This window comes from Toxotes jaculatrix, chromosome 12, assembly GCF_017976425.1.
Source record: "Toxotes jaculatrix isolate fToxJac2 chromosome 12, fToxJac2.pri, whole genome shotgun sequence".
NCBI lineage: Eukaryota > Metazoa > Chordata > Actinopteri > Toxotidae > Toxotes > Toxotes jaculatrix.
Genome location: NC_054405.1, coordinates 6,613,504 through 6,739,721, shown reverse-complemented (window position 1 = coordinate 6,739,721; position 126,218 = coordinate 6,613,504). Strand labels below are relative to the sequence as shown.

Below are 126,218 nucleotides of genomic sequence, written 5' to 3'. Positions count from 1 at the left end.
TCCTTTATGAAACAGAGTGTATTCATCTTTAGTATGCATGATGCAGAGCAGCTCAAATTGGTTTTTGTTATCTATTGGTAGCTGGTTGTGATTATCTTAAATTGAAATGTTTTACCAACACTTTTTATTTTTTTTCACCTGAAACCCTCCCTCCCTAACTTTAACCGCTTTTCACTCAGTATCAGAATGAGCTCAAACACGGGCTAAAAAGCTGCTGCTGTCCTTTAAGAGGCACCATGATGTTTTCAATTGATGGCATGTAATATCTCAGCGGAGGTCCTCCTCTTACACGGCTCTCTCCTCCTCTCTCCCCTGCGAGCTGGATGCCAAAAGCCCGGGCCTCCATGCCAGTCCTAATAAATCCTCAGCTGAGAGTGGCGGCGGCAGCAGCAGCAGGCCTGCATTCTTCAGGAGCCAGCACTTCCCCTAATCTGCCCTGGAGATGGAGCAACAGTTGGCCTGGCTGGTGGGCAGGGGAGGAGGGGAGAGGAGAGAAGAGGAGAGGAGAGGAGAGGAGGGGGGGCTCCCTAGTGACAGGAGCATGATGTGTTTGTAAAAACACAGGGAATGTTGGAATTGGATACGCTCACACTCTCGCTCTCCCTTAAGCAGGCCTGTGTAGAGATGCAGAGGCTGATTTTGGCAGATGTGTTCATTTTCTCCAGTGTCCTGTGCTAAACACAGAGACGAACACAGAGCATTACCCTACCTGCCACACTTTTTTGGGGTTTTTTTTTTTTTTATTCCATGATGTTGGACACTTTGATCCCCTCTGCTGTGTGTATTTATGTTGGAGAGCAAAGGCAAGAAAAGAGAGAGGACGAAACTCAGAGAGGTGCTGGACTCGTAAATGCCTTGCAGATGTGTGCAGCGATGTGGCCACTTGTGTCAGCCAAGAGATTTTTGTTGGCGCATAGAAGAACACAATTCTACATCACAAATAGGTTTCATGTAAAATAGAATAAGTGAGATGTATTTGCATCTCTTTATAAGTGCATCCCATTAGCTGACTGTGAAGGTGATTAACAGGCTGATTGTGTGACAGACCCGGGTCAATAGGAGAGGTTTTGTGTAGTTATATAGCTGACACAGCCTGTGCGGTCTTTATCGAGGAGATCAGGCCTCCATGAATGAATTCCTCTCTGCTGGTCTCTAGTTTCAATTGATTGCTTTAATTTGGCCTATAATGATTAGGATGCCTCCTGCCTGCAATTAGTGCATGTGTGTATGTGTGTTCGAATGTGTGTACTTGTGGGCTGTGTTTAATTACTGCAGTAGATGGATGCTGTGTGCCCCAGCAGGAGCCTGCAGGAATAGGAGGATCCACAACTGTGCTTGGCACCCACTGACACCTCTACCCACAGTGAGTCAGGGCCAGGACTTGACTTAATTCCTTCCTGTCGAAGGGAAGTAGCCAGATTCTTTTTTTTTTTTACCATAATACCACAAATCCCAGTGTTTGACCTTGTGAACGGAGCACTGATAGGCCAGGATCTGAAGTTTTTGAGAGCAAATGAGGATAAAGTGTGTGTTAGTAAAAATTCCACATAACATTAAGGTACTGATTCAAGCAATTTGATCTGAGTTTCCAAATATCTGGGATATGTCTATTAAAGTAAGAAGGAATGACAGGAACTGGACTGAACAGTAGGAGGTGTGTGAGGATGGTTCAGTTCATGGATTCAAATCCAGCACGGGACATTCACGCAAGCACTGAACTTCAGTACAGTTTTGAGATACTTGCCCCTCATTTGTGAATTTCTGTTTTATGCTACTTTATACATCTATTCTACTACATTTATGTGACAGCTATAGTTCTTGGTTACCTTTCAGATTAAGATTTTGCATAGACTGGCTTATGACCCTCTTACGAGAAGGAAGTGAGTTGTTAGCAATGAGCTCTCTAATAATCTAAATGTCATATATAAATGATTTACAACAAGTTAGCTACTTTGGTTACTTTATACATTTAGCTAATAAAATACTGGACTTTTACTTGTAATAGAGTATTTTAGACATCATGATACTGGTCCTCTTCATTAAGTAAAAGATCTGGGTACTTTTTCTATGACTGCCACTGGGGCACGTGTTATCACCTTGTCCATTTCCTTATTTGTTCTTACCCATACCCCCCCCCACTTTTCTCCTACCCTGATAAAACCAGTTAATAAAATGCTCACAATCTCTGAAAAATTTCTTTTGTAGGAAAGCAGTTGTTCTCCAGATTATATGCTGAAAAAACATTAAATACCTCTCTGTCAGTAGAAAGCGCATTTTTAGAAATGCAGGTGTAAAAATACATTTTAGGATTGTACTATGTATAGTTCTCAATTTTGAGTGCATGTATCAACAGGCTGATGGAATTACAGACACCAACAATAACACTAGTGTGCAAACTGTACACAGAAATTCCAGATGGTACGCTACCAAAGGAGTTCATGTCCTCAGCATAGTGAAAACAAAATTCACCCCCAGACACCCTCCCCCTGTCTCTCATTTGTCTCCCTATCTCTCTGTTTTTGTTTAATAAAATCATGCTTGCTCATCAGCAGAGGAGGTCGGGCGTCTGCAGCAGTAGCAGCAGCAGCAGCTCCCTTGGGGGCACGGTGGTGATGGGCTTGGCTCGGTCTGTGCCGCCGCTGTCGGTCTGTAGTGAATGCAAATGAGGCTGTGCTCTCTCTGAAATACTCTGTGTATAAACCCAGGCACTAACTCTATCTCTCAATATCACACTGTCTCCCTTACTGTCTCTTGTCCCATCTATCTCAAGGTCCTGAGGGTACACACGCCACCCTCCACCTTTGTTTAAATCATGATAACACGGTGCACTTAGCGCTCAGATGTCACACACACACACACACACCCACACAGCTGCAATGGTGGCTTTATTACACCATAGGCATGTACATTAAAGATACCAGACTGTGCTCATGCACGTCATGAATAGTTTCTGACACAGTGCTGCACTGGACTGCACTGAAGGTTGCTCCCCAAACCAGGCCTCCCAGTGTATCATATTGTATGTAAAATGTGCTCATAATTGATGAGACCTTCTTGTGTTTTCATCACTGAATCCCAGACAGCAGAGTGCTTTGTCCCATGCCGTATTTCATCAGGTTCAAGGACTGAAACGTCCACTTAAGACAGCGAAAATGGGGCCGTTACCTCCACACCACGCCTCTTTACCTTCAATTGAGTCCTTGATTGGATTTGAATGCTCGCATTAGCTGAAAGCAAGTAGACCTCTCAAGCATGAATAGCTCGTCTTGGTATGGAGAAAATATATTAAACTTTGGATGATTGTTTATGGCTCATTAATAAGCGAGTGCGATTATTTGTTCACAAATCTCCTATCTCCAGTAGGCCTAACCTCCACCTTAGTTTAATTATCTTGTTTATCGGCTGTTCCATGCTAATTTGAAGTGTAAAGCAGGCTTCCTAATGATGTTGTGAGCTGGATCGCTCTGAAGCTCCTCTACCAGTAGGATGGATACCATTTGTTTTTCTCAGTCATTAAACAGATAATCTTATGTTGATTGCCAAAAGCTAATTACAGTAGCCACTGCTGGAGGTTTTTTTTTTCTGTGCCGTATAGAATAAAACGGCCATATAGGTAGAGCTGAAGAGCTTTTTTTTTTTTTTTTGGGGCGGTGCAGGCCTGCTGTTCCCCTTTCCATATTTTCTCCTTAATCCTCATAAATTATTGTTTCCAGAAGAAAAGGAAAGCATACAGTGTTCTTATTCACTGCTGCTTATCAACACTGCAGACTTGACTGACCTTGCATCCCGGAGATTTTTTTTTTTTTTTTTTTTTTTTTAAAGCTGAACCCACAGGACCTTTGTGCTCAGGAAGACTAAAACAAGAATCAACTATTTATGGCTGTGCAGATTCTGTAATACAACATGACACAAGGAAAGCATATTGCAGATGAAAAACCTTGTTTCGTCTCCCAGCTGCTGGATATTGAGAGTATAAATTACAGGTTGGAGCCACAATATTTTTCTATGTAGAGTTTTTGTAATGTAAAAGTTTAAAGAGGACATTTTTTTCTGCATCACTCTAAAGGTCTATTTGCCTTTGTTGCTTAAAACCTTGTGATATGAGCCTTCCAGTTGAGGCAAAAGATCCTTTATGGTTCAAGAAGTTGTGTGAGCTCTAAAATATGATCTTGTCCTTGTACAGAGTATGTTCGTCCACACCAGTCTTGATGATGGGACTGATGACATTAGGAGTGACCTCCAGCCGCACTTGGAAAAACATCGCCGCTGAAAATGAAACTGAGAGAGACAGAATAAGCGGAGGGAGATGATGCAGCTATGGCCTTTGACTATGACTTCTACTTCTATCTATTCTTTATGCGTCCAAGTCAAACTGTAAAGTCGCTGATAGAAACTGTAAAGAACCAGTGAGTGTATGAGTGTAGCACAGCTGAGCAGTACTGAACAGAATCAAAGAAATGTGCTGTGACACTGATTTGTTAAAAATCCTCAGTGCTGAAATTTCACAAATAAAAGAGTCGGTTCCTCCAAGGTGTCAAGATCGTGATGCACCCTCACAGAGCACTTTATTAGGAACACCATGTTAACACGTGGTAGTTTCCTCCCTTTGCTCTCACACGGTCCCAGTTCTTTGTGGCAAGATGTTGGAAACCTTCCTCTGAGATTCTGGTTCATGTTGACTTGATTGCATCACATCATTCCTGCAGGTCTGTCAGCTGCACATTCAAGCTGCCAATCTCCTGTTCCATCACATCCCGAAGGTGGTCTACTAGATTCAGGTCTGGAGACTGTGGAGGTCACTGAAGTTCACTGAACTCACTGTCATGTTCATGAAACCAGTTAGAGACGACTTTAGCTCTGTGACATGAAGGGATGAACATGGTCAGCAACAATACTCAGACACACTGTGACATTCAGACCATGGTTGATTGGTATTAAGGCCCAAAGAGAAGCAAGAAAACATTCCCCACACCATCACACCACCACTGTTAAAGCTCATTCAAATACAGTTTCCCCCTTTTTTCCCCCTGACCCAGCTTCAGATTGGGGAAATGATATTATTTCACACTATTCTCCACTGCTACACACACATACATATATACTTCTGGATCAGCTTGTCTCAGCTCTTCATTGAAGCTTCAGGATGTTTATACTGAGTGAAATACTCGTGGAAATATTCTAGATCTTTTCTGCATCATTTCATAACATTTTCAACAAACTTCATCCTGACACACTTGATCTCTGACATGCCTCGTTGGAAACTTCAGCTCTGTATTTCCAGGTTAGGTTCTGTGGGTTTGAGAAGTGTTTGACTGCACAGGGTGTGCAATGACTGGCACACCAGCAGGTCACTGAGATTTATAGAGTTTACGTGACGACAGCTAAAATCATGTGCTTGAAACATGAATTCAACACATTATCTCATAAGTGTCAGACTTTTATAAATTAAATGTTTAATTGCTCAGTGACTTTCCTTTTAATCCATTTTCAAGTGTATATATTTTTATGTGTTTGACAGAAAAAAATTGTGTGACTGGACCATTTGCTCTAATAGAAGGTTATCCTACTAATGAGAAATAGATATTATTTTGCTTAGTCAGGACTTTAAACAAAGATTAAGGGCTACAAATTTTTTTTAATGGACTTCTGAAACACATGCAGACTGTGTATTGTGAAGTACACTGTGTTGTAACATCTGTACTTTTTCCAAAACAAAATCCAGAGAGCGCGCATCCTGTGTAGACACGGTTATTGAATCTCTCCTCTTAGTCATCAGCATCTGTTTCCTGCGGTCCTCCTTGAATGTCTGCGGTTACTTCAGGACATCCACTGACAGCCATTCATCCTGGGAGAAGTCTTTCTTAACTGTACACACTGAAGACATTTTTTCCATGTCTCTGTATCCCTTTCTTTTCCATTCTGTTTGTATTTCATCCATTCATCCCCCCGCTTCAACCCATCTCTGCCTATACCATTTTTTTTTTATCATAGTTGTTGTTATTGCTTTTGGCCTCAGCTGTGGTGGTAGATATCTCTGAGATAACAGTTTACCCTATCTCTCCTCCTCCATCCTCAGGGACAAACACAGACTGATGCTCCAAGCCCTGGAAAACACTGGCTAACAGGATTGTAAGCATTCCTGTTAGTGTAGCTTACCTCTGTTACAGATGAAGACTACTTAGTGCATTTACATTGTAAGATGAATCACACGAACCAGGATGGATTTGGAATGCATCCCAGTAATTGAAGAGGGAGGATAAAGCTTCCTTGTGGGTTAACTGGTTGTGTAGAGGAATGCAGTTATATACTGTACAGGAGTGCTGCACTGCTGTATAAATAGTCAGAGGTTGCGTGTGTGTTTGCAAATGAGCCCACACAGCAAAAATTGAGCGAATTAGGTGTGTGCATGTGTACTTCTGTGAACTTGCACTTGCATTTGTCTTTGCACCTGTGTGTGTGTGTGTGTGTGTGCGTGTGCGTGCGTGCGTGTGTGCGTGCGTGTGTGCGCGCATGAGACTGACTTCTCTCGCCTGGCTGTGTTTGTGTAAGCTGAATGTTGTTGCCTCTGAGACCTGGCCCATCCAGCGCCTCCAGCTGTGGGCTTTAACCCAGGATGCTGTGGGCTCTGAGACCCACCACATCAAATACACACACACACACACACACACTCACACACACAAATACACGTGCATGCATCTCTAAACACACATCTTAAGCTCTAATTTATGCAATCACTGGTCTCAATTTACATATATTACCATAGATCATACATGTTGAAGCTGCTTGCAAGGTCACTGCTGAAACGTTGCCTGTTATTTAAACTGGAGGATAACATGTATGATGGCTTCAGTAGTGTAGCCTTGATTTATTTCAGGCACTAGTGCTATAGAGTGTTAGATTTTCTGAAACTCTTTATCACTGTATCCTATATTCCTGCGTATTCGCTGGTACCTGCTCTAACCGCTCACGCAGACTTGTGAAATGCATGGACCTCATTCTGTGACATAATTGCAGGGTGCACCAGCAAAGATGTCTCTCTTAGCATAAGAGCCCTAAATGCTAAACAATAGATCTACTGTTTTCTCTGTGGAGGTATGTAGTGGCATGTGAGCTGGTGAAAATGGGAGTGGGCTGGAGCCAGTGATGTCTCCCTTTTTCCTCTTTTCCTGTCCCTGCCTCCCTCCCTCTCAGCTGGTTGATATGCATTTCATTAGACGGCCTGATATTGGAGAACCATGCTCTTTTGGCTCATCTTCTCCCTTCGCAGCAGAGCGACTCCCTCCAGGATCGGATGTAATGATTCTCAGAGATGGCAGCAGGTCCAAGCCCACTTCCTACTTTGCAATCCAGCCACAAAGAAAGCTGTAGATAATTCACCTCTCCTCACTCCCCTGTCTCTAACTGAGATGGATGCAGACAAGCTTTTCTGTACTTTTCATTGTGTATGTGTGTGTGTGTGTGTGTGTGTGTGTGTGTGTGTGTACGAGTTCTGTGTAGGAGGAGTGCCTTAAGCAAGAAATGGATTGGACTGTGTCTTTAGACTGGGCCCGGTGAGGCAGGCAGAGAGTATAATCTGATTTAAAGCATGTCAAGGATTGTGAATAATTTCCTCATTACCCCCACCCCTCCCGTCATTTTCAGGGCATATTTAATTTAACAAGAAGAGGGAGAGGGCTTGCGTGCATATGTATGTGTGTGTGTAGATATGCGTGTATGTGTGTGTGTATTTGTGCATGTGTCTTTGTGTGTATGTCACGTCTACGCTGAAGACTGTCTCCTATCTTGCCGCTCGAGGAGGAAAGAATTACTCCTTGCATACTCTCTCTCTCTCTCCGTCTCTCACTTTGCTTCTCTCTCTCCGACCCCCTGAGAGCTACAGCTGTCACAGTGTCACTTTTCCCATCCATAATTGAGGAGTGCGCACTGCACAAAGCCCATGAAACCATGTCAACCACTTCCAGTTGCTCCTGTTAAATAATCAGGCAGAACCAACAGTGCCAGGGGGGAATCTGCCTGTGCAGCTGCCTGTATCACTGGCTTGAGCAATCAGTCCTCAACTCACCAGCTCCTCTGTCTTCTCCACCAGCTCCTACCTCCACCCCCAGCACCCCTCCCACACACACACACACACACACACTTTTATTCTCCTCCCCAAAAACACATACGCACACACTCCAGCTGCCCAGCTGCTAAACTTGTCCAGTCAGACCTGGGTCACAGTGTCATGACAAGGATGAACGCCGGCTTTGATTTGCTGTCAGGTAACAGAGGTGGAAGTGGGAGTGGCCAATCCAGGTTGACCTGAGCAAGACTAACAGTCCACAGCCATGCTAGCAGCTTTGTGAGGCTGCACAGTCTGTTCCTGTTTATCAAGTACAGTGTTTACCATCCTACATTTGTAACATTTGCTAATTAGCACTAAGCACAAAGTATAGCTGAGACTCATGGGAATGCATTGAACAAAGTATTAAGAATTATAAGGAGAGTTTTTGCAAATCACCCTCTGGGAACCATGAATGTACCAAATTTCATGTCAATTTATTCGATAGTTACCCAGATGTTTTGCTTCAAACCAGAAATGCCAATATATCAGATGTCTTCACTGCTGCTCTAACAAAGATAAGTGTAAGTGGAATTAAGTTGCTCTTTGTATCTTCAGACAGCGCGATCTGCAGAGGTGTTTGTCATTTTTGTCAAATGGAATTTGTGACAATTAGATCACTATTAGCACCTTGGTTAGGGAGCCACAGAGTACTAGGAGGTGTTTTTTCTTTTTTTTTCACCTCTCATTTATCCGCTGCCTATCTTCCTTCCCCCTACCTGCATCTCTTTCCCTTTCTCTCTCTCTCTCTCTCTCTCTCTCTCTCTCTCTCTCTCTCTCTCTGTTCCCATTTCCTTCACCCCCGCCCCTCTTCTCTCCCGACCCCTCCTCTCTTTCTCTCTCCTGATGGCAGATTCTGGCTGGCATCTCACAGTGTCAGGAATCAAAGAAGGCGGACAGCTCCCAGGAAGGCATACAGCGTGCTGTGTAACAGGCGCCAAGCTCTCACCCTCACCCCCACACCCTTTCCTGGGTCTCTGTATAATTAAACATCACCACCTTCACCACTGAACTGCAATGACTCACACTGTTCGCAGATACAGCATCCGTTACAATAATGCTTCCTACCCTGATGATTATTAGACACACGCTTCACTCTCACAGTGAGCTGGCATACAGGAGTGATTGTGAAGACAGGAAAAAAAAAAAAAAAAAGTTGGTTAAGATGCCGTGCAGTTTAGCTGAACATAAAAGCAGACCTTCAAAACTACAGAGAACAGCTTACATTTAGAAAATAAGCGGTGCTGCCAGAATTGAAATGATACAGTAGCTTACATACAGAAATTGTTCTGTGTGTGTGTCTGTGCTGTGTGATCAAAAGAGCTGTCTGGAAATGTACACCCTCTAAAGAAAGGTAGAGTATAGTGAGGCTTAGTAATGAAAGATCTGTAATTACTGTGTGGTGAACAGTAATGGTAACCTCCCACTCTACAGGCGTTTGACAGCCATACTGCTCTCCAGGGAGCGTGGATTTCTTTATATAAAATGGCTCTCCTCTCTAATCCAAGTCCTATAGGAGCTGAGATATACTGTGCCAGGCCCAGTTGTGAATTTTCAGTGGACACAAACTGGGTAGGACACTGGGGAAGTCTGGTGTTGAGATAGCCGCCCCTCCATCCTCGGTACAAATCCTGTAAGGCATCACACAGTTGGCCTCAGAGAAAGCAGTAAGGGTGAGATTCCTGGTACGTGATCAAGAGTGCCTTATCAGACTTGTATTACTTACCGGACTGCTTACTAAACATTGTTTTTATTAATGGTTATAACTTTATTTTATCAAACTGTAATTGGTTAGTAATGAGTTATAATAAAAACAATATGGGTTGTGAAAAAACCCTTTAGTTTGTATTTATCTTCCTCTATTAGTTTTATTCATCACACAGGACGACAACTCAAATACACAATCCAACTATTGCACAGTGTCCACACCAACATTCTTTCACTTGATTGACAGTTATGTACAACTCACTGAAGGATAGGTTCATATTATTTTCAAGTCTGTCTATCTTAATACAGTACCCACTTACCCATATGTACATTGAGAGGTTTTGAGTGCTGTATTCATTCCTCCTGTCTATGCTGCCTATGAAAGAAATCCTTCATAATGTGATTCAACAGAAAGAGGTGAGAGACAAATTCCACAGTTGTGCAAACCTCGGCAATGTAAGACAAATCAAGTGACTTTCTTATTAACTGGTGTGCGTCCAATCAAGACTGCAGTGAAGCATGTAGTGAGTTATTAATCCTGGCCATTATTACCAATTAATAAAATTACCTGTTACACTTCATAGTGTAACAGGTAAAAAAAGTAGATCTTAGTCTTGGGCTTTTTAGGATATGAACAAAGATAATTCAAAGTGAAGTGAAATTCTGATTTGCTTTGTGCCAGTAGCGTACTTGGCCTTAATTTTAAAAGGTCATTATTTTGTGTCTCTGGCACAGTGACAAAAAATAGTACCATTATACAGTATTGTTTACAAGCTCAGTATATGTCAGGAGCATTGTGGTGTTATTTTGTTTATTCTCAGTACAAACCCACCCGGACGCTCATACTACAACCACAGTCCTCTGCTGCTGGTGAATGAGCACAGGTGTGAATGACACAGGTGTGTCAGTATTTAGAGCCCTGCTTAAAATGCACATTGCACATATTTTCTGAGAGAGTGAGGAACATTATTCGTTCACTTTTCCAAACCATCTTTTTCCAGCTGGTCCTCAGAATTGAACCAGCAACCTGTCAGCTATGAACCCACTTCAGTCACACACAGAGGCTACTGTGTTTGGTCCGAGTGTTGGCTCACACACAGACATCTGAGTGATCTTTGATGTCGCTGTAATAATACCTTTGACTCCACTGTTTTCATATTCCTAACAGTACTGCAAGGGTGCTACTGTCCGTGGGCAATGAATTCCTCTGTGATCCACTCCTGTACGTAACCTGAATGATGATGTCTGGGCCACAGTGCCTCTCTGCCGAGCCACTGCTTTGTTGTTATTTGCAGTGACACATGCAGGCACTGGTAAAGGTCAATGGCTTCTCCCATAGAGGAAAATAAGAGAACCTCTGGATCATAACATCTGCATATCTATGAGCCAGGACGAGTGGCTGTGACTCGCTGCCGTGGATTTATTGACTAGTGTACGAGTCTAAATGGGGAGTCATAATTGTGTGGAGACGAAGGAATCCAAGCAGACTACATTATGTTAATGTGGCGTCTGCTGGAAGAGAAGAAAGGACTATGTATTTGCGTTTTCCTGCCACTCAGAGGCTGCATCTCATGAAAGCAGTCAGTTTCAAGGTTTTCACTCTCTGTATGTACTAACCAGAGCTATTCATAGCTTTGATTGCCCCCGAGCAGAGCTTTGTATGTGTGACTGACTTACCAAACTGTGCAAGATGCAATATGTCTGAGCAATTTTTTTTTTTTTTACCTGAGTGTGTGAGAGAGAGTTTTAAATAATTAGTTAATTTTTAGCTGTTCTCTTCAGGAGTTAAGAGTAATATTAACTCAGTCCTGCTGAAGACTGTGTGTGTTCTACTAGCTGGAGCGACTCTGTACAAAGCAGAGCCCTGTTGAAGCAGCCAGCACCTATGAGTCGACCTCTGGCTTGCTGAATGTTACTCTGCGTTTCCCACACAGACCCTGGGAGTTTTGTTTCTTCAGCAATGACTGGAAGGCCGCTGCTGTCTCCAAGCCTGTCAGTCCTCATTACTGGGTGAAATGGAGTAAACTGATTGGAAAGAATTTGTTATTTTCTCAGAATGAAAGAGCTAACTCCCCGGGAACGGATCTCACAGTATACAGTGTTCATCTGTTCAGTTGTTTGTGTGAGGCCTGTACTGTGTAATGGTGTGTACATGTGGACAACATAAAAAGACCATATGAGAAAATAATGTCAAACGTGTACAAAAGAGCAAACTTAAAGCTCTCACATGATGAGGAGCAGGAGTGAAGTGGAGTTTGATAAAAAGCCTTTCATGAAACAATATTAAAAAAACAAAAACAAAACAGAAACAGCCAGTATGACAAATAACAAAATATTTTAAAGACACACGCACACACTCCTCCAAAGAGAGATTTTATCTTTTAAACTTGATGAGGAAAATGATTTCAGACCCTTTTTGAAACAAAATATTCATATTGCATCACAGGATGTTTTTCATTCACATCACTTCTTGTTCTTTTTTTCATTTCTTTGTGAGTTTTAGGGAAGTACTCCTTGCATGGTGCTCATTATCTCCCACCTGTTGTCCCAATTATCCACTCAAGACACACCTCTGAATGACTGCAGACAAAGGTCAGGCTCAGATAGTCTCCTGATTTTAACTGTCCAACACCACCCTTTGTTTTTAGATTTTTTTTTTCTCAAGCACAGCAGTTTGTTGCATGCATCCTAGGATTTTCTCACTGTGTACACCACTGTCTTTTTGGACTTGGTACATTGTCATTTTTGAGGCTGTTATTGGATTTCACCCTGTTATTTTCCACCCACTGCTGAGGAGGTGGATGGAATTTAGCAGGAACGTCTTGTTTTGGTGATCCCTTGTAGATGGACGTCGTAGCTGCTGTATAAAAAGACTCTGAAGCTCCAACTGCTGATTCTTATGCTCAAACCTTTAAACTTGGCCATCAGTTTCAAAAGTCTTAAAGTTTTCACCTGACACTGATTTCACATGTGCTGATACACAGGTGTATCATCTACATTTCCTCTGAGGATTAGTTGAAGTGTGGTCTGCTCAATAAAAGGCAGATTGGGATTAACATTTTATTGTGCGATTAAGAGAAAAAGATTGTGTTGGTATGTCACATGCCGAACAGAGCACAAATGTACATGCACAGTGCACGAACAAATATTCTGCAGTTTATGGGAAAGCCTCTTTACACGCTGTTTCACTGCCAAGCAGTAGACAAGCTACTTCTGTATGCCATGTGTGGGATTAGAAGTGACATGGCGGTGGATGGAGGGGATGTCATGCTCCGATGTTGTTTGTGTGTCTGTGGATGATCACTCTGTAGATCAGGAGGCTGAGCTTATATCTAAGTGTTATTTAGAGGTCAAGCTGTATATCATGAGGACTGCCGCAGGGGCCTTGCAAAACACGATGATAATCTGAGTCTGAAGTGTTTATTCAGACCGTGGGGATAATATCTGAATATCACATAACGTCCAGAGCTTTCTCTTTACAGCTTCTTCTCTCCTCGTGTATTTCTCTCAGGCATACATTTCTCATCCTAACAAGGCAGTTTATGGGCATTATTTTGCTCCACACAGTGATGCTTTCTTGTTGTTGTGTGTTCTTAATGATTTTCTTGTGTTTTCATTGGCCCACTAGTCAGTGTGTCCTTGACTCTGTCAGCTGCTTAGCTGCCTGGAGAACATAATGTAATCCTTTGCATGTGTGTGTGTGTGTGTGTGTGCGTGCGTGCGTGCGTGTGTGTGTGATGTGTTTTCGAGAGAAAGCTATCTATCTATATGGAGTTTGTATGCATGTATTATATGTTAATCTTTTGTTTCTGTGTTTGTGTGTCTGTACTGTGTGTGCAGGCAGTGCAGCAACCCCGTCCTCTACCACTACAGCACAGGCGGCCCAGGCCCCGCTCCTCAGACATCTTGTGCGTCTCTGGTGAGTAATCAGGTAATTGATCATGGAGACAGGTAATTATTCCTGTGCCAAGCTCACTGGCAAATGAAAAGTCCGGCAAAAAGCATCCGTCTCATCCAACACAGCCTGGAGTAAGGGGACAAGAGAAGAGTAAAAATGGGACTCTGGGACGATAGATGGCCAAACGAACAGGTCTTAAATCACAAGCGAGGTTTTTTAGCCTGTTTAGTCTTGGCGCATTAGAGAGGTGTGGGTTCCAGATGTTCATAACTACAGCCCTAGATGCAGGAACAAACATGGTGATTAAAAGGAGAAATGCTTTGTTAATTTAGAAGAGATTTTTGTTTAGTAACTAGAAAATCCCCCACTAAATCCCATGGTCACACTTTGGAAGTTTGAATAGGAGTCTGAGATTGTATCTGCAGCAAACCAGTGATTCAAACATTTCACTGGTAATATAGCATGTTTTACTTGGGCCTGCACTCTGTAGGCTGTAAAAGGTGAGCTACTGTCGGCGTGACAAAGTGCTTACAGGCAGAATTTTTACCTCCCCCTGCCTACATCTGTGATCTAGATTGCTTGCTTCATTGGTGTCATTTAGGTTTGTTCTGGAGCAGTGAGTAAACCAATCTTCTTACATACACCCCTGTCTGCAGTTTGCTTTGATTTATGAACAGGGAATAACCCAGCCGAACTTGAGGCTCATTTGTCACCTGTCATTAAGATGTACTGGTAAGGTGTTTTCCTGTTACAAATAGGCCCCCTCAGCCCCCTCTGTAGTTGTGCTGTTGCTGCTACTTCTGGGCCTGTGCTGTGGAGAGCAGCGGAGGAAGAAGAAGAAGAAGAAGAAGAAAAGAGAGGAGCCTCGCTGCCTCTCCAGATGTGTGCAGCTCACACAGAGGGAAAGGGTATTATGTGTTGTCCAGTTTGTCTGGCGTAATTGCATCGCCGTCTACACCAGAAGATCTCGTTCCCCTCACGGCGATCACTCATTGTCATTTTTCATCTTTGCGAGTGAGCGTGCAGTGCCTTTTCTCCTCTCTTCACCCTCCCCCTCCCTCCTTCCTCACGCACCCCTCCACTGCTCGCAGAAGTGGTTGCGCTCTTGTGGGCTGAAACTCCCACTGGAGACAGACACTTATTTGGCTCCAGGATAAAGCTAGATGTGTGCTGAATTGAAATGCTAAGTCTAGCATGAAACTCTGGGGCCATGGGAGACTAATCAGTTGTTGAAAGGCAAATAAATAAATAAATGCGAACTGCAAATCTAATTTAGCCCGGACGTATGCTTCTGCATTTTGTGAGCCTGACTGCTGCTGAAACCTTAGTTGTAAAACACAAGCAAGTGCATGAGGTTTTTGCTCCCCTTTTTTTCTGTGTGGAGGTATGGAGGCATGGGGAGAGGGATAGGAAGGGACATTGGAGGTGCCATGGAGGTGAAGGAGGGGGGAGGACGGGTGACACTGGCTGAATGAGTGAGGCTGAGAGAGGCATAGTTGCAGATTTGTCCTTAAATATGTATTTACTTCAGCGGAGATCCCTCTAAACACGCCATAAACTGACATTCAGTTGGTGTCCTCCAAACTGTATGGGGGGGTTGAAAAAGAGAGACACACAAAGGGAGAGACACATGCAGACAGAGAAAGAGTGTAAGAGAGAATGTGTTTGACAGGAATAAGAAAAAGGCAGGAGAAGTTGTCTGAGGGGGGAACTGAGCCGACAAACCAGTTAATGTAGCTTTAATCAAACGTGCAAGTGTTAAATATTCAGGAAGTAAAGAATGACAGAGAACCTGAAATATGATTGCGAGCATTGTTAACCAAATGTAGCTTCTGATCTTTCAGATTTTTCTTTCTTGTGACAGCAAAATTGAAGCTACTGTTCCAGGAGTGAAATAACTGGAGCATGTTTGACAGCTAAGATTACACATAGCTACACAGCTAACACTCATTAATATCTGAGCCTAATTATAGCATTCTGAATTGAACTTGTAAGCTTAACAGTCAGTCTATTTCCAGAGGGTCTGTCAGTGTGTGTTCATTTACCTGTTCACACAGCGAAGAGGTGTTACGATGACTAGTAACAGACTTACATAAGGGCACAACTTGTCGAAGTGGCTTTTAAAGAAATAGTGCAGAGATTCCTAATACTACAATAGGAATGTTAATGTGTTTAGCTCTAATCACAAAGCACAGCTGAGGCTCATGGGAATCCCAGTGTCACCAAAGTGACCAAAGAGTCATCCTCTGGTGACCATGAATGTCTGTATAAACTGTCATGGTGGTGGTGGTTGACCAATCTACCAACCAGCAGACTGACGTTGCCATCCCCCTGCAAAAAAAACTCTTGTAATGCACTGAAAACCACAGTGCATGGTATAAAAGGAGGATTAGAGCGAGAGTATCCCATGTTTAAACGCGATATTAACACATAAATATCAGTAGCCTGTTGTCTCTGCAGGGTAGGTTGACTACCAGCCATTGCATCAATCATTTCTGTCAATTTTGTGGGTGTAGACGTGTCTTGTTGACAAAGGCTGTGGCTTGTCAAGCAGAGGGGTGAGCAGAATGTTTGCACATTGTGGATAATCCTGAGATCACACAAGCTACAGACAAGTGTGCTTGTGCCCTTGAGTCGGCTTCCACTGTTCTGAGATCAGTTATCATATTGCACACATTACTATGTTTGTGCAGACGTGTGTGGCAACTGTACTTGCAAATTGAAAAATTACAGAATAACAGTCTTTTCTTCCTAAGGCTTAAGAGGTAGCAGCAGCAGCAAGTAAACGAGCAAATTACTCTTTGATTTCTCATCTCAAAAAGCTATAGGCTGTCTTACTGATCACCTTTGTCAATATGTGTTTAACAACAAGGAGCTAGGGTGTATTATGGAGCAGCTTTTGATAACTCCTTTTACAAGGAAAGCTTTCACAAAAAAGATGGTAAATATTTTAAAGCTTACCATAGAAGTTTTTTTTTTTTTTTTTTTAAAGATTTTCCTTCTATACTGCACCTTTGATATGTTTACTGTGAGTTTAAAAGAATACTCCAAATACTTCTTCACCCAGGAAGGAGTGCAGAAAGGTGAAGATGTCCAAGCAGAGAGCAGCAAGATTCAGGAGAGACTTTGAGCACATGAAAGACAGGCAGCACAAAATCATGAGACAGGACAGGCCATGAATTTAAGTAGCGGAGGGGTGTAGTTGGTTTTACAGCTCTGCTTGCCTATCTGTAACAGTCACTGCACGCCACTGATTTATATTTGTGTGGCACAGGAGACGTCTCATAAGATGCTCATAAGCAAATAAAGCTCATAAGCTTTATTTGTTTTCAAGAAATTGCTTCCCCCACTCAATATACAGTACCTTAATTATTCCATTGCATCACAATGCTGCAAAGAAATAAAGTTTTTTCCATTTATAGAGAAATCAATGGGGGGAATACAACCTGGAAAAAAAACAACAACCAAGCATCAGAATGTTATCAAATATCTATTTTTATCACCTGCAATTTTAAGGTTCTGTTGTCACAATTTGGAGCAGTGTTTCTGGTGTTCATTTATTTCCAGGTGTTAGTTTTCTTATTTCCAGTATCACTCCAAAAGGTATCAAGTCAAGTTGAAGTTCATTTTATTCCTGCATTGTGCATTGATTTGACTGCATCCTGACTCACAGGTAGTTCTAAAAGTAATTGCATGCAAGATTGTCAGAAAATGTCCACGTCCTAAAAAAAAAAAAGGTGTGAAAAACATTTCACCTAAATGATTTAGCTCTTACTCTGCTCCTCTAAGGTTTCTTCATCTGTTTCTACAGGAACATAGTCAGTGTTGAATATCTACAGTCACCATTGTGACTACAGACCTGCAATTTGTAATTTAAGCAGTAAAATTTGTCAGTTTGGCTCATTTAAAGCTTTAAAATCAATACAGTCTTGACTTATAATCCCTTCTGTTAATATCTATCTTCCTGCCCCCTCATGTTTTTTTTTGTTCTTTTTTTTTGTTTTTTTGCTTTAGGATGTTTACCTCCTCTTACTTTGAAAATTCTTAAGAAGACAGATCAAGGAATGCTGTGCCTTTTTTTTTTTGTTTGTTTGTTTAAAAAAGTCTCTGTCAGTCGAAGTCACAAAGTCACAGTGAGAAGCACTGTCACTCTTTCCCTCAGTACTGGTCTGATTTAACACTAATACTGGGCTTTTCACTGAAAATATTAGAAGTCCAGTGAGTGAGAGTTTTTAATGTCAGTTTCACAAGGTCAGTTCCTGTTCTGTGAAGGGTTAATCGTGAGCCCAGTGCAGGACGACCTCTCTGACGCTCAGCAGGAGCTCACCCTGATGAACACAGGTAGTGGGTGTTCAGTATGCTCTCTTCTGTGACTGATGGTTAGAAAAACATGGAAATTGCATTCACACACTTGCTGAGAGCTACTTTCCTCCTCCAAGTTGGTTTGATCCCACAAGGTCTACACTAAAAGCTACTGTGGAGTCTCAAAGTACAGTAACAGTAAACGGTGCCCAAACAGCGGTTTTGTTGCTTTCATTCCTCACCAGATGTGGTACCTAACACATTTGATGAGCCCAAAAAGCTTTTCGTTTACTTTTTATTCGTCTGCGTTAGCGACAGCTGTGACCGGGGGCATTATATTTTCTGGTTTTCCGTCCATTCATTTGTCCCATTCTTGTGAACTCGATATTTCAGGAACGCTTTGAGGGAATTTCTTCATATTTGGCACAAACGCTCACTTGGATGTAAATGTTCACTTGAATTTAAACTGCAACTTAACTGGTTGGTGAATTCATTCAACTGTGAGGCGGAAATTCTGGTTTGATGTGTGCAGAAAAATATGGGACTAAATTCTTGTGGTTGAGGCCTGGTTTACATTTAGTCTTCTAAAGTCTTCTAAAGCTGTGCAATTACTGCCACATTTTGACAGCACACATAAAGTCTGTCCACTCTGAGTGATCCTGCAAAAGTGGATGGTATTTCACCCACAGGCGGCGCTGCAGCAACATGATAAAGCTAATAACTGGGACTTTATGAAAGTACAAGCAAAGTTGTTTCCAAAATATATAAGTTACATGCTATTTTTGCAATAACCTCCATTCTTGGCTTTATTTGCAGGGAGGCTGAGGTGCTGTGTTGTTGTTGTTGTTGTTGTTGTTGGTGTTGTTGGTCAGGGTTAAAAGACCACAGAGTGACAGAGAAGTTAACCAGCTCCCACCCCTCATTCATGCTCTACTGAGGCCAGCTCTGACTCATCAGGTCACACACTGCTATGAATCAGAGAGAAAAGGCCAGAGTGAATGACGTGTGCACTGTTTATGTGTACAGTGTGTGTGTGTGTGTGTGTGTAGGTGTGTGTGTGTGTGTCTGTGTGTGGGCAGTGGGTGGGGGTGCCAGGAGGACAATAAAAGGGTTTAATATGTCCTCAAGACCACATCGGCAAGGAGCATCTGTGGCTGATACCACTAGGCAGATGTTTATCTCTAATCAATATGAACACAAAGAGATTACAGCAAAGTCTTACTATCTGTCATCTATTACAGCGTGGCTCCAGTAAATATACTGTAGTTGTCTGCGCTACCTGTTGTTCAACTGACCAGGCAGCTCTGAGATTCAGTGGCAGTGGTCCAGTCAAAGCTGCGGTGATGATAATGAGGCTAAAGCTCAGTCGGCTTTGTAAGTGGTATCATGAAAGCATTCAAACTTGTAAGAGCATATCTGATTTGCAAACCGAATACCCTCAGCCGAAACTCAGTCTTTCAACTGTATATATGTGTAAAGTATATTAAGCAGCGAATGATCACTTACAGTGTGTAAACAGGCCTTTTTGCATCTGTCACAAGCTGTAGATAAACTGACAGAACGATAACTTATTCCTTATTTTCATTCAGTCTGCAGTCATCTTCAGATCAGGGTGATACAAGCTTTAAAAAAATCTTACTGCTGTAAACGTGCTGAGCTTTTCACACTCCTTTTTTTTTCATGAATAAGGAGAAAGTTCACGTGATCAAGAGTGGCAATTTGAAAACTTGCATTCTTAAAATGAACTTGTCTTTTTTTTTTTTTTTTAGATACTGGACACCGTGGTTGTTAAAACAGTGACATAAGATAACACATCCAATCTGAGAGTCTGAACATCTGTCTGATAAATCCCATTCAGCGAGCTGATCATACACATCGTGCCAACCATATTGCCCCTCTGAACAAGACACTCTACACAGTAAATGTAAGACACAGATGCAGACATGCATAATGCATTAGTCTTGAGCAAGTGTTCACATTGCCATGTGAGTGTGCTATACTGAGAGTATTTATGGCATATTGTACAGTGAATGGTGAATCCAAATACACATATGCACACATGCACACGTTGGATGTAAACCGACGCACACACGCCTGCAGACACACACCGAACAGTCTTCTCTTCTTGGCAGCGTGTAACGTGTACCTCACTACCAGCTTGGCTTGCTTTGAGCAGGTAATGACATGTACAGAGTGTTATTGGATGCACTAATAGAAACGAAGACTACAGTCGCTCACAAGATTGTGTCAGTTTTATTCAGCGTTAATAATGAGTAGTCATTGCTGTGCTGTTCTTTACATCCGGATTTACAACAGTAATGCATTTATTGATCACAGAGCAGGGGAGGACACTGTATCTGTTGGTATTCTCTATTGGGAAGAGCCTGTTTACAGAGACCTTGGTTGCTGCACTTGGTAAACTTATTGACCAGTAACTGGCATGTTCAAATAAACCCTACTCATGAATATTGACCGACGTCCCATAAAATATTGACGAGTGTGCTGTGCTGGATCCTTGGTTGTGTGTTGTTTGCTTGTTTCCCTGCGGGTGCATGCAAGGATAGAACTCTTTTAAAATGTATTTACATGAATGTTACAGTCTTCTGTAAATAGTCTAAAAGCCATTCCTTACCTAAACTAAAAGATAAAGACTAATTCATCATTCATTTTATTTAGCCATGGTATGGCTAGAACCTGGTGACAACCTGTAAAACCTCCAACGAATCATCAATTTGTCAAATTTTTCTTTGTGTTATTGTAAAGTTTAGAGAACGTTCCAGACCATGGATATAAATGGATATAGACATAAATATAGTTTGTGACAGAAGCAAAAGCCACGTGATATAGACTCTGATCAGATGAGGGCTTTGAATGTTTTATGATACATACTGTATTTATAATAGACAATTTTGTGATGTGTATATCCTAAATGTATGCAGTACATTACATAATGACCATATTTCAATGACTTGTTTCACAACCTACTTGTGAGTTGCCTTGACTTGGGGCGTTGCACTGGAGCTTAGACCTTGACATTTATGAGCTGGAAATTGAATTGAGACTCAGACCTCACAAGTTAAGCGACTCAGACAAGGGTCATTGTGTCTCACATCTGTTGTTTGTTTGAAATAGAGGTTGGCGATATCCATCAATCACAGCGCTACTTTAATTTACACATTTCTGCAAGTGTTGCATTTTTTACAGCATGATCAACTAATGTAATGAGCTCAGTGCAGGAAGCGAGGGGGTGAGGTTGGGAGGGCGGGAGTGCTGATTTGCGTTGGTGGCGGTGCTGATGGGGCAATCAAATCCTATCATGGGGAGTGGAGGCCTACTGGGTGGGAAAGAGGCATCTATATCAATCACCTGAGGAGGAGAGGAGAGCACACGCGCTCTGGAGCCTCCTCCATCCCACACACAGCCTCCAATTAAACAATTAGGGGCAAGGGCGCTCTAATTGGAAACATGGTTGGTCCTGCTGCACAAGGGCCTCCACTACATCAACAGCCCTTCAGCCACCATTCTCCATGCCCTTGAGCTGAACTCTAGCATTCCCATTGCTCTGTGTCTCACTGCCCCCCTCCTGCTCCTTCTCCCTCTCTCTCTCTCTCTCTCTCTCTCTCTCTCTCTCTGTCTGCATGTCTCTCTCTCTCTGCTTCTGTTTCTGATCTAATTGCAGCAGTCCATATGGATGGTGGGAAAACTGCAGTGTCTGCAAACCTGGATGTATTTCCTGTGGCTGCTGTGTCCTTTATTATGGCAAAGCTGCCGTGATCCAAGAGTAAGATTGAGGATTGCACTGTACCAATATCTTTGTGTGCATATGTACACCCTGCAGGACCCTGGGTGTAGCCTCGTCCATGTGTCCATTTAATTTCCCTATTTTCAAAGATAGCCACTATCATGATAAATATTCATGCATGCTTTAGGAAAATAACTCAGGCACTGTAAACCTGAATAACTCCACCACCCTGTAACACACAGAGTGAGCGCTGCTTCCTTGGATGTGACCCAGCCCACAGTGTCACCGTGAAGAAAATGACAAAGCACCATGTCACAGAGGAACGCCAGGCATGTTGTAGCCAGTCACCCAGGTCAAACTCCTGACAGCAGGCCAGTTTTATGGTTTTGCTGACTGCTGCTTTTGATAGTGTAATTGTGACAATGATCTCATTCTCTGCCTGGTCTCAAGGAGCTCTGTGCTCAGCCTTATTCCCGGTGGCTGGCAGTCTGGAGGGAGAGGTGGGGGTGCACTTTTCATTAGCTTTCAATTCATATTGAATTTATTAATCCCATGCTGGTTCTGCAGGGTGGAAGGCTGCTTAAGAAGGGGGAAAATATCTTCAATATAGACACCTTTTCCTCCATCTGCTTGCAATGTGTGTGTGAAAGTGTATAAAAGAAGGGAGGGAGGGAGCGGGGAGGGAGGAGGGAGCAAAGGAACCAAGAAGGCGGGAAGGGAGAGGGAGAATAACAACGACAGCCTAACAACAAGGGCTTGTGAAAAGACTGCAGCAGGAAAAAGTGTGTCAGATCATTTACCAGCGGGGATGCGCGACTTCGTCTTTTTAAAGGCAGCAGCCCTGCAGAAAGGCTCTTGTCTAGTCAGCACTGCAACAAAGGCACAGCTATGGCTTTATTTGAGTGCCTGGAATGTTCCTGTGTGCACAGGGGCAGCACCCGAACAACTAACCCTCAGCTCCATCAAGGGAGGGAACACGGGGCTAACCTCAGCCAGACCTCACCCCAGATAGAGAAGCAAAGCAGTGTGGCAACAACTGAGCTGACAAGCACTTCACACTATTTAACCACAGAAGTGATTCAACAAAGAGCAGCTCTCTGCCTAACTGCCTCTGAATAACACTGTTTGACGTCGTTCTGAAGAGACTCATGTTGTAGCGCACTGGTCCTGTTACAAAGCAGGTTGTAGAGCTGGGTTTGAGCAGGTGTCAGCTGACAAAGCACTGAAGTTTATCTATTCCTCGTGAAGACAGGGTACAAGCAGACAGCTGGGTTTTTTTCATGCTGTAATGCCTTGTTGACCTGCAAAGCAAACAGGGCATTAGAATTTTGTGGTTGGAGCACTTGTGGTCTGGTTTGGATGACCCCCTCACTCAGCGAGCCTTCACACGCTCCAGCCCGGCTGCTCAGATGGAAGCTGAGGGCACAGAGCCAGCCTCTCTGCATCCTCAGCCATCTCAGGCTAATGACAAGGGGGCTGTTCCCACTTTGTCACATGAAGAACTCTGAGTCTGTACATATGTGGGAGGGACAGGGAGGTTCCCCTTCAAGTTCAGGCCATGTCAATGCTTTTTACACAGGCAGGAGAATGGTTTACAATGTTGGAGCGAAGCAGAAATTGAAACACTTTAGATGACATTTTCTGCCTATTGAAACATTATTCTGTTCTCTCTCATTATAAACCTGATAAAATACCCTTTTTTTATTGAGCCCCTGACAATCAGCCCACATACTTTATCTGACAGAGATCAGACAATCACAGCAACACTTATACTGAGCCTACCTTTCATTCATTAATTCATAATCAGGTTCCTTGATAGGATCCCCCACTTCATGGCCATTCAAACGAAGCACAGCTTACTCTGCAGTGATCATCAAAAAGAGATGACTGCATCGTTCAGTCATTTAAAATCAGGTAACATTTCCCTAATGTGGCTTGTATGAGTAGAGTGTTTCATGCTTCGTGTTTTACTGGGTTAAAATGAAAACTGTATATTCATGGTGAACATACACAGCAATGCAATGCCAAAACACATTATAGCAATAGTGTCCCAGTGATACAATGATAATTTCACAAATTATCACTGCTCAGTTCCTGGTGACAGGAAACTAGGTCTCCACTGAAATTCAAAGAATAAAATTTTGAATATGTCTGAACTCGAGCCAAACAAGAGCCATTTAAATGCTGTGCATGATGTTCTCTGTTTCCTTCAGGTCAAGTTTTATTTTCATCGCTTGGCTTACTGGCCAACTGCATCATTATGTTTTATGTTGCAGTACAAGGTAGATTTACTTTGCTCTTTCCAAGATGCAACTCCATCAGCAGATTCTAGCACTGGTGTGCTTTTATTTTCATGTTTTACTTTTCAGGTTCCTCCTTTTAAACTCGGTTCAGTAAGATGTAGTGGTGAGTTCACAGAACAAATGCACTGACCAGTATACTCGTTTATTTACTTTGAACTTTTGCTCAGTGTTAATTACATTACTGCTAATTGCCATCAAAATAATATGAACCAAATATAGTAAGTATTTGAATCTCGTGTGCTTTTTCAGATCAGCCCTGTGGCTCTTCAGCATTGTATTATTGTCATTCAAGCACAACCTTGGCTCACAAAATGTTTTTATTCCACATTTTAATAACTTTGCAGTCAGGTCCAAGAGCCATTATGTGAGTAAATGAATGGAATAAGTGCTTGTTCTCATTACCTTCAAAAGCTCTGCTCAATCTATCTTTGCAGACAAGGTTTGTGGGTCTTTAGAAAAAAAAAACTCAATAAGCATGTTTGTTTGTGTGTGTAAGAGAGAGGCAAGGAAGGAGGGAGGGAAAGCAAAGAGCAGAATCTCTGTGTGCTTCAACATGGGGGCTGGGAGGACGGCTACTTTATTTGAACATGGCACGCTCGTTGACCTCTTTAGAGCTATTCCTGCTCTGCAGAGGCCAAGAATGGGATATTACCACTTAGCCTCTGTAAACACAAGTTACGCTGTTGAACTGTGGACCTCCGAGTCCCTCTCTTAACTGCTGGATGCCTCAGCTTTCTCTGCCAGCGAGGGCAAAACCTTTTCTGCCTGGGTGGTCAATTTTATAGATTTATAGAAAGCTTTTCAAATGTGTCACATGATTCTTTTGCTCTTCCAGTAGCAGTGCTGTTCATCCTGTTTCTTGTCCTGTGTCTGAGGTCATAGGACATGTCCAAGCCTGAACCCACACTATATTCTCACCTTGAATGTTTCATGCTCTACTATTTGAGCAGGATAAATGATAACCGAGTCTAATTTTCAGCCCAACACACTGTTTTTTCTGTCTTATCTGACCACGGGCCCTCATTAAATTCAAACCATGTTCTCTTTCTGGCTAAATCTCTGATTTATTATTCACTTTCTCAGTCAGGATTTAGTCATACAACAGTGAGACAGGGCGAATGCTCCTATAGCAGACCGGCAGGGACCAAAGAGCATGTCAAATCAAATGTCAAAAGAGCAGTTGGCCAGCTCCAAACTATTTTACACTTTCATTTCCCCAACATTTCTGTGTGCTGCTGAGATAGAAATATACATGACAGAATGTCTCTGTGGGGTTAGATAAGAGGGAGCTTGAGATAAGTGAGAGAAAACCATCACCAGATATGATAACAATCTGGTATCCACATTAGTTACTCTACTATGACAACTGTGCTCATCGGCTGCGCTATTAGATGCTTTTTTCTGTTAAACAATCTTATACAGATGGTATCATGCCACAATTGTTTTTTTTGTATCAGGGGGAGTGATGATAAAGCGTGGGAAGCACTGAATGTGAGATTATCATTCATTCCTATGGGGAGATTTGAGGTTGAAAAAGCTGCTCAGTCCTTTAGGATCAGATGGAAGAAACAAAGCTGATTGTGTAGGCCCTTGGAGACTGCACAAAACAAGCACAAAACTCTTGTTAAACACTGTGCTGGTATTGAGTTTAAAGTGCTCGCATAATTAACATATCTACTCCAGATCATATCATTTAGATCTGGAATATTTCTGATCTTGTGTCATGTGAGGGACAGATGCTTCTTTGGCTTGGGAGCAGTTTACACAGCAAGCAAAACTTTTGGTTCAAACCAGACACAATCAGGAGCAATGCTAAGACATCTGAGAGGACCAGTGGTTTTTGTCTAGTGTCAAATGGATGTCCTCTATGCACAAACTCTGTGTGTTGACAATGGAAGAAATAGCTGAAGTGAATGTTACCTTTTTCAAGTGTTCACACAGCTTTTTATCTTGTGCAGGTCGTGCTAGTCATGTAAATCATTGGAATTAACTGATCTCCTCACGGTGCTGTTTGGTTCAGTGTTTTCACTCTTCAGGCTGCCACACCTTCACAGCTCCATCAGAATTTCACGAGCAGCGAGCTGTTTTCTGGCCTCTGGACCTGCTGTCATCACCACCTTTATGGCCAGGTTTTCCCAGCCCTCACTTTAAATATCGCAAACAAAACTGTCACTGATTATTGGATGGTTCTGATTTATGGGCACACACCTAGACAGTTTCAGTGTGTTTACAAAAACTACCAGGCAGCAATATCTTCATAAAAGCAACAGTTTAGCATAACAGAGATATGCTGTAAAGCTGGGATTAAATAGCTAAGACAGTGGTATTACAAGAAGAAACTGCTAAATAAAAGTTGCATTTTAAGGAAAGTAATTACTCATTAGTGAATGACAGGATAACAGAAGAAATTATGAGCTAGCTGGCCAATTGCCATTAATTTCTAAAAAGAAACTACCATGACTAAAGACATCTTAAACTGTATTATAATTACTAGGCATAGCACAATAATGGAAAAGGGACCTACTAAAAACTCATTATTAATATTCCACAAACCTACGGTGCTCGCTTTTGGAAATAGAGGAAGTAATATTCTAGCTGGGAGTGTGCCTTGGGGTAAAAATAAAAATCCTGGGTTACTTGAAGCATTGATGGTACAAAACAGAATATTTGATTCAAAAAAAAAAAAAAAAAAAAGAGATCAGGTGGTGATGGTAGAATTTATTAAACTATTTTACTTCACAGTGGCTGGTAATGCTTCATTACAATGTTGAATGTACAGTATCATTCTTAATAGTCTTTTATTCACACTTTAAGGTTTAATTCATTGTTGAAATGATCTGTAACAGAATTGACTGGAACAACTGCAGTACTTGCGTGCACAGCCTGTACAGAGGAAAACTCCTATATTCAGTGGTAATGCAAATTCAACTGGACACAGATGCCCAATGAAATCAGTTAGCCGTAAGCTTAATGCACATACAAACCAAAAGAACGGGGGAGGAAAACTGACAGAGGCATTCTGCAGCTATAATTGAAGCCCTTTTGGTTTGGCCAAACACCAGCTTGGATGCTAGTTGTATAAGATCAGAGGTGGAGTTCTTACTTGTGCAATTTTTCTGCAACATTTTGGAAAAATGATATACACGGCGATGCTCATTTAACGGCAAAAACCATGTAGTTTAATCATTTACAACTGTCTGGTTTGAATCAGGGATTTCTCAGAAGGAAATTCAGGCTGCAGCCAAAACCTGCAACAAACAAAAAAATGCACTATTTTGATTACAGTCCTGGTAGTAATGTTAAAGACTTCTCCTGCAGAACAAGTATATTGTGTAAAAAGCATCAAGGCTTGAGTTATGGTATTTGACCAAATATGTTTGACTCATTAGTGTCGTTCATTATAGTTGCAGTAAAAATAAATAAATCAATAAAATAAAATTGTATATATATATATGGATAAGTAGTAACACAAATGAACAAAATGACTGTGATATGATATATGAGTGATGATACTATGATGATACTCTAAATTGTGATTATTTATGTGCTCCTAAAACAATCTGTAAATAAAGAGGTGGTTTCAGGTTCACGCTGAAGCTTTGTCACAAAGTAATAACTGATACTGACTCAGTCTAACTGTGCTTGAGCTTTGTTTGGACAAGATTAAAATTGGTTTGGCTTGTGGGTTTAGTATTAATAAACTATTGCCTGTTGTTGGCACTGGGCATTTTTAATTTGTTCTCTCTTTGACTGTGAGGTTGTACAATTCATTTACATCAGTCTTATTTCTTATTTGCCTTTGACTGTATTTTGATCTCCTAAACAAGAACCATCCTCATGAACCCGGATTGGATGCACACTGGTACATCCTCTGCTATCCTAGCTGTATCAGCAAATACATTTTTTATTTATTTATCTTACTCTTCTCAGTATGTCCACTTGATATAACTGCTTCCTATATTTTCCTCAGTAACATGCATTTGCTTTATTCCTGCAGTTCTGCACCTGATAAATATTTGATTTTACTGCTCTTTATCTCACTAAAGCCACACTCTGTTAAACTGAGGAGAACTGAGTGAAGCCAACGTATTTGATTGAAACAAAACAAAACAAAGGACGCATCAGTGAATTTTGGATGCACATTTCAATTTCAAATGCAACATCATATGCGCTAGGTGGTGCACTGTGTAAGTGAGCAAGTTTATAGGGTTTGATCATTAGTAACAAAATCTGTTGCTCAGTAGCGCCACTTGCGCTTGGCCTAGCGGCAATACCTATCAGTCTTGTGTTATTACAGCCCTCATGACCACGACACTGTCAAGTTAGCCGTACTAGAAGACGGAAGTTCTTGTCAGTACCATCAAAATAAAACGCTTTACAATATTAACATGTTGCAACATATTTTCGTGACACGTGATATCAAAAGGAAAGCAAATAAATCATTCAGTTATTAAATACAAATGAAAAATTTTGTTTTTCCTAAAGCTGTATTCATAGCATTAATCATAATATTAAAGAAAGTAATTCGGTACTTTTATTTTGCCGGAAGCGTTGCCCTCTGTCTGATGTGTGCCTGTCTATCTTCGGCTAGCTTGACAAAGCTTTGACCACGAATGAGCCAATAGGCTGTGGAAAGCAGAGTTGTCCCTGTGGCCGCCATTAAAGAAAGGAATCCATGAATTCAAATGGAAACCAACAGGAACCGAGGCTGAAAAAATGATCGAAATAATCGTTAAAATATAGGCCGATGCCAGATTTCGAGGGTTTTTTCCAGGATGTATTTCGTTTTTAGACTGAATTTTGCGATGGAGGAGTGAGGCAGGACGTTTTTATTTTTTTAAGCAGACCGTTTTAGGGCTAAGGGGGAGGGGGAGAGTTGCTTCTTTGCTCTCCTTTTCTTTTTGTTTTATGAACATTTGTCGCTTCCTTCAATTTGTCTTTACTGTGTGCTTTTGAGATGTCGACATAAAGACCACACAGTCTCTTTTATCCGCTTTTAGCTCCGGCGGGTGAACTGCAGTCGGAAGGTTGTTGAATTAACTATCCTCCAGCCAAATGTTACAAAAAATATTTCTCGTTGATTAAGCCTGCACATCTTAGAAAACACAAATCCGCAAATTGTTCTTTATTTCCCGGGAAGTGAAATGATGGAGAGTTGGATCTCACAGTGAGGAAGGATGAGTTCTTGTTTTGTACCAAACGGGGCCAGCTTGGAGGATTGCCATTCCAATCTATTCTGTCTGGTAAGAGATTTAAAACTAAAGGAAAGCAGCCATTTTTAACTAGCTGAACAGGGGCTAAGCTAACGTTAGCCACACAGGCATCAGTTGATAGTAGCTTAGCTAGGCTTACGGCCCAGTCGAGCTGACATCTTTTCAGGACAAGGTATCCTAGTTCGCTAATGTTAACATGCACTCCCACTTATAGCACTTTGTCACTTACTTGCAATGGCCTGTCTATTAAAATCTTATTTCCATTAATTTTCCATTTTTTCTTTTCGCACTCGTGGTTAACGCCACTCGCTTGTTAAGCTTCACTTACTACATATCTCAGGACAGACACAGCAACATATCGCCTGTTAGCACGGAAATAAATTCTGTGCATTTTACTGCCAAAAGCTCGACTGTGTCTCCCAGTAAGTTAGTTGTTGTAGCACTTTCTCCCCGTCGCCTCGACACCTTGTTTATTATTAACTTGCTATCTCGTTCTCATTACATTTCCACTATGTTTTATCAGGTGGTGACTTGTAAACCAAACACTTCTTCATGCACGTTACTTTGCAGCCTTAAGTTGTATCTTTGAGACTGGGAACCTACGGTGCATTTGCTGCTGAGTATTACTATAATTATTATTATTTATATAACACTGACAACTCTTGGGTGAACGAATATCAGTTCCCAACTTGCACAGCTTGTGGATAAAACCAGCCTCCCCCAGGTCTTGCCTGGAAAGCTCTTTTTAGCAATCAGCTTGTAACAAGATTGTTTGGGGTAACAGTATTTATTTACAAACGTCAATGTCATCATCTTGTTTGTCAGTGGCTTAATCTCCTTGGACTTCATTTTCTAGTATTCACACCAACTAGGGCACAGGCCCCAGGGTGATTTATGTAATCTCTGGCATGCATTCCTGGACATTACAAACATTTAGGTAGCCACACATATCTCCGCTGCACTTTCTGCTAATATAAGCAACAGTGCATATTGGAAGGAAGCGTGTAAGGTGTTTCCCTGTTTGTCTGTCTCGGAATATCTTTTTCATCATACCATGTTGTTAGTTGTGGGTAGTTGGCATTAGCTTAAATAGTTGTGCTTGTTCACCCTCCCACTTGCAGTTCACAGGTATTCTTTAAACCCCTTGTGAGAAAAACAATGAGTATCTGCTGTGTAGTCCACAGTTCTTTGCCACTACAGCAAATGTAAAGGTGGTGTTTGAGTCTACAGTCCCTCCCCCTGGCCAGATAATCAAGAACATGGTCTGGATGTGTTTGTTGTTGCATTTAATTGGCTTGTCAGCAGGCTTAACTACAGTTTCACTTGTATGTTAGCTGAGGAGTGTAATGCTGCCTTCATGTGCTCATTTTAACATCTTGCTTCCACAGTTGGAAGCTGTTAATATGATTTGACAAATGCTGAAAGGTAACCCAGAGAAAAAGTGGATGTTTCTATAGGTTAAATGACACAGAATCACAAAGAGCCTAGACTGTAGATTGATTGTTAATACATCTATGTGAAAAAGTTGAAAGAGAAGTGAGTAGAAATGCGTCAATAATGATATTGACAATAACAAGATAGTGAAATACTACACTGCTTTGCATCACAAATTGACACAGCTTCCACGCTGTCCTCCTCCTAAAGGTAACATTTCATTGCAGAAAATCCCCACTCTCTCAGTACTACTCTTTTGAGTTGATTGTGTGTGCTGAACTCGTAATTACAATGTTTACGACAGCCCTTGAAGGCAGTGTTGGCTACAGTGGACAGGCGAGGTAGAGGCTGGTAGTTGTGGTGCTGTGCTTGTCTGGCTGACATTTTCCTGCACAGTGAGACTAAGCATAACACCATTGCTGTTATGACTCACTCACTGAACAGACTCCACTTTGTGGTTTTATGGTGAAAGAATGTGAACACATTGTGGCACTTTTCCCCCCTTCGTTTTTCAACGGATAGTCTTCTCCAGACTCTAATACTACTTGTTGCTTTTTTTTAAATGTATTTAAAAGTGGGCTTGTTGGAATTAACTTTGAGTGTAAGTTTAGTTTATCTGTTGCTGTATTATTATGTACTTGTTGTTATGAAATCTGTAGTTTAGGCTGCCAAGCACTTGTTCAAACCTCTATAAAAGCACTTGGCAAAAATCTTCTGTGGAGTGATTGTATTGAGTGTGGCATACGGTAAATAAGCAGGAACTATGTATAATCTAGCTCAAGTTATTGAATTTGCATTCTCCTGAACCAAAAATACAAAAACACACTTGTTAGTTTCATGTTTGCTCCATGACAGGGTTAACTGAAGGAGAGAGGTGACAGACAGGAAAAGAGACAGAGACTCAGTAGAAGAGAAGCATCTGCAACATGATTTGAGCAGCTTCACCTGTTGCTTGTCTCATGTCTTGAAAGGCAGGAAGGCAGCTGTTTGAACACAGTGTTCCCTACTGAGACCCAGAACCCAAAGTGGCCAGAGGGAAGGTGAGCAGCTGGCAAAATTAGGGGTCGTAACCCCTCAAGTACGCGTCACCTCAGGAAAACTTACTAGTGTCTTTGGCCCTAGATTCCCTCCCACAGCAGCAGTGTGATTTTTGGCTTTGGCATATGAAAGATAAAACTTCTAATGACCCACATTGCGCATCCTGCCAGGACATTTTATAAGCAGTTGTTCACATACCTGAGCATTTACTGAGACATAGAAAAGGGGAAGACTGTGCAGATTCATAGCAGTGCACAGAGTGTTTGAGGCACATTCATGCACACAGCCTGCATGTGTAACACGAGTTGGAAGGAAATACACAGATATCCTTGGCACCCTCTGTTTTTTGCACACAGGCTGCCTCTAATTTATTTCGAAAGGACAGACAGAACAACTGCAGAAGGCACATTTATCCTTGATAGAGCAGTCTGTCTCTTGGATATTGTTGATGAGGAGTGGAGTACTGATGTGTCTAGTCTTTGACAGAGGGGCTATTCAGTTCTGCCTCCTCAAGCTCAGAGTATTTAAGGACAGACGTAAATATTCTTTTGTGCAGCAGGGATAAGATTCAGCCCACAGTTTGTTTTATTACACAATCACATGTATTCTGAGCAAAATCTGATTAAAGGCAATCATGACAGCAAAAGCAAAACAGAGATTCAAACATGAACAGGATGATTTAAGTACGTACTACTTCATAACTTGTAGCTAACGTTTTAGTTCTGTTGCACATATAATTCAACACAAGTTTGGTTCCTGAATAATATAGCCTAATGCACATCTATTCAACTATAGACATTGCTTATTTAGATAGTAGTCCCTTTAAAAGCCTTTAAAATCATGCTTAAAGGTTATGCAGCAGTCAACTACATATTATTGAGTGTAGTTTTCTATTATGATGAAGTTGTATAAGGTGCATTGTGTTGCTCGTCACCTTTAAATACTTCTTTAAATACTTCCAATCGGTCTTTGTCATTATGTTTTGAAGTCAGAGTGTTGCCACTCAGCAGCAAAGTATAAACTGTTTCAAACCTCATATCATCCGTTTGTTAAATTAAACTTTTAGGATTTCTAAAGGGACATTTCGTTTTAGCATATTGTATGTAGAATCATGTATTATAAATTTTCAGTCTTTGTTAGTTACATCTATCATGAATCAGCAGTGCAAATGCTTGGCTCACTTCCTATGTAAACAAAACAGATTCTGGTTGAAGTGTGGCGGGAAGAGACTGGCTCCACTGAAAATGACTCCAAACATTTTTATCTAATTCTCCAAAATAAACTCACCAGGTTTAAAACAAACTCATTCAGGTGTAGACCTGATTCAGGTCCTCACTTAAAACTTTTTTTCCCGGCCTATGTTTGTTATCAATATGGGATAAGACCAACCCCTCCCCAGATGTCAGTACACTCTCTTAAACTTTATGAAGTTTCAGTGTGAGTCCAGTTTAAATCCACCTCCTCCCTGCATCCACTCAGTATTGAGCTTAGCTACTCACTGGAAGTGTTTTTGTTCACGTGCTCTTTAATGTCCAAGCAATGCAAAAGAGAAAAGACAGCTCTAAATGTCAGTAAACTCTTTGTAACTCCACACTGCAGATGGTCAACATTATGTATTGCATGTATTGTCATTATACTGTAATAAACTCTTTTAGTGCTCTTCTCTTCAGGATAATCCAACTACATCTGGAAAACACTTTATATCCGTATGTTCATTACTGCAGCTCTTTCTCCTTGCGTAGTATACATGTCTCTATAGACAATATACAAATTACTGTGTCCATCTTGATTTTGTTGGAGGGCAAATGCTGCTTGCTCCATTTCTGATAAGTCTGTGTATTCTCTGAGCCGGTTATCTATATTATGATATTATAATATTATAATATCATAGTCCTTTGTCTGTATTTTTCAAGATTATCCAGATGTAATGAGGCACTGCATTCGCTTGTGTAACTGGGCAGTAAGCAATCAGTACACTTAGCATTAATGACAGTTAATTCGTATACAACCAATATCTTTTTACGCCAGGACAAAGCTATAACATGTTCATGAGTGTACCAACCTCAGCCAGCGATGCACCTTTTTGATACAGCCTGATTCGTTTTCTTTAATCTACACAGTTAGGTGTTCACCCATGTCACTTTCCCAACACATTTTAAGTGGGCCAGTGGCAGTGGAGGAGGTGCGTCCTCGAAACGTGTTCGGAGGAGAGACGAAGTTCATGATTGGAATTGTTTCTAGATGATATTTTAGCACTTTGACAGCATATTATTTAAGAGTAGGTTTAAGTTGTAAATATTGTAAAAAAAATTGTGCATCTATCCACTCAGACTTTTTTTGTTGTTCATCTAATGTCTGTTAAGTATTGTGATGCATCTGCTGTGATTATTTATTGCAGAGTGATAAGAATGAATTGAGGTGGCTGTTGATGATGAAGTTTGATACTGAGGATGAAGATGTCAGATATATTGCTTGTTGACACTAACACACAGTGTTTGTTATACTTCTCCCTGTATGCCACAGTCGTTGTATTGAAGCCTTTTTTTGTAGCATATATTCTAAAGGAGAGATTCATAATATATTTTGTTGCCTACCTGGCACAGAAACTGCATCATAGATGAAAACGTCCTGATAGTAACAGAAACGGCTGCAAAAAAAGGTGATGAACTGGAATGTAAAATGAAGACTCAAGCCTTCTGCTCTTGTAGGCTGTTGTATTTCATTCATGCATTAACAGCACAGCAGCAGCATTAATCAGTATTTTAGCTGTGGGTGCTACTACAGAGGCTAAACTTCAGAAATGAACCAGGTCAAAGTTTCAGTGCCCACAGGATGTAGTGAGTTTTCCCTGTGTGTACAGATGTACTGCACCAACTATAGATAATAACAAGAAGCATGTCAGTGTTTTCTCTGTGTGCCATTTCAGAAGTCAGCTGATTCCAGGCTGACTGTTAATTAAACCATTTAACCCTGTCATGACTACACACGACTGTGTTTTCTGTTTTTTTAATGATCTGTGCAGCAAAATACACCAGTTGAACTTGCATTTGTCAGGCGAGAAAGTCTATAACCAGAAATTTTTTATTGTTACTTATTAAATAATTTACATTGAACTGATAATCCATCTTATTTCTTATTTGATTGACTAATCAATCGAAGGTGGAATTTTTCAGCACAGCTTGCACCTGTTTCATTTCATTTTATTTGGATTGAGGTAGGATAGAGAGCTGTTTGCATTTCCCTATATTTAATTGTTCTTCTGTTTAACTTCTATATAGATGAAGATACAGTATGAGATGTTTAAGAATAAAAGCCTTGTACACTCTGTTTATGCATATATTACATTCATTAGGTTGTATTAAAAACCTTTTCACATGTGAATGCAAGGCAGTGCACTCTACCTCAACAAAAACAAAATGTCAAGGAATTATGCTGTAACAGTCTTCCTTTTTGTTCACTGCTGTATTAGATTTGACTTGTAAGCAATGGTTATGTATATCTTCCTTGTATTAAGTCGTTCCTTGGTTACAGTTAGGTTGTTATATAAAACTTAAGAGTTAAACATGAATTCATGAGGGATTTTTCAGACAGTGCAGGCACATTCTGAGTATCTCCAGAAAATGAAAAAATACTTAGAAATAGTTACCGAAACACTAATTTGACTAAGAGTTATGTAATTCAAACCGAAGTGTCAGTGCCCTGTGACCAGCTTGATTCCTGGCTGTGTGTGTGTGTGTGTGTGTGCAGCACTGTGCTGTGAAACCAATATCTATGAGGAGGAGAGACCTATAATAAAATCTGTAGGGCACTTAGGAACAAAACCTTTCATACAGTGAAATGCACAATACCGCTAGGGACTGGCCGTGGTCAGTAAGATGATGGGGGTGTTCCTTTGCTAATTGCCTATCTTTACTGCTTATGATCTGGTTTCACAGTTAACCGTTGTCCCCACCCTCCCTTTGCTTTGTGTGCACAGATGTTTCCGAGCAAGACGCAGGTGTAATGTTAGTGCTTCTCACACTCCAGCAGGAAGGAGAAGCCTCACGACTGCAGCTCTGTCGTTACACACCGACAACAAGCTCTGCTGCTCTTACCTTGGAACTTGTCCTCAGCTTGTGCAGCAGCTTTTGAGCTCTTTACGAGCCAGATTGCTCATCAAAGATCATGATGTTTTGATCATGCATGCTGACAACTTCTGTGTTAAGTTATATTGACACTACAACCTTGGGCTTTTGTGTGCTTGCCAGGCACGTTTTACCTCGAGTTAGTGTTGGAGAACAAACTAAGCACATGCTTTGTGTTTATTGATGAAGCATTCAGTGTATACTTAATCGTGGAATAACAGTCTAGCCTGTATAGTGTATTATCTGAACATGTGCAGGAGCCTTAAATGTAGTCATTTTTAACTAACTGGTTTTTTTTTTTAACAATTTGTTAACCTGTGTGAGGTCACTACATCTTATGGCTCGCTGACTTGTTGTTGTGATCCAGCTCTGCTCCAGCTGACGACACACAATGCTCTGTTTTGACAGTCCCCAGCCTACCCCCAACCCTCACCACCACCATCACAAATAACACAAATAACACCACAAATCTCCCAGCTTATCCCTAGCCAGGCGAAAGACCACTGCTTCGCCACAACCACGGGTAATCACTTGTTCAGCCTCAGCGCATCTGCACTTGAGTGAAGATATCCCCTGAATTGTAATGGATTAATTGGTTGAATATACAGCTTGCCAACTCAGCCTGAATGGAATAGGACTAAACGGCATGAAAATGAGCAGTCCGTGTTCGCACAGATTACTTGAAATGTCTACAAGGATAGATAGAGGACCAAGATTGGCAGCGGAAATGGGAATGTACACCTTAACACGTTGTGTGTGTGTGTGTGTGTGTGTTTTGTGCTAGTTTGTGTTTGTATGCGTGCATGTGTTTAGGTAGACATGGGTAGTCTGTCAGTGCTTAGCTGATAAGCAGCAATGGTAGCTAGCAGTGGAGTGTAATGCTCCTGCTTTAACACTTAATAACCCCGCCAGTGATTTACTGCCTGTGAGGCTTTTTCCTGTGTGTTTTGTTCTCTCTATAAAAGCCAGACAGTGTTTATAGAAAGGCAAAGCACACACCCCCCCCTCAGCACTCACCAATAATGAGGATTAAGGTGGTTGAGACCACATTTACCAGCATTACTTTTTCCCTTTTTGTGTTTCGAACATGTTGTTCATGGTGATATTGAAAGCACCTGAAGCATAAGTACATGGTTCTTTGCAGAAACAAACAGTTGTCCCATTTTTTTTAGGGACAGAGTGTAAAGAGAGGTTTAATACCTACTCTTTACACTCTGCTCAGCACATGTTTACTCCAAGATGCTGAGTGGATCCTGAAGCAGCAACTCTGCACACTAACACTCTGTCTTCCCCCCCCCCTTGTCTTGCAGGCTGACTTGACAGGGATCAAATGGAAGAGGTTTGTGTGGCAGGGTCCCACCTCTGCACCCATCCTCTTCCCGGTGACGGAGGAGGATCCCATCCTATGCAGCTTCAGCCGCTGCCTGAAGGCCGACGTGCTAAGTGTATGGCGGCGGAGTCAGCGGCAGGGCCGGAGGGAGCTTTGGCTCTTCTGGTGGGGGGACGACCCTAACTTCGCAGATCTCATCCACCATGAGCTTGCAGGTGGGGAACCCTTGGCATACACCTAAGGGCATTTAATTTGCAAAAGAAGAGTATGTTTTACTAAGCTGTGCAGGTACATCCTTGTTATGCTGCTTCCTCAGTGTGTGAAGGTCAGAGGTCAGGGTCAACTACTGAACAACATCCAAGGTGCTTGTAGAGATGAAGTGATTGAGTTCAAGGGAACAGCTCTTCAACTTCAAGAGCTGTTCATTTATCCTGCTGCAGCAGCATAGTTTGGCAGATAGTTAGCCAAGTTCATTTTTCTAGTTTGGGTTTGAGAAAATGAAATGATTAAAGAGAAAGAAAGGTTTGCTATTCTATTTCTCTGAGTGACTATTCAGAGAATATGATCTCCACCTCCCCTACCAATGCACCTTTTGTTGGATTCACTCAAGGTTATATATCTAAAAGAATGATGACTGAAAAAGATAATGGGAAGAGTAGAGGGCTCATAGCTTTTGTAACAAAGGCACTTGAACATAGATCACTTTGTCAAGATATGTCATTAGTTGTATAATGAAAAATGATACGGATTTCAGTGCTTGATTGTCAGGCACAGGCAGGAAACTCTGTAAGTGAGAAGTCTTAAAAATCGGTGTAATCTGACACCTCCCTAATGCTCCCCCCTCACCCTCCTCTCACTGATCAGCTTGCCAGCAAGGCTGGTCGTGCCAACACCTGTAGGGAAACTCCCTTTCCCCGGAGACACTGGGCATCACACTGTCTTATTATTGGGTGTGCATCTGAAGCAGGGTTATCACATCTAAGTGAGTGCTGCCCTACAGCAGATGAATCAGCACCTCGCATTTTATTTTGGCTAAGCAGAACCAGTAGGCTACAGTCACATGTCTCCGTTCTGCAGAGGATGAAGGAGAAAAGAAGAAGGTATAAGGAACTGAGTTCAGTTCAATCATAACTTGAGCGAGAAACACAGCGTGCAGGAGCAGCCATGCAGAAATGAGGCAAATGCATCCACCCCCCACTTTCTTCTTTTCCCTCTTCAGTAACAGTGACATTAGTGATGGAAGATGGGAAAAGGCCATCTTTATTCATGCTCTCTGCCATGTAGATTGAACTTTGGAGTCTGAGCCAAGCACAGCCCGTCTGTGACCCTCCTTCATTATGGGACATTGTGCCTGAAGGGGACTCAAAATGGGAGCTGAAGGCTACGACGGGCAGCTCATTCAGACCTAACGGGTCCTGGTAATAACCTGAAGCGTCTGGCTCAGGCCCTCTAATGGAGTCTGCTACATTTCAAGTAGGTGGGGGTGGTAAGGAGAATCTATATTTGGAAATTGTTGTAGTCACTGCTGTGTTCTTACACAGGCTTTGGGGAGATTAAACATGTGTTTCAGGAGATAGAAATGAGATAATTGAATATTGACCAATACATCTGCGCCACATTTTCCTTCCAGGTGTTCTAACACAAAATGATGAATCATGTTTTTGCAGGACTCCTGGCAGGTCTTGTTTTTAGATGTTGTGTTCCCTGAATTTTTAATAAAACACACCGTGGTGCAGTGTACCTCTCCCTCCCTGTCCCCATGGACAGGTACGGAGACTTGCATCCTGAGCACCTGATGAGAAGTTTCATATTCCCCACTCCCCATGTTCCTCAAGTGTTTTGCACCCTAACTCAGCTGTGTCTCAGTGTGAATGGTTCCCAGATGGGCGGTGTCATAATCCGTGTTTCCTGTTTTGGAAGCTGCTGCTCCCTTCTCTCAAGTGGAAGACGCCCTCTCCTTCTTGAGCCTGTCCCCCTTCTGTAGCTGCTGTGGGGCTCTGCCAGTGAAATGAAGCAGGGCAGCCTCTCTAGATGGATCTAAACTCAGCCGAAGGGCTCCTTCCTCTCCTCCTACTTCCCCCAGTCTCTGATCTGCAGCTGCCGATCAGTCTGTTCAGGATGGTGTGTCCTGAGACCTGATAACACAGCTGAGACAGGGACGGAAGAATGTCAGGATCTCTGTCCAGATGGCTTTACCTGTATCTGTGGACCTGTGTATCTGGCCTCTCCTAGAGACATTTAGTGCATTGGACCTCTTAGTCCTCCTTCTAAGTGCCCCAGATTCCAGCTGGTTTTCACTCTGACCGTCTAATTGGGAACAAGCGGGATGTCAGGTAAATGCTGATAGAATAGAAACGTGATAAGTTTTCTGGGTCCTGAGCACCAGGAGTGAAGACCGCAGCTCTGGCAGAATGCTTGTGTGTATATATCCTAAGAAGTGGGATGATGATTGACAAGTGGCTGCAGTTATGGACTGTCCTGGGTGCTCTGCCTGTGCTGGTAGGAATCGACAAATGACAGGTAGCATTGACGGAGCAGGCCATGGCCTGCGTGACCAGCCTAACCCGTGCACTCAACTGGAATGTCACAACTGTTGTCGCCCTTTCACCGCCACTCTCTTTTTGCCACTAGTTCGATATAATTTTTTTTGCCTTTGCTCCTAGCCTGTCTTGGGAATTTTAAAAAGCTTTCTTTTCTTTTTGGTTTTCAGCTTCTTTTTTAGTCCTTAGTGCAATGTTGGCGGTAAACACGAAAATCCGCTCTTTTCCTTTTATTTCGGCAGCTGAAATAGCGCTCGCTCATTCCCCTCCCCTCCACCCTCTTCCATCCTCATTAGATTAGCGGCCTGTGAAAGTCTTTTAATTTTGAGCAAGTGCCATTTCTGTATACCAGTGTGCCAGTAATCCCTCCTCTTCAGGGAGATGAGGGGAGAAGGAGTGAGCTAGAGAGATGAGAGTAGTGAAGGGCGGAAAACTTGAGGGATCTTTTAACGTCTGACACTTAATCACCATTGAAGAAATGTAAGGGTAACAAACCACCAAGCCCCTTTCCTACGCTGTTGGACAACCAGCCTTGCTCGTAACACAACGAGAAAACCAATTCTAATCTTCCCCTAGCCATGCACAGAAATTATTCCCAACAAGAGAATGCCATTGCTGAATTAAATGGCTTGCCTCCCCCCCTCCCAATGGTTGACTATAGGCACGTATTCTTATGCAAATCCTATACTCTCTCCATCGTCCTCTCCCCTCAAAAGCTGGTGGAGTCTCCTGACCAGGGGCATCCAGAGTGAAAGATAAATGGCTGCCTTTTCCTCCTCTCAAAGACCCACTGATCTTTTTTTTTTTTTTTTTTTTCCATAGAAATTAGGAATGGGTGTCTGTGTGTGAGGGTAATTGCTCTGTGGAGCATTTCTCCTAAGTTCTTACTAGTTTGCCCTGGTCCCTTTCCCCTGCTCTGCAAGTCCCACTGGGGCTTTAGCTGCACCGTGTTCCCCTCGTAGTACTCTCCAAGCTCACTGTTCCCTCAGCTGCATGTGACTCTAGACTAATGGGCTACACATTTCAATCATCATTTACAATAAAGGGGAGAATCTCAAGAAGACAAATGTAGGAGATTTTTGGAACCGCCTGATTGGATGAAAATGTTTAACATTAGTGTTAGTATCTAGTAAGTATGTGGAACAGCTATCCCTGTATATTCCTGTCTTTGAGTAGCAAGGCTGGGATTATTAGTTGTTAATTGGACGGTTAAAAGGGAGAGCTGGTCGTCTTCTGCTGTCCAGAACAGGTTATCAGCTAGCCGTCTCCACTGTGGTCCCTGGAGCTCACACGTCTATTCTTTACTGGATGTTGGGTCAGATCTCTCGTTAATGACAGAGAGAAATGGTGGGGGATGGAAGAAAGGAAGGAAGGAAGAGGCTTGCATGTAAAATGTCCATGTTCTCCACTTGTTGAGGATGAACACATTTGGGATCCATCCAGTGACTGAGTGAAGAAAAGCTTGATTTAGCAGCGTTCTTGTTTTCACACTGATCTTCAGACAATTGTTTTTGTTTTTGCTGGTATGCAGTAATCCTTGGAATTTTTCTAGCTTTGCCAGGTTCATAGGATTTATTTTTTTGATTCTTGTTTGACCACTCTCCTCCATGCCGATTTGAATCAAAGGTGAAATAAAAACAACCCTTCTTTACACCGCAGGGCAGAATATCCAGTTCCAAAGGGCATATTTCAGTAGTCTGTGCGCGTTGTGTTGGCTCAGAGTTTCACTTTCTTACAAGTCAGCCTATTTTTTTTCCTGTCTACAGTGAAAAAAAATCTCAACTTCAAAGTTACTGAACTGTCCTCACATCTGTGAGAGATGCTCTGTTTGAAGTGCTACCTGCAGAATACAGGTTTTAATAAGTTTGTTGACAACAAATATCCACAAGCAGAGAAGGATGTTATTGGTGGTCAGATGGTGGGAAAAAAAACGGCTCAGGCAAAACCAGCTTATTGGCATCTGGGGACTCTTACACATTTTTGTGGCACAAACTTGCATTGATCATCAGCAAGCCTGTAGTGAGAGGGGACAGATCTGTTTTCTTGTTCTCCGTAAACTCAGAAGACTCTTCCTGCCTTCGTATATCCAGTACAGGAAACAGTTTTTGAATCTAAATTAAAACTCTTACAGATAAAACTGCTTCAAATGAGCCAGATTCTTTTAGAAATGCTAAGTGATCTGGTTTAAAGCACTGCACAGTCATTGACAACATGCCTTTTAAAATGGCTCAGTAAGTTGATTCAGTGGTTGTGTGGCATGCCAATGCGATGCACATGGTAGACTTCAAACTCACTTTTTGGTAATCTGAGTTAGACAGCTGTGATTTCAAAACATCGATTGTATTAAGTTCAGTAAATCAAGTTTATTTGATTGGTGCTGCAGCCATGCAGATCTCTTTTCTCTTTTTTCCTGGTGCTTGTTTCCATCAGCCTGAAGCACATCAGTACTACAACCTGTTTTTTTTTCCAAGTTGCCTATTTTGACAAAAATAAAACATAGGATCATATTTGCCTATAACAGAACCGTATTCCTTAAGCTAAATGTCAAACCATCTGTTATGTGGATGTCTGACTCTGCAATTGCAATCCTATTTTAAAGATTGTAATGGCGTATTTGCTCTCTTGGATTGTGACAGGAGCGATGACACGCAAAAATGACTGTGATACAAATTCAGTCTCACAGTGATGTAAGGCCCATTGTAAGCGCTGTAGCCCAGTGAATGCCCCAGGCAAGGATTCAGAAAGGAGAAATGCCACTCACTCTTTAGAATTTCCAAATGTTATTGACTTGGACGGCCTGTGAAAGTCGAACTGAATTTTGAAATCTCCACACTTGAGCTAAAAACATGGACAAAGGTTGTTCAGAAGCTTTAAAGTGGAGAATGAAAAGTTCAGTTCGCAAAGTTCTGGCAGTGGCTTTGATGATTAAGGAACTGGCTTGCAATACGTAATTAGGACAGGAAACTGTATTTTGTCTTTAATTGATCTCAGCCAATCGCATGATCTCATTTTAATATAATTTGATCGCAAACAGCCCTGGACATGCCCACTTTTGGTGAGCGTTTGTTAGGAATACACACTGGATTCACAAGGCTGTGGGTGTGCATCAGAGATAATTAGTCAGCGATCCACTTGGCTAAGCTTGGCTTTGGATTTGTGGCGCTTTCTCTTTTTTTTTTCTCCTTCAAAAATGGTTCTAAACTTCAGTGTGCAACTAAGAGATTGATGAATAGATAAACCTCGACCAGCTCTTAGGAGGAAAAAGTAGAGGAGGCCAATGGCTTTTGTGCTTGGGGATCAATTTTCCAGGGCTAATCTCCTGCCTGTGAACCACCCTCTGCTTTCCTCTTTTCCTCCTGCTCCATCTCCCTCTCTCGCGCTCTCTGATGGATCTCCGTTGGCTGGCACGGTGCAGGAACTCGGCCATGCATGCAGCTCTGGCCCATGGGTGCAGTCTCCCTCTCTTCTCTTCTTCTCTCTCTTTTCCCTCTCTGCTCAAGAAATATTCATTAATTAGTAATGGAGACTTTACATAGCACTGCTGGTTCTCTCTCTCTTTCCTTGCAGATAAGGAGGAAGTGGAGGAGAGGAGAAAACCTTCTGGCCAGGCGTGGTAGAATCCCCTTGAGCACAGTCAATCACAAGGCATTAATCCTGCTGTTTAATGACCGACTGCTGCTCTAATTGCTTACACACAGAAGAGCAAGGGAGGGGTTCGGTGGCAGTGGAGCTGTGGGGCGGGTTTCCAAATATTATATGGACCCCAGAAATACCCTTGTGCCATTTTGTGACTTTGGGTGTTCAGATCCTTTTTGGGGGTTAGCAGAGGACCGATGCTGCACTCCATCTCGATGTTATTGGAAAGATGCTTTTGTGCGCTCGTGTGTGCATTCGTGTCTAAAGGTGTTTCCTTGCTAGCGGTAGATGTGAGTGTTCTTAATAGAGCTGCTGTGCACCCAGCTAAGAGCTCTTATAAAGGTCAGCTCATCTGGGCCTGCTGCACATAAGGCAGAGACATGACAGTGTCCTAACCATCAGCTGAGCTCATAAATCTTTGTCTAAATAAGGCCACTCATCTTTCGCCCCATGCGCTGACCGTCGCACACCATGGCCCACCCTCCTAACACATATTGCATGCACGCATTTTTGGGGTCATTTTGTACTAGAAACTTCACCTTTTAAACAACCCGTGAAACGTGTTCATTATAATTATCTGCTACACTTTTAAAACTGCATGTGTCCACAGAAACATGAAGGACAGCAGGTTAAAACTGAAACAGGACGTAGCCCAACAATATGAACATTTATTACACAGTTTAACATTAATAAGTACACTTTCAGTTCAGCCGAACACAGTTAGTCGAATGACAGAAAATTAATCAGCAACTATATTGCTAATCGATCGTTTCTCAGTCCGAATTGCCAAACATCCAGTACTACAGGTTGTGAGGGTGTGAGAATTTGATTCTTTTCTTTGTCATATATGACAGTAAACTGATTATATTTGGTGTTTGGACAGTTTGTGGAATAACAAGCTACAAGAAATTGTAATGGGCATTTTTCATTATTTACACAACATGTTACAGACACAATGATCAGTATATTAATCAAGAAAATAACAGGCAGATGTAACTAATAAAAATAGTATTGGGCAGTAAGAATGTTAAAGCAAAGGTCAGTTCTGTTTGGTTTGTTGAATAGTTAAATATTTTTGCTGTTTTGCAGCTTTACCATGACCCCTGACCTCTCTGTTTCTCTGCACAGCTCAAGGGTCCCATAGTGTGACTTACTTTTCAGTGGACTGTTTATGCAGAATGTCTTTAACTTTCACTAAAGAAAACCTGGAATGACAAGTGCAACAAGAAAAACATACATGTTCTGGGATTCGATTAAATTTTTCTCTTTTTTGGTTAAATATTTTTATTTCTTTTTTTTTTTTCTCCCTGTGAACTTGTTACTTGGGAGTTGTTACCCTGTCGCTGCAGCAGGTAGAGTCCATAGACATTCATCATGGAGATTCCTCAACTAAAAGTTGCAAAGCCAAGTCACATCTGGCTCAGAATCACTCCTGTCCTGCTGCTTTTCTTGTGAAAATTAGTTTTAAAATGTTGCATTGCTGTTTCTAGTGAGTGAGTGAGTGTCATGTTGTTTATATCATAACTGACATTAGATTTGGACTTAGTGTTGCTGTGTTTGTCGGTCTGAAGCGGGGAGTGTTGCAGCGGGCGTTGTATGATGAACATGAGGTCGTTAGGAACTCTTGATGTAAACCAGACGCCTGTTTTAGAGTTGCTTGGCGCTAGAGGGAGAGACTGAGGAGGGACATGCAGCAGAGGGGAGGAGGTACGGGGCAGATGGGATCGCCGTGGTGGTGGTTGATATAAAAGTAGGTGGAGGGAGATTTCTGCCAGTCTTACCGTCATTAACAGAGGGCTAAATCAGGACTGCATGTTTAACTGCAAAATGCATGCTGGTTTGATGTCTCTCTTACATTAAATTTGAGCTTTGCGGCTCTCCCCATATTCCCCAGTCTTTCACGTTATCAGCTACACTGGCCTGTCTCTTCAGCGTTAGTGTTTGGCCTAAATCCTATTTTGTTTTTTCCCCGTGCTTTCTGTTAATGTGCTGTCAGTGGGTCAGTGGGAAGGGTTTCTTTTCGTCTTGACTTTTTGCCCCCCTCGCCTGCCATGTCTCTCAGGATGGCCACACCAGCTGCTAAATCACTCAAAGCAGACTTAGTGGAAAAACCTACTGGATCCCATGCATACTCTATCACACCCACATTTTCTAGAAAGTTGAATGGCTTTTTACTGTTGATTTTTTTTTTTTCTGTTCTGCAGTTGCGGTTAATTTTTAATCGGAAATTGCAGTTTTCCTTCCTTTTTCCTGCCTTTGCCCTGTTTTTCTGTGTTCCTGATCTTATCCCCCAAGATGTGCGTGCACCTGATGAATTAGTCTGTTGCTCTCAAAATCATCGGGCACGTAGCCCCCTTTACTTGGCAGCTAGCCTGAAGTTGCTTTCCTTTGGCTGAATGCAGTGGTTTAGAGGCTAGCCAAACTTGGTGCGTCTAGTCGAGCTGTGACATTTGAAAGTGAATTTGATGGAGTTGGGATATCTTTGTTCCATTCTAAATTAAAATTGACACCCCTGCTTTTATGTTTTTCCAGCAGATGTTTAGCGACATAGCTGGCTGTTTGCTTAAATTCAGGAAAAGCATTAAAGCGCTCAGCATCTCCTTAAAAAAACCTTTCAAACCTGCCGAGCTGGCACACGGTCTCTCTTGTTCAAGGAAGCAAATCGATGTCATTTCTTATTTTGATAGCCTTGGAATCCTCTAAATTAAAAATATCTTTACATACCTTTGCATTACAAGAGCAAGCCAGGGGTTCATTTAATAATTCAATAAAATTTGATTAACTTGCCTCTGGGCTTGTGCCTAGCTGGCGCACGTCAAGCTGACACGAAGGGTGGGTCACACCCGGTATTTATTTCGTCTGCTCTCAGGCAGAGACAGCACACTTGGGGAGATGTTTGCTGTAGACTTGACTGAAAGGAGCTTAAGTGCTGTAAGATGTGAGCAGTGGCTGTTAATGAGATTAGACCAGCATTCAGGCCAGCGCAGAATGTGATTCAGAAAGCAACCCTGATATGGGTACAGCGGTACGTAGCTTTATCCTGGCCAGCTTGGTACAGTTTGGTATGTGAGTTGTTTCAGTTCGGTACGCCATATGCACCAAATAATTATAGTGCTGTGAGTGTAACTCTGTCTAATTACAGTCTAACTCTTTGCACGTGTGGAACAGAAACTCAGAAGTGCAAGTTCTACCTGAGAGCTTTGGCAGTGTATCAGTTGCTGTCTGTTAGCTAAACCGTGCTAGTTTTGTTAGCCCAGTGTGTGTAATGCAGAAGAGACGCCAGAGAAAAGCATCCCCAGTCACTCCTTATATCTGCAAGCACCTTTGTTTCCCAGTAAATTATAGCTTCAGTGGACGTCGAGTAGTACATGGGACAGGAATTGAGTGTCACCACTGGTTTCTGGAAATCGCCACATCAAACATGTTATCTCATTTGCAACAGTGTCACCCAGGTGTATCTATTACTGGAGGGAGGCTTGCACAGATAGAGCTACAAGTCCTTTTCCCCCTAGTGTTGAAGCAGCCACTCACTGAAACTGTGACTGTGGAAGGGACTTCACACACAGGCTTGCTGTGGCAGATACATTAACAGAATCAAATATGTAGAAGACACGGTATTTACACGCTGTGTGCCACAATACAATGTTTGCACATGGGCACGTTTTTGTTTTATGCCATGTCACATGCTGACATTTTGCAAACGTTGGAGTGCCTTTACCTTTTATAGCTAAACGACAAGAACTCAAATCTTGGTTTTCCCCACTGTACCGAAAACAAAACTGGGGCTGTGAATTTGTGTACCACTGTCCTCCTAAACCCTGGTATTAAAACTCAATGTGTGCAGGAGCAGAAAGCACCTGAAACCTCCACAGCCTAACAGCAGGTTTCTGCTTCACCTCTCTCTCTCTGCCACAGTGAGCACACTCATGTTTGCATTTCCATGTTCTTTATGTTTGCCATCTTTATGTGATAGGATTTTCAGATGTCACTTTAGATATGACTTACTGTTTTGCATTCCAGGAAATGTGAAATTTCTCTATCAGGGTGTTGAGTGTTCACTGGCAGGTCCTTGGAAATGGCTCGTCGTGCTCATTAGATTGCACGAGAGTAACCTTGTCGCAGTTTTCCTTCACTGATTATGCACAGGATAGCATCTTGTGCACAGTGAATGCACAAAATGCTCCTCTGAGTTACCTGTGTGTTTGATTAGTTGATGCAGTTGCTCACAGCTACATACATGTTTATTAGAAAGTCTGTCAGACTTGGAGATGATTCATAATGTCGTCTATATGGCTACATTTACTGAGTGTGCAGTCATTGGCATTGTCATTGTGAAGGTGTGCTCAGAGTTGTTGTAATCCACACAGTGTGTACATATTCATGCATCAGTCTCAGTTCGTCTATGTTAGACGTTACCTGTGTGTTCTGGCTGGTTTAAAGTGTCTTCTTCAAAACAAAAAAGATTCTGTCATTTTGCTGTTTTAAAAAAATACATGAACACTTTAATCAGTAATTGTTTTTGTAAATAGCAAAATCACAGAATCTGTTTTTGTTTTGGAGAAGGCTCATAAAATCTTTTTAACTTCAAAGCTTGAGATTGGTGACGCAGTATATTGTGACAATATTTTTATTGTGGCAGTGGCACACTTAATCTTGCAAACTCTGATGATTAGCAATTGTACCATCTGATCTGATTAAGTGTAAGGCTGCTTTGTGGTTTATTTCTACCAGCCACAGCTGCGACATGCACCACTCCTGCTGTAATTGTAAATGGAGTTTTTTGTACTGTCTAGATTGATATTGTTTTGCCTCGGAGAGTTCTTACTGGTTTGTAAAAATGGCAGGAAAACTCTCAAAGCCTTCCACCGCACTCACCTTTCTCTGTCTCTCTCCTCTCCTTTTTCCAGCCGAGGATGACGGGCTGTGGGAGAACGGCCTTTCATATGAGTGTCGCACGCTGCTGTTCAAAGCCATCCACAACTTGCTGGAGCGCTGCCTCATGAATCGCAGCTTCGTTCGCATCGGCAAGTGGTTTGTCAAACCCTACGAGAAGGATGAGAAGCCCATCAACAAGAGGTATGGTGGCACCACTTGTTCTGTCAAGTTCTTGTCCAGGTTGTCTCTCCGTAATGGCACTGCTCTGTGCGTGTACCTGCACCGCAGAAATGGATATTTTCTTGACTTTACTGTTATGTCTGTTGCTGCCGTCTGTGATGTGGTCTGGTGCAGCTCAGTGGGCTGAGCACTGCTCCAACAGACACAGGGTTACAGTTTTTATGTGTTGTTCAGTGTGCAGGCTATTAAACCAACACTTCCACAGTTAGAGCTTCTATTCCCACTAGGCCATACTTGATAGTAGTACTCGTATTCATATGGCTGCTTTGGATGTGGCATGTATTGTACCAGGGATCTCCGGAAAGTACAACAACAGTACTTTCATTTAACCATAAATGAAACAGGTAGCTGTTAATCACAGGTGGATGACCTATCAGTTATATCCAGCTCAAAACATGTTTGCATTCATGAGTCGTATTTAGCAAAATGAGGATTCATATAAGCTGCTGCAATTCTGTCAATGGAAAAATGACATCTGACCTTGGAGGCAACAAAATTTTAAAAATAAATAAATAAAGACAACATATACAACCGTGTTTCCACCGTGCTTGCAAAACTATGGTCAAGTGCATTTTCTTTCTCATAAAACAAAAAAAAAAATTCCAGCATTGTTTACATCCATGTTTACTAGCATATTCCCTATATTTGTTGAGGTATTGGAGCATATCTTGGCACATTGGATGGTGGTAATGTGATCAGCAGACGGACTGTGTACTGTCACATGTGTATTCACATGTGCATATCTGTCCTTATACACATACACGAGATAAACAAAATGGAGACCCGCTGATAGAAAAACATCTCCATAGCGGTACGAGAGGTCTGAAACTCCACAGGGAACCTTTAGAAAAATATAGACTGTGCAGCTTTTAATCTGTGGTTGCCATAACATAGTGCTCTGCTGTGATTCTTTATCTCCAACATCAAGAAAATACTGATGTTCAAATGCAGCTTTCAACCAACAGCGGCAGTGTGGTTCACCTGAGACTTGTGGGTCATTGGCTTGCAGATTGCTTTGTTTAGTTCACTTTGTTAGTTTTTTAATGGAGAACATTTGGGCACTTTTGACATCTGCTGTACCAAAGACAAACAAACCAAGGTTTGTAAATAGATCAGGCTTTTCATAACCTATATACCTTATTATAATTTGTGTTTCAGAAAAATGCATGTGGATCAGCTGGGGACACCCTGCATTGTACACTACTTTACTGTTATGATATGAGAGTTTAAAAGAAAACTCAAAGAGGTACTGTCGTGCCAACTGTGCCAGCACTGTCTCCTATCTCTCCTCTCGCTCTTAGTGTATTTTCTGTATGACTGAGACATCCTCCACCTCCTCTTTGCTATCTGCCGAGCTGGATTTCTTGCCGTCGGTGTCTGGCTTTATTGATAAGAGATGGAGAGGCGGGCAGTGAGGAGAAAATGACCGTGGCAGTTTTTGCCATACATCCCCACCAACTCCCTGACTCTTACTACCTCACCCTGTCTCCACACATCACAGGCTGTGAGTGTTTGACAGCTCAGATAGAGGTCTTTTTAAATGTAGTTTTTTGTAAATTACTATTGTAATGTGAGGTGTGGCAGATGTAATACTTGTATATGTGTAACAGCTGCAGGGCAGTGTTAAACCAGACAGCAGACAACAGCCTCTAAACTGTGAAAAAAGAAGCTCTAGAATCAAAGAGGCTGTTATTTTGTTCTCTTAACAGTTAGCAAACTCCCCACTCTGTGGTGTGTGTTTGTGTGTGTGTGTGTGTGTCTCAGTGTGTTATTGTTTTTGAAGTTGTTTTGGTGTTGTTGTCTGGTGTGTGTACAGACACGTGTGTGTTTGTTTGCAGGCCAGTGGTGCTGTCCAGGTTAGAAATGGCCAGAACTCTGATATCTGCTGTCAGCTCGTCTTTATCATTACCACAGTGTGAGGTGGCAGATCGGAGTCACCAGCTTTAATACAGTCTCTTTCAGGGCCTTGAATCTGTCAACAGAGACTCATGTCTCAGTACAAGTACAATAGATTTTCACTTAAGTGGCAGATTAATAAACAAAATAATAAGAATCAGCCACTTCTCTTTTAAGCCATATTCATGCCTTGTTTTTAGCTTTATTGCCTCTTTACCCAGTACGCTAATCACAGAGGGCCTCAGTCATTGGGGGGGGGGCGGGGGGGGGGGCGGGGGGGGGGGGGGGGGGCGGCGACAATGGTCTTTTCCTCTGCTCTGGAATTAACAGGCCACCCGCTGTCTGTGTGTCTGGTTTTCTCACTCCTTTCTCTCACTTTCTCTCTCTCTCCCCTTCCCTCCATCCCCCTCCGCTGTCACGGAGCAGACTGGGAAGGTTATAAATAGTGGTGCAACCACCCTGAATCGAAGTTGTCGTCAAGGATGTTTTTCCCTCTCCCTTTGGTGTGTTCCGCTGTGCCCCGGCCACGCTGGGATTCTGACAAACAAAGCGCCACCGACCTTTGATAGAAATTCACAGGACCACTTTTGTGTCTTTTTATTTATGTCTCTACTGTCCCAGACCAGCTGGTCTGATTGTGAAACATTTTTGAGCTCTTTCTGATGTAGAGGTGTGGTGTTTGTAATTTATTAAATGAGTCAAGTAGTGTTGTTTTTTTTTTTTTTTTCATTTCTGCGGGACAAAGAAATGCTGAATACGCAGTGTTAGGTCCCACTCTCTCATGCTTGTGTGTGATCCTCCTCTACATTCTTTGTGTCGTGCTCTGGTTTGTCCTACCAGTAATGCCACAGAGAACTGTCCACCCCCCAGGGAGACTTCATCCTCATGGGTGGCATGACGATGGCTTTTATGTCAGTGCTGACATCTTACATCATTCGCTCAGTGACTAGCGGATTCCATAGGGAGTGGGATTGAAAAGTTCCAGGGAATTCCCCACTCTTATTGTCCTGTGAAAACTGTATCCGACTAGGGCTGGGTGGTGTGTTGAAATATTTTCCAACGAGATATAGGATGATTTATATCAATATGGCTTGATGTTGTGTTACTTAGCCTGCTTCTTTGTAAAGCTGTGCCAGTGTTTGCATCTCGCAAAACCCCATTCGCTCACAAGTTCTCCTGCAACATGGAGGGAGGCTCAGCACTGGTCCTCACTACATTTTTTCATTTATATGTTGATATATTCTGTAGATGTATATTTTCGATCATGGTAGGTCTGTGGTTATTTTCATTCTCTTGTTGTTCTGAGAGGAAAAACTGTAATTGTACTCTGTTTTAATCCGTGTGTTATTGTTGTTGAAAACAACTGAAGGAGCATTCACAGAGCTATTTTTTTTATTTAATACAGGCTATTTATTTATATACAGAGGAGGAAACCGTGTCTTTGCATTTGACTCTGATCAATCTGTTTTCATAAAAGTGCTCGTGACATCTGACATGTGGCTTTGACTTACAACTGAACATTTAGCCCACCGTGTAGAAATACTGAGATATATATTGTGTATCATTATTTAGTCTAAATTCATTTTTGGTCACCCCCCCCCTTATAACTAACTGTACTCTGTTACATACCATTCATTCTCAGATACATTTCCTTCCATCTCTAAATCCAGAAACACACTAAACTGATTACTTAACAGTGTTTGCTAACACCTCTGTCATCTGGCTCCTCTAAGCACCTTGTTCACCTTTCATCAACAAGTAGGTCAGGCACTATTTAGTATTGTCTCTTCTTCTAAATCACAGGTGGATTTTCAACAAGGAAAAACAACAATGTCTTTAAAGCCATATCATCTTTCCTATGTGACCATAAAATTCTCAGAAAATCAATCAAAAGTTATTTTTCAACCTTCAGATGTCTTAAGATTGTCACCATTGAATGACCGGTGCAGATAAACCATTCAGTGATCTGCCCATTTTCTAAGCCCTTATCTAAATATTTGGGTTTAAAGGTCTTCACAAATCCAGTGCTTGATAATGATGAGATTAACTTTGGTTTCCGGAAAGCTTGCTGTGTTTGATTCCAGATTTTAAGAGTGATCTTAGTCCAGTCTGCCAATTCTTGCATAGGGGCATCTATAAAAGTAGGATTTGCATGGGTTTTTTTTTTAAATATATATGTGTCAACCCAGCATGTGTATGGTGTATGTGCCACTCTGAATCTACACCTGCAAAGGCTTCATTTGTGCAGCTCAGAAATAATTATTATTTGGTGTAAGAACTCCATCTGCCTTAGATAGCTGCAAAGCTTTATGTCTAATTCAAGGGTGCTATTTTGCCCTATGAATTGTGAAATTACTTAATCAAAATCATCCAAAGTTGAATTTCTATAGGTAGCATCTGAAACAAGTAGTGTGGGCAGAACATTTATACAGAGCCTTTCAGTGCGACCCAGTGGAGAAAGAGGAGAAGGGACCATTGTTCCTAATCACTACTAATGCGTCCTAAGCCTCTTTAAATGCGGTATTGTTGATATAGGTTCTGTCAAATATAATAAGACATCATCCACATAAAACGTTAATTTATTTTCTTCTTTATTTATTCCAATTCCTTTTACATCATTGAGCTAGGCCAGTGGTTTGATACTAATAGCAAACAGCAAAGGTGATAGGGAGCAACCTTGTCTGCATCCACGTTCCAATATGAATCTTCCTGATCTAGCCTGAGGAGCTGAGTAGAGTGTTTAGTGTGTTCATAAGTGTATCCAACTTTTAAAGTTAGCACCAAATCTGAACAGTTTTAATGTTTGGATTAAATATTCCAATGATTACTGATCAAATGCCTTTTTTGCATCTAGGGATATAATAATTGTTTCTGATTCCTTATCTGTTTGATGGGATATTATATTTAGCAGATGTTGCAAATTATCTCCATAGTGTCCTCCAGTGATAAATCCGGTCTGGTCAGGATGAATAATTTGAGAGATTATCTGATTAACTCGTCTAGCCAAGATGGCTGTTATTATACGATCATCCCGGATCAGCATTGATATTGGTCAATAGGACTGGCGTTCAGTGGGGTCTTTACCCTCTTTATGTATTACTACGGTACTTGCCTCTGTCCAGGACGGTGCCATAGTTTTTGATTCTAATGCATGATGACATGCTTTTAATAACAACAAGTCTGTAAAGGTTTTGAAAAATTCATTAATACATTGTTGTTTTTGGCAACTCTAACCCTACTTTAGCTGCCATTCTTCTGCTGGCTCATCCGGCTCCTTAGCTGTCGATTCTGTCAATTCAGCAAGTTTTATGCATTTTAGAAACTCTGCAGTTTTGAATCATCAGAACAAGTGTCCATAATTGTATATAAAGATTTGTAAAACTTTGTAAACAGATTCTGCTGTTATTACTTTTTGTCACAAAGATGTGGATTTAATGAATCCATTGATCAAAAAAATGAATGGCAGGTTAATCAATCATAAAAATAATTGTTGCAGCCCTAATTGGTTAATGAAATAGTTGATGATCAATTTACTTTCCACTGACTGATCGATTAATCGAATAGCCTTTGCATCTCTACATGAATGCGCCATTGCTGTACACTTGTCATTTTCAGTCACCAATCCGATCTTTGAATTACATTTTCACACAGACCTTTCGAGAGCTAGAAATAATTACAAATACTGAAAGATCTTTTTGGGTGGGCCGCTCACATCAAATCTGCTTATGGGAAACACTGGATATCCCTCTGATCATCGGGCGACTCCTGTGCAGCGTCTAGAGTCTCCAGTTGGTGGAGGCTGTTGCTAGCTGACAGTGTTCATAACCTCAGACCTAAGCCTGTGTTGAAATGCTTACATCATCTCTCCCCCCTCCCTCCCTTCTTTCTCATTTTAGCCTGATGTGTGTGGTAAGCAGTAGGCAGCAAACTGAATTTTCAGAATCTTTAATAATGAAAACGTCTTTTGGTGCCTCCAGTTGCTCGTATTTCCTCCTTTTTTTTTTTTTAATCTAGATATTATGAAAGATTGACCGAATTTTTCTCAGAAAATGTAATTCTTATGATTCCACAAGAGAAATAAATTCTCCAAGATTAACATCAAAATCAAACAGTTGAACTGTTTCTAACATATTTCTTTAAATAGATCAGTGTGCAGTGGTTGGCCAGAGCCTTTTGTTTTTAACCTGACCTGCAAATGCAGCAGTATGTGTTGATACAGCTGACAGTAATTCTCTTTGTCTGGAGCACAGGCGGCTCCAAGTTGTGCAGCCTGGTTGTTTCTGAGAACCTTTTGCTGCTAGGTAGACTGGCTTCAGGAAACACAGAGAGAGAGAGAGAGAGAGAGTGAGAGAGAGAGAGAGTGGGAGAGAACACAAGGGATGAAGGGAGGGAGGGAGGGATCGAGCAAGGGAGAGCTCCTCTTGGTTGTCATGGCAGCAGGGAAATGCACCCTGGGATCGTGTGTTTCCAAGGTGAAGCGGGATGCTTGTGCTCTATTGGTCAGCTTAAGGCAGACTAACTCGTTGACTTGCTTCTAATTGGCTGCATTGCCGAAATTCAGAGCAACATTAAATCTTTGATGTTTCAATTTGATCAGGACAAAAGGGATATCATTTCTTTTTATCTGCTTGGTATGCACTCTGTATTTAAAGCAGCGTTTACAAGATCTACAATGTACTCCAACTGTGCTGCAATCAGGACAGTGTTAGATTTCTACTCCACTGTTTTTCCAATATGTGTAGTCTGCTGTGCATTTAGTTGTTGTTGTCTAACTGAAAGCATCATTAACAAATCAAGCTGTTATGAAATGAGGCCAGTGTGCAGCAGCTCGTATTCCAAGAGCGAATAATAATGAATGAATGCAAAACATAGTTATACAGTAACATTTCTGCCCGCATAAACACATGTGACTGTCTGCACTTTTCTGCATGACTGTGTGTTGTGTGGCCGAGCACATTCTTCCTCTATTGTTTTGGCCTGACGTTGGGAGGTGAATGTGAGAGCCCTGGTGCGCTGTGGCAGGCGGAAGCAGAGAGCAGCACTCTGTTAAGTAGGACAGTGCAGGATAAAGGGCCACTGCCTCCAGTCTGGGGCTAAAGCGCTAAATTTATCCCCTCCCTGCTCCCAGCACAACACACACACACAGGGACACGAGCACACAAACATGCTCGTCAACAATCGGCATGCAAGCCAGTCCACACCGAGGGCAGTCAGAGTGTTGGCACACTCGCTTTTCAGTAGAATTATTGATGGAAGGCACAAGAAGTGCAGCCAGACAAAACAGCATATGTAACCTGCAGTGTGCATATAGACAAGTAGCACTGATAAAGACGTACAGGACAACTCCGCACCTCTCCTAAATACCCCACCCCCCAGTACTCGACCCCCTACCCTTTGGTCTTCCCTGTACTTCATCAGTCTCTCTAGCAACAAGAACTCCAGGGAGACTGGTCTGTGGGACCATGTGACCCGGCACTCTGGATATATCATGTTGCTGGAGAGATCCTGTCCAGAAGATAAATATGGCTCTTAAAGGAAAATACCAGTGTTTTTCATTGGTATGGGTCACTTCCTTAATTGCTGCGCAATTATACATTATTAATAGCCCATTTCCCATTGCATCACTTTACTGTTACAATTTAAAGTGAAGTCCTTTGCATCACTGCCCTTGCAGAGACCCTACAATTTGTATCTCTCTACTGATATACACATTCTTAACTACATGCCCACATTTGAACTGTCAAGGCAAGCCGTGTTATTTTTGTTGACTGCACAGGTTAAAACAGTGTTTATCCATAAAGTTATTGGGCTGAGGGAAATAGGTAAACCATTTCTGTATTTGAGTTAGCACCACTCAGTTTACAAGAATTGATTATGACTTTCTAGCATAGTGGTAAACAAGGCATAGCATGTCCAAGTGAATGAAACAACAGAGGCTAAAATGACTGTGATTAACATATCTCATGACACTGTGTGCTCAGTGAACATAATACACAGAATGTTTCAGGCAGTGTGAAGAAACAAGACGTCACCAGAAACTCGCAGCACTTTGTTGTAAAATTATTCCACCAATTTCCGTTCCTCAATGCCTTCCTCATTTCCTCTAAAGCAGCTAGAGACCCTGGGAGAACACAGAATTCTATCATTACTCAAGTAACAGGCATCATCCTCTTTTTCTGAATTGTGGCACTGTGGAAACCCTTATTGGTGTCAGCAGTGGAATACAAGGGCAGCAGCAGGGACAAATTTCACTATTCATGGAGGGAATCCTGTGTCCTTACATTTCCCCTGCTCCCTCTCAGTTCCCCTGCTCTTCTCACCCTCCCACCTCCTCAGCTGCTGTACCCTGCATTCCTCCCATTCCTCCCATCTTCCCATGTGACCAGACTAGAGGCTATGTGAGAGCACGGGGCCAAGCGAACGCCTGAAGAAGTCCTGATAGTTAATCTGTCAGGTGTCACTCCCTCCCTGTCTCCCTCCCCTGCTCTCTGTCCTTTTACAAATAACTGCGATTCCCATGGTGCTGTCTTTAATCCAGAAGTTCAGACAGATGGCCACATTTAAAGCTAATCCCTTATATGGTGTTAGGCATTTCACCTCATCGCTGTAGACTACAAGGTGGTCATACTGTAGCCTGCACTATCCTAAAATGAAAGATGAAAGATTTGCAGGAATCTCACCACGGGCTGAGACAAACTCCAAAGAAACCCTAAAATTTGGTAACTCCATACAGATCCTTGCCAGCCAGATGTAGGTTTCAGTTCAAACTCCCTCTGCAACTAAAAAATATTTAACATGCATTTGAGGGTTACAAAATATGTAATCCTTACGTAGAGCCCAGGATTAGAGGGCTGATCCTGTATTTATGTTTCTTTTTTATCTTTATAGACAACACTCTGCAGCCATCAGCCAAAGCAGTTCATAGTTCATCAAGTTCATGTTGGTGGTTTAACACTTGGTTCATGTTCATCTGTTTGTAAAAGTTAATTGAGATCAATTCCATTATCAGAAATATATATTTTTTGTGTCTAATTTGAAGCAGTATCTAAAGAAAGGAATAACATGAAGTTAAAGGGGAGGCAAGACTTGCTAGCTGTTGTTCTGCTGAATGTGCTTTTTGATCATAAATCTGTTGTGGAGAGAAGACGACACTAAGCTGACACTAAACTTCAGTTTAGTTTGAAACTTTTGTTGTGTCGTCCTGATTACTCGCCTTTCCTGTGTTGTATTGAGGCCAACGCACACAGCTGATTTACTTGGAAAAAGCTTACATAGGTTTATCCAGTTGAGCTAATGTTGCTGGCTAATACCGTTAAAGAATAGGGGATTACACATGTGTCGTATCCTCCCCTTTATTTGACATAAAAACAAATCTGACTGCTGTGATTGGGAGAGTCAAAATAAAGCACATCTAACTGTTGGCCATTTCTGAGATGCTTTGATTATCAATCCCTGTTAAGGTTTACATTCTCCTTGAGCTGTTAACTTGATATTGTAGTCTAATTTCACTGTGCAGAGTCACCAGGCATCTGATATTTATTCTGACATTCTGCAAGTTAATTAATTTGCTCAGTAAAACAAAGAGAAGATCTCCTCCTGTTAACCTTTCCTCATCCCTCTGGAAAACATTTAGGAAAACCCACAAATCTGGCCACGGAAACATTGAGCAACATTTCTGTGTAGAATGTGTCACAGCTGGCAGACAAAATGTTCAACCACAGTAACTATAACATGATTTTCAACAAGCGTTTCTAATTTGAAAGAAAAAGGGCAGAAGTGGGCCTTGCCTTTGTGGGTTAACTGCAGAAGCCCAGCTTTAATCCAGGATGAGGCTGACTAATTGGCCATGGCTCTGGGTAATTAAGCTTTATTATTACAACTGTACAACTTCTATTACTAATGGCATGACCTAATGCCTCAGTGTGAGCTGGGCTTAAAACAGGCTTAAAGTTCCATCCTCATTACATATTTAGTTTTTCACTCACAGGTGTATAGGATGTGTTATGTTGCACAGCTACAGAGTCAGATTGTTTTCTTTGAATACAGTGCATGTTTTCATAATTAAATAGATACGACACTGCAGTGACACACGAGGTGCCTTTTTCTTAAGAAGGAACAGATGTTGCATTACAGTGGGGATGCAGCTGCAAAGTGATTATGTGAACATGGTAACGAGTATAATTACTGAAAATATTTTTTTTCCTGAAGATCAAAGGTACCTGGCTCAGGCTGAGAGTGGCTTTTTTAGCTGACAGCAGGTGTATTAGAGGAACTCTGGTGTGCACATAGGCGAGTGTTTGTGTTTGCATTTGTGAGTGATATAGCCTAAACGGGGAGGGAGCTGGAACCCGACTTGCTGTCAGGGTTATGTCAGTATTATCTTTAGTCGGCTCTGGCTGTATCTGTGTCTGTCTACGACACACTTGGAGAGGATCGGATTTCTCCTCTTTTTATGGACTTGTCGTTCCATCTCTTTCTATTTCTCTCTCCCTTCCACGTTTAATCTGACATATATAAAGAGGCTCATCATCCTTTCCATTTGTGGCAGTGGCAAATCAATTCAAAGTAATAGGGCTGTGTGTGTAAGTGAATGTGCTGGCCTTAAGAGTTTTAGTTTAGTGTTTTCTCTAGTACCTAGTCTCCTGTGTGAACTGAGTGCTAAAGCTGGAGCTGGTGCGTCTCTCTGAGCCTCGCGTGTTTGTGTGCTTGTGTTACTTTGGCAGCAGACAGTGCAGTTGTTTCCCAGTGGTCAGGTGGCTAGACAGTAGGGAAGATTATATCACCTTGGAAATGTGTCCTCTAATTCAATGCTGTCTACCTTCTTTGTTCTTTTTCCTTTCCTCCCTAATTTGTCTTGTTGCCTTTCACTCTTGACCAAAAAGCCACCTGATTCTTTAATGCAGATGTGTTTTATCCTTATGGCACGCTTCTTGTCCCCATGCCAGTTCCTAACGTGGCTTTGATATGAAACTGAAATTTGCACTGCATTTCAATTTGTGTTGGTTATTGTGTAAACAATCACACAAACTTCCGAGTACCACTGCTCCTCCCAAGAAAAAAGATTTATTGACTAACCATGTTTTTTTTGTTTTTTTTTTGGAAAGCCTCTCTTACGTCACTGTCCATAGTCAAAACAATTTACACAAATTTGTTAACATGGTGACTGATTGTTATTGTAAGCATTTATTCCAGAAACATTGTTTATTAATGTTGTGTCAGAAACTGTGCCGATGCCAGCGCGTCCTGTCACTGCAGCGGCACATGACCAGTCAAAACATGTTTACATGCCCCAGATTGCAATAACAAGCTGCTAGAAATGGCAGATATCCATGTGCAAGACAGACCAGAGGTGACAGCTGCATGCCCAGAGATGGAAGGGTGTCTCTTCCCAGTGGAAGGCACACTTGCTGCTGTTGTTGTTGTTGTTGTGCCGAGGAAATGTACATCAGCTAAACGGAAGCTCGGTTCATAGTGCACAGCGAGCCAAGCCCAACAAACATCTGTGGAATGTCACAGCTCTGCAGCCTCCTTCCTTTTTCTCCCCTCTCCGTCTTCATATCTTCCCCTGAACTCTTCCTACCACTTCAGGCTCCATGGCCTCCAATTGACTTTTGATTCACCTCAAATCAAGTTTCATATTACCTTTGTGGCTGTGTGTGAGAGAGTGTCTGTGTGTCTGTGTGTGTGTGTTTTCATCTGATACCTAAAAAGAAAAGCATGTGACCTCTCAGCAAGCATATCTTCAGTAGCTAGTGGTCAGTGACAGAGTTCTGCTCTCTTTTATAGACTTGACACAATTTTCTTGCACGATAAAACTCAGAGAATAACAACAATTAACAACTGTAACAACAGATAAAATAACAATGAAACAATAACAGTAAAGCAGTAACAACAAAACAATGTCTAAAAGGTGTTTTATCCAACAGCTGATTAGTTAAACCCATAAAGGCCTTTTAAAAAACACCTTACCTTAAAGCAAACAAAAGAAATCAACCAAAGAAATCATCTCACACTGGGGGACAGTTTTGTTGGGTAGCAAAGTCTAAAGAACAGAACCAGACAGTGATACACACAGCTAGGAAAATAAAAAGAAAAAGCCTCTAATGTATGAAAATTTGACAAGAACACCATAATCCCACGATGCAAAAAATAATAATAATAATAATAATAATTACAGCGCACATTAAATTATAGCAGCTCGAGCTGTCAGCGAGGGCATGTGGATGCTCCGTCCCTTTAGGTCTGCATCGGCAACTGCTTTTGTTGCCATTTGCTGTTATAACAAGCCACAGATTCATCTGCTGGCAAGCCTGGATGCAGATAACACAGAAGATAATGAGATATTGTTGCTCACGGAGTAATTGTTTTACTCAGAAACAGAAATTATGTTTCATTATTTCATTGTCCACTGTTTTTGTCAGATAGGAAGCAGACAAAGGTTTTGAGGGGATAAGAAAATTATTCTTATAAGAACAAAATTTGGAGAAAAAGATTTTGCTTTAAAGCTTAAAAATGTAATCTGCCAGATTTGTGTTGATTGAATAATTAGTAGTTCAACAGAAAATGATTCAGCAGCTGTTTTAATAATTGATTAATCGTTCTTCCATTGTGCTGATTCGCTGTGTTTACATCATTGTAAACTGAATGCCTTTGGGCTTTAAGTCGCTGGTCAGACAAAACAAGCTATTTGAAGACATCATGTTAGGCTGCAAGAAATTGTGATGGACATTTTATGGACAATTCTGTGACATTTCATACATTAGATTAACTGTCAGTGAGAACAGTAATGTGTTACAGCCTTAGAGAGTATGAGATTTGTGGCAAACAGTGGAAGAATGTTGACTATGGTGTGGAGTGCAATTTAGAAAGAGACATAAAAGCAAGTGTGAATTTAGACATGGAGGGATGCTGTTCCTCTTTGGTGTGTCAGTCTGTACAAGTGAAGTGAATAAGCTCTCAGATTAAGTAAAATGTCAAAAGGCCTGTTCTGTGCACTGCTGAGAAACGAGCCGTAATGCACATGCGTTTTGTAAATAAAGGCCATATCAAAACTTCAGGGTGGTGATCATCTGTTTGTGTGCCACGCAGCAGGCCATCCATGTGACAGTGATAGAGGCTGTCAGTCCTATTCGCCTCCTTCGCTCGCTCCGGTCTCCCCTTGCCACCGCACAGGTTGCCACTGGCCTTTGGCACCTCATTTCCATGGCATGCCAGCTGAAGGCAAATGTGCCCACCTGCCCTCCTTTGTATATGGCCCCACTCCAAATCCTCACTGGATTATCTTATTGTCTCCTTACCGAGCCAAAGGCCACTGGACATTTGCATCTGAGAGGTGGAGCAGGGAGTGCCTCTGTGGACAATCAGAGTGGCGTGTGAGCGAGCGTGCGCTGTGTGTGACGGCGAGGAGAGGGAACGGAGAGAGCATCAGAGCGGCCCAGTCTATTTTCCAGTTAATAGATGAAGAGCAGAGGAGAGGGGAGTGGGAGGAAAGGTGGAGGCAGAGAGAGAAAAGATGATTAAAAGATCTTGTGGCTTTTTGTCAGGCTGCAAACGGCGGCCCTCCCTCCTTCATACTCTCTCAACATGACGGAGAGGAAGAGAGGCAGATAAAAACATGGGAAGTGAGATCCCACAAATCCAGTTAATGAACGTAATATTCTGACAAGTATCTGCTTGTTTTGAAGGCTGTTTTTCTGGATACACTGCAGCATCACATATTTCCCCTCTGTCATTAAAATGATGTATTGAATTCCTCAAATGATAGAGCAAACAAACGAGACGGGAAATATTTAATCGTTTAAAGAGGGATTTCTTTGTCCATTAGTTCATCCACAGAGTGCTGCTGACAGGTGAAGTTTTAATCGCACACGTGCACAGTTTGGTGTTTGGCCTTTTTTGAAGTGCAAGCAGTATCTGGCTGCAGGGCAGATGACATTCTAAAATCCCCGAGAACCTGAGTCTGGAGGCAGGTTCGACATACTTTAACAGACACAATGTGTCATGGAGTAGGGCCCCTCAGGGGCCCCTGAGTTGGCTCCTGGGGACCCTGAGGCAAAGTAAGAAATAGTTTTCAAATGAAAACGTAATTTTATTATAATTGAATTTGGAGGTAATGTAGAAGAGGAATGTTAGAGGATTTTCTGTGTTCATTTAAAGAAATCAGAGTCACTGAACATTTTCTAAAGTCACTGCACCTGGACATGAAGTGGTTCCACACATAATGTCCTCTAAAACTGTTGGACTGGCTGCTGGTTATTGCTTCATATTGACTGTACAGACATGAGAGTGATATTCATTTTCTCATCTTAACTCTTGAAAATATATTTCCCTAAATGTCAAACTGTTTCTGAAAGTCTCCTGCATTTCTTCTTTTCTTTTTTTTTTAAATCTCCACATGGGTGCACACGTTATTTTTTTCTTTATTGGACAGTTAACAGTCTAGAGAGAGAGACAGGAAACAAGGGCAGAGAGAGAGAAAGAAAGAGAGGGGGTATGAAATACAACAAACGTTCGCCAGCCAGGAATTGAACCGTCCACAACCATTAGGCCACGGGATGCCCCTTATTAAGTCTCCTATTTCTTGTGTTTGTGTGTGTCACGTGCAGACGGGGCAGTGAACACTCCTGCACACACACACACACACAGCAGAGCCAATAGGCTTGTGCTGCAGTTTGTCACAGCGTAAGCTCCACTAAATCCTACTTCTTTTGTGTGTGTCAGTGTGAGACGCAGCGCCGAGGAAACGTGTCGTGCACTGTCGTTAATGTTGATGTTTCGTTGCTTGTTTGGCCACGTCCTAACCAAGCACCTGTTGAGCTTAGTAAGGCTTGTCTACAGGATACAGAACACTGTCTGCAGAACACTAAAATCACAGAAGTACAAAGTAAAACTACCACGTTTTCTTGCAGCAACTAGAGATTTGCAGTTTATTCAAATAGACAAAAACGTATTACAGAATCAATTAGATGTTTAGATATATAAAGTCATATTTTCCATACTGCATGAGCCATATTGTAATCACTGTTGGATCGTAATGTGATCATTTAACATGAGACTGTTTTGATGTCAACAGCTGGCGTGTCAGATAATCTTCTTAACCAATAGGCTGATGTTGACGGAGCAATCTGTACAGTCACATTTGTATAAGAATTGATTTCAATCTGGTTTGATACTGTGTGTGTGTGTGTGTGTGTGTGTGTGTGTGTGTTTGTGTGTGTGTCTGTCTGTGTGTGTGTGTGTGTGTGTGTGTGTGTGTGTGTGTGTGTGTGTGTGTGTGTGTGTGTGTGTGTGAGACAGAGAGAGAGAGAGAGTTGGGTTGTACTTCTGCCTGCTGAGCCACAGATGGCAGCCCTCTACCTCAGGCTCACAAGTGCCCTGCAACCACAGATGTGTGTGAATGTGTAGTGTCAGGTTTTCTTTGCGTGTGAAGCGGAGAATGGTACACACTGCAGTTCTGTTGACGTCTGCAGAACACAACAACATGCGTAGTCTCTCTCTGTTGTAGTCTGCCTCTCGCTTGCTTTTCCTTTTCTCCTCTTGTTGCTCTCTAGGCCTTTTCCTCTCTGGTCCTACATGTACATAAATATGTCACAGTATTAGCAGCGTGTACATTCTTGTACATAGAGAATAACATTCACATCGCTTGACAAGCTAATCAGTTCATTCACTTCCCCAAAACGGGAAGAGAGCCTCAAATAATCCCAGCGCCGCTTGCTAGCTTGTCTCAGTCCAAGTTTGCCACTGCTTCCTGCGTGAGAAGGGCCCATGTCTGCCCGTCATTCTATCCCATCTTTATTTCTTTTCTTGCTGTTTCTCACGCAGCCTCCAGGCAGTTTGGCGATACGTCCTGCACAAGGACTAGAAGTTGTTTTACACAACAACACCCCCCCTCCCTCCCAGACGTGCACCAGAGCAGTAATGACACACCTCCCAAACAAAGGCATCTTTGCTCTCTGTGCCAGCATGTGGCCTAATTCCCTAGTTGTCTATTCACAGCCTCACCTTCTTCTGTTTGCATCTATCCCCCTGCTTCTCCTCAGGTGACCACTGGTAGTAACTGTTTTTGTTTTACTTATGCTAGCACCTTTTCTCTCCCACTGGGCAGCTGAGCCTGATACAATACTGTCACACCAACAGTAACGAATGACACATTTTACTGTTCTTCATGTCAGATTGGGGTGTTGCCGCATGTATTAGTATTCCTTTTTTTGTTTTTATAGAACTTTCTGTTCTGGGACCCCCTAAGTATCAGTGTGGTGGCCTCATCTAAATGAATGCAAGAACTGCACTATTTCCTCACAGTGCTAAAGTCACCTGGGCACAGCCTCAGACAAGTCAAGTAGGTGTGTTTCAAAGTTGGACTTTTTAACTACAAAACTCCCTTTTTGTGCGGCTCAGCAAGGAAGCACAGCGGAAACACACAGAGGGAATTTTGCACTAAAAAAGACGATATTGGAAAGATACCCTGCTTGAGTCGCTGCCTGATGACTGCAGAAAGCAGGGCCTCTATCACTTCTATCAGACTGCTGAAGCTTTACATTGTCTTAGATGAACTTTAGAAAGAACTGCTGACTTTGTCCCACCATCACTTACATTGTAGTCACGTTAGGGAGGGATGGTCCCCACTGTTACCGTCGAGAGGAATAAAGATTACAGGTACCAGTAAGTCTGTTAGTATGTATGAGCATGTAAGGACTGTATGAAACTAGTACTCAAATTTAAAAGCAGTTGCAGTCCAATACCTAAACATTAAAACCGAGATATTTTGGTAGAACTGCTGAGAATATCTAAGCCTCTCTCTTGCTTTGACTCACCTTCATTAGCCTACTTGCCTCCAGCTATAGAAAATGAATATCATACATTTATAGCCATTCACTGACGAGCACCACCTCATCTTTACAGAAAAAAAAGAAGTCTAAGATTAATGTCAAGCTCTGGGGGGCTTAGGGCATCTCTCCACTCCGTAGGTGGTATTATCTTATTGAAGTGCACTCTCTCTCTCTCCATCTCTCTATCTGCCTTGCTCTCCCTCTCTGCTCCTGTTCTTTAATCCTCTGCAGAGTAGGTGTGCCAGAGAGAGAGAGAGAGAGGCAGGGAGAGAAGACTGATATTTGCTTAACCAAATCCTCGGAGGACGCAACCCTCTTTGATCCAGTTCCAAATTCACCCCTTCATTTGGTCATCCGTCACTTGCGCTGTTGCCTGCTCTCTCTGCGTTTGTGTGATTTGTGTGTGTGCGCGCGTTTGTGGATGAGACTCGGCTGAAAGAGAGAGGAAAGCCCACAGACAATGGTCTGCATTTTGCTCTGCCCCTCTCTCCTTCCATCTGCTTTGTCCTTCCTTTCCGTTTCTTCTTCAACTTGTCACTTTTGTTGTGTGCTGCTGAGGTCAGACTGGCACAGGCAGGCATTGTTGTAAGCAGAAGAGCTTGTGTGTGTGTGTGTGTGTGTGTGTGTGTGTGTGTGTGTGTGTGTGTGTGTGTGTGTGTGTGTGTGTGTGTGTGTGTGTGTGTGTGTGTGTGTGTGTGTGTGTGTGTGTGTGTGTGTGTGTGAGAGAGAGAAAAGGTACTGTTGTAGCTGAGTATGTTAGCTAGAAAGCCAGGGTTAGTCTGGACTTGCCCCTTTGTTTTACACACGGTGCTATACCCGCACACACAAACCACCTGTGAGCACTGCTGTGTTGACTTTCTTCCATCCTGAGCTCTGCACACGCTGTTCAAGTCCATAAACTCAAATTTCCCGCACGTGGTATTTATTTGAGGGACTATTTGTGTATGTAATATTATAGTGGACGGATGCAGCAGACGTGATTATCGTCAGTGGTGATATGAGAGTAAAGAGCTGTCCAGCTGTCAGAGCAATTTAATACAAGCGTATGAGGCATCTTTGTGTGACCAGAAAGTTCGCAAATTAGTAGCTTCTTTATTTTTAACCCCTCTGTATCTTTCTCTGGTTTCATCCTTCCTATCAAGTCTGTCATGTTGAAGCAGAATGTGAGTGAGAGAAGAGATTTCGTTGTAGCCTTTGACAAAAAGGACACAGGTTTTTATAATCATATTTTCTCTCTCTAACTTTCCTCTCCCTGCCAACTCGTTTTTTCTTTCTGTGTGAGCAGGAACATGAACTAGACTCTCTGATATCCTTCCTTTTTTCCACAGCAATCACTTCTCCACCTCACACTCTATTGGAGTTATTCATTGCGAGCTGTACTTCTTTTCAAAGGTGCATATTAAAGTAGTGTGATCCCAAATGACTCCCCTCGCTCTTTCTTTCTCTCTTCTTCCACACAGTGAGCACCTATCCTGCGCCTTTACCTTCTTCTTGCACGGTGAGAGCAACGTGTGCACCAGTGTGGAGATCAACCAGCACCAGCCCGTCTACCATCTGACGGAGGAGCACCTCACTCTGGCTCAGCAGGCGTCCAGCCCCTTCCAAGGTGGGTCCCCAAAAACACTTGGCATCTTTGAACTCGTACCGGTGAATTCTGAGCTGCTCACAAAGCTGCTGCTTTAGCAAACACCAGTAAAACCAGCATGTTACATGACATCCGTAAACACCGGATCCATTGTGAATTATGCAGTCCAGTTTGGGCCAGTTAGAAACACATGCTGTGTGTAACATAGTCCTGCTCTGTTCAGTGCTGGCCAACCTGTACCCATGTTTCCTGATGAGTGGCTCAGTAGCTGGATAAACAAATGAACAGTGTCATCCTTTATCGTGTCGTTTTGATTTGGCCCTCGAGTGGAGTACCACACACAGTTACGGTGAGGACACATCATTACCCTCAAGTTTGGTTCAAATCTGATGGGAGGCGTCTGAAATATTACATGTGACAGATGAACAAACAGAGCCCATTAGACTGGGCCTTAATTTGTGGGAAGAAATAAATACTGTACAAAATAGAAAAGTCTCAAACAAAGTTGTGGGAACGGTTTTATTGGTGGCAGTTTGAAATTTTAAAACTTTAATTACAAAGCAAATGTGCATTGTCTGGCTTTGTAATTAAAGGGTCATTTTTGTTTTTAAATTATTGCAATAGTTCCATGTTGTTGAGGCTGAGAAAGCTATTTCACACTTACTATTAAAAATGTAAAAGTTATCCTTTAATTATTACGTGGTCATATCTCTGCTGTCAAGGGTGAACGAAAAAAAGTGATGAAAAACTTGCCAGCCAACAACTGCGGCATGTATCACTGGGTTCACAAAAGGAGTCAAAGTTTTGTTTTTTTTTTGTTCTATTTATGAACCAAAAGCCAAAGAACCATATTAATCAGATATTCAAAGATCAGTTTCTCAGTTTCCAGCAGATGTGCTGTAGCCTCTGCCACAGACGCCATTTTGCTCAAAGTAACTTTAGGTTGTTGAGCAAATGCACACAGCCTGTCGGCCCTAAGAAACAAGGTGGTGCATACTGGAGTAAATAAGGGAAATATGCTTTCAAATGTGTATTTTTTTTTTTAATATCTTTTTTTAAGAGGAAATGATAAAATCTCAGTGTGAAGTGAAAGAGTGTAATTTTCTGGATGAAATGTATTAGTAAGCTCTGTGTGTGCTGCGTTAGGTGCCGTTGTCCTGCTTTGTCAGTTATCTAGGAAGCACTTGTTGAAGCTCTAGGAAGCTAGAAAGCTCTATTGGGAAACACAAGGCCTTTAAAATGTACGTTCTTTCTTAAGCCAGGTGCAGGTGGTATGTTGTTGTTAAGTTAAGCAAAAGATCCATTTATATGACGATATAAATGGAGAGGGAAGGCTCACGGGAGGTCAGTGCTTAGTGCAGCTATCCATGCATCACTTTTGATACAAAAATAAATGTGTGATACTTGTGTGAAATCATGTTAATCTAATAATGTTATTCAGAGAGCAAACTATTTCCTTCCTCACACAAAATGAGACAAAATGTATATTACAGTCATTACATTAACATCTCTGTGTGAGAGGAGATGCAAGCTAACAATGGGTTTGGGATTACGCAGTGTTTTGTTTGGGGTGGGGTAATGAATTTAGAGCCAGTGATGGAATATCATTAGGGCCGCAGATTTTTATAACTGCGCTACGCTGTAATTTAAAGTGACTACAGAGGCTTTTCTTTTAAACTGGCTGCAAGCCAGTGTGTAATGAAAGACAGCCTGACAGAAGGATCGTATATGCATTATCTTGGCACCCGCACCCAAGACAGCACACACAAAGCTTACACTGATGTATTTCATTCAAAAAAATTACACTCCTACACTTGCGCTGAGCTTTTAGCATTTAATATTACAAGATATTTTTTAAAATTTTCCTTTTAAAAGCTCATTATCTTTATTTACTCTAGCATGCCCCACCTTATCTCCGTGATAAGAGCTGGACAATGATTTTACTGAAGAAAATCTGAAAAATTCCTTTATTTGCCCTTTTCCTAAAAAAAAAAATAAAAGAAATCAAGTGACATTTGAGCCGTGAGGAAAAGTTTTCCTCCTTTAAGCTTCTCCTCTATAGTTAGATGAGATTCAACCCTCCCCTCTCCATACGCCCCCTCCAGAGTAATAACAGTGATCACTCCCTCCATTCACCTCAATAATTCCTATATAGCCAACCCCTTTTTCTGTCTCTAGTGCTCTCCTGAAGAGAGGTGATAACGGGCCGTCTAGTTAAAGACTAGTGCCTTTTGATATAAATAAAGGTTATTGGAACTGTATGTGTATGAATTCTTGTAGGGACGTTGATGGGTTTTGCATTTAGGATGATCATACTGCTCCCCTGTCACCTACTGGTAGATAGTTACTTATGACTCATTTTATTGGTCTGTGAATCCCTGCCTTTACTCAAATGATCTTTGTTTCTCTTTTCCCAGTCATGTTATTATCATTAATTTTCATGTTGACTTGGGGGCTGAAAACACCATCAGTTGCCCCTGAGGCTACCAGCGAGAACATTGTTTTATAAGTAACCAAATGAATTGTATATGTATTTTATGATCTGCACATAGGTATGGTGTGTTTTGTGTCGTTCACCCCCCCCCCCCTCGCCAAGCTTGGTTTACTGTGCGGTAGAGCGCTCCGGCAGGCAGACCTCTCTAGGATGTGACCTCATAAAAGGGCGCAGAGTGAATGTAATGAACTCTCAGCCCATTACACTGATCTGAGCACATTTGACATGTCTTCAGGGAGCCAGAGATACAGTAGACTCACAGGCAGAGAGAGAGAGAGAGAGAGGCAGTAGGGATGGAGGGAAGGGAGGGAATGGTGCGGTGGGGGTGGTGATGGGGATAACAGTAAACCATTTCCATAATTGTGCTGAATTTGATCTCTCTCTTCCACAACTGGCCTCAGGTCTTTGGAGAGTGTATGCAGCAAGAAATGCAGAAATGAAAGGGAAAAGGAGTGGGGTTAAATTTAATTAAGGTTAATATGATTGGCCATAGCTGGATATCGCTGTGTTCTGCAACATAAATAACCTTTTGTTCTTCCCTCCGTTGGGTTGTTTTGCTGAGTTGGCATGTTCTGTAGGTTAAGGTGAAACGTTATGCTGAGGGGCATTCAGGACTCATTGTGTCTAGACAACATGTTTCATGCTTTAGCTTTAAAGATGCCTGAGTATTAAAGTGTTTTGAATGCCACCCAGGCTCCTTTGACAGTAAAAGAAAAACACTCTCTCTCTCTAGGTGCCAAACTTTGCCTGGTAATGCTCAGCAGTGCTGCTACTTCCCTACCGTGTTACTTATCTTTCACCACCACCTGCCAGCCACATCCTTAAAATCCAGAAGTGTTGGATCTGTATATTAGATTTTTCTTTCAAAGAAATTTCCAGTCATTTCCAAACCTTCCAGTTTAAAGGTGTAATTCTTAAGATTTCAATCCCGGTTGATTTGGTGACATCCAAGGTTATCGTGGTAACAGCAAGCGCCGTTTAATCCAACAGAAAACCCTTCTTGAGCTGCTACTTTGTCAAACATACAATACCAGTTCACAGTAAATTTGGTTACCTTGCAGAGAAGTTGGAGGTGTGCAGCCTGTCACCTGCAGCTCTTCCTTTAACACTTCACTTTGCCTGATCCTGTCTGTCTCACTACTCGCTCACAAAAATTTAAAAACCATCCACGCTTCCCCTCTGGGAATGATGAGCTCCACTACCAATAAAAACTCCTATGTAGAGGCTATTGCAGATAAAATGCAAATCATAAATAATATCAAAAAACAGGCTTTGATTTCATTAAAATCTTAACAAATATAACTTAAAGTTTTGTCAGAATGTTCCTCAGTCCCTGAGCCCTCTCCACTGAAACACTGCTAATGCACCTCGTCTTTTTTTCCCCTTCCCTTTTCTTTACGTTGTCTCCCTCCATTTTCCCATCCCGGAAGCTGTTCTATGGTCCAGCCCTGGGATCAATACCTTGAGACAGAGGCCATCCAGTCTAGTAATGACATACTAGAAAAGCAGAGCGGAGTGGGACATTAACAGATGCTCTCTCACCCACCCACCCAGCCAGTCTGCCTGTAGAGCCATTTATACCCTCTCTTCACGTTCAGATGTTTGACGGATGTGGAGAGAGAGAGAATGGAAGCATAACACGCCGACAGGCTGTATGTTTATATATATATGTGTCAGTTTGATATGCATATGGTTTCTGTGCTCATATGTATGCATTATGCCTGTTGGTTTATGGTAGTATTTGCATTCCCTGATGGATGTAGGTCTGTTCTATAAGCAGACTGATTGGCTCATTCTGTGACTCCCATATGTCTGTGCAGTCAAATGTGTTTGCCGAGGAGTGGCCCTTTTTATAAGCCTCTGTTTATGGGCTCTGAGAGGCCACCGCTTGCCAATAATTGGCGTCTGGATTGCTCTGTAAGTATTTGGTGAGTCAGCCGGGACCAGCTGAGTCCAGCGGTGCTCTGGAAAGGTCAGAGCGCTGCTGATGCGGCCAAAGATGGCAGAATGACAGGGAAAGGACAGCATAGGGAAGAAGTAGGAAAGGAAAGATGATCAAGATGAAGGAAAGACAGAAGGAATAAGGGCAAGATTGGAGGAGGAGTTGTAAAGATAGTATGGAGGAAGGAAGGAAAGGGATAAGAAAGGGTAAGAATGGGGGAGAAGAAAGAGGACAGAAGGAACGGGAGAAGAAAGAATGAAAATGATGGAATAAAAGGTTAAAACATTGAGAGAATACTAAGGAAAGAATGGGAATTGAGTAGAATTGTGGAACCAATATTAGAGGATTTTAAAAGCGTGAAGTGTAACGATGTAGAAAATGGATGGAACTGGAAACAGAAACAATAAAATTCGAAAAGAAAGAAGCAATAAACTAAATCAGGCAAAACATGGATTTAGAGGTGAAGGAAAAGCGATGGGTGAAGGATTTGTGTTGTCAGAATGATGCGACTTGATCTTGTTGCTGCTTCTCCGTTCAGACTAGAAGACGTACTGAGGCTGACTGACATTGTTACATTTTTCTCTGCTCTCCTCTCCATGCTGTCCCTCTCACCAGTGATCCTGAGTCCTTTCGGCCTGAATGGGACGCTGACTGGCCAGTCGTTCAAGATGTCAGACCCACCCACTCAGAAGCTGATTGAGGAGTGGAACCAGTTCTATCCCATCGGCCCCAGTGCCAAGGAGGGTGTGTCAGAGGACAAGGCGGAGGACATGGATTGGGAAGACGACTCTCTGGCCTCCGTGGAGGTCCTTGTCGGTCAGTGTTTAAAAAATATATATCATTAAGCTTCATCTCCATGAGATTATCTGTATAAACTGTGAAGTGCTTTGGTTTAACCTGTTTGGTTCCTGTATGCCCTGCCTGTGGGTGTACAGGTGGTGTGCGGATGGTGTACCCAGCCTGCCTGGTGCTGGTGCCCCAGTCAGACATCCCTGTTGTGGCCCCTGTGGGGTCCTCCCACTGCACTGCCGTCTACTCGGGTGGCCACCAAGTGCCTGCTTCCCAGCGAGAGCCAGCCATTTCTTTGGTGACCCTCACTCCTCCCACATCCCCTGAGGAGGCGCAGACAGGTAGTGATAAACACCGTGTAGATTAATAACAGCTCAAGGCTTACTCTTGAAATGATCCATCTCATGAAGTTTGTCTTTTTTTCCCCAAATGCTCTGTAAACCATGTTCTTTCCCTCTGCAGTGGACTCTCACTCGGCCCAGAAGTGGGTTAAGATGCCTTCATCAAATGATGTGTTCAGCGTGGACAGAACAAGTCACCATGGAGGCAAGATTCCTCGCCGGCTAGCCAGTCAGGTGGTGGAGCGCGTCTGGCAAGAGTGCAATATCAACCGAGCCCAGAACAAGTAAGTCTGTTATTGTGTCTAGAAAGCAGCACAGATTGATTAACCATGCTGTAAATGAAAATTGGCAGAACACAAACATCTTTGTGTATTGGTTGGGGTAGAAGCAATTTAAAGAAGCTTTGCGATTTCTCTCCTCTGTCAGCCTGGGAAAACTTCAAAAAGGGTTCCCCCTCCAACAGTCTATCAGTTATTTACCATATCCTCTATCTAGTATTCTAGTCTTCTTGCTCCAAGGTGGAATTTTAGTTAAAGTTAAATCTTCTATAATTAGCATGTGGATTATTGAGTTAAAAGATGTTTTGTGAGGTCACAGTGACCGTTGACCTTTGACCACCAAATTCTAATCGGTTCATCCTTGAGTCCAAGAAATTGCCTCAAAGTGTTCCTGAGATCACGTTCATGAGACCAGGACGACCGCATCAGCTGCCAGCATGGAGGCCGAAAAATAAAGGCAGATCTGGATGAATGGAAATTGATGAACTTCACTTTATGGGAAAAAAAATTAATCCTATTAAGTTGATTGTTGCTCCATAATTGAATTGCATGTCTACGATGATATCAATAATGTGTGGAACAGAAAAAAGTTGAGAATCAGTCTGAAAAAACTGTTGGCCTCAAGAAATAATGGAGGACTTGCTCTCCCAAACATGAAATTAGAAAACATAACATTTGAAAGGAATAAACTGGTCAGAAATTATGCTTCTAATCCTGGGAGGATAAAGGTGGAAATATCACATCATAAACAGAGGTACTCTGCCACATGGATTAAACCCTCAGAGATCCTTTCTAAGGGATCAATGGTTGGCAAAATGCATGCAAATATCAGTGATCTCTACTGATAATGTGGATTCTGGAAGTGTTTTCAGGTGAGGAGCAGTGTGGGCTCTGACTTTGGGCTAAAGAGGGAAGAGGAAGAGGAGAATCTGGTTCAAGACAGTTTAAATTGTACCAGAATATTAAATTCTTGGACTAGAATTTGCGAGAGCCTGAGTTTAAAATATCAAAGGGATCTTGATGTTGAGAATATGGAAGATTTATGGCAGAATGTGATCTCAAATGTAAGCTAGGATACAGGTAGTCCATCCATTATAAAATTGTACATAAATATTATATTACACCCCTGAAATTGTTTAAAATAGGCTTAACACAAGATAATGAATGTTGGAAATGCAACAAGGAAGTGGGCAAATTCCTGCATGTTGTGTTTCCTCGGTACTGCCTTTTTGGAAAGTGGTACTTAAACAAACTTGAAGAGTGGCTCAAACAACCTCTACCAGAATCCCCACAGCTGTGTCTGCGAGGTGATAAATCTTTCATGTCACCGGGGCTTACTAAAGCAGAGTTTGGACTTGCATTAACAAGCTTTATTGTAGCATTCAGGCTTATTTTATGTAACTGGAAGAGCCTGCATAGGCCAGAGTGTACAGAGCAGATTAAACTCTTTTGAAAAACTGATTTTCAGGGTAGATAATGTCTCAAGTAAAACTGGGTAAATCCGGCATAATGCTCAGACATACATTAGAGATGCAACATCTTAGAGAATGTGAAGGAATGTTGGGATGCAGAGGTTTTGTTTTAAGTTTTGTGATTGTCTGCATTTCGGTGTAATGTCCATAATATTAAAACAAATAAAAACATTAAATGACAAAAAAAAACAAAACAAAACAATGTGTTCAACCCATTTGAACCACTTGCGGGCTCTTTCCTCTCAGTCAGGAGAGGCTGACTGAATAGGCTGTTTTCTCCCCTAACACTCTGGTACTTTTTTCTTGTATTTTTATGAGCACTCATGAGCTGTAAGCGTAACAAGCAGAGTAAAGAAGAGCACAGTTGTGCAGCAGTGTTCAAGTACTTGAGTACTTGAAAAGTTGAGACTCTCATTTTCAGTTTAAAACAGCACAGATAACCTGACTACTTCATGTGGCTCTAGGTTCTGCATTGGTCAGATGCAGTTATTTTTTAACATTAAGCTTTGACTAATGTTTGACAGCAGGTTTCTGTGTTCAGACCCGTACAGACCCTCCTCTCTGACTGGTGCGTCCAGAAGCACTTTTTGCCTTTCAGTGTTTTTTTCCCAGCATCCTCTGACTGAACATCTGTCAGATACAGTTTACACTGCAATTATGTCTTAAGTGTCAAACCATTTCTCATTATGTTTTATTATTCATCACTAAACCAGAAAAAAAAACCTAAATGGAAATAATGATCACAAGTAATTAAAGGAAGAGTTAGCTTGCAGTGTTGTCCCTTGGTCTTTTGTTTTATTCAGCATCAGTGAATCTGACACACTGGGAGCACCCCGGGATCTGTTGCCCCTTGACCAAGCACAGAATGCCGGCTGGAGTTAGCAGTTGCCTTGTCAGCCAAAATATTATTGCTCCAAGCAAGGCTATGAAATCAGCCTCAGAACAAGGCTTTTACTAATGGCCACTGTGTACCAGAGAAACATGAGACAAGGCAGTTGTGGCACTTTTGAGGATTTGCGTTTCAAAGTTTATATGAAAAATAGAGGATGGGTCTCTTCACATGAGTAACACCGCATGAACACAAAGCTAAATTCAAGTTAAAATAAAAAGAATTGTGCTTCATGGTATTGTTTTCCTCCCCAGGCGGAAGTTCTCAGCTGCAACCAATGGTACCTGTGAGGAGGATCTGACTGAGAAGGTGGGGTCCTGGGACTTTGTGGAGCCATCGCAGAGGTCGTACTGCAGCTGTTCGAGGTCAGTCGCTTTCCGTGTGCTTGTACTGTACGTTCACGTATTGCTCACGTATGTGCGCTCAAAGACATTTCAAAGAGGTTATACAGAGTCCGTGGGGCTTTGAATACAGGCACAGAGGGCTGTAGTCAGCGAAATATCTGCAAGTTAGACTTTGACAAGCGTATTATTCTTCATATTTTTCAATTCATCACTGTTTTGTGGAAGTGACAGCTGTGCTGGGGCTGAGCCCTCTGCTGGACTCTGTGTGTTTCTGGAAGTCAGACTAACCTCTGATGGAGCGCTTAAGGGAGCCTGTGGTGGTAGGAGGAGCATGTGTGTTTCACGCTCCTAATGCTGACAAATGAGCTCAAACCACATTGAATGAGTTAATATGAGTGAGCTTAAATGTCACCGTCTTTTTATGTCCCACAACAATGGTCCATGGTATGCTGGGAATTATTATGTTGTCATGCTGGCGTCTGTAGACACACTCTGCACATGTTAATTCAAAACCAGCACATAGTAAAAACTATACCGGTTTCCCATAGGTAGGAGGTGATCTGATTACATTTTAGTGTGCTGCATAAATGTGCAGAGTAATGAGGTGAAAGGGATCTTTTTTTTTTTTTTTTTTTTTTAAACTTCTGTTGCCATTCTTGACAAACTACTGGTACTGTGAGCATATGTGTTCTTTTGTCATGGAGATCATGGTGGGACATGAGACAGTTCAAGCGCCTCTTGTTTTATCTGCTTGGACAGATAGGCGCAATTACAGTTGATGCATACTGTCAGTAGGGACAGAGACGGGGAAAGGCTACAATGAGCACAAGCCCTCTCTGAATTGTAATGCAAGCACCCACACAGAATACACTAATACATCAGGCATATCATTTGTTGTCTGACACCTTAATGTTAATAATATTCTGTGTTTTGCTGTGTGTGCTTATACATTCACCACTTGATAGTGTAGTATGTAATAGTGTATGGCTGCTTTCTTTATTCAGTCTCATGAAAAATATGATTTTTGTTGCACGTTTATTTTCTCTGTCTTTGGAGCCTCATTCTTTAACTGAACAGCAAATCAGCCGTCCCCTCTGTCCTTCAGTCTTCACCATGTCTCGACCAACAACAGTTACAACCAGCTGCTTTACTCACAACAGTGTCTTGTGCCATTCACTGCAGTCGGCAAAGTCCAGTCAGAGAGCTCGATGTCTGGATGGTTCATATGACCTCCTCAATGGGAGCCTGAACCACTAAAATTGATTGATCGACTGGAAAAGAAATTCAGATTCATGGTTAGTGAGCAAGTACTGCTGAAAGTGAACATTGTGTGTGGGCTGAATGGAAGAATCCATGTAAGTTGGGGCATATCCCATTAGGGGAATCCTTTGCACCAGGATTTTTATCCACCTAGGGAGAGGGGAGCCGACTTGGACCGCAGAAGAGAGCAAAGTGGATTGGGCCAGTCACTTGGAGCATGTTAATGTGTTGGAAGCCACCCAGCACTTTAGTGACACAGAAATGGGAAGCTCTGTGCATTGCCAGTTTTGATGGCCATTAGCTTTGTTTAGTAGATGGAAGCCTTCCATGTGTCTGCCTATCTTTACATCTAATAGTCAGGACACGCGTGTAGCCCAGCCATTAAAAAAGGGACAGCTTCCTTGACAACACCCTAATTTGTAACCACCGCAGTAGAGCGAGCGGTGACCCGGCCATGGTGAGGTTCAAGAAACACTGACGCTGACCTGAGCGACTGTGACGCATGTCCACATGGGTGTAGGAGATCTTCACAGTGTAATGAGAGAAGGCAAACGTGGATGGTTTGGTATTTTTTTAATTACCATAGTCACAAATTTGCTTGATGTAATGGTGAACGCTTTTTTCTCTTTTTCACATCTTCATCACATTTAAAAGGTAAAAGAAAACATAATGGTCATGTTTTGTTCATGTCATGATTTTAAGAGACTAAGAAAATTTTAAATGTGCTAAGACTTTTGTTGATTGGGTGCTGCAGTCGTGCACGCGTGTCACTTAATTGTTGCGTGAAGTAAGTGTTTCTGGCTTATTGATTTGAGATGAATTAGTGGAGCTGCCATGTTTCAGATGAGAGTAATTGAGGTAATTGATGTTTGCTAGAAGAAGCAGATGAGAGGGTTTAGTGGGAGATTTTACATAAGCTGCACAAGATCTCTGCACATCATGAAATGAAAAATCCTCAATGTGCATCTTCATGGCTTGACAGATTATCTCTGTCTCTGCTGCCATTTTGCTGAGTGTCGGCGGTGTCACTGTATTTCTCACTGTTTGTCTTCTCCCCTGCAGATACAAATCAGTGAAGCAGCGAACAGGCAGCACCCCAGGCCAGGCTCAGTCAGCGGGCCAGCCCTCCCAGCCTCCTACCAAACACAAAGCTGGAGGAGAGAAGCCAGAGAAAGGTGACAAGCAGCAGAAAAGACCCCAGACACCCTTCCATCATCGCAGCCTGATCAGCGATGAGGCCTCGATAGAGACAGAGACAACCGCGGGTCAAAGGTTGGCCATGAGGGGTCAGGATGGTGGAAGATTCCCTAGTATTCGCTCTGCGGATGTGTCCGCCATCCAAAAGGCCCCCCAGCTCCACACTGGGGGGGTCAGCGCTGGGCCATCAGAACAGGCCAACTCCCCCCAACCCCCACCACTTAGCCCCCACCCCTGCGAGCGGGGCGAGGAGTCAGGGGAGGGCATGAAGAACCCTTCAACACCCAACAGCCAACACTTTTACCAGCCGCCCCCAGAGCCCTGTCTGGTTGGGGTGAAGGGCGGCGGCGAGGAGCTCGGAGGGCCAGAGGGTCTGAATCAGCACTTCCACCCCCATCACCCGCACCCCCATCATGGAGTCTCAGTCTACTCCGAGTCCCCTGAGCCCACTGTGTATGTGGGCGCAGCAGTCAACCTGGAGGAGGACAGCTCCCACGCTCCATGGCGGTTATTTAACCTACCCCGCAGGAAAGAAGCGGAGCTGCCCACGCCACTGCTGCCGGGAGACAAGCTGAGGGATGAAGCCTCTGCGTCGCAGGACAACCTGGTGTCGGTCACAGAGTGAGTGACACTTGTCAATTAATAAATCACTGTTCAACGCTTTCTCTCTCTCTCTCTCTCACACACACACACACACACACACACACATACACACAGGACTATAAAGGCTTTAACCATTCGGAATTCAGTAGTCCAGAAAAACTGTTTTGAAAGAGCAGTGATTCAAAAGCCACCTTCTCAGACCCCCCACCCACCTCACTCCACCTCTCTCATCCCTCAGCTTCAGAATGTTTGGTATAGTGCTTAGCTGCACACAGCATGTTAATCTCTTGCTATGTGCCCTTTTGACATCATACATCTCCAATGTGCAGGGCCAGCACTACTCATTGATTCCTACACACAAACGCATGCACATACACACCGGAGCTAGGAGAGACGAAGAGTAATGGTAGGGTTAGATAAAGATAAACCTCAGCTATTGTAGTAGAATTGAAGCTGATAGAAATACTGTCTGCTGGCTATCAGTTTGACAGGCGCTGGAGAGAGACTTGCACCAAGAGGGAGCTGGTAGCAAGGAAGAGGATCACAGATGGACAGAGTAACGGGGCCTGTCCAGTGTGAAGGCAGACAGGGTGACCAGCAGGCCGTAGGGTGGCCGTAGTGGGAATTATCAGCGAGGTTATGCAATCCCAAGGGGCCTGCCACTTGTATGGACTATTCTTGTGAGCTGTAATCCTCCCAGCCACAGCTCTGAATGGTGGCTAATCTCTGGCCCAGGCCACTGCGCACCATCACCTCACATCAGAGCCGGACAGGCATGACGAGAGGACAGAAGTACAGAGAAATGTAGGAGGCAGTGAAGAGTAGGGATAACACATAAGTTGGGTCAGTCCCTCCTCTCCTGCCGCGCAGCCAGCGGTTTTCTTCTTTTCCCTCCCTGTACTTTTACATATGAGGAACAAGTAGGCCACCGTCACAGCCACATAACAGATTTTGATGAGCCGTGTCACACCAACAGGTGATAAATGTGTCTGTAAGTGTTTCGAGCAGTCAGTGCTGCAGTCGCCGTGTTTCCATAAATCTGCCAGAGAGGTGATTGTCTGACAACAAACATGGTGCATCAGTGTGGTTGCGTGACAGCTGTCAGAATTGTTTGCAACCGCTGCCATTTCTGTTAGCGCAGATAACGATGCAGGCAGCGCTGACATATGATATCAGGCAGCATGAGGTCAAAACAGAGCGGCTGAGGAAATGTTCCAATTGCTAAAATTGAATACAGAAAATCATTTTAAGTAGTTGGTTTTCTATTTCTCTATTCTTATTCAACTCCTTACCAACTTATCAGGCCGGAACTGTATAACGGTCCTTAATTGAAATATAGCACTTGGAGTACACTTTAGGAATGAATAGGTGGTATCTGTTGTTCATGACTTGTAAATTTCCTGGTCTCCTCTCAGGGTGATGTCCACATCTAAATGGCCACTAAAGGTGTCCGAAGAGCGCGTTCAGATGTATCGAGCCAGGAGAAACCAGTACTTATCTGCTGCCATAACTGACGGAGATCACGAGCCGGAGGTGGACCCCTACGCCTTCGAGGAAGGTGATGTCAAGTTCACATTCTCCAACAAGAAGGATAAGGCCGGCGGGGAGCGTGAGCCAGGCAAGAAACATAAGGTAAGACAAGCCAAGTCAAGGAGGGGGGAGTGTTTCTGAGCTGGATCACTTACTCAGGCTGTGCAGTGTTTAATACGTGTGTTTTGATCGTTTTTGTTCAAATGGTCTGAACCCGCTTTTTGCTGATTGTTGTGCATCAGATAGACGACAGATAAAAATGTAAGGCCTTTGATACACTTATTACATTTAGTCCTTCACGTGGATTATCAACGGATGGTATGGTAATACAGATAAACAGAAAACAGGTTGTGCAACTGGTTACCATGACAACAAACTGCACTACCTTTCCGTATTGGTAAACATTCATTTAACTTTTAATCATTTAACTGCATCTTCCACAACCAAACTTCTGCACCAACTCTTCACAGTGCTACACCACTATTTGAACATACTGAAATTTTTATTGCAGCCATATACTTTAAATGTTTATACCTTTGTGTGTGATGTTTCACTCTGGTCTTGACCAAATGGTCTTTCATTTTAACTGTCATTTTTACAGTTGAAGTTAAAACTCAAATTAAATTTGAACCTTGATCTAGAAATTGTCACAATGGCTCCTGTAGGGACACATCTTTGTGACTATAACTCAAGAATTCATGCTTAAAGACCACAAATACACCAATCAGACCTCACGATGCAGCTTAGATTAGTCACATAGTAGTGTAGCTCATATTATGTGGGTATGTTTACACAGCGACTTATGCTGGTTGTCTTAAACTGCAGCTTTTCTGTTTACTTTAAAGGATCATTCCCCCATTTGTATCACCACACATCACAAGTAACACTGCTCAGCCTGTGAAAACAGCTGTTCAGTGTCTTCAGTGGCTCTGGAGGGAACTTTACAAAGTTTAAATAAAACAACCCTGGCGATGTCGTCAGGGAAATCTCGTCATGGACTTGAGACCTAAAATTTTTAACAGGAAGCCTGTCTTACAAACTGGAAGTGTGGAGGCATTTAAGAGGAAGAAAGGGTCTAATGATAGTATCCACTTCCATTATGGGCAGTGTGGGATTTAATGTTTTTGGAGCTTAACCCATACTGTGGACTAAATGTGGAGATGTAATATTGTATATTGTATTATAATATTACGTCTCTCACAAGGCCTCTAACTTTATGGAAGTAAAATGCTGAAACACTGCCGTTCATTGGGATTAGTTAACCTGAAAAACAGCCCATGCTGAATTTTTATGGCCTTTGTAAAGTACTTCACTCTGCCTAAAAATGAGCCACACACGCGACCTTTTCCAACTTGTCTGCTTTCAATCCGGTTTGCATTGCATTTTTTATTGCAACATAAAAAAAAAAAAAAAAAAAAAAGCAGTGACAGTCTGAAAAATGCTTAGTGGTGTGACTGCTTTCTAAAAGGCAGCATAGAGTGTAACCACTTAATCCATGCCGTCCTCACTAGTTGACCGGAGTAAAAACAGAACAAGAGGGTTGATTTTAAGATCAGGGAGCAGCAATGTAGAAAATAGGCCATCAGCATCCTCAGCGATGCTGCAGTAAAAATAACGGTGTGGCCGCTTTCTGCATGCATCCGCTTTCACTGCCCAAGTCTAAATGAACACGAAGCCATCCCTGAATCCCCATTGTTAGCTGATCCCAGAGGAGCACAAAATAGTTTGCCTGTCCAATTTCCTTTAGTTGTTATGGTTTTCCTATTTGATCTGCCCCTCTCCCTGCTTCCCCTTCTCTCTGTATTCCTCTGCTCTGCCTCTGGGGTTGTTGGCTCCGGTTCCAGACAAGGGCCACCTGTTAGCTGTGGGTTGCCCCTAGCATGGAAAGGGAGCTTCGGTGTGTGTATGTGTGTGTGTGCGTTTCCTGGTCTGTGTGTTTGCAGCAGGCTTGGCGGAGCCTGGAGTCTAAGCAAAGCAACAAACCTGGCTCACTGAACCATTAAGCTTAAAAAGCGCACTCAAATATTTTCCCTCTCTCCTGGCTGGTGAAGACCCCGCTGCACGCCCCCCGGTCTGTGTTGGAATATAAGGGTGAAGGCAGCTCTCAGTGGAGAGGAGAGTCCCCAAAGAGCAGCCTGTGCAATGGAGCCCTACCACTGTCTGTCTGCTTTACGTGCTGTGTGTGTGTGTGTGTGTGTGTGTGTGTGTGTGTGTGTGTGTGTGTGTGTGTGTGTGTGTGTGTGTGTGTGTGTGTGTGTGTGTGTGTGCACTCACAGACATGTGGGTTCCCCCTTTTCTCTGATTTTTACTTAAGACTAATAATTTCATAGTGTTAGAACCATTTTTCTTGAGAATCTTTGTCATTCATTATGACTGCAGCATACTTAACCTCCTACCTGACTGATGTAGGATATGAAGCTGGAACAACAAGAGAGGTTCCTCTCAATAGATTAATTTTGTCCATCAAGATGAAAGATTGCGATTCCAGTAATTATTCCCAGCCGTTTTTTTCTCTTATTTTAAAAGAATGGATTCGGAGCTTAACAAGCTGTTACGTCTTCCTTATTCGTTACTTGTCAAACCACTAAACCACTTACTGGTTGCTGCTATAGACCTGATATAAACTGAACACGAGTATCTCCAATCATCAGACTGTGAAATCTTCAAACGGGAGAGATATTGACTCTGCTGCAGGCCGTTTGACACGTGTGCCGTAATGGACCATCATCAGATCACCATACCATTGCACAGAAGTGGTGCACCTATATCAGTGCCTGCTGAATTAAGCATAAGATACATGCATGGAAACGGCTTCAGATAGAGGAGGAAAGCATTTGAGATGGAGGCTTCATGCAGGCAGCAGTCGAGCAAGCTTTTGCAATAAGTAAAGACTCCACACATACGCACTTTCCCACCCAAGGCCAGGTTATTGATAAGGGGTTAAGGCATCATTACCACCTATAGATTGTGGCCTTGGTGCGGATGTTGTGCTCTGCTGTAGATTGGTCCTTTAAGGGAGACAGATTAAAGCCTGCGTTACTCAGAGAAAAGCCCTGGAGCGTAATGAAATCAATGGCTAAGACATAACATTCCTGTTCCCCAGCTAGCACTGCTCAGCACACAGTGTACACACAACCCATCATAAGAGCTCAGACACACATACACACACTCACACAGAAGGCCAGCCCTCCCAGATATTGATGTCTGGGTGGGAGCCTAAGAGACCATTCCTTGGATCATGATTTCACTGTGATCCGCACTGGAAATCTCATTTGCCACCGCAGAGGCAAACAGTCCCTTTCCTCTGTTCTTCTGTTCCTGTCCAATTTTCTCTTTTATTGCTATTTCATTATTATAGTATTATTATTATTATTACTTTATTTTAGCTATTTATTTGCACTGATTGGAGAAAGCACCTTCTATTGTAAGTTGAGTCTGCAGTTTGTGTATTCTGTTTTGTGATTATCTGTCTCTGGTCCAGTCATATGTATTTGTATAGTTCTTAATCACAGTTAGAAGCTTAAAGTATTTCACTCTCCCACATTTTAACATAGTAAAGAAACAGACTAACCAGCACATGGGCTCTTATTAAGAACTTGGGAAAGCTTCATCGACATGCGATTGTATTTTTATACAATTAATCTGTCTGGATTGTACATTCTGAGCATTGTTTAATGAAATATTCACATTTGATAGATGTTTCTGGGTATGTGTGACTAGTCGTTCCTTCTTCTGACCCTCTCGTCTTTCTTTTTCCTCACAGGGTGAAGATGGAGGAACAGGTCCATCAGATGGTAAGGAATGGCTTTATTTCCTAATGACCTTCTTACTTTTCTGTCACAAACACACAGAATCGTACCTCCACCTTCAGAAAATCTGGACAGTGAAGCCTAAAGGTACACGCTGCATCTCAGTGGTCATTCAGGTCCGAGGAAGCAGCATATTGAATAAAACCTTTTAACTCAGTCTCTCCAATATGTCAATAGAAACTCCACACATTCACTAAATGAGGATTTGTTTAGTTATTTCAGTTATTTCTTACTTAAATCTCATACACTAGATTCATCATATCACATGCATTCCCATAACTGAATGTAGAAGAAAATGTTTTTTCCTTGATTGAAGAGAGTGTGAAGTGAGGCCTCTCAGCCCATTAGCTTTAACAGTCACAGCTTGAAGCACAGTTTTTGCCTTTCATTGACACCCAGCCATCTACTTGTGGACATTAGCTGTTGGAAGCCTGATATTTTCATATTAACATTAGCAATGTACGTGTGTGTACAGATGCTCAGCGGGCGGCGGCTCACAACCGCATGGCTTCCACCAGCCTGATCCATGAGACAGATCTGGTGGTGTCCATCAATGACCTGGACAACCTGTTCAACTCGGACGAGGATGATCTGGGGGTGAGTAGAGACGTTGGCTCACACTGCAGTCCATATTTCATTACACAGGGTGTGGTCTGGCACTGTGTGTGTGTTTCCATTGACATTCATGTGCCAGAGCAGTGTCTCCACTCTGCCTGTCATTAGCTGACAACTCTCACTACCCACTGCAGTTACTCTAAGAAGATGTCTTGTGTTATACTGACTTTCAGGTTACTGAAATGGTCAGGCGCTAAAATTTCTTTCTTTTTTTTTTTTTTTTTTCTTGTCCGCAGCCTGGTAACCGGAACCGAAACCTTGTCAACGTAACCGATGACAAATTTGGCAACAAGGAACCAAAGCCATCCACTTTAGACCCTGTCTCCTGCATTAGTATGTATCTCTACACCTGTCTCTACTGATGTTTCTCTCTCTTCTCCCTCAACACTGACTCTTTAAGTGTCTCTTAAGCTGTAGGGATGGATTTGCCTCAAGTGTTAAATCTGGAATTCAGATTTGTCGTGCCTGTGAGCCCCATGAAAATTAAGAATGATACACTGAGATTTTGCCAGAAGCCATTTCAGTCTTAAATGTAGCCTTCCCCCAGCTCGCAATTTCATCTAAGTGAAATGGCATCATATCCTTTAATCCACTAAAATTAAGGCTTTTACTACTCCAGCATCACTGATGCTCACACTTGGCTTTGCCACCTAGTGGTGAAGAATATGGCTGTAACGAACTTCAGAGTGCATCTGTGTTTGGCTCATAACTAACAGCTTAGGGCCGTCGTGTAGCTGCTGTCTTGTTGTCTCCTTTGTTGCCACACTGCAGGCTCTCTGTACAAACACAAGAGTCTTACTTTAAAGTTACACCTAATTTGTGGTTTTGACCACAATTACACCAGTATTTTAACTGGTATTTATTGTTAGGTTTGAGCTCAGGGACACTAATGTAGAACTAAAGAGAATTTAAGGACACTTTATATTTTACTGTGCAGCAAATTGGTCTCAGATCAACCATTTTCCTTTAGTTTTATGAACAGATAATTCACATTCCTAAACTCTGCTCTTTTACTATGAATTGTATTTGTAAGCCCCCTTGGATGCATCTTAGAATTATTAAACTGGTAACAGAGTTTGTGACCTCTGGTATTTCAGACATTTAGATGTTTCCTGTGGACCTCTTTACATAGAGTCTTTTCACCAGGAAACCTGACATGCTAGAGTAGAGTTATGTAAACAAGAGCTGATAAAAAAAAATAATAAATTAGAAAGAAATATAAAAAGAAAGTGCTCAGGCTTTTTCCCATCTTTCAGCTGTGCATAATGAGCTCTGCTGGATTGTGTAAATTCTCAGTAATATACAGTGAAAAACTATGGTACTGCATAGGTAATTATGACAAACTATGTAAACATGTCATCAGTCGTGGGTGAGAAGCCCGTTTGACTTCAAACATGTCTAATAAGTGTTCAACGGTTTTGTATTTGCGTGGTAGCTGCCTTCAACAACACCTCCTTGTCATATCTGGTTGCAGAACAAGGAAACGTACATCAGCTAGCTTGTTGACAGAAGCTGTATTAACAAACAACAGACTTCTAACAGCTTAAAATTATACATCTCACCTTGTTGAGTCATCCACATGATGCACATCATTGTTATCCTAAGAAATGAGTCATGTCTCAAAGTGCTAAGATTTAGGGCAATTATAATATTGGAATAAAAAATATAATTAAATTTATCTCATTATCAGCACGTTTAGCCGTGTAAGCTGTGTGATAAGGGCGACCATGTTGAAATAGGTTTTTGACTTTCTTTCTACACTCATTCCTCTTATTAAGACATTAACACATTATAATCCTGACCGCCCACATATTCTGATAACCCCTTGTTTCTCCCGCTCTCACCAGGCTCAGCAGACCTGCATCAGATGTTTCCCACACCTCCCTCACTGGAGCAGCACATCATGGGCTACTCACCCATGAACATGTGCAGCAAAGAGTATGGCAGCATGGAGCCCAACCCAGGCATGACCACACTGGATGGCACTTCCTCTCTGGGGGGCCTCTTCAAGATTGAGGTGGAGGAGAGCTTCTGCAGCCCGAAGCCATCTGAGATCAAGGTGGGTCTAGACTTAGTAAATCTTGTCAGGTGTTATTACAGTGTCCAGTACAAGTGACTGAGCCAACAGGTGGATTTTACTGCCAGAACCAATAGATGTCATAAGTCAAAGTGAGTGATTGCTGGTGGATATGTGTTCTTCACTGTGGTCATTTTCAGTGAGACACTGTCCTTTAGATTAGGAATCCAGGGTTTATTCCCTGTCAACAAGCATATCCAACAGTAGACCTGAAGATAATGTGAGGTCTAGTCTGTACTCTACCACAGAGGTTTTCAACTGGGATACCAATATTTTTAGATTCAGTCTGACTTAAGCTTTTGAGGATATCACTGTCTCTGTTGTCCACCGTAAATAAACATATGTCCACTAAGTAATCACAGAAATAAAGATGCCCTTTATAAAGCCAGAACATTATGTTTTTAAGATTTGTTCAGTCTCACATTAACCCAGTGATAGATGTCAGCAGGAACTGTTCAAACATAATGCGACATATGTTTAAGTGACCATAAATCACCTGCGCTGTGAAGTATCCTAATGAGTAGATGATGCCTCTGCATGCATCATATTTCATTTTCTGCAGCATGTTTAAACTCCAGCTAGGAAATGGAAATTTTCAGTATAGACGAGGTGTGATTATAAGTAATATACTTAGATGAAGTTACTTAGAAGAAGCAGATGCTGTGTTTATAGGATTAGAGGGTAGCAGCGTCTTACTGTTGATTCGTCTCATCCCATTTTTCTATTTTTCTGCCTTACTGACTTATTTTCTGTCCATCATGTAGGACTATTCGTTTGTGTACAAGTCAGAGCTGTGCCAGGCCTTTGTAGGCTGCTCCATGTTTGCTCCTCTGAAGGCATTGCCCAGCCAGTGTCTCCCACCTATCAAAATACCAGAGGACTGCATTTACCGACCAAGCTGGACCATGGGCAGGGACATGACCTTCCTCAACAAGGACAGGTATGTCTGTGCTCCTGTCTGATTTTTATCTCTCTGAACTCTCTGGAATTGGTTCAGATTTTTTAGCTTCTTTCAGAAATTTCTTCAAATTTATCATGATGATCTGAGCAGAAGGTTACTGAGGCATTGTGATTTAGGTTTGCAGAAGACATGCCAAGGCTGTGCTGGCTGGTTTGTGTGTGGTGTGCAAGGAAGCATGTCTTTATTCACTCTGGTCCCTTTCTGTCCACACATACTCTGGTCTCTGCATGGACACCCCCTTAAGGCCAGTTTATACTTCTACGTGGAATCAAATCCATAGGTACCATGTAGTCGTGTACCCTTCACTGCAGCCTGACATAAATAAATACCTCCCTACAGTGGCGACGCAGACCACGACAGCTGTGATTGGTCTGCTTGGTAGTATAAGCATTTCTCTCTGCTCCTTCTTCTCCGCCATTTTCAAACTGAGGTGTACAGGAGTTCCACGTACATGGACCAAATCGAGGACCAAAACATGGACCCCACCACCTACTAGCCTTTTGACAGTGTGATTGCAGAGCGATGCAGACACACCAGTGCACGAGTGTAAGTGCTGACAATGGCGTAGGCCACGGTGTAGGCGCTGCGTCGATCCTACTCAGAAGTATACACCAGCCTTTAGCAGGCAGCTCAGTTTCCCATGCATGGCTGCCTTAGGCAGTGCAGGGAAATGACTAAGTGTAAAATGCCCTCTTGGTTGAAGATGAGGATTATCACTGAAGTGGTGAGATGGGCCCCCACAGCGGCTCCATGCCACCTCAGTGCTCATAGCAGCTTAGAGTCTTTAGTATATCTTTCACTGTTTTTCTTAACCACAATTTCAGTTTATCAGAAGAAAATGAACCTGGATTTTGTTCTATTGATTTTGTGGTTCTCTGTAATTAGGGTAGTAGACCCTTAGTACATCTGTATGGATTTAATTTTGTTATACTCATGTGTTGTGTTCACCTGGGAACATGAAATCTGGCAGGCTCACCAGACTTAAGGGGTTCTCTGATCTATGTCTAATCTTGTGATTCTGAGGATAAACTTTCACCATCAGACACTTCTTCTTCTTCTTTAGGTTTTTAACAGCGTCAACTTCACTTTGTGTCTTTGGCTGAATTTTATTGTGTAAAATTCACCATAAACCGGTCAGTTCTGAAGAAACAACACCAACCCTGTAAACTGGCCTGGAGCAAATGCATGTTTCCTCAGTCGTGGCAGTGATTGGAAAATATTTGTGCTTATGAACTATCAGTGAGTTGGAAATGTTGACTGACTTTTTTTTTTTTTTTTTTTTTTTTTTACAAAAACAAAGGGATCGTTTTTGTTGCAGCTAATTGCAGCTGTGGGGTCATACACTGGCCTGATGATGATGATGATGATTAATAATAATTTGGAACATTTCTCCTCTAGTAAAAATACACAGGAGCATGTCAGGAATGTAGAGCACAACAAGCAACGGGGGTGGTCAAATTTGAAACACTTTTAATTACTGTAATATGAGTAGTGTGTAACTGGACTGCAAAACCTGTTTAAAGTGGACTGTGCAGGGAGGGAGAGGTGTCTGGACTTGGCTAAGCTCGGCCAAAGACCAAATAATCATGGGTAAAGATCTGATAATGTGTCGGTGCTGCCTTCACGCCTGCGTCCCATCTTGAACGTGCCCTGGCTGCAGGGGAGAGAATTGTGCTGGGACTTCCTTCTAATGGGTCTCTGCCAGGAGTTGTTCCCCACATACAGCTAGGGACATGATGTGCTCACCCTCCCTCCCTCCCTCTCTCTCCTGCTTTCTCATACACTCTCTCCCTGCTTCCTCACAGTTGCCTGCCAGCCCAAAAATAAACCTTACCTCAGAGGGGCGCTTGCTGAAATGTTTATTGAATGTCTTTCTCTCTCTCCCTCAGCTTCTTTACGCTTCTCATTCTCTCTCTCCCGCATTCTTGTTCTCTCATGTGTAAACATGTGCAGTCTAAGCCCACTCTGCATTCCTTTTGTAGTTAAATGTGGTCGTGGCCTACTGCCTTATTACTCACACAGTCTTCACTAATGCAGCCCGACAGTCGGATAACGATAGATTGTTATTTGAAACCATGTAAAGGGCATTGTTGATTTGGTTAAAAACCAAACAAACCAAAAAAAAGTTATGTTCTAGTACAGGACGCCTGCTTTATTCTCATGCAACAATTGAATATCAAGTTCATCATGAGGTGTTGAACCTAATTCTCTTCTTTTCTTCTGTGCTGAACATGGGAAGTTAATATTGTTTACATTGGAACCTGTGATTTGAATAAGGATCATTTTGTAATTGTCCACATGACTTTGTCCATGTCGTCGTGTCTTTTCCACTGTCAGACATGCAGTAGTGCCTTCTTTTAGTTGAAGTGCCTTTTCTAATTCATGTCCTTGAATCTTTCTGTCCTCAGTAACATCCCCAGTGTGGGCAGCACCATGGACCAGGACTACACCCAGACTTACACCCCTCAGACCCACACGCCCTTCATGTCCAACAGTGCTCCACCAAGTAACAGTGGCGCTGGCATCCTGCCTTCACCTGCCACCCCGCGTTTCTCTGCCCCCACCCCTCGTACGCCACGCACCCCGCGAACACCTCGGGGTCCTTCCAGCGTCCAGGGCTCACTCAAGTACGAGAATTCCGACCTGTACTCACCAGCGTCCACCCCCTCCACCTGCCGGCCGCTGAACTCAGTGGAGCCGGCCACAGTACCCTCCATCCCCGAAGCCCACAGCCTCTACGTCACTCTCATCCTCTCCGAGTCAGTCATGAACCTCTTCAAGGACTGCAACTTTGACAGCTGCTGCATCTGTGTGTGTAACATGAACATAAAAGGAGCTGATGTGGGCGTGTACCTGAGCGATCCCATCGGCGAGGCCCAGGAACCCTGCAGCTGCGGCTTCAGTGCTGTGGTCAACCGGCGTTACGGCAATGGCTCAGGCCTCTTCCTTGAAGACGAGCTGGATATCATCGGCCGCGGTTCGGATGTCAGCAGAGAGGCAGAGAAGCGCTTTGAGGAGCTGCGGCTATACTCACTGGAGAGAACTGGAGTTGGGAGGGGCGACCGCATCCCAGATGAGCTGATTCTGCTCCTGCAGGACCAGTGCACCAACCCATTTTCACCCATTTCAATTCTGGAGCATGACATAGTGACACGGGGGCCAAGCGGGGTCCCTGTACCGCCCTGTGTGAGAGTGGAAGAGAGGGACTACCACAGCGACTGCTACATGGCTCTGGAGCATGGCAGGCAGTTCATGGACAACATGTCAGGTGGCAAAGTGGATGAGGCGCTGGTCAAAAGCACCTGCCTGCACCACTGGGGCAAACAAAACGGTGAGGAATAAGACATTTTCTAAAATGATCATACATGTCAAAAAATGATGTTTTACATTTTTAGGTTTTGTACATATCCGGCTGTTTTTAGTGCAACATAAAAATTGCTGAAAGAAGTTGAAGAAATAATCATTATTTTATTATTTTCAAAAATCATTTTGAAGAGAAAAATACCTATGACTAAATTTAAGTCTAAAAGACTTGTTGATAAGCAAACTGACATGTCTACTCTTTTTTTTTTTTTTCCTTTGGTGCAGCCAGAGCGTTGGTTTCTCATGTTGTGATTAATCTTTACTTTCCCCTCTTCTGTTCTGTTTTCCAGCGGTGGATGTGAGTGCTCTATGCTCTCAGGACGTGCTGCGGGCACTAATGTCCCTCCAGCCTGTACTTCAGGACGCAATCCAAAAGAAGAGGACGGTGCGGTCGTGGGGGGTTCAGGGTCCTCTCACCTGGCAGCAGTTCCACAAGATGGCTGGACGTGGCTCTTACGGTAAACTGGGGGAAAACTATCTGTTTAATATACAGTCCTGACTAAAGATTTGCTACCATCAGGTGTTATGTTAAAATCAGGTGTCAGTAAGTGTTGTTCACCACATATACCATGAAGGTGTCACATTTTTCTGTAAAGACGAAAAAAAAAAAAGATTCTTGGAAAAATTCCCTGCCATTAAAAGCACAAAATACTCGACTTGTCATCCTGAGCACAAAAATATTTGTTTTTCTAAAAGGATTACCAGTCAAATCCGTGATATCAACTCTGATGGTAGGTGTTAGTGAGCGTGACATTTTGGAATGTGTGTGTCTTGAGGTAGAAAAAAAAAAAACCCCGGATGTTGTCAGATCAATAGGCAGCGTGGTCCCTCTGCTGTGGTCCAGATGTCAGCTCTGTTGGGAGGAGCTGTCAGATTGTTTGGTGACCTCAGATTCTGATGCACAGTGGAGGGCAGGAAGAGGAGGGAGGGGGGCAGACACCTTACCTGTTAACATCACTCGCTCACTGTTCTTTCTTTCTTTGTGTTTCTTTCTACCTCCTTCCACACTTTTTTTTCTCCTCCTCCGCCTTCCACCTCACTCCCACAGGCACTGATGAGTCCCCAGAGCCCCTGCCCATCCCCACCTTCCTGGTGGGTTATGAGTATGACTTTGTGGTACTGTCTCCTTTTGGTCTGCCCTACTGGGAGAAACTCTTGCTGGATCCCTTTGGCTCCCAGCGGGACATTGGGTACCTGGTGGTTTGTCCTGACAACGACGCCCTGCTGAGCGGCGCCAAGAGCTTCTTCCGAGACCTCACAGCTGTCTACGAGGTACAGACTCTGAAGAAGGGTGCAGACCCCTCAGTGTTAGTGCTGTACAAATGTAACACTGCTTTACTCGTCTCCAGCCCATGGGGAAAAAAACATTTTTTCTTGGAAACATGTCAGTATATATGAACATATTTTGATGATGAAATGATGAATGTAAAAAAAGAACTGCAAATCCAAGTGCAGCTCCACTCAAGCCTCCATTCTTTAACTAGTTTCACGTTAAATTACATTTCATATAAACGATGCTCCTCACCACACTGCCTCTATCTGTGTTTTCCTACAGTCATGTCGACTAGGCCAGCACCGGCCCATTTCCAAAGGCTACCCCGACGGCATCGTCCTCGTCGGCGGCAGCGGAGCCAAGAACCTTGTGGATCAGCCAGTGAGCGACTGGTTCCTCAAGGCTGCCAGCAGCAACAGCGACGCCTTCACTAAGCTCAAACTCTATGCACAAGTGTGCCGCCACAACCTCGGTACATGTCACTTACAGCCTGTCACGTAACTGCTGCATTTCACTTGGTCTTTGGTTCAGTCAGCTCTTTTTTTGCTGAGTTTCCACCTTCGACACCGCTTGGTTTCGTTATTGTAAAAAGGCTAGCTAGAGACTTGACTGCTTTAAAGAGAGCAGATCTTTGAAATGGGAAAGAGGAGTGATCAGTGTAGGAGGAGGTCAAGTTAAAATGGAATAAACTGAATGTCTTTTTATTTCCTCCGTGTGTTGCTCTTTCTCCCTTTAGCTCCATACCTCGCATCACAGCCATTGGACAGTTCCCTCCTCACACAGCCCAGTCCCCCGCCCTCGTCCAGCCAGTCATCTTCCGCACAACTGTCTAGCTCCGCCTCCAGCTCAGTGGGCCAGCAGGGCTCAGTGAACGCTGCAGGCTCCTCTGTTCCCAACAGCAACAGCAGCAACACTGGGTCTGGAAATGGCTCTGCATCATCCAACAGCCTGGTGACATCCTCAGGCCAGCCTGGCAGCGGAATGCCGTCTGCCAAGCCCAGCTCATTCCCCCCCTTTGGGAGCATGGGCAGCCAGGGCCAGGGAGGGGGCCCCCAGAGTGGACAGCTGGGACAGCAGGCTGGTACCCAGAATACCGGAACCTCAGGGGACAACTCCAGCAGCCAGGCCCAGGGGCCCACAGAGCCTCCTGAAAGGTGCGGCAGGACATGTAACCCTGCTCTAGGAAAGCTGAAAATTATTCTCTTGTCCAAGATAAGTTTTATAATACTATGTGTGTGATCTTTCCTCAGCACTTTGGAACGAGAGAAGGTGGGCGTGCCCACGGATGGGGAGTCCCATGCCATCACGTATCCACCTGCTATTGTTGTTTACATTGTGGACCCCTTCAGCTACGAGGAGGCCGACGGCAGTGCGGGCCCAGTGCCGGCCCACTCCAGTGTTTGGACGCTGGGCTTGTTACGCTGCTACCTTGAGATGCTTCAGTTCCTTCCCGCCCACATCCGCAATTCTATTTCTGTACAGGCAAGTGAAGTTCTTGAGAGAGCCATATTTTTTTTTATTGCTGGCCATATGTTGTTTCGTTGTCATAACATTAATTCCATGAGTGGAAAGGTGTTAATTGTGTATTCGGTGTCAGTGTGTCAATTACTCTTTAATGGCACAAGGATCACACTTTTGTTGGCATTATTGCCAACATATCCGTCATCATCAGAGGTAGTAAATAGTTTATGATTACAAACAGTGTACTGTGAGTGACCAAAAAAATAGGAACACCTTACCTAAAATGATGAGAAATGTATTATTCACGACTTCTGCACAGTTCAGTGCACCTCCCCATGTTTTGCATGTAAATGCCTCCAGATTAGACTCTGGGGTCTTCTTCACTGATGATTGGGATCCTCAGCTTTTTATATATTGGTCACTTAGTGTTTATGGAGATTATTCGTGTATATTCAGTGACTCTAAAAAGTTTTCATATGCTCATTTGCCACTTTTTTATCTCAGTAGTAGATATTGCAGTAGTGGAGGTATTGTTGGAAAGAGTGCAGAGTTCTTGCTTTATATTTCGGTTGCCCACTTCTAAATACTTTTTTTTTTTTTTTTTTAATTGCAGATTGTCCCCTGCCAGTACCTGCTTCAGCCAGTACGAGGCGAAGACCGTCATATCTACGCCCAGCACCTCAAGTCTCTAGCCTTCTCTGTCTTCGCTCAGTGTAGACGGCCACTGCCCACCTCTACCAACGTCAAGTCGCTAACAGGCTTTGGCCCAGGCTTGGCCATTGACACCGCACTGAAGAGCCCAGAGGTAAATGCCATAAACAGCCATGTTGTGGAAGTTGTACTTCAATTACTTTGACATAATCTATATGTAAAAGCAGCTGCGCTAACATACAGTCGCAGTTCAGCTCTGTAGTAGCAGCACCCTGTTAGCATCAACATGCTCACGTTGTCCTCTGATCGATAGGCAAGCAAACAGAGGCTGACACTGTGGCCCAGGCAGCAGCATTTCAGGAGCTTTCAGCTCCCCAGCCAGACCTGAACCTGACCTGGGATGACCCGGTCTTTTGCCCCGGCTGTGTTCAGTCTGCTACTGAAAATAAAGAAGGCAATGAGATATAGAGTTTTTAGTGCTAACCATCCTCGTAGTTTTTGTTCTGGAACAGGACCAAGGGAACTTGTAACCCTCTCCTACTCCACAGTTTTCTTTCCATTATCTGCTTGGCTAGCTCCCTGAGACCTCCATAATGGGATCTTGACTCCAGGTTTAGACAAAGGGGCGCTTTAGATCAGGACCTAATTCAGTTGACTTCCTTCCATGCAGCCAGTGCTGCCTTTTCCCTTCAACACACTGGCAAATCTTTCGCTGCCTTGCTGGGGGAACTGGGATACGGATGGGACAATGGGAGCGACACAAGAGACAGTTTTTCATGCACAGATTCTTCGAATATGAGCTGAGCAGAAATTAGGATTGAAAGGAAGGATTTCCTGTGGCAGTGAAAATCCAGCAGCCAATCATGTGCTCAAAATGAACTTATCCGGAGCTCGCCCAGTTGTTTATTCCTTGGTTTATAAGGGCTCAACATTTATCACTAAATCCTTTATCCTGACGTCTTCACCTCCCAATCTGCAGAGGCCGGAGTGTCTGCGACTCTATACACCTCCGTTCATTCTGGCACCGGTGAAGGACAAGCAGACGGAGCTCGGGGAGACGTTTGGGGAAGCATCGCAGAAATACAATGTGCTGTTTGTAGGATACTGTCTGTCCCACGACCAACGCTGGCTCCTGGCTACATGCACTGACCTGTATGGGGAACTGCTGGAGACCTGCATCATCAACATTGATGTGCCCAACAGGTAGGACCACCATCAGCACCTCAGTTGTTATTACTGTCACACTGTGGTCTTTTTGTTTATAGTGCAGTTACGGTGCATGTAGTTATTTTTTGTGCACTCACACCAGTATAGTAAATCTTGGAGAGCGACTTGGCATCATTCTCCACACTCTCGACTGGTTTATGTTTCTCTGTGAATATCACACATTCAGTCACAGCTGCACAACATGTATATGACCTTACAAAAGGTGCCTGGCAGCTTTCGCTCATCCTCAAAATGTGTCTGCTTGATATCAAAACTGTGATTTGTGCGTCAGTTATGTCATGCTAGCTGTCAAATGACACTTTTGGCTGAAATATAAATTAGACTTGAGAGGAAAAGGCACATAGCTGCCAGCCAAGCATGGTCTGCACGGACCCACACACTCCTGAGAGGAGGTTCACCTTCATCAGTCTGAAGAGTCCCGACTCATATTTTAAACCACCTCTGATTAATAGCTAAGCACGCTGTAATTACACCAGACGATGGAAAGGGGTTTTGACATGTGTCTGTTCATGTTCCGCAGGGCGAGGAGGAAAAAGGGCTCGGTCCGTCGGCTCGGCCTACAGAAGCTGTGGGATTGGTGCTTGGGACTAGTTCAGATGACATCGGTCCCCTGGAGGGTGGTGATTGGCAGACTGGGCAGGATAGGGCACGGAGAATTAAAAGGTAAAGAGGATTGTCCTGCTAAAAAGCTTTTTCATGACACAAAAAAAAAAAAAAAACAAGACACAAGACACTCAGGTGTTTTTCCACCACTTGCTCGTTCATCCCTGGTGCTCTCCCCTCTTGATGTTCCAGACTGGAGTATTCTGCTGAGCAGGAGAAACCTCCAGTCACTGAGTCGCCGCCTGAAGGAAATGTGTCGAATGTGTGGCATCTCCGCCTCAGATACTCCCAGCATCCTCAGCGTGTGCTTGGTTGCCATGGAACCCCAGGGATCCTTTATCATCATGCCAGGTACATTGCACACTAGGAAAATGTTTGATATACTTACTATCTTTTTTTAATATACATTTCTCATCTGAGTTGCATTATTCTTCAAAGTAAGGCAGCGCTGATGTTTGTGTGTGTGTGTGTGTATGTATGTGCGGCATGATGGATGGCAGCAGCATATCACAATCCATGTCCCCTCCTTGTCCAGAGCAGATTGATGGCAGGGAAGATCATGTACCTTTCGCTCATAAAGCACTATCTGTCAGATGCCCATTGATCTCAATGCAGTGTGATGGAGAGCCAGATCAATGGGTTTATTTTGGGAAACGAGTGGGGGATTGCCAGTGCATCATACCAGGATTGTGTTGAGTGATGCTTGGCCGAGGACATCTCCCTCCTAAAAAGCTCTTCAAGCTGAAAGAGATTAGAAAAGCTGTGTTAGCCTCAGATGTACAAACATGCCAAATGAGGGGGGGGGGGTTACTTCACTGTAACGTTGGACTTTAACTTGAAGACGTGCACAGAACAGAACAGCTGTCCTGATATTTGACATTTTTAAACTTTTTTAAAAATGACCATTTTAAATGAATTCAATCAATATCGTGAAAAGACAACAATATTTCAACAGCCATTTGAGTGATTTTGCACGTGTGTTCTGACAGTGCTGAGCTCAAGGTATTTAGGTGTAAAATAAATAAGTTGTTGTTGTTTGTTTGACTTAGTTAAAGCTCACACACAGTTTATTGTAAAATAGTCATGTTGTTACACATTATGTAGAGAGACTGCATAACATGAAAAAACCATCAAAATGCCATGGAAGCCAGCACAAGTGGTGCTTATTACAGTTGATTAGAAATAAATTGATGTAACTTTATTTGTCAGTGGTTTCCTTTGCAGAATGCTGGAATACTACAAAGTCTGTTCCTTTTTTGAGTTATTTTTGTCCTTGGCTCAAACGTGGAGAATTTGCTCAGTCAGAGACAAGTTAAAGGAGTTTTTCACCCTGCAGAAAAAAAAATGACTGTGACCAGGATTCCTGTTTCGGTTCGTTCTGCTCAGCGACGCTGTCCTTTGACCCTTTTTTTTCTCTCTCTCCTTCCTCTGTGCATCCCATCAGACTCAGTGTCAACGGGCTCGGTGTTTGGCCGCAGCACCACCCTGAACATGCAGACATCCCAGTTGAGCACCCCACAGGACACCTCCTGCACCCACATCCTGGTCTTCCCCACCTCTGCCTTCGTCCAAGTGGCCAGCTCCAATTACACCAACATCGACCCCAACATCGACATCCTCAACGCCACCACTGGTCAGTAGCTCTCCCTCATCTATCTTGCAGTCACTGGGATCCTCTCGTGTTTTTAATCCAGTGTGGCTTATGCTGTTTGCTGGACCTTAAACAAACTCTCGGATTTTAAAGCAAAATGCAGCAATTACTGAAGTTTTCTCCTCTAATCTGGACTGTTTGTTTCTAAATCCTTCCTGTTTACTTTTCTGTTCTATTTAGAGTCTGTGCTGTAGCGGTGTATGCTTACATACTTAGTGCATCTACAGCACCCTCAAGTGTCTTCAGCTTATTTCCTTTGTGCAAATATATGTGTTGCCAGAAGTATGAATCATGGTCACTCACATTCCATACTCTACTAAATAGAAGTATTAACCCCTTAATGGCATGACAGTTAAAGCCGGACACAACATTATATTTTATGAATTGTATTTTGCAAAAGTTTGTGCCACAAAAAAATACAGATGAGCTAATCAGTAAAAAAGAAAACAACTTACCACTTCATTACATTTAATTATTCTCCTTTTCTCCTCAGATGGGTCTGATGCTATCGGGATCTTTGACCTGCTGGACCAGGAGAACGAGTTGGTGGACCCAGACATCATCAACATCTCGCCCACCACCTCACCAGTACACTCCCCTGGCTCTCATTACCACCACGGAGGTGATGGCAGTAAGGTGAGAAATGCACACGCACACATAAATGACTTTAAAGTACAAAGTGTTGTGTGTGACAGAAACAGAGCTAACCTTGAGTTCCCGCCTCATTGCAGGGTCAGAGTACGGACCGTATGGAGTCCCACGAAGAGGTCCCTAACCTCCTACAGCAGCCCTTGGCCCTTGGCTACTTTGTCTCCACGGCTAAAGCCGGCCCGCTACCCGACTGGTTCTGGTCAGCCTGTCCGCAGGCTCAGAACCAGTGTCCACTCTTCCTCAAGGTACCAGGCTCTGCCTTCTTTTTTCAGAGCTGCCTTTTTACACAAAAGCAGAGTGAAATCAAAGTGTTCTTTTCATGGTTTTTATGGAGGAACAGCAACACAGCTTAGTGAAACAGTTAGGGACTAGGTGAGGACACATCCGGGGTTAAAAGAGATACATGTAAAAAAAAAAAAAAAAAAACTGACAAGGCAACTATAGTAAAGAAGTTAGTCCTGTGATACTCTCCTTTGAGCACTAAGCATACATCGCTGTTTCCTTTCAAATGTAAACCACGAGCGAGTCTCTGCTGGAAGTTGAAAGAATTTTCAGACATCTTCGTAAATCAATTGCAAATCTGTTCTGTAGAGTTTTTCTTGCTCCTGTGACCCTACATCAGCAAGTGCTTGTTGGGGTAATTGGACCCTTGTGTGTAAACAAATGGCACATACAAGAAAACTGCTTCGCCACTTTTGATTTGCGGCGATATCCCTCGCTCCTGGAATTAGCTACAGACTCGGCGCTGCTGTCACTCTGCTATGAACGGGGCAATAATTATTTAGATGAGATGTAATAAAAGGTTAATAACTTCATTAAAATGCCACTGACACCACCTCTTTCCCCATGCTCCCGCTCTCAGGCCTCTTTGCACCTCCATGTGTCTTCAGTGCAATCAGATGAACTACTGCACAGCAAACACTCCCACCCCCTCGACTCCAATCAGACCTCAGACGTACTCAGGTAAACAACACCAGCGCACACTCCACCACAAGTGCACAAAATGCTGTTACCACCCTGCTGCCTGTGTTTCCAGGGTGATTGAAATGGTTGTTGGATAGAAAAAATACAGCGGATTAACATGTATTTGAAATACTGCTTTAGCCTAAAATGCTCTGTGTGCACTGTTTCTTATGTGTATTTGTTAATATCAGCCATGAATTGGATAGTTTTGCAAAATCTAATTATTATTTTATTTCTACAAGTCAAAGTCTGCAGAACATATATCATAATATTCAATATTTTGATGTTCAGCTGAGTTACAGACAGTGTATGGACCTGTAAATAACTCTACATGAAAAAAATAACTTGCTTTTCTTTTGTATGCCTGGACAGATTTGTACTGGAGCAGTACAACGCCCTCTCCTGGTTGACATGTGACCCGGCCACACAGGACCGACGATCATGTCTACCCATTCACTTTGTGGTGCTCAACCAGATGTACAACTTCATCATGAACATGTTGTAACCAACAGCCTGTTACAGGAAGGATGTAGGCGAAACATTTCAGAGAAGAGGAAAGCGACAACTCCAAAGGGAGTTTCATCAAGACTGAAGAAAATGGCAAGAACCAGACCAGAGTGTGGAGCTGGATCCTGCACCAAGATGGGATTAGACAGCTGTTTAAAGCTGAGACGGTCCTGTCCCCCCCCGTGGCTCTTACTGGTTGAGAACAACTGTCCTGTCCCTGTGATTTAAAGACATGCACATAGAGACAAGGGAATAAAGAAGAGGGGGAAACCAGAAGTTGAGTTGCAATTACTGAACGTGAGAGAATGACAGATCGGTTGTTATGGTATGTAGCATGGCAGCACAGTCACTGGCCAGTCTGTATCGGAGAGACAAGTCTATCTGTAAAGTTATTGGAAGAAAAGGGACATATTTGATCAACGAAAAAAAACTCAAGAATGGATCTTTGGTTTTAAGACCTGAAATTCCTTTTTATTCCTTTGGATGAAATAGTATCCAAACAAAATGCCTGCATCTATCTTATTTATTGTAAGTTTTTAAATGTATAATTTGTCTTATTTCTTAACCTCTTTTATATATAAAATGGAGAAGGTTTATATTACCTTCCTGCTTTAAAGCAATTGGTCTAAGATATATGTAATCGTCTTAATTAAAAAAAAACAACCAGGAAAAAAAATCCCATAAAAATTAAATAAAGTCCCAGTAGGTTGCTTTTAGAGTATTATTTTTTGTAATGGAGACAGAAATATTTGTATTGTCACAATGTACAGAAGAATTAGAGTGGAGAATTATGTTCCATGCCTTTGAGCATGAAGGACTTACAGCAAAGCTGTAGCTACAGAGGACTTGTACAGCAATGAACTTCACTGTGTTCAAATAAAGAGGTACATTGTTGTATATAGTATTTTATACCACACATTTAGACACAAAAACCAAACGGCAATATATATAAATAATTATATATGAATGCCATGCCAGCAGCTGGTGGTGTGGCTTCTGTTTTAGGAATAAAGTGCGTCAACTTATTTTCCTGTGCTTGTGTTTATTGCTTTGGGGGAAGGGGACTGTGATGTGCAATTGGACAAGGACACCAATAGTGGAGTGGAAGAACTATTGGCATCTCTTGGAAGTAGCTGACCTCAGGTTTGATATATTTTTTTTTTTTCTGTTTTCTTTTTTTTCCTTTTTTTTTTTTTTTTTTTTAGGGGAGAAAGAAAACAAAAGCGAAGAATGTGAGAACAGTCGTCTTAATGGCAGACGTGCAGTGTCCTTTTCAGCACATCCCTTTAGTTTACTGTACCTCTCCTTACTCTGATTGGCTGAGGTCTGGCTATTTTGGCACCACTTCACCACTGTGGATACATTTAGACCGATCCCATTTTACTTCAGTGTGAAAGTAAATGTGTGGTGTAAATGAACTTTAAGCTGCCCATTGGATATGCAGTGTTTGTGCACAGAGGAACATCTACTGTCTGGATTTCTCCTGTTCAGAGGGAAACTGTACTTTGACTATTGAAAATCCATTGATATTGCTCTTTACCTTGCATATTTGCCAAAATTTGTTGGCTTGAAAATTTTGACCACCATAATGTATTTGGTCTTTTTGAGTGTAGATAAATACATTCAATATTTAATAAAAACCCTGAAAATATATTTTCAGTCCAGTGCCATGTTTTCTTTTTGGGAAATCATGGTTGTTTGCAGTAATCATCTGCTTCTGCTGTACAGTAGGTCTGCAAGCTTGTTACCGCACTCACTGTGCAAAATACTTTGAAGTCTGATATATCTTATACTTGGAAACTGCTGGATGGAGTCACGTAGTAGCAGCTGACAATTAAATCATTTGAGAATTCACTGCATTTCTACTGTCAGCAGCCTTTGAAACAGAGGTCCTGCTCTGTAACTTCATCCCTCAGCCACTGCTGTCAGTGTTCCCTTGGAAATATAGTGAAATTTATTCAACATGTCAGTGACAGGGTAGGTACAACTACTACTACTGTATTTAACAACAGGAAAATGACCTAAACAGTTACGGCTCAGTGGGCACTTGTGGTGTTTGTTTGGTTTATAGCTTCGCATAAGTATAAAGCAAAGTGAGCCATGTCAGGTTAAATCTAGAAATGGTGTAATTTAAATAGGCTATTTTTTTTAGACTGCAACACATTCATTCATAATGATTGATATTTATTCTGCAAACAGCTTAAGCACCTGCCACAGAAGCCTGGGTATCCACATGGTCTGATTTACATTCACTATCAATGCTGCAGAAGATTGTCCACAAATGTCACTTAATTAAAACTTGACATTCTGGTGGCCTGTTATTTATCCGAGGTGTGCTCATCAGGTAATCCTATTCTTTTTTTCAGCAATTTCCTCCCATAGATTTATGGAGCCATTATTTGACCTGATCTCCGCGGGCAAACAACTTGAAAAAAAAATGATGCTCAAAGCGCTTCTTTGTTCGGCAAATGAAAAAAGGTTTCCATCATACTTATGTGATTTGTCAGTATCAGCCTCGTCCATGTTTTATCACATCGCTGCCTGCAGTCTGGGCAGGACTGGAGTATCGCACTGTCAGTGCTGTCAGCGCTGCCTCACGGTGCTGACCGGACCAGTCCTCTCACTGTCACACTGACATATCTACACTGTAGATAAAGACGAGATCTTAAATGGACATGCGGAAATGATAATAGACAGGGCGTGAAACATACAGCGCTAAAGACATTTCCATAAACCTACCGGCAAAAGCTAGGACAAGCTTTCTCTCTCTAGGTCATTGGCTTAGGAGTCCCTATAGAACTCGGCGGTACACACCCGAGTCCGAGGTCTCAAGGCCTCGATGGTGAAATTTCTTTTTAAAAGACATCATCCTATTACGTGAGGTAAGATGATTCTTGCTGATTTGTTGTATGTACATTATCTACTAGTGTTTACACGGCAGAGACAGACCAGACAGCATATGCGAATATGATTGTCTGACAAGTTAGCCTAGCCTAGCCTTTGCTGTTAGCTGGCATTTAGTGTACAAAGAGTCGGCATCAGTGGGGATAGTGAATGAGTGTTAGCTAAGTTACTGCAAGCTAGCTAGCGGCTAGCTAGCCTTAATAAGCTGCCTAATTAGAGTTACTTTAGTCGTATCTTGCTTGTTTTTAAATGCATATATTTCTGAGTGCTACTTGTGAATCGAGGTTATTTTGACTTGGTACAGGCAAAGTCCACGTCAGCTAAAGTTGACGGTATTTAATATTTCCAGTGTTGGCTAGCATTAGCACTGACATGCCCGTTAGTTCTCCGCGATACCCAACTATTCAGCTAACAGCTAACGTTACCTTGTTTTGTTAGCCACGTTATTATGATATTAACAGCCGCAACATTATTTTGCCGCGACTAACTGAGAAGACCCCTATAGAATTTAATTACAAACACATTACTTAAAAGCCAAAGAAAACTGTTGTAAATGTAGAAATGAATGCGTTGCTACGCCTCTTCTGTTAGCTGAATTCTACCCGCCGGGTATCATAGTTTTGTGGAGTTTCTACAGTTTTTCTAAACTCTCAGTTAAATCAGTGCATCTGCTTATGACCCACTAGATGCCTAGACGAGAAGACTGTGCACTTTATTTGATTCAGATGGCATCAGATTCTGCCTTTTAAATGGTCTGTGTTGTCTGTTTCTCAAAGGTTTAGTTGCAGAGAGATGGCAGACAGCACAGGGCTGCAGTTTGTCAGCGCCTATGCTTTTGAAGCCATGCAGAAGGTGGATGTGGTGCGTCTGGCTGCCCTGAGTGACCCCGAGCTGAGGCTGCTACTTCCCTGCCTGGTGAGGATGGCTTTATGCGCTCCAGCTGATCAGAGCCAGTCCTGGGCACAGGACAAGAAGCTCATCCTTCGCCTGCTCTCAGGAGTGGAAGCTGTCAACTCCATTGTAGCTCTTCTGTCTGTTGACTTTCATGCCTTGGAGCAGGACGCACGAAAGGAGCAGCAGCTCAGGTACAATTGACTGACACATAGTAACATGATTCATTTTTAGTTAAATTTAGCATTGTATACAATGTTCTGTCACTTCTGCCAGGCACAAGGTTGGTGGCTCTAACGGGGAGAGCATCCTGGTGTCACAGCTACAGCATGGCCTGACCCTGGAGTTTGAGCACAGCGATCCCCTCAGGAGACTCCGCCTGACCCTCAGTGAACTGTTGGCTATCATGAATAAGGTACAGTCCACACGTAATTCAGGAAACCATAGGACATTTGTAACACTAATGAACTTTGAGCTTACTTTCTTAAGTACTAAATAAAAAAACAAGATGCTACGTGACAAAAAAAGACAAGAACACAACAAAGTTTCTAAAAGGTTGTTAACAAATGATTATAAAGACAGTACTGATTATGCCACTCTAAACTACACAGATAACTAGAGTATCTCTGATAGGTCAGAGACTAGAAATTGGGAATTTAAGGTCCTTACTGCCAACCTAAGTCTGAGCTGCTTACTTTTGTGTAATGTATGTAGATGTGAAAGAGACATCTGCATCTGGAAGCTTTGAATACAGAGAGACAGACTGGTCTAAATATAAAGAAATTAAGGCATGACTGACTTTGTACTAATTATTGAATAATTAAAAATATCTTACTTATGGAAATTGGTCTCACATGAAAGAAACGAGATTGCAGAGCTTTCTTCACTTGTTCATCAAAGCTTAAGTTGGCATCAGAAATTACTCCCACATTTCTGGCAGCTGCTCTCATATTGCCTGATAAATTAAATGTTTTGTACCGGAATAGTTCTTAAGTGCTTTTATCTTCACCTAAGAGGATGACTTAGATGATTGATCCATACAGTGTGTTTCTCTTGTTGTTTCTCAGGTGGCAGATTCAAATGGAGAATTTTTCTTAAAGTCTTCTGAACTCTTTGAAAGCCCTGTGTACCTGGAAGAGGTTGCGGATGTCCTCTGCATTTTACAAGCAGGTACCCAACTCCTTTCACCTTCTTAATAGTTATATGTAGACGTACTTTGCAGGTGGGCTCAGGTTGAATACTACAGCTTTTGTACTTAAGTGTGGCCCTTACAAGAATAAGAATAAGAATAATTGGATCCAGAATGCTATACCATGGGTGGCATGTGTAGGATTAGTTCATGTATGGAAGTTTAGCTCATGTATAAAAATCAGCGACATGATACTAAATTGGTGTGGTTTTACATCTCTAGAAATTGGTGAGAATCAAAAAGCTTTTTGTGCATTTCAATTTTGCGATTCATACCTCATTCATTTAAAAATTCATCACGTCATGTGATTGAATTTTTGAAGATAAGATCCACCAAAGTCTGTCAGTTATCAGCACAGTGCTATGTCAAACTCATCAGTGGACTAATACCTTTCTGCAGTTATGACACAAAGGGAGTCATTAGTCCTCTTTATAGGAGAGCAGTCTGAGAAAATACATCATGGAGATATGTTATCCTGATAGTGAGTTGCAAATACTGTTAGTACTGTACATTGTCTAAAATGTGCTCATTATTTTTTGTTTCTCAGAGCTGCCTTCCTTGCTGCCCATTGTGGATGTGGCAGAAGCGTTGCTCCATGTTCGCAATGGTGACTGGTTTCTGTGTCTGTTGGTTGCCAATGTTCCTGACAGCTTCAGTGAAGGTAATTCATCTGTGCCACAGCACTGCACATAATGTCAGCTGATAATGTGAGATAGAGTCTCTGGTAGTAGTTCATATGGTTAATGAGTGTGGCCGCTGTGGCAGAAATAGACCTTTGCTTAATAGTACCTCACGAGCTTTCTGCGATTATAATTATAGGCAGATAGTTATTGAGTTGGCTTCACACGTTTTCATTCTGCGTTTAACTGTTTCCCCCTATAATTCTAGTCATGCCACAGCCCCGAGGATGTCTATTTGTCTTTGATTGATGATGAGCATTATTGTCCTGCTCTGGCTCACAGAGAATGTGCTTTCAGAGATTCATAAGAATATGCTTGCTGTCTCCAGTGCCTTCTTATCACACAGAGGGTCAGAGCTAACTCAATAGCTTATTCGTGTGTGTTACATAGCAGTCAGTGTCAGGGAATCATTTTGGCTTTGTTACTGGAAGAGACCTTGTTCAATTGAATCGAAAGTGAAATGAAGTGATCTGAGGGTGAAGTGTGGGGAAATAGCTCTGTCTAGAAGCATCAAGGTCTGTCACATTGAACACAAGCTGCTAAACAGACCTAACTCCACTGGCTCTTTTATGGCTTATGAAATAAGGCAGAAGTGGCAGAGATGGAAGCTAATATTATTTCAGTGCTTGTCATAGTCTCAGCTAACCATAAACAGTTTGCCTTTTAAACTGTCAGCTGTGGAAATACATAGTGGAGATGAGATAAAACCTTGGAAATTATGTCCTCTGATGCCTGTTAAATCTTATTTACAGGCAAATAAATGAGGCATGGTTCTGTGGAGTGTTTGTGTTAATGGAGGAACATGACTTGGCCGTGACATTGGAGAAATTATACACTGTTACTGTCTGTCAGTGACGTACTGAAAGCCAGGCAACCTTTAGGCAAGAATTACATGATGGTATAGTTTTTGCTTTGTGGGAAAATCAGTGAGCATGTTGCAAATAGATGGCTAATAGATTGCATGTTGCTAATAGATGATCCTGAGTCCAAGGATCAACATGTAACGTTCCAGGAAACTCAGTAGTCCAAATAATGTTTGGTGGGTTGTTATGTGCTGCTTGTTTTCTTAAATGTGCATGTCTGTCTTTGCAGTTTGCAGAGGTTTGATCAAGAATGGAGAACGTCAGGACGAGGAGAGTATGGGTGGTAGGCGAAGGACTGAAGCCCTGAGGCAGCTATGTCAGATGAACCCCTCACAGGCCCTCAACATCAGAGCCATGGTGGTCAGTTACATTATTACTATTATGTAGAAATTTAAGGCAGCATTGCAGCCGTGCCTCATCCATTTATGTGTTCCCGGTGAGGCTTTAACATCAGTGGTGTCAAAAACCTGGTCCTCTAAATGTTAGAATAAAAATATATTTTATAGAAGATGTTAAGAATGATTTGCCTGCAAATAAATTCTGCTGTTATTTTGGAACCTTTTCTCTGACCTTAACATCATTTTAATTTCTGTTAACTCCTCACTGAATCAACTAGTAATAGACTCTATTTTGCCAGAAACATTTTATTCTTTAGTTATTTCACACAAATGCTTCATGGAGGCTAGAATCACTGAAGCTTTTTGTCTCTCTGTTGTGGTATACTTTGCTATAATATCCCTGAAAGGAGCAATTTGAAGGTAACAGCACAAGGTCAGTTATCAAACAAGGGAATAACACAATTAAAAGTGTTAGAGAAAGAACAATGTGAAAGATGTAATCACTAAAAATCGTACATATACAAAAATAATGTGCCTAACATAACGTACTGTGTGTCTGTTAACTCTGTGTGTTCGCAGGTGGAGGAGTGCCACCTGCCTGGCCTAGGTGTGGCTCTGACTCTGGACTATAAACCAGATACAGCAGATGAGGCAGTCAGTCCTCTAGTCTCTTATGTCAGCGGTCTACTGCTGGGTACCAATAGCAAAGTCCGCACCTGGTTCAGCATGTTCATTCGGAATGGACAACAGGTGAGGGGCCAGGATATGAGCAGATACGAGCATTTTGTCTCATCATGTGTAGCAGAGGACACTGAGGCAAAATATCAGTTGAAGTGAATTGGCCCAGGTTTAAGATAATGTTTGAAATAGAACAAAAGATAGAAAGGGAATTGGGTATCTTTCCATCTGCTGACATTTCTGGCAGTTTATAGATGACAGGTACTCTTGACAGTCAGCCCATCACCGAAAATGCCATCTTTTGTTGGTTTCCCCTTTAAAAGTTGTTTTATTTTATTTTTTTTGTCATAGACAATAAAACAATAAATCCTACACCGGTCCCTCAGCAATGTGGAAAAGCCTCTCTGCTGAATCGGGGAATTGTGTTTAAATGTACCTTAAATGTAGGTAGCTCTCAAATGATTAGTCAGTTAATAGATGAACAGAACTTTGTTAATCAGTTAGTTGTTCAGATCATTTTTTCATCAGAAATGCCAAACATTTGCTGGTTGCAGCCCCTGAATGTAAACATCTGAGTGGAAGCACACCAGCTGACTTACATTTCCCCTTCTCTGTCTCTCTCTCTCTGTACTGATAGCGAAAAAGAGAAAGCAGCTCAGTGCTGTGGCAGATGCGTAGACAGCTGCTGCTGGAGCTGGTCGCCATCCTGCCGCGCTCTCGTAGCACCCATGTTCCCAACGATGGCGACATGGAAGAGGAGAGCAGCTCAGGATACTCTGGCCTCAAAGAGGAGCACGTGGTAAAGGCCAGCGCTCTGCTCCGACTGTACTGTGCCCTCATGGGAATTGCAGGTCTCAGGTAATGCAAAGAGGATGCAGCAGCCCTTGATACTTGTATAATCATGATTTTGATGTGTATTTTATTGGTTTTGCCTGTTGTTTCACAACTCATAAAGTTTTATTTAATACAGAACAAAAAATAAAATGTTCCAGAGTCAATGGCTTTGTTTAAAGTATTGGCTTAATCTTTAAAAGCTCATGTCTTTAAAATAATATACTCATTGTGACCCATTTCCAGACCAACAGATGAAGAGGCAGAGCAGCTGCTACAGCTGATGACCAGTCGGCCTCCGGCCACTCCTGCCGGTGTTCGCTTTGTGTCCTTATCCTTCTGCAAGCTGCTGGCCTTCCCTACTCTGGTCAGGTACACAAAGCTAATCTCACTGACTCCTACTCTTAGAAGTCTTTTTTTTTTTCATAGATTGGACTCACAAACCCTATTCAGCTAACAGGTGATCTTGAGTTTTGAGTTAATGCCAATGTAGGCTGCCTGCCAAAAGTCTTGTCTGCATCTTTTAGCATTTAATTGTGTTCTTCTGTTATATGGAGTGTAAACAAACCTCTGTGCGTCTGTGTCCAGCACTCCAGAGCAGGAGCAGCTGATGGTCATGTGGCTCAGCTGGATGATCAAAGAGGAGGAATATTTTGAGAGGTAAGGAAAAGCTCTATATCTGATGATATGATAATGAGAAATTATTGACCAGCCATGATTGAGTGGATAAACAGGAGCACAATCTGTGAGTCGTGACTACACTGTGTAATCATATAAGGTATTATATTGCCAGTCTAACCATTCTACTAACTTTAGAAGCTGTTTTAAAATAATACAACACCATCCCATAATATATCACTGATCAATATTGTAAACCACTAAAATGGTAATGTGAAAACTTTTATGCTGATATGTCATGACTCCATTCATGATGGAATGGCTGCTTTTATTGAATTAGTCATGATTTTATAATGCAGTATTAGCCAGTGTAGGAAAGTATTATTGACATTTCATAAATACATTTAGTATAAGATGTGTAATTTACATTTTGAATTACACATACACACTGCACATTATCATATGATGCAGATAAAGAACACTGCCCTCTCTGTTGTTGTACTTACCATCGACTAGTGTGGTTTGATATTTTGCTTCAAAACAACATGTCAGCTACAGAGTTCACTGAAACTTTATAACAGAGGAGGATGGTGGACAGAAACAGCTACTCATAGTACAAACAAGCAGCAGCACAATATAGAGTGCTTATGAGATTCATTAACTATGTGAGGACGCTGGGATACCGTGTGATTTTTTTTTTTTCTGCAGTCATTGGAATAAAGAGGGAGGTAACAAGTTAAACATGGTAAATCTGATGTCCGTATTCACAACTGAATGTCTGTTTGCTTTGTCTGTGTCCTCTCTTTGGAGGCCTTTGATGTTCCCTATGTAAATGTTTGTAGTTCATGGGAACAGCCCGTGATAAACTACAGTGATAACTGCAGCAGTGCATGTGTCTGCATGCTCATGACTCTAGCCCATAAAAAATAAATCATCAGAGTCTTAAGTGACTGTAGGGGAGACTAAAAAGGGTTATAGGCTGATAGGAGAAGGTGCGGTGAGCGTGTGTGTGGGTTGATGCAACCAGCATAATCAGTTTATTAAAATTCTGTCCTGTAAGATGCAGGATTAATGACAAGTCTGAGTGTCTTTTCTCACTTGCCTCACTTGCATATGTGTGTGTCTTCCTCCTTACAGTGCCGCAGGCGTATCTGCTTCTTTTGGAGAGATGCTATTACTGGTTGCCATGTATTTCCATAGCAACCAGCTCAGCTCCATTATTGAGTTGGTGTGCTCTACTTTAGGGATGAAGGTAAGGTGGTAGGTGGGAGGGAGGCAGTGATCAATATATCAGTCTGGCTGACCAGCTACTGGCCTCGCTCCCTCGCTGCAGCAGTGGCGCATATAAAGACTATATCACTGATGAAACACTTGCAGCATACACTTATCTACCAAGACACTCTATACCCCGTGGCCAATTTTGTGTTTTATTACTTATTAAGTGCACAATTGTTTCCTGCCTGTGTGCTAAGTAGTTTTCCTGTCTCAGTGTATTTTCCACTAAGATGTGTAATATAATTGGATTTAGAGTCTGTTTGTTTCCACCCCTTGGGCAATCCTCTCAGTTCAATGTTGTGATGTTGTGCCTGCCATGTAGAATTTTTTCTTATGAAATATGAAAGGAGAGAATTACAAAATACCACCACTGTTGCCTGCAGGTTGTTTTCACTCAGAGTAAACCTACCTCTGTTGATGTTATTTTATTTTATTTTTTTTCCCCTATGTTCGACTTTCCAGATTGCCATCAAGCCGAGCTCTCTAAGCAAGATGAAGACTATCTTCACACAGGAAATCTTTACAGAACAGGTACATATATTATGCCTCTACCTGTTGGTATATTTTCAACCTGCAGTAAAGACCTAGCCCTCCTACATGGTATAGCATGGTCACTTGTCACGCCCTTTATGAATGAATGGCAGCTTAATTTAATAATGTGATGTTTGAACCTCTATATGGGGAAATATAGAGGGTTGTTAGCAAAGGAGCCACAGAAATTAAATTACACTCAAACAAAGTTGTGTGCATTTTCACAAAAATGTGATGTAAAGCTGTACACAATCAGCAGGTGTTCTTTGCTAATTTTCCATTGTTGCTGTACTGATAAGGCGTTCATTATTTCTGGTGTATAGGTGGTTACGGCCCATGCGGTGAGGGTCGCAGTGACCAATAACTTAAGTGCCAACATCACAGGGTTCCTCCCAATTCACTGCATCTACCAGCTCCTTCGGAGCCGAGCCTTCACCAAGCACAAAGTGTCCATCAAGGTATGTATCTGTGAACTATATGGCTCATAATGGAGACTGGATGACCTGCCACTGAGTGTTACATCTGTTTTAAAAAATAAATTCTTTCCTCCGGTGCACCTTCCAGGATTGGATCTATCGCCAGCTGTGTGAGACAACCACCCCCATCCACACCCAACTAATTCCTCTAATTGATGCCTATATTAACTCCATCCTCACTCCAGCATCCAAGGCCAACCCAGAGGCCACCAACCAGCCTATCACTGAGCAGGAGATCCTCAACGTCTTCCAGAGTTCTGCTGGGGTGAGTCCTAGGGCTTCAGATGAACACCCAAAGCCTTAAACTGCATCTTAAAATGTTAATAGTACTGTACATTGCATTTGTGGTTTAATCTTGTGTTGAGTTATTAATTTTACATTTCATATTTTGCGGATATCCAACAGTATGTGTGGGTATTTGAAGGTAGTGTATTTCTCTGTGTAATGAATTGAGTCAGATCTCTCTTTTTAATGACTCTTTATACAATGTTACCTTAATACACTTCATAGAGCTTCAAACAACTTCACTTTCACTCCTGATTTCCTTTACTTATTGTTATTGCAGTAATTATTGGTGTTCAGTAACATGTTATTTTATATTAACATGTCATGGCTGTATTTTATATTATTCATCCCTACAATTGCTCCTGACCTTAAGATTAAAGGAGTTGTTAATTATCATATTGCATAACAAAAACCGTGTGAGTAATGAGTTACAACACTGTTAAGTCAGATTATAGATGTAGAACTTTGTCTGTAAAACTCTTTTGTACTGAAAATAAGTCTCAAACAAAAATGTTACTCCAAACACATTATCATGGCATAAATGTGTTAATAAAGGCTTGAGTATTTTTTTAAAGTTGGAGGTGGTGCAAATTAGATTGTTGTAATGGAAATTGCCAGCAATTTGTTGCCAACCTCGAACATCCCAGGATTTTATATTGCTGATGAGCCTTTCAAAAGAATCCATCCCAGCATTCACTGATGATTCAGAACCCTATTGTGCTGTCTGTCCCTGGCCTATAGAGGTTATCTGTGCTTCTCTCTCTCTCTATTGGTTAGCAAGGGGAGGGCAGTCGAGGGGGACGACAGCGCTACTCCATCACCACCCAGCTCCTTATCCTCTACTACATCCTGTCTTATGAGGAGAACCTGTTGGCTAGCACCAAACAACTAGGTATGTATAAGACAATAACTGTGTTCCAAGTAGTACTGCAGTGTGCCTGGCTTCCCCCTGTGCTGTTGGCTCACTTCCTTTCTATTTCTTCTTTTCTGTTTTTTTGCCCGTCTAAAGTGCACCCATTGTCATCTCCTCCACTGAAGAAGGCATTGTATGTGTGATGGAGGGAATTTGTCAGACAGTGAGTGGAGAAAGGCAGCTTTTGTCCTCTGTTAAGTTGTGGGAGACACTCTCACTCTGGATGTGCAGTCATTCATCCTCTTCCCTCTCGACACTGACTGTTGGCTGCTTCATACAGAATAAATGGAGGGCTGACAAAGAGCCAAGTACAATGGCTGTGGGAGCTAAGCTAACTAGGACAGCTGTAGGTTAGATTGAGCATTAGCAGTTAGCCTAGTCAGTGTTTATTCTCTCCCAGGACGAGCTCTCCTCATGCCCTTCATTAAGCCAGATTTATGTGAGAGTTTATGCCCATCTCTTTAATTGCTGTGTTTACCCAAGTGCTCCTGCAGCCTTCAAGGAAGGAGTAATGATGCCCATCAGCAGTGGTAATGAACCCACGTCAATGAAAAATCACCTCCGCTCCTCTAGCACATCGGCACAGCGGCTCTGGCGTCCTTACACAGCCAAATAAAACACTCATGCTCTGTCTTGTCCTTCTCTTGCTTTATGTTCTCACCCTATCTGTTTACTCTCTTATAGTTTCTTTGCTTCACTTGCCTTTTTTTTCTCTCTTTTTTAAGCCCTGATGCAGAGGAAGCCAAAGTCCTACTCAGCAGCCTTGATGGACCAAATCCCCATTAAGTACTTGGTTACCCAGGCCCATGGACTGCAGCAGGAGCTAGGGGGTGAGACATGGACTCGGATGTGTGGTTACATATCTACATCCACATTTTATTTTACCAATATAGTATTACAGGCTTGGAAGCACATGAGTTACATACCAAGATTATAGTTGTAACCCCACATTACATAACACTTCACAGTAAATTTTGCTGTTTCAGAAAAGCTTCCAATCTGTTTGTCTTTCCCCTACCATATTTGCTGTTTTTCTTATGAGCAGTGTTAAAACCCCAAGTGAGCAATTATCTGTTGTTGGAAATAAACTAACAACTAAAACTTTTATGCTTGAAAAAAAGAAGTAAAAAAAACATCAAAAACACGAAATTCTTGGGCATAATACACTTTCAAACAACCCTGGTTTCTCTTGCCCTGTTTCCCAGGCCTGCACTCTGCCCTGCTGAGGCTGCTGGCCACCAACTATCCCCACCTATGTCTGGTGGAGGACTGGGTATGTGAGGAGGAGGTGACTGGTACGCTGCCCCTGCTGAGGAGGATGATGCTCCCCAGCAACACGTGCAGATACACTCAGAGCCAGCTCCACCAGGGTGAGTGGGGTTGTCAAAATCCCATGATTTCAGTTGATCTCGAGTGGTTAATCCATCAAGATTATTTCTTATTTGGCTTTTCGCTGATAGACATTCTTAACAAAAGGAAAAAGTGTAACAGATAATAGTTTAACACATCATTATGCGGGTTAATGTACAGTATATATACCTTAAAATGCACCCAGAGTGTGTTTCCAGGCCTCTGGATAGTGGTGAAAAGAATAATAATTAATTGATGATAATTAATAGATTCATTGATGATAAATAGGGAGGTATGATAAGAATAGAAATGTAGTTTTTCTACCTGCCAGGATACGGTGATAGGAGGTGAGTTTCAACTGAGCCATAACAATAGTATAACAGACTGCAGAGGTGTGGTGTGGTAGATGACCTGCTGAGTGCCTTTTTTTTTATCCTGTAGTTTTGACACTTGTTCTGTGATTCACACTTTTCTGAATCAGAAAGCTGAAATACCTTCTTAACAGTGGGCTAAATGCCACATGAAGGTATTTTTTGGATTGAAGTCAAACAATAATACCTCTGTACTTCTTTGTTCTCACCACCGTTCAGTCTAAATAAATGTGTTTGCCAGATGTTGCCACTGTCTTGCTCTGCAGAAGTTTGTGTATTTAGTTAATATCATTCAAAGGAACATGGCAGTGCTCTATAGTTTGAAACTAATTCAACAGTCTTCCTTCTCCCCAGCCTTCCAGAAGTTGCCATCCAGCAGTCCCAGGTTGATGCGGATCCTGGAGCACTTAACGCTGCTTTCGCCTGGGGACCTGATCCCTTATGCAGAAGCCCTCACAGCCAGCATGGCCCTGCTGCTGGAGCCCGCAGTGCCCCGTCGCATACTGCAGACCCTCAACAAGCTCTGGATGGGCCTCAACACTGTGATGCCCCGCAGGTACATACTCTGGACGTGATTGCATGTTGTGGACATAGTAGAGAAAATTCTATTGTGACTGCCTCAATTGAGAATGCCACTGAATGTCACATGGGACTAATGCTTCATTGTAATTGGAATATTCAATTTATTTACATAGTATGAGTCTAGATTTCATGTAAGTACCAGATAATTGATATTCCTAGTGGATGTGGTATATTTATTGCCTTAGAGCGTTATTTGTATGCCTTATATTAATGGCATCACTTCAGTACTGGGGAGAGTCCAAACAAGTATGTTGTCTTCACTAATTAAATTTGGGCTCTTTGGGAGCTCAGCTTAATCAGAGAAAGTTAATAAGTAAATAAAAAAAATCTGAATTAAGGGCTCAAATTAAAATATAAATATGGATCCACAGATTAAGTGATATTCCTTTTTTGGCTGCTGGTTTAATTGTTTGTCTTTTCACTGAAAGGTTAACAGTAGTACTTGACTTGGTGTCATCTCTCCAAAGGCTCTGTAGAGATGCTGTGAGATTCAGTAAAAGGATTAAAGAGGGACATGTGGAACAAGAGGCCACTTGCTCAGTGATTACTGTGTGAATGGATCAGAGGTATTGAACCAGGCAACTCTGTGAGCCTGTGTGAACTCTCTGGACAGAGGAGGGTGACCCTCATTCTGCCCCAGGGCCCACAGGAGCACAGTTACCCAAGCTCTGAGCAGACATCCTATTGATCCAAAAGGGGTCTCTGACACAAAGAGCTCAGGGCAGGAAAAGTGAGGGAGACTCTCCGTGAAGGAGATGTAAGGGATTGTTGCCCCTCCCTCTTCCCTTCCTCACTCCCTGTTGTAGTATTGAATGTTGCAGAGGGCTAGACCAGAGGCTTGATGAATCTAGGAGGAGGGCAGCAGTGTCAGATTTCACACAGATCAACTGATTGATGCTGGTGCGCTAACTGCAGGACTACTTGGAGCTCCAAGACTGCCCTGCTGTGTATAGTATAGCATTGGTCTGATAAGAGAGGCTGAGGGTGAAATGCTTCGGTGAGTAACTGAATCACTGAAGACATTAAACCTCTACTGAAGTGTATCACATATTTGTTGTGGCATTTGGATATTTCTCTTCCAAAATACAATTTATACTGCGCTGTACAAAAGGTTTAGCCTCAACACTCTCAGGTGACTCAACAAGTGTTAAACATCTCATTTTAAAATGAAATTCGTTGAGTTAAACACAGTGTTTCAAGTCAGGTACTGTATTTCCTCTGCTTTATAATACCTGGTGCAGTATCATTTAATATTAAAACTAAATGTCAAATGTGTTTGGGTTGCAGGTTGTGGGTGATGACAGTAAATGCCCTCCAACCCTCGGCTAAGCTGCTCAGGCAGCAGAGGTACACTCAGAACGACCTGATGGTGGATCCTCTCATTGTGCTGCGCTGTGATCAGAGGGTGTACAGGTAATCTCTGGACCATTTACTCATTAAAGTTGGTATGTTTTGGCAGAAGAAATCAATTTAAGGGTTCTGTGGTTCCACTGTGCTGGTACATTTCTGTTCTTGTTGTTTTATTTTCTTTCCAAGTTTTGTGGATGTGAGTGACCGTACTTTTCCAAATTCTACCAGATGACCACAGATGGGTTGAGTTTTACTGAAGTAAACAAACAACAGGTCTAACTTGTTTTTAATATATTTATTTTTGTCCCAGGTGTCCTCCATTGATGGACGTTGTCCTTCACATGCTGAATGGCTACCTGCTGGCCTCAAAAGCCTACCTACACTGCCACCTGAAGGAGACGGCTGACTTTGATCGGCAGAGCCAGACAGTCTCGAGCCTGGGGGTGCCTGGACAGCCAGATACGCCTGAGGTCACCAGGGAGGAGCTGAAGAACGCACTATTAGCTGCACAGGTATTTTAACCACTGACTGACACATTCACACACACACTTTGTTGCTCTTACATACGCAGATCTCACTTTTTTTAGGAATACTCTTACATTTAGTGGCACGTCATGGCTGATTGGTAAAGCCTGAACTCAGAAGTAATGTGGCATGAAATGGTAACCTCCCGTTTCTGTTGAACCCCAGGACAGCGCAGCAGTCCAGATTCTTCTTGAGGTGTGTCTGCCAACCTCTGAAGAACAGCAGCTGGGGGCCAACACAGAGAGCCTGCTGAGGAACATCAGGGGCCCCATGCCAGGGAAACTGAAACAGGGAAGCCTCGGGCAGAGAGCCAGCGGGGGCTTGGAGGACGCTGAGCCCGAGGGAGGCCTGCTCAGTGACTTGAGGGAAGTGCAGTGTCTCATCTGTTGTCTACTACATCAGATGTTCATCGCCGATCCCAACATTGCCAAGTTGGTTCACTTTCAGGTAACACATTAGGAAAAAGGAGGACAGGTTGACAGTCAGAAACACAGATGGGAGAATGTTAAAACAGGACTGAGTTGAAGATGAGCAGGGGTCTGAGTTGCTCTCGAGCCTGTGGTGTTAGTCACCACCTTTGGGTGCTACTTTATAACATTCCTGCAGATTTTGCCATTAGATAGTAATGTTATCATCCAGACACTCTTTGTGAGTGGGCCTTATTGCTGAAAATACATTCAAGTCAGTTTTTCGAGAAGGTGCCAAGTCATGTTGGCCCCATTAGCCATCACATTCTGCCATGGTATTAGTGGTAAGTGAGTGCAGCACTCCCAGAAGGAGCAGGCGACCATATGGTGGACTTCACCAAACCAGTCCTTCCTCTGTCACGCTAATCCACCCTTATCTGCACTGCCAAGTAAAAGCTGCTGTGTGTATTTGCATATACACACATGTTTAAGAGTTAGTTGTGTGTTTAAATGACCACTTGATTAAATCTACTGTGTGTTCCTTATTCCTTCCTTGTCATTCTAGGTTTATGAGAAGTTTTATATTTCCTATTCTCTCCCTTTTTTGTGGCTCTCTCTTTCTGTCAGGGTTACCCTCAAGCTCTGCTGCCTCTAACTGTGGCAGGCATCCCCTCCATGCATATCTGTTTGGACTTCATCCCAGAGCTGCTGGCCCAGCCCCAGCTGGAAAAGCAGGTGAGGCCTCCGAGTCTCCCCTCCCCTCCCCTTTCTTTTTCCTGGCTTTAAATCCTAGAGTTGCCCTGGGTTGTCCTGGGTTGCCTTACACTGTTGTTTTCTTTTTTCTTTTTTTTTATGAAGTAGCTCCATTGGGTGCACTCTGCTGAATATTTGCGTATTTGCTGCATAAATAAGTGGGAAAATGTGTAGCCGTTGTGACTGTGTGTGTGTGTGTCCCCACAGATCTTTGCAATCCAGTTGCTGTCGTACCTGTGTACCCAGTACGCCTTACCCAAGTCCCTCAGTGTGGCCAGGTTGGCCATCAGTGTCATGGGCACCCTCCTCACAGGTCAGTGAGCAGATTTCTCTTGTCTCATCTCATGCACTCATGCTTTGGGCTGTGTCTTTGTTTACTCAGCATACTTCTTTTTATCTCTGTCTTCGTCTCCATCATTGAATTTGCTCCCAGCAGATTCACTTTATGCTGTAAATTGCTATCCATCTTGTATAAATCAGCTACTGTCATACAGTGTGCTTTAATGTTTTTCTCCTTATATTTGGCTGCCACCACCTGGCCTTTGGCTGCTAGTGCAGCGTTCTCTCTCTAGTACAAAAGTCAAAAATGTGTACCAAGCTGTTAGCCACTGTATTCAATGTTTACACAGGTCTTGTGCATACTGTAAGTGTATGTGTGTGTGCTGCTTTTCAGTGCTGACGCATGCCAAGCGTTTCTCCTTCTTCATGCCCACCCTGCCGTGCCTGGTGGCCTTCTGCCAGGCTTTCCCTCCACTCTATGACGAAGTGGCAGCTCTGTTGGTACAAGTGGGCCAGGTTTGTGCCTCCGATGTAGCCTCCAAAGCCAGGGACATCGATCCTCTTATTGCCCGTAAGTATAATACACATGGTTTGTAATATTTCCTTTTTTTTTCATATTAGATGCTAAGAACTCAGCCAACATGAAAACGTTCAAATGTGGACATTGACACAGAAAATATTCTGGCCTGTTTTTGTATCAGTAAGTAATATTGGATGACCTTTTCTAAAATCGCCTGCATCCTGTAGTTGCTGAAGAATCTTTCCAAAGATATGTTCACACCACAAACTGTATAAAAACATCTGTAGTGTGATGAAGATGATGAAGACAGATGATGAAGCGTATAATTGAAAAGATCGACCGGTGTTGAATAAAATGTCTAAGCAGTTTGTTGTTCACCTAAGGCCTGCAGTATCTGAAAGAGAAGCCCCAGGAGGCTCTGGTTCAAGCAGGAGGCTCCTCAAAGCTGACTTTACCCCAGAGGACAGCAGAAGAACTGGGTGGAGCTGACCCTGATGTTCAGCTCTGCTACTGTGTAGAAGCCACTTTCATGGAAATCATCAGCTCCACCCTTCATGGACTTTAGGGCCAGACACACACACACACACACACACACACACACACTGGGCTTCAACCAACAATTCTAAACACTGCCCCTGAAAGACATTCACACTCCTGAGAAGGGCTACTGTCAACACACATTCATTCATCTTCAACACATGGACTTCCGTCACCTTTGTCAAGGGCTTTCAGACAATGTTCGGTTGTGGGTTGCTCTCAGTCTGTGCACATAATGGGGACATGTTGGTCTGTTCTGTCAATCAGTCAAGTAAGGAATTCATTTTTTACCATCAGGCTTTTTTTTTGACACCCTGTAAATAAATAATAATTTCCGCTTTATTTAGAAATTGTGTGTTTATGTGCTCTGTCACAGTTTGTAGAAAGTAAAATACAGAAAATGTTAAATGGGTCCATTTTCTTGACCTCAACAGGCATATTTTTCTAAGCTGTGAGTTACAACCTTTGTTTTAGCAACTGAAAGAAAGAAAAATGTTGCCTTTAAATGATATATAGACTTTTTGTACTGTATTTGTTTGTAATAAAACAAAGAAAACACTTTAATTGATGAGGTGTCTTTGGGACAAATGGAGAACATTTTGGTTATGAACTTGTCTGGATCTGGACATCCAAAGTTAGACCAGAGGTGTCCAAACTGTTCCACAAAGGGCCGTGTGGCTGCAGGTTTTTGTTCCAAACAAGCAGCAGCACACCAGACTTGACTCATTTAATCAACTGATCTCAGTCTTCAGACAGCTGATTGGTCAAACTGTGTGCTCTTGATTGGTTGGAACAAAACCTTGCAGCCACATGGCTCTTTGTGAAACAGTTTGGACACCTCTGCATTAGATGCTAACTTTGCGACGACGCTTGATATTTGACGTGAGACGTGTTTTAACGGAAAAGAAGAAAACCAAAGTGTGAAAACAGGCACCCCCTGAGCCAGAGACCTATAGTCTCTAAAGGTTTTTACATGAATGCTAAGGCTGTGGAAATGTACTGACGAGGACAACGGTACTTTTAAGAAAGACCTGCTTTACAGAGCTGGAGGAGACACAGTGAGAGCTTCAGGTGCCAGTGTCAGGTGAGAGGAGACCAGGATCTGTATTAAGTGAAAAAGTTTTGTTTTTTGTTTTTTTTTTCAGCTTCACTAGACGATAAAGAAACTTAAATTTACAGCGCTTATAAGTGCTTTGTTTGTATTTTTACAGTGAACACAAAACTCTACCAACTCCTGCATATGTTGTATCATGGCAGTAGCAGGAGACGATAGAGGTATTTAAATCAAAATGTAAAACTATTATTAACACTAACAAGCACTAAAAGTTGTGTAACCAAACTACAGCAAAGAGTCTGTCTGATGGTCACAGTCAGCAGGAATCAGGAGTAATATCCACAGGCTGAGCCTGCTGTGGTAGATCCCAGACACTCCCTGGCAGTCTCTTTGACATTCCTCAATGTACAGGCTTCAGTCTGGCATGTTCAGGAAGTGTTGAGGTCAGTGAGTCTGCTGCACCTGAGTTGAGTTGCACAGGCGCCTTTGGAACACTGAATGGTTTCTCTGTCAGAAACTTAAAGAACAGCACAATTTTTTTTTGTTGCAGCATATGGCTATTTCCTGGAGGGTGTATGTACCACTGTAAACTTGATTCTCATCAGTATCAGTAGAAAAGAATAGTTAGTTCATTTTTGGCCAGCTTTATTTCTCTGACAGTCATGCTCACATCATTGCTGTTTATGGCTTTGGTGCTTAGTCCCCAGCAAGAAATACATCATCATGGGAAGTGATCTTGTGAATCAGGTGCTTCCACTTTGAAGGAAACTCCCCCAGAGCCTAGACTCTGGTGGTCCTGATGAGTAAAGGAGCTTGAGGTCAAGATATCTTCATGAGAGGGAAATGTCTGATTGGAGGGTTTGATTGGAGATGGCCAGGCATCCACAGCTGGGGTGGTGAAGTAGTGGAGGTGGGTCACAGAATCTCCACAGTGCTGAATTGACAGCTCAGTAACAGCAGAGAGAAGACATTTAAAGTTTGACATGTTACAGGTAGTTTTTCAGTGCAGAACGTAAACTCCTCAGTCTTCTTTATGGAAGCTATGGCCCTGACTGAGACCGAAGAGAAGATGAGCTGGTATGTGGGGCCTGTCAAGGTGTACTTATTAGTCTGTAGTCTGATGTGACATTATTTTTTTAGCTCTAAGTCCTTGAGCAGATAGTCTGTGAAACTGATGGTGTCTGACGTTCTTACGGGACATGGTAGTTAATTTCAGCGGAGATGGACCGTATGGATAAGGAAACGTAGCCACATGTGCACCAGTCTATAGAGGCCAGTCCATTAGGTCAGGTTATGTTACTCATTTATGATTCTACCAGAGCCTGTGTTGCATGCTCATGATTTCTGGAAGATGATTAGCAGAATTAGTATGGAATAAGAGGCACGTTAACAAATATCAGTTTACAGTCAGCTCCCTTTTTCCAAGTAGGCTACTCCACTATTGACTTTCTGATGCTGCACATTTAAATCCAGTGGACTGTCCTGAGTGATTCTTTTACTCTGTATCACACTGAACTCTTGAGTAGCAAAAATATTGAATCAGTGCTGTTAAAATCCTTGTTCAGACTTGGTCTTGGGAAAGAGCCCAGTTTTGGATCGACTGTGGTTAATCTTGGACTTTTGGGCATCTGTGGCTGTGGCTCAAGAGGTAGAGCGGGTTATCTAGGTTGGTGGTTTGATTCTTATTTGTCTCTTACATGGTGAAAAAGCATCTTATTGCCCACGTCAGTCTATTGCAGTTAAATCCTCACATGTAACAAATAACTCCTGACTAAAGCTCATAAATGTAGACTCTGATCATTAAAGGGCCTGTAGAAGCGAAGCCTCTTATACCTCTCCTCACTGGCATATTTTCTGCAGAAAGAATTGTAGCCTATTTAAAGACATTGTACAGAATTCTGTTGGCTACATAAGACACTATAATATCAGTTTGTTAATCACAAAAACACTTCTAAAGTCTTTTCAGTGCCGTTGTCTTTTTGAGTTTATGCATCAGTGTCAGTGATACAGAGGATTACTGTAGCTGAAATAGACTTTTAACAGATAGTTACAGAGCCTAGTTGAAATGACTGCCTTCTTTTCTTTTATACCACTCACTAACAGTCCATAAATCATATTATAGAAGCTGTACCATCATATCCTAATAGACATATCCTGGTAATTCACCAGAGGGCAGTCTTGCCACGCTAAAAACAACAGATCCACACTGTCAGACTAAACCTGTGGATTCAATAAACCTTCAAGAATCAGGAATGGAAAACCTGAGAACAGTTTCTTAGGTTTGCTGTAATATAAGACTATTACTGCTACAGAAGTTACAGTGTGAAACTACCTATGATTCACAGTGTTTATGAATGATAAGCTGTGAGTGAAAATTATTTTTTTACTTTCACAGTTTAGATATTTCCCTGGCATTAAACAGGTTGATTCACCACTGTATCAGCCACCAGAACAAGACATGCCTTTTTACTGTATTTCTAAAAACATAATGTTATATAAAATGCATACTGCTAGACAATATAGAGTATATTTTGTAGTCTTTCATGTGAAGACGTTCTAGTAACTTGCATCCACAAAGTCAACTACCTTATCTCTCTCTCTCCATGTTGTGGAGGCATCTGTGAAACACTCTGCAGCAGTTTGTTGTGCTGCTGCACATTTCTGATGCTGTGAGAAATGCCTGAAGCAAGTCAGGATGAAATCACAGAGCAGTTGGGTTTTTACCGCCATTGTTGTTGTGCTTCTAACACCCAACACCCAGAATACAAGCTCCTGCACAAAGTGCACAAAGAACGTGCTGAGGAGGAGCCAGAGGGAACTTAACTTATTTACTTTCTGTTTAATATGAAGGCAGGACCAGAGCCAACTCCAGGTGCCATTCATCATTTCTACAGGTTTATTCAGTAAAACAAAACAAGTTGAGCTTGTTGTTGTGATGGCTGTGACATTCATTTGCTACAGACCCAATGATAACATCCACTTTCTAATTAGATTCTAATTAGACTTTCATACTGTAAACTCAATGAACATGTTTGTGGCGTTTACATAGATCAAACAAACAGAGCAGATTGTGAAGGGGAGAACCAGCAACTGCTCCGTCATGAAAGGAGGATGTATTGACTGCATTTACTTATTAGGTGTACCTAATAAAGTGCCAACTGAGTGTGTTTCAGGTTGGGGTGACCTCAGGTTCATGCTGACAAAGGGCTTCCTCTTAGAGAGAATGACAGTTTGCAGGGATGCTTTAAAGCTCCTGTTTGTCATTATAAAATAAGACATCAGGTCAGCACACTGGCAAAGACTCTTTCGTAGCATCCTTCAAAGGAACATTATTAGAATACTTCTCTGCAGCCGTAAACTCTCAGACATTAGATTAATCTCTTTGGAGGAAATGTAAAAGATGAGGACATTGTGCTAATAACCTGATAGTATCGTTCAAAATATTTTTTTAAAATGTAAAGTAAGTGTATTGTAATCAAAAGGTGACGTCATACTTGTTATAAACTGAATTCTGTTGGCGTTGTTCATAATAGAAAACAGAATCGTGTTAGTTTGGGGCCACAGAGGTAACCAGACCTTCGTTTCTTGTCAAGAATTCTGTTTAGACATGGTGGTAGTTGGGATTCGGTGCATTAGGGTGCGCAGTGTGTTGACTTTGAGCTGAATCTCTTACTTGTATGTCTTTTTCTTTCTCGGGCCTTGTGCATTAGGCAAGGATGTGTAAACACCAACTTTATCGAAAAGAGTTTCACAACAATACCTGTAACTCTTTAGAAATCTCCCCAAGAATGCCGGAGGGAAGCACTTAAACGTTGTTCTTAATGCACTTAGCCTACTATACACTACCTCCAGCTTTTTCAATTCACATCACAGGACTATTTGCTTCTGTTTACTTGCGAGTAATAAAAGGCGAGCCCTTAAGAGGCTGCAGAGAATCCCACTTCAGCTTGTTTCAAGAGTCATTGAGGTTAGCGGAGCATTCTTTCCCTGCTGGCCTTGGCGGCTCTTTGAGAGAAAGGCACTTCAGGTATAATGCAGTAAAACACCCACACACTGCTGTGACTACTGCTAAGCCATCCACAAGGACAGCGTTTGTCTCTCTAGTGCTCTTTGAGTATTTGACTCTTCAAACCAGCTGTTTGAATTTGGAAGAAAGATCCCTAATGCAGGACACTATTTTTTACAATGGACAAAAGCACTAGACACAAGTCAGTATCTGTGTTTTTGTTTGGTTTTTTCCCCAAACTGGAATTTTTACTTTATGTCATAGAAGATAATTTAACTCCTCTGCCTCTTTCTGTGTCCATGTTGGACATCAGTTTTTTTTGTTTTTTTTTTTTAATTACACATAAATGCCTTTTATGTCTGTCCTTTAGTCATGCTGTCGTCACGGCTCTGTGGATGTCGGTGTCTGTCGGTCAGTTGGTTGGTTCAAACTGAAATGTCCCCACAACTTCTGGATGGATTACCATTAAATTTTGTACAGACATTCATGTTCCTAAGGGGATGAATTCTGCTGACTTTGGTGATCCTCACACTTTTCCTCTAGAACCAACATGAAGTTGACACTTGTGGTTTTAAGTGAAATTGTGTCTCCACATTTGTCATGGATTGCCCCGAAATACACACACTTATGCCCAACCCTCAGGATTAATTGTAATCACTTGATGATATTTTGGTTAAACACATGCTGAGACAGTGGAGAGATTTCTGCAGCACTGTGTGTGTCTGTGTGATGGTGGATACAGAAATGTAGTTAAAGGTAAAACTACCTTATCCTCATTATGTATCACTGCTTACGGGATTAAAACATGAACAAATGGTATTTGATTTGGTGGAAATGGTGACTGGCTCCACAGTGATCACTCACTGGACGTCAGTGATTACAGACCTTTTAGTTACCAGCTGCATCACCAAACGAGTGAGAATTTGTCCTGCGCAGATAAGGTGGTTTTCTTTGTGTCTACATTTCTTCGATGTAAAAGGAAGCTTGTTTTGCCTGATCAAAGAACAACGGGAGACAAGTGAGATGCTGATTTCTCTCAGATCTTCCCTCCACCCCGTCTTCTTTGGCTGGCAGAAGCTGGGGGAATTGATTACATGGAGCAAGGAGCACTTTGTCAGGCCTGAATGCGTTTTCCACAATGTGTTGCCTGGAACAAAGGGACACTATTAAAGCTTTCGTAACATCCTCTAAAACTTTTGATTTCCCCCTCGGTTGAGCAGAAAGCGTCAGGAAGACGGCGATTGAAAATTAATTGGCAGTGTGTCAGCGGCGTATTTACATTTTGTTCTTTTAAAGATGCAATTAATTACAAGAGATGAAGAAATCTGCAGAGAGATGAGATGCGTTGCGTTGGTTGCCCTCCTCCCTGCAGACCGTCTTCTGCTCAGAGGGAGTGTAGGCAGGCTTGCCAATTAACCACAGACTATAAAAGAACCAAAGCTCCAATGTTTCAGCAGGTAAAAAGGGCCCAAATTTAAATTGCCATGCAGGAGATGTAACAGACAGACAGTAGCATGTGGTTAACATACTTTTGTGCTTCAAGCTACACTAGGAAGATGTAATGAAAATGTTCGCTTTCAAGAGTTTTGTAACTTCAGGAAACTATTGCAAATTAGGTGCCAGGAAGCCATAAACTCTAAGTGCTGTATGCAAGATGTTAAAAGCTCCTGTAGTTTTTGCTTTTATTGCCAAATGAGCTTTGCTTCGATGTATAACTAACAGGACAGAACAAGAAAAACATATCTGTAGTCACCCTCACATGAAGTCTGTCTGGTATTCATTATTGTCATCATCATCATCAAGGGAGCAGTTACACCAACATCCCACAGTCCTCCCTTTCACTGGAATTAATGAAACACCAACATTCAGTGAAAGAAATGAAGCAATGAAACATCATTGTGTGACACACTGTTGTTCACAAGTTTGTTTGAGAGGAATGTTTTTTGTCATATTTTGATTAAACTCTGTAGTCCTAAATTTCTATTGCAAATCCTTTATTTTCCCCCAGCAGCTCTACTTGTGAAGGCTTTGGATAAATGTTCATTAAGTCTCTTTCCTCTGGGATGCCCCTAATAACCCACACACCCAGTCACCCAGCCTCTGGCCTCCCCAGACTCTCACAGAGAGCACATAGGAGTAACAACGCCAATGAGAGACCCGTGTCACAATAAAGCAAGGGTTAGGCTTCCACCTTCCTTCAATGCTAAAACACAAAGCGAAGCTGTCAGAAATGCCCTGAGGCGAAATGAGGAGTATTTTTTTGTTCTTA

General features: G+C 42.4%; 2 protein-coding genes across 2 annotated transcripts; both read left to right on the top strand.

Moving 5' to 3' along the window:
• Positions 1 to 28,683: 28,683 nt before the first annotated feature.
• Positions 28,684 to 100,769, top strand: med13a (mediator complex subunit 13a). Its single transcript, XM_041051005.1, has 30 exons — positions 28,684 to 29,296; positions 37,173 to 37,407; positions 48,276 to 48,444; positions 66,668 to 66,813; positions 71,844 to 72,044; positions 72,164 to 72,358; positions 72,480 to 72,642; positions 75,252 to 75,362; positions 77,664 to 78,419; positions 79,817 to 80,033; positions 83,695 to 83,725; positions 84,216 to 84,337; positions 84,592 to 84,688; positions 86,203 to 86,414; positions 87,197 to 87,372; positions 89,802 to 90,724; positions 91,047 to 91,214; positions 91,805 to 92,028; positions 92,312 to 92,501; positions 92,766 to 93,183; positions 93,280 to 93,511; positions 94,104 to 94,295; positions 95,121 to 95,344; positions 95,889 to 96,031; positions 96,164 to 96,322; positions 97,416 to 97,604; positions 98,116 to 98,258; positions 98,354 to 98,518; positions 99,136 to 99,236; positions 99,609 to 100,769. Exons 1-30 carry the CDS (start codon positions 29,231 to 29,233, stop codon positions 99,739 to 99,741), a joined length of 6,501 nt encoding a protein of 2,166 aa, XP_040906939.1. The 5' UTR covers positions 28,684 to 29,230; the 3' UTR covers positions 99,742 to 100,769.
• Positions 100,770 to 102,355: 1,586 nt separating this feature from the next.
• Positions 102,356 to 119,440, top strand: ints2 (integrator complex subunit 2). Its single transcript, XM_041051007.1, has 25 exons — positions 102,356 to 102,625; positions 103,424 to 103,732; positions 103,815 to 103,953; positions 104,606 to 104,708; positions 105,275 to 105,388; positions 106,500 to 106,630; positions 107,188 to 107,358; positions 107,924 to 108,144; positions 108,364 to 108,489; positions 108,706 to 108,777; positions 109,873 to 109,987; positions 110,473 to 110,541; positions 110,865 to 110,999; positions 111,106 to 111,282; positions 112,080 to 112,194; positions 112,941 to 113,045; positions 113,421 to 113,585; positions 114,291 to 114,492; positions 115,806 to 115,931; positions 116,179 to 116,380; positions 116,559 to 116,840; positions 117,428 to 117,535; positions 117,761 to 117,866; positions 118,227 to 118,403; positions 118,736 to 119,440. The coding sequence occupies exons 2-25, from the start codon at positions 103,440 to 103,442 to the stop codon at positions 118,915 to 118,917; spliced, it is 3,636 nt and encodes a 1,211-aa protein (XP_040906941.1). The 5' UTR covers positions 102,356 to 102,625; positions 103,424 to 103,439; the 3' UTR covers positions 118,918 to 119,440.
• Positions 119,441 to 126,218: the final 6,778 nt, after the last annotated feature.

Bases quoted from the DNA above. Each gene is read 5' to 3' on its own strand.
- med13a (XM_041051005.1), top strand. From the start codon at position 29,231: ATGAGTTCTTGTTTTGTACCAAACGGGGCCAGCTTGGAGGATTGCCAT. The intron at 95,345-95,888 runs GTAGGACCACCA...CATGTTCCGCAG, and splicing joins AACATTGATGTGCCCAACAG to GGCGAGGAGGAAAAAGGGCT. The intron at 96,032-96,163 runs GTAAAGAGGATT...TTGATGTTCCAG, and splicing joins AGGGCACGGAGAATTAAAAG to ACTGGAGTATTCTGCTGAGC.
- ints2 (XM_041051007.1), top strand. From the start codon at position 103,440: ATGGCAGACAGCACAGGGCTGCAGTTTGTCAGCGCCTATGCTTTTGAA. The intron at 108,490-108,705 runs GTACACAAAGCT...GTCTGTGTCCAG, and splicing joins GCCTTCCCTACTCTGGTCAG to CACTCCAGAGCAGGAGCAGC. The intron at 111,283-112,079 runs GTGAGTCCTAGG...TCTATTGGTTAG, and splicing joins TCTTCCAGAGTTCTGCTGGG to CAAGGGGAGGGCAGTCGAGG.